Genomic DNA, 101,445 nt, shown 5'->3' on the forward strand with positions numbered 1-101,445 from the left:
GCATCTGACAAAGGCCCAACTTTCTTGCCTCCCACAGGCCCCACAACACCTGGGATGTGGAAGCTTTGGAGGAATCAGGGCCTGAGACTCTTTCTGAGCAGCAAGATGAAAACAACACTTTAGCTGGTTTCCAGTGCACTCATAATTTCCCTATAGAGCACTTTAGAGACAACTTTAAAGTGATTTAACTCACAAAATTAAGTCTATATAGTATTTTTAAGGTACACACCTTAAAACATGTCATTCACATTATAGAAAGTGTAAAATGAGAGAAATAGTTCCCATAATGTATGAACTTCCGGGCTAATAATTATTTAGATATAATCCAATATCCATTTTCTATCCATGTACCCCTATGTAAATACATACTTTACTGAGGAAAATTAGAAGGAAAGTGGGACGATGGTTCGTGTTCTTGAATAGGAAGAATTTTCTCAAGATGCGGTCTCTTTCTGTATTTATCAATTTTGCCTAAACTAAATAAAAATACCAAAGTTTTAACATTTAAAAATTACACATGCTGTCTTTTACTGTTATGACATTAAAATTTTTTTGTAATGCAATGAAAAATGACTTGCCCTCCTACATATCAAGATGTGCTATTAATTTCTATAAATCATTTACGAACAGCTGAAAGACGTAAATGAATGGAATGCAGTAGAAAATCCAGAAACACCCATATATACGAAAGAATTTAGAACTCGATAATGGCGACATTTCGTATTAGTAGAAAAAGATGGATTACTCGTAAGTGGAATGTCTGCTGTTTGGAGAAAACTAGCTGGATTTTTATGTCACAAAAATAGGCTCCTGGTGGAATACATATTAAAAATTTTAAACATACAAAATGAGAAAACTATCAGAAGAAAACACAAATGCCTATTTATACAGATACTTTTTTTTTTTTTTTTGAGACAGAGTCTCGCTCTGTCACCCAGGCTAGAGTGCAGTGGCACGATCTTGGCTCACTGTAATCTCCGCCTCCCGGGTTCAAACAATCCTCTTGCCTCAGCCTCCCAAGTAGCTGGGATTACAGGCATGCGTCACCATGCCCAGCTAATTTTTGTATTTTTAGTAGAAACGGGGTTTCACCATGTTGGTCAGGCTGATTTTGAACTCCTGACTTTAGGTCATGCACCCACCTCAGCCTCCCAAAGTGCTGGGATTACAGGCATGAGCCACTATGCCTGACATACAGATATATTTTCATGACAAAGACCTTCCTAAAGACCTCACAAGCAAACATTTTGAAGGTTGGTTTAGCAAAATAAAAATTAAAACACCCCGGCCGGGCGCGGTGGCTCAAGCCTGTAATCCCAGCACTTTGGGAGGCCGAGACGGGCAGATCACGAGGTCGGGAGATCGAGACCATCCTGGCTAACACGGTGAAACCCCGTCTCTACTAAAAAAAATACAAAAAACTAGCCGGGCGAGGTGGCGGGCGCCTGTAGTCCCAGCTACTCGGGAGGCTGAGGCAGGAGAATGGCGTGAACCCGGGAGGCGGAGCTTGCAGTGAGCTGAGATCCGGCCACTGCACTCCAGCCTGGGCGACAGAGCGAGACTCTGTCTCAAAAAAAAAAAAAAAAAAAAAAAAATTAAAACACCCCATATATAAGGAAAAAAATCGACAAAACATAACATACTTGCAAAGTATTTATAACATCCATGTATATACACATATCAGATAAGCAATGTACTTTCACGTTCAGCAATGAGGCTCTGTCTCAACAAAAAACAAAACAGAAAAAACAAAAATAAGCATAAACACCATGAAAACCAAAAAGACTGAAGAACTATCTCAGATTAAGAGACTAAAGAAACAGGACAACTGAACACAGAACATCATGGATTGTGAATCCCCATCTTTGATTTTTTTGCTACAAAGGATATTAGGGAGACAGCTGGCACAATCTGAATAAGGTCTGTAGATCAGATATTAGTATTAGACAGACTTGAACTTCCTGATTTGTGAATCATACCATAATAATGTAAGATAATTATTTTTAGGAAGCACACAGTGAAGTATTAAAAGTAAAGAGGCATCAGGTTCACAACTTACAAAATGTTCACAAAAAATCATTATATATATATATTTGTATTTATCTAGAAAGAGAAAAGGAGGAGAATGAATAAACCAAATGTGGTAAAGTGTTAACATCTGAGGAACTACATCCAATGATTCTTTGTACAATTCTTATGATTTTTCTCTGAATCTGAAATTCCTTTTAAACCACTGACACGCATGGGACCCTGGTCTCGCTGTACCTCACAGCCCAGGAAGCCACATATCATGTGCTTTGGCTCTCACGGGTCACTCAGAGGTAGGGCAAGAATGGAAAAAGCACTGATTTCAGGATAAAAGAAAACTCAGGTCCTATTCTCAGCACAGCCTCTAGATGTGTGAATTTCTGCATGACATTCGGTCTCCCTGGGTCTCTATTTCCATGTATTTCATAGAGTGGTTATGAGGATTCAGTGGAGTAATATACGCCAGGTGCTTAGGCAAGGGCCAAATGTAGCAATTAGTAGCTGATGCCAATTTGCTTCTTTCCTTTTCCTTTATCTTGGGGGATTTTAGTTTGGAAATTTTATAGCATCTTTGATGTTATAAAATGATGAATTTGAACCTCGGTGGATCTGTGAACACCTGGAAATTGCATGCAAAGTTGGGTATGTTTTCAAGAAATTTTATTTCTAGAGAAAATGTCTCTGTTCATTTCCTGGGGTTGCTTTAACGAACTACCACAAACTGAGTGGCTTAAACAACATAAATTTATTGCCACACAGTTCTCAAAGCTAGAAGTCTGAAATCATGGTGTGAACAGGACTGGTTTCTTCTGAGGGCTGTGAGGGAGAACCTGTTTGATGCTTCTCTCCTAGCTTCCAGTAGCTCCAAGCAACCTTTGCTTATAGATGGTGATCTCCTTGTGTCTTCTCCATACATACTCATCTCTGCGTCCAAATTTCCTCCGTATATAAGGGTATCAGTTATAGTGAATTAGGGCCCACTCAAATGACCTTATTTTAATGTAATCGTCTGCAAAGATTCTATTTCCAAGTAAGGTCACTTTCATAGGCACTGGGGTTAGAACTCCAACATCTGTTTTGGGGGGAGATAATTCAACCCGTAACAGAATCTAGCTTTCATTGGATTTGTAAAGGTGTCTGTGGCCCGTCCAAAGACTATGAACTATTGACTGTAAAATCTTCTTAATAGCTCATCCTATACCAACCTAACCCACAAGCTTGTAGACTTGAGATGGGCCATGGTATGTCTTGAGTGCCAAATCATGGAGAAACACCAAAGCAATTCTGATGGGGTTGTTTAGGCATGTACTAATGGGAAGCCAGTACAGGAAGTCTGTTTCTATGTCAAACTTTATTCCAGTGGGAAACTTTATTCCATTGCTGTTTAGTTAAAATCCTGCTGTGCTAAGAATGTCTCAAGTCTCACTCTAATAAAGTTTACAATCCAGTGGATGAGATATGCTCACCAAAAACACATATGTGCGCATAATTATAAATTGTGAAGAGTACTAGGAGAGAATGAAGCATGATTCTATAAAATTAAAGAATTTGGCTTGGCCAGACATGGTGGCTCATGCCTGTAATCCCAGCACTTTGGGAGGCCAAGGCGGGCGGGTCACCTGAGGTCAGGAGTTAGAAACCAGCCTGACCAACATGGTGAAACCCCCATCTGTACTAAAAATACAAAAATTAGCCAGTCATGGTGGTGGACCCCTGTAATCCCAGCTACTCAGGAGGCTGAGACAGGAGAATCGCTTGAACCCGGGGGGCGGAGGTTGCAGTGAGTTGAGATCATGTCACTGCACTCCAGCCTGGGCAACAAGAGCAAAACTCTTATCTTAGAGAAGAAAAAAAAAAAAAAACAGGAGCAGACAGAGAAAAATGAGATTGAAGAAAACAGAGCCAGAGTAATGGGAATACAGCCAGAATAAAGTAGTATCTCTAAAGAATCAAGTCTAAGAATGTCAAGATGTTGGAGGGTTAGCAAGCTAGGAGTGTAGATTGACACACAGGTTGAGGACGAGGGAGGTGCCTTTCAATGGTGTCCCATTTCTCCTAAGATAAGTTCCTCAATTTCTCACAATGTCCAAATTGCCCTTCAGCCTTATCTCACCTCATTCCCATCAGCCTCTGGAGTAGCTGGGATTATAGGCGCCCGCCACCACGCCCAGCTCATCTCTGCCTGCTCCTGGAACACTGCTTTCCACTGAGTGATCTCACCCTGATCCCTTTCTCTGAGTGATCTTACCTGTGGCACGGTTTCAGCTATCACCCTTTTCTCATCTGCTTACAAAATAAATAATGCACAATTTTGGTCACATGAATATTTATATGGTCTGCTTAAGCCCTGTTTCGTAATTCTATAGGTAACTGCTTTTTAGAGGATGTTTCCACACTGATACCATTTTAGCTATTAAGACAAATTTGCCACAGGGGAGAGGGGAATGAGTCACCTCTGAAGAGGCACGAACGGTGACTGGTGGGGTGCCGTCAGCAAGGCCTTCCCTATTCACCCCTGGAAACAGTTGACCAATAGTCTGCCCTTGTGTGCTCTCCTGATACATGAAGCACATGCTTTGAATTTGCTGAGGTTTCCACTCATCTTCCCTGAGGCACCCTGACCCAGGGCTCCAGTTGCCCTCTGCTTACATCCATGTGGGCATAGAGCATCACCCCAGCTGCGGCGGTGTGGAAGGAAACCAACAAATTAAGGCCCTTGAAGGTCACTGTGACAATGTCAGAAAATCAGACTGCAGTGAATGGCTTGGTGGGTCTGATTCTCAGCTAGGGATGCTTCTAAGGTGTCTACTGTGGAAGATAAAGAGGAGAACTAGAAAAAGAAAGGGAGAAAGGGAAGAAAAAGATGCCAGCAAGTATTTGCTAAACACTGCGTGATTTATTTTCACAGGTGTAGTTTATTTGATCCTCACAGACAGCCTGGCAAGGTAGATTTTTTTGTTTTGTTTTGTTTTGAGACAGTCTCGCTCTGTCATCCATGCTGGAGTGCAATGGCGCGATCTCGCTCACTGCAACCTCTGCCTCCCGGATTCAGCCATTCTCCTGTCTCAGCCTCCCGAGTAGCTGGGACTACAGGTGCCTGCCACTGCACCCAGCCAATTTTTGTATTTTGGTAGAGACAGGGTTTCACCCAGTTGCCCAGGCTGGTCTCGAACTCCTGAGCTCAGGCAGTCCACCCACCTCGGCCTCCCATAGTGCTAGGATTACAGGAGTGAGCCACCATGCCCGGCCCAAGGTAAGTATTTTTTACATTTTAATGTAAATGGGCTCAGAACCATGAAACAGGTCTCCTGAACTAAACAAATAAAAACTAGTCATTTGTTGGACAAGTTGGGCATCAGTCATTTTTAGTTTCTTTTGAATTTGATGTTCTTCCAACTGTACTGCAAAGCCTTGGTCATCGATTTGGTGAATTAGCCCGAACCTTTGAGTCATTCTGGGTTCTGTCACTCCCATGAGGACTCAGCTGCCATTGAGTCCTCTGTGCTTTTTCTTTGCACCAGCTTGTCCTGAACCTGCACGTTTAAATTGAACCAACACAGCCAGAAACCCAAACCAAGTGGCTGACAGCAAGTATGTATAAGCCTGGGACCCATCAGCTTAGCCAAGACAATCTCCTCTGTCCCAGCCTCTGAATTCCTCCCATTGTATTACAGTTCTTTTTTCTTTCTAGTCCAGGTTTCTCATCCTGATTTGGCTCCGCTCACACTCCTGGACATATGAACTGATTTTTTACTGGCTTTAACTCAACTAATGAAGGATTTGCCTCCTGGGCCACCCGTTGGTCTTCCTGAACTTACTTCAGGTCCTTGAATGCTTTATGACCCTACCTTAAAGCAAAATCCTCATACTTGTGTACCTGGCTGGCACTCAGATGCTCCAACGCTGAAGTCCTCTAGGGCAGGGGAGAGTTCAGAGAGGACATGGAGAGGAGAATCCAGTTACAGAACGGCCTTTGGGCACTTCCAGCAATGGATCTCCTAAGCAGGTTGTTCTTATCCTCTAGCAGGAGTGTTATATTGAGGAATTTGAAGGAAAGTTTGTCTAGCAAGAACTATCTGCTCTAGTCATCATTAATGGACTATATTGGGCAAGCGGTCATTTGACCAAATTCTGGTATGTAAGGTGAATTCCTTTCTATTCAACTCAATAAGTCATTCTATCCTAGGGGACTCCAAAAGGTTTTGTACAAACCTACATTATCATACACTAATCAGTCCCCAACAGTGAGTTTCTGTGTTGGGTAATTCCAATAAATGTATCTGTACTTCTGGATTTTTTTTTCCGTAGTTCCCAGAATTTTGTCTCCATTACCCATGCGTTGTGAATTCCTGGAGAGGTTAACGTTCTCGTCATCACCTCCAGCCGTGACTTCCAAACACTGCTGAATCATTCTCTGCTCCATGCTTGCTGTTACTCCTTATTATTCACACCTTGGCACTGAGTGAACATAGATCCAACCCCTTTCCATTATTTTTACAAAGAAACAAATTACTCAGGGTCTTTGCCGCAGTTTTAGGCAGGTAGAAGGAGTTACAGGCAGCACAGAATGCACCATAACATTGGACATATCCATTTCTTAAGGTTCTCATGGAAATTGTCTGCACGTGGCTTGGGTATCTCTTTCAAAAAGTCTCTTCTTTCTTTTATATTTTCTCTGGTTCCCATATTCCTGTGTTTTTCTAATTGAGAGCAGTTGAGCTCTTTCTTTTATGTCCTGTTCTTTTCTAACCAATGCTCTCAGTGACTCAGCTGCTATTCTCAAGTGGTTTGTTAACATATTTTGCTAATTAAGTCAGTTGTTTCCATGAGAGCTGACTTCTAGTATGATTTTTTAATAGAACATAAACATAAAAGTATTTATTGTTACTAGGGTAGTCATTCACCCAAACAGATGTAAACACAGATCTTTCTTTTACCTAACTCTGAAGGTATTTTGCTTTTTTTTTTTTTTTTTTTTGAGACAGAGTCTCGCTGTGTCACCCAGGCTGGAGTGCAGTGGCAAGATCTCGGCTCACTGCAACCTCTGCCTCCTGGGTTTGTGTGATTCTCCCGCCTTAGCCTCCTGAGTAGCTGGGATTACAGGTGCATGCCACTACGCCCAGCTAATTTTTGTATTTTTAGTAGAGATGGGGTTTCACCATGTTGGTCAGGCTGGTCTTGAACTCCTGATATTGTGATCTGCCCGCCTCGGCCTCCCAAAGTGCTGAGATTACAGGCGTGAGCCACTGTGCCCGGCCCTGCCATTTTTTTATTTTTTAGAAATATACTCCAGTCTGGGCATTCACTGTATCCTCGGCAGAAGTATATTTACAGGTCACCCCACACCTCCCTCCAGGGCCCTTGAGAAGGAGCACCTGGCAAACGGACTCTGAGCTGAGCATCTCATATCTGAAGCCTTAGTGATAAATAGGAAAATTCCCCATTTGTCATCAGTGTCATCCTGTACACTAAGAATTAGGCAGAGATGTATATAAATTCATTAGCCTAATAAGTGAAACCAAGTTAACCAGTGATTGAAATAGTCTTTTTTCTCACCCTCCACACCGATGTTCAGGCCACTCTGTGCCTCTGGAAGCTAGTGGGACACAGAGTTTAGTCAGAGGGCATCATGAACTTGGAGTTTGGAAATAGGAAAAGCAGTGGACATTTTATTTTGGTTATTGTAAGTAATAAAAATAGGCAGAGTTTAATAGGCCTGCCTGTTAGTTCAAAACACCCGTGTGATTTGTAGCTTTAAGCATTTAGATTTTTTCCCCTTGAGTGTTTTGAGAAATCTGACCTTTATGATTGATGAGGGGCTGCTGTGTCTTTCTGAATCATGATTCTTTCCAAGGCTTCCCTTCTCTGTTCTTGAAGCTTTTTATTATTGTTATTATTATTGTCATTATTATATATATTTTGAGACAGAGTTTCACGTTTGTTGCCCAGGCTGGAGTACAATGGCCCAATCTTGGCTCACTGCAACCTCCGCTTTCCGGGTCCAAAAGATTCTCCTGCTTCAGCCTCCCAAAGAGCCGGGATTACAGGCACCCACCACCAGGCCCAGCTAATTTTTGTGTTTTTAATAGAGACTGGGTTTCACTATGTTGGCCAGGCTGGCCTCGAACTCCTGACCTCAGGTGATCCACCTGCCTTGGCCTCCCAAAGTGCTGGGATTACAGGTGTGAGCCACCATGCCCAGCCTCGAAGCTTCTTTAAGTGCTAGTAAATATAGATTAAATGAATGAATGGTAGGCAAACAAAAAAATTTGAGAAAGAAGACAGAAGGAAAAAGGAAGAAGAGACAGAGAGAGGAAAATGGAGGAGACAGGCAGAGGAGAGAGAGAAAGAGAGAGAGTGAGAAAGAGAACTGATTGTTGTAATAATTTTATTAAGAAACATTATCTAGAATCATTAGCATCACCCAACAGAAATGTGTTATTTAAGGGGAACACTCAACCCACCAGCAATGAAGAGCAGCTGGGACACTCAGATTGACACTCCATATCATAAACTAGGTCAATATATTTTATTAAGATTATTTGATTAATAAGAGAAGTAGCTTTCCTGTTTAGATTTTGGGGAGATAGTGCAAAACAAATGCCAACGTTTACTGTCCATTCAAGCCCTGTGCTCCTATGTTTTAATTTTAGTGGGAAAAGGGAAAAATGATTCTTAGTGGTGACATTCCTCATTTCTATGATAACATTCTCTCAAAGTTCTCACAGTACGATCATATGGTTTTAAAGACCCATTGATTAAATACTTTCATCTGAAACTAGAACTAGAAAATATTTACGGAGAACTAAACCAACTGGTAATTTTATCCTCATCATTTTCATTTCCATCATCCTTTCCCTTCTTCAAAACCTTACCAAATGGCAAACGTACAAAAGAACCATGTCTAACCACAGGTTTTAATTCAAGGAAGATAGAAATTTCCTCTCCCAAATAAACCCCAAAATAATGAAGCCAGTAATTCAATAAAGGAAAGAAAAATAATGTGTTCTTGAAGGAAAGTTGCCTGCTAATGGGTCACCACGGTTTTCAGTCTAAGCTGCCCCCAAGCCTTGATAGTGGCCAAGAGGACTGATGTCCCAGAGAGCTTCCAGAAGAGGAGTCGCCGGGCACATTCGCTTTCTTCCCTGCTCCATGGTCGTATCTGGTATGGTCACCAGTGAAAATCAGGCCTTCAGCTGGCTTTGAACGGTGTGAGCTTAGCCCTGTTTCAGCTGAGACAGGCACTGAGAGGCGTAACTGTGGCTCTCCATCTAGTCCACATCAATCAGTGAATTGGCTTTGTCTTAGGCACCTTTCAGAACAGATAAGAAGCAGTCTTTAGAATGTCAGCACAACTAAGGGGTGCAGGTGGTCAGACCTCCGGGGGGGCATATGACTAAGCTTTCATTTCTGAACAATTGTGGTAACAACAATTTCAGAAAGTGCTATTTCTGGAGCTTTTACTTCTGACTCGAATATTTTGCCAAGAATTCACCTGCATCTTCATAGCCAATGGTCCTCGTTTACAAGAATGATGATCACTATTATCACCATTATTCAGAAGAGGCAACTGAGGCTCTGTCAGGCAGGTTAATCACTGTACCCAGGTTGAACAGGGCACATCCATGGCAGAGCTATAGTGTAGAATCGACCTGTATGCTGAAAGTGCCCGTGTTGTTAACTGCTATGCAAAATAATGTATTTATTAAAGCGAAGCCATTTTTAAATCAGGGAGGAATATATACATTTATGGTCCATAAAACTTAGAAGTGTTTACCTATTGTTTCTTGACTTTTGCTCTAGGGTAGAATCAAGGACACTGGCTCTGAGGACGGCCCTCCAGCTTGTTGTCAATCCTGTCTGTAGCCACTCCTCCACCCTCTGCCACAACCGCCCTCAGCTCTTTATATTCCAGCATACTTTGTGCCTTTGTTTAAACTGCACCATCAGGCTGGGCACGGTGGCTCATGCCTGTAATCCCAGCACTTTGGGAGGCCGAGATGGGTGGATCACGAGTTCAGGAGATCGAGACCATCCTGGCTAATCCGGTGAAACCCTGTCTCTACTAAAAATACAAAAAATTAGCTGGGCGAGGTGGTGGGCGCCTGTAGTCCCAGCTACACGGGAGGCTGAGGCAGGAGAATGGCGTGAACCCGGGAGGCAGAGCTTGCAGTGAGCTGAGATCGGGCCACTGCACTCCAGCCTGGGCGACAGAGCGAGACTCCGTCTCAAAAAAATAAAAAATAAAAAACTGCACCATCTGCCTTAAATATCCTCCTCCTGTTTCACCAGCCCAAATCCTGCTCATTCCTTACAGTCTGGCTCAGTTGTCACCTTCACTCAGAAACTGGGAACTAGAAGAAAGCTGAAGGATGGTTGTTTGAGTTGTGAACCTAGCATGTGTTTTGGTAAATTTGACACAGGTGTGAGTGAAGTTATACTGCATTAGAGAATCCTTTTGTTTGCTAAGTGAGGGCAGACAGTTCTGATTTGCCGTATCCACTGTGATTCTCCAAGAACAGAAGAGGATTTCTCTCTAGAATGGAGAAAGCGGGGCTGCAAAAGCTGCCATTCCAACTGCAAAATCTGTAATTTCATTATATGCTAGATGAAATGTAAGTGGGAGGGGAGCTGCCATGTTCCTACATATAAATGGGAAGAGTACTAAGAATGTTTAATAAATAAGTCTTTGATCCCTCTTGAAATTGTTGATATTCTGCTCCTCTTTTTGCAGTTTGGGTTTGTTAGAATTAATTGATCAATGGCATGTCAGGTTTCTATGCCTTCTATAAGGAAAAGGAATAAGCTGTACATGCATCTGTGGGTAATGTAGTGTTGGTTATCACATTAGGCAGCTTCAGTGCAGTCACAATCCCTCCAAATCCCAGTGACTTAACCAAAACCACATACTTGTGGCTTGGCTTTGCACATTACCAGTAGCTCCTCATCTAGGCAGCTCTGCCTGATCAGTCTCATTGAAAGTTGAGAGGTGCTCGTTCTGGGGACTAGGCTAAAGGAGCAGCCCTTATTTGAGATACATGGTCAAATGAAAACAGTCACGAAGGCAGGGTCCCTCCCCACCTCTCCACATCCCTGTCTTGTCTGGAACTGCTTTGGGTAATGCTTAGCCAGGACCAGCACATTATACAAGGCAATGTCCACGTGCTGGGATCAGCAAGGAGGAGCTTTCTGTCTCAGGGTTAAGAGTAAAGACTAACCCAGCACCACCTCGAGGGCTTCAGGCTCACTTTCTGTTTGCTCGAAGTCTGCGATGTGCTCATGAAGTCTGCAGTCCTCTCAGGCTTCAGGAACAGCGTCCTTGAGCTGAGCTTCCAGCTACAAAACGAAGATGCACTTGTCATTAACAGAAAGAAAGCACAGTGCAGGCCTCAGCCGAAGCAGTTGGTTAGTAATAAAACAAGTTTAAATTCTAATTTAAGAAAGAATACTGATTTGTGCAAACAAGTACTTCTGATTTCTGTAGAACACTGATTCATGTTTTAAATGGACAATTTCAAACGCACACAGAAGAAGAGAGAGTAATGAACCTCCTCCTGTGCCTGGCACCCAGCTTTGACAGTGAGGAGAAGACCTTTTTTTTTTCTTTTTTCAGACAAGAGTCTTCCTCTGTCACCCAGGCTGGAGTGCAGTGGTGTGATCTCAGCTCACTGCAACCTCCACCTCCTGGGTTCAAGCGATTCTCATGCCTCAACCTCCAGTTTAGCTGGGATTACAGGCACATACCACCTCACCCGGCTAGTTTTTGTATATTTTTTAGTAGAGATGGGGTTTCACCATGTTGGCCAGGCTGATCTCAAACTCCTCACCTCAGGTGATCCGCCCACCTCAGCCTCCCAAAGTGCTGGGATTACAGGCAAGCCACCGTATTTGGCTGACAGCGAGCAACTTGAGCTGAGCTTGCTTCATCTCTGCCTACACACAAACCATTTGAGAGCAAATCCCAGGCAACGTATCACCTTATCCGTATGTGGAATGGTAATCCTTAGTTAGGGGTTTCATTAATTTGAGTTGTAACTGGCTACAACTTCAAATATATTTGGGTTGCAAAATAAACTAAGAAGAAAACAAACAGATATCCTGTGGCTAAACAGCAAAGAGCCCTGAACTTCAGCATGTGCTTCCAGGCCTTCTCATTTGTGGGATTCATTAAGTAAATTTTAACAGAATTTTTTTGAGACAGATTCTCACTCTGTCGCCCAGGCTGGAGTATAGCAGCACAATCTCGGCTCACTGCAACCTCCACCTTCCAGGCTCAAGCGATCCTCCCACTCAGCCTCCCGAGTAGCTCATACTAGATGTGCACGCCACCACACTTGGCTACTTTTTTGTATTTCAGGTAGAGATGGGGTTTCACTACGTTGCCCAGACAGGTCTTGAACTCCTGAGCTCAAGTGATCTGCCCACCTTGGCCTCCCAAAGTGCTGGGATTAGAGATGTGAGCCACTGCCCCTGGCCTTTAATCAAATTTTAAAGTAAGCATTGCTTAAAACATGTCACTCACCAACAGCAGAACATTCAGAATACCCAGGGCAGCAGTTCTCGAAGTGTGGGCTGAGAACCCTGGGATCCTGAGACATTGTCAGAGAATGAATACCCTCTACTTACTGAAAAGGGAATTTTTAAAACTTAGCACCCAGGAACCTCTTTTAATAATTAATTAGTTATCTGTGGGAACCAGGAGTTCTTCATGTACTTCATCCAGAACAGTGTATCAAAACAGATGGAATGCAGAAACAGACATGAGAACCCAAGCGTGTTCTATTAAGCCAGATATTAAAGAAACACTAAAAAATGTAAAAATGTGGCTGGGTGCAGTGGCTCACGCCTGTAATCCCAGCACTTTGGGAGGCTGAGGAGGGCAGCTCACCTGAGGTCGGGAGTTTGAGACCAGCCTGGCCAACATGGTGAAACCCTGTCTCTACTAAAAATACAAAAATTAGCCGGGCATGGTAGTGCATGTCTGTATTCCCAGCTACTCAAGAGGCTGAGGCACAAGAATCGCTTGAACCTGGGAGGTAAAGGCTGCAGTGAGCCGAGATTGCACGACTGCACTCCAGCCTAAGTGACAGAGCGAGACTCCATCTTAAAATAAATAAATAAATAATGTAAAAATGCCATTCTTCTCACTAGATTTTTAAAGAAATAGTTACTTTTCTTTACAAATGTTATGTTAACACGTAATGGGTTTTTATTGTATTGAAAGAATTCTCAGTTTTGATTTCTGCCATGGTGCATATTGAGAGCTGTAATCTACATAAGTAGACGCTCTTTGGGATTGCCAGTGATTTGTAAGAGTGTAAAGGAGTGCTAAGACCAAGACGCTTCAGTAGCACTGGTCCAAAGCAAGTGCTTGAAGTGTCCTAGACTATGATTTGCCTTACTACTGCCATTGGCCCTTTATGGACTGCAGGTTCTCTTATTCAATTAAGCCGGGCCATATCACAGCTTAGCATAAATCCCCTCTACTTACTTAAAAAGGAATTTTTAAAACTTAGGAATAGGAACCTCTTTTAATAATTTCACAAATAGATATTGAGGGATGAGCACAAAATACATGCTTGGCAGATCAACTTACTTGGGTTCACATACAACTTAAGATCCATTTTAAAGTAATTTACATAATGCAGCCCAAGTTCTCAAAGATGTTTTATTAAGGTCATACAAAAGTCCAATTAGTACCATCGCTGAAATATCTAAACAGTTTCCTCCTTTTTTTTTTTTGAGACAGAGTTTTGCTCTTGTTGCCCAGGCTGGAGTGCAGTGGCGTAATCTTGGCTCATTGCAACATTGCAACCTCCGCCTCCCAGGTTCAAGCAATTCTCCTCCCTCAGCCTCCCAATAGCTAGGATTACAGGTGCCCACCACCATGCCTGGTTAATTTTTGCATTTTTAATAGAGACGGGGTTTCACCATATTGCCCAGGCTGGTCTGAAACTCCTGACCTCAGGCCATCCGCCGGCCTCGACCTCCCAAAGTGCTGGGACAGAAAGAGGAGCTTTCCAGCTTCTTGGATCTTCAGATCTCCTGCCACATCACGTCAACTTGCTGCGTGGCTACTTCCATCTCCTCCTCCTTTCCCACACCTTCTGTTTCTGGGAGCAGAGCTCTGCAATGAGCTCACTGAGCTCCCGGAAGTCCTGCGGGGCCAGCCTCTGCTGCTGATGGGCATCTTTCAGTTCTTGGGCCTAGGATTTCAATCTCTCTGAAGCTTCAACCAATTCCTGAAAAAAAAGTATAGATGTTTTATGTTTGCTTAACAAAGGCCTGGAAGGCTGGACGTTTAGTCTTACACTATATTGAAGAGTTACAAGTGACAGCCAATGCTGGTTACAGATGAAAGTCACAGACGGGAAAAATACCCTGCTTGGGAAAAGCCCTGTGCTCGCCTCACCCCAGCCAAGCAGGCAATGGGAAGACCACCTGGGCTCGGGTGCTGAGCACCAACCCCACACCAAGAAGGACCCTGCACTGCATGGAGTAGCTTCCAGCAGGACAGCTGGCTCTGTAACGTCAACCTCTGCCTGATGTCATCTACACAGCTGCAAAGGTGAATAAAACATCTGGGCATTCAATCTAGTTACTTAAACATTAGCAGAAGCAGAAGAAAACATGTAGGCAAAGTGCTGAAGATTTAAATCAGACCAGGCACTGTGGCTCATGCCGGTCATCCCACCACTTTGGGAAGCTGAGGTGGGAGGATCACGTGAGCCCAGGAGTTCAAGACCAGCGCCTGGGCAAAATAGTGAGGCCTCATCTCTTAAAAAACTAAAAAAGACAGAAAAGAAATTTAAGAAGAAAGACATTTAAATCAAAGTCTCCCTGGGTGGAGGGCCACAAGTAGGACTTACCATGAGTTCAGCTGCACTGACAACCCAACCTCACCACTTGCTGCCCTGATGACTCTGACCTCCCTGCAGCCGATTGGGCCAAGAATCTGGCTGTGTAGTCACTGTCACACCTGTCGGACTAAGACTGGAGGTGACAAGACCTGGAGCAAGCTGGCAGGGTGGCTCCCACTGTAGCAGGACGAGCCACAGACAAAACTCCTGAGACACCGGATTAAAGAAGGAAGAGGTTTTTTATTTGGCCGGGAGCGTCGGCAGACTTGCTTCTTAAGAGCCAAGCTCCCTGAGAAAGAAATACTTGGCCTCTTTAAAGGCTTACAACTCTAAGGGGTCCACGTGAAAGGGTCGTGATAAATCGAGCAAGCGTGGGAAACGTGAGTGGGGGCTACATACATCAGCTAACAGAACAGAAAGTTTTACAATGCTTTTCTCATACAGTGTCTGGAATTTACAGATAACACAAATAGTTTAGGCCAGGGGTTGATGTTATTATTATTACTTTGTTTAACTCCTAGGACTGGGTGGTGGTGCCAAGGTTGTCTGGCTATTTATCTTACTTTTGTTTCTTTCTCTTTACTCCTGTCTTGTGAACTAGGCAAGGTCGGGGGACGAGGGAAGCAGGAGTAGTAGTGGTCTCCTTCCTTACCATATGGGGAGGAAAGGGCTCCCCAGGCCTCTCTTGGTCCGGCTCAGAGTCACTGTGACTGTGTCAAGCAACGAGACGCCGCACAGCCCGCACTGCACTCCCAGACAAGTCATGCAGGGGGATGATACCACGGATGATCTTAAAAAGCAATTTGGGCTTAAAATCTGGCACATTTTAGAGGACAGATCACAAACTACATGTCCAAGGACTTCAGTGTATAAATGAATGTATTTTAGAAAACAGAGCCCATGCAGTGAGCTGAGATTGCAGGACTGCAGCCTGGTGACAGAGAGACACTCTGTCTCAAAAAAAAAAAAAAAAAAGAAAGAAAGAAAGAAAAAGAAAAGAAAAAAGAACCTAATTGTGTTATTATATACTTAATAGCATTTGAATATAAAGTTCACATATCTTACTAAAAACCAAATTTGTAAAGGAGTTATGGGGAAATCAGCCACATTTTAACAAATGTCCTCTTTTGCAGTTCCCTGTCGTTGCTAAGATGCCCCTTCTAAGAGCAGGGGGCATGGTGTAGAGAGAAGGGCGAGGTCACTGGCGTCAGGCGCAGCGTGTCACTGCAGATAACACAGTACCCTCTGGACATCGTTCCTCATTCAGAATGGGCGGGGTGGGGGAGCTGCTGCTTACTCTGCGGGGCTGAACTGGAGACGGCAGATGATGACTGTGAAGTGGGTGCCTGCTGCAGGCAGCACTCTGAAAGGCACCCAGGGCAGGGAGCCAAGCCCTGCCAGCTGACATGGGCTGTGTAGCAACTGGGCACAGCAGGGGCCCTAGAACCAGGCTTGGCCCTGGTGTCCTGCAGGCAGCAGGGACAGTCCATGAGCGGGGATCCCAAGGAGGTCTTCAAACATCTGTATGAACTCAACCTTACAAAACTCTGCAAAGCCTCTGAAGCCTTTCTCACCCAGAACCAAGCTGCCTACCTTGTGCTGGTCCTCCTCCTCCTGCTGCACCGTGCGGCGCTGCTTCTCTGGCCCCCGTAGCCGCTGTGTGAGATCTTGTTGAGGCGCCGCCTTGTGTGAGATCTTGTTGAGGCGCCGCCTTGTCCTTAAGTTGTCACTCAAGGCTGTTTGAATCTGAGCAAAAGAGGAAATAATTTGTGTTCCTTTCTGTGTAGCGACTGTCTGTAAACGTTGTTAGCTGACTTACTGAAATGATTTAATAATTCACAAAACTCTTTTTTTTAGTGCTGTATACTAAATAAAATACACAAGGCAGCAATACTTAGGGGCCAGAAACACTGTTTACTACAAGTAGTTATGGAATCATAACTTACAGTACAATGGGCATGTCCAAGGCTCAATTTTTCTTTCGTCATTTACAGTAAATAGTTTGTTGCTAATTTTCTACACCCTCTACTGGGAATTTGTGTTGCTTTTATAATCAGAAAAATAAATATTGCAGTCATGTAGCATATAGTGATATTTCGGTCAACAACAGAGAGTATATATATAACAGTGGTCCCATAAAATTATAATACCGTATTTTTCCCGTAGCTTTTCTGTGTTTAGATACACAAATCCTTGCTGCACAGATCTGTAGCCAACGGGCAAATGCTATACCATGTGGCCTAGGTGTGCAGTAGGCTGCACCCCCTTCGTTGGTCTAAGTATACTCTAAGATGTTCACATCAGTGAAATTACTTGATGATGCATTGTCGAGAACGTATCCCAGCTACTGAAGGACACATGGCTGGACTGAAGAGCACCTTGTGATGCGGGCTGCAGCTGAGTTCTGCGCATGATGTGGTTGGAGCCCTGAGGAAAGGGAGGGCTATGGACTGAATGGTGTCCCCCGCTGCCAATATTAGATGCTGAAGCGCTAATCCCCAATGTGACTGTATTTGGGGACAAGGCCTGTAAGGAGATGGTGAAGGTTAAGTGAGGTCATAAGGGCGGGTCCTGATCCAATAGGATTCGTGTCCTTACAAGAGACCAGAGAGCTTGGGCGCTACCATCCTACGGGAGGACGTGGTGAGAAGGTGGCTGTGTGCAAACCAGGAAGAGGCCTCTGGGGCTTTTAGCCTCCAGAACTGTGAGAAAATGAAACCCTGTTGTTTAAGCCACTCAGTCAATGGTATTTTTTTTAGGGTGCCTGGGGCTGACTAAGACAGAAGGATTCGCCCTCCCGGGGAGAAGAGGTGGGGGCCGGTGGACTCCTCTGACTTTCCTGGCTGTCCGCAGAATTCGGTCCCTGCCCCTCCGCCTTCTGCCAAAGCATCCTTCTAAGGGCAGACCTGATCGCACTGTCCGGAGGTCCCCAAGGCCACAGAAAAGTCTCAACTCCTGGACCTCACGAGTCCCATCCCACTGGTGGAGCTCCCTGTCTCTGCTCTGCTCTCGTCTCAGGAGGGAAAGTTAAGGGCCTGCTTGGCCACTCTCTAGGGAGGTGCCACGATGGGATGCGGCATCCTAGTGATGAGCTGGGGGTAAGCCAGCACGTCTCTACTGGTGCTTTTCCCAGAACTGAATGCACACTCTTAAATGATCTTTAGGAATGGAAGAATCAAACCGCGAAGAATCACACGCCTGTAGTCCCAGCCTACAAGGAAGGCTGAGGCTTGGGGATCACTTCAATCCAGGAATTTGAGTCCAGCCTGGTCAACATAGTGAGAACCAGTGTCAGAAAAACAAATAAATTAAAAGGAAGTATCAGGTGATTGTTCCAAACTCCTCCAAAATGGGTATTAGGTCCCCACTCTGCTCTTCCTGGAACAGGGGTGTGACTTCCCCTTTCCTGTTGGCCCACTCCTTCCCACTAAATTGATGAGAAAAGAAAAAGCATTCATAGCACTTTGAGTTATGTGAGGTGTGCAGAATTTATCAGGCCCAAAAAGACAGGATATGGACTTCAGTCACACCCCTCATACCCATGTCTCAGGTGACTGTTTAAAGGCATTTTGTTTCTGACTAGCTTAACCCATTATCTTCCTGTTCCTGGAATTTGTGACAATGTAGACAATATAGAGACAATAAACAGCTTTTTTTTTTTTTTTTTTTTTTTTTTGAGATGGAGTCTCACTCTGTTGCCCAGGCTGGACTGCAATGGTGTGATCTTGGCTCACTGCAAACTCCACCTCCTGGGTTCAAGTGATTATCCTACTTCAGCCTCTCAAGTAGCTGGGACTATAGGCGCTCACCACCATGACTGACTCATTTTTGTATTTTTGGTAGAGACAGGGTTTCATCATGTTGGCCAGGCTGGTCTTGAACTCCTGACTTCAAGTGATCCTCCTGCCTCGGCCTCCCAAAGTGCTGGGATTACAGGTGTGAGCCACCACGCCCGGCCCAATAAATAGCTTATGTTATTTTAATATAAATTCCTCAGGCCAGGCCAGCCAAGGTGGGAGGATCCCTTCAGGTCAGGAGTTCAAGACCAGCCTAGGCAACACAGCAAGACTTCCTCTCTAATTTCAAAATTCTTGGTAAGTTAGGAACTGTCTCTTCTTTTCCTTTAAAAACCCACTTGTAACTGCGGCTAATTAGAGGTGTATATTAAGACAACTTGCATCTCCAGGGTTGCACTTCTCAAACTTGGCACAAATAAACTCTCTTTTTCAAGATGGCGTTTTGCTCCGTCACCCAGGCTTGAGTGCAGTGGTGTGATCTTAGCTCACTGCAACCTCTGCCTCCCAGGTTCAAGGAATTCTCCTGCCTCAGCCTCCTGAGTAGCTGGGATTACAGGCGCGTGCCACCATGCCTTGCTAATTTTATTTTATTTTTTGTAGAAACGGACAAGGTGGGTCTCACCACGTTGCCCAGGCTGGTCTCGAACTCCTGACCTGAAGCAATCCTCCTGTCATGGCCTCCCAAAGCACTGGAATTACAGGCATGAGCCGCTGTGCCTGGCCCAACCTCTCCACTTAGGCTAATTTTGCCTCCTTTCTTCTTCTTTTTTTTTTTTTTTGACGGACTCTGGCTGTGTTGCCCGGGCTGGAGTGTGCAGTGGCCTAATCTCGGCTCACTGCAACATCTGCTTCCCAGGTTCAAGCAATTCTCCTACCTCAGCCTCCCATGTAGCTAGGATTACAGGTGCCGACCACCAGCCCGGGTAATTTTGGTATTTTTAGTAGAGACGGGTTTTCACCATGTTGGCCAGGCTGGTCTCGGGGAACTGCTGACCTCGGGTGCTCCACCTGCCTCGGCCTCCCGAAGTGCTGGGATTGCAGGGTTGAGCCATCGCGCCCAGCCCGTTTTCTCCTTTTGGGTCACAAAAGGGATTGAATCCTGCCACTTCCCGGGTGCTGGGTGGGAACGGGAAGAGCAGGGTGATTGCAGCGCTGCTGTGACTTGGGTAGATGGCGGGAAGGCCTCTCAGAAGCGGCCTTGTTTGCAAAGATCTGAAAAAGGCTTGGAGAGGAGCAGGCTCGGGGCATTCAGGGAGGGGGCGGCGGCACACTGGGAGCAAGGCAATGTTCCGTGACCCACAAAAGCCGTGCAGTAGCTGTTCCAATCCCGGTCAGAAGACACCCCGGAGATGCCTCAGCACCCGCCAAGCCTTTCATGACCCCGCTGCCTTCCCGCCAATCCTGCATCCAATCAGAGAGCGTCCCCACTTCACGTGTTGAGCCATGGCCAATCAGAACTGGGACCCGGCCTTCGGCCCGCCTCCCAGGAACTCCAGGCCAATGGCAGCCTGGCAGCGGCAGGCCAATCCCGTGCAGCGCGCGCGGGCAGACGGTTGCAGTTGGCCCTCAGCAGCTGCGGCAGCCGGTTGAGGTCTGGAAGCAGCGTCGGGCTGAAGCGGCGGAGTTCGCCATGGTAAGACCCGGGTCCTTCCCGCCCCGCAGACGCCCAGGCAGACGAAGCTGGCCTCGGGCGGACGGAGGGACCTTGTTGCGGGCCTGGGCGCTGAGCTGAGAGGAAGCCGGAGAAGGACGCGGGGTCTAGTGCGGGACGGGAGGACACGGAATCGTCTCCCGGATCTGCAGGTCCCAGGGCAGGGACGGCGGCTTTTGTTTTAAATGAAGCTGCCGGTCTTCAGTCGGTGGACGGGGACCATGGACGGTGTCCCGTCCCCAGAGAGCAAACAGTGGCGTCGCCTGCTGAAGACGGAGGGCGCTGCGCCCGCTTTCCAGTCTCCACGTGGGAGTGCACGAGTCTGTGCTGCCGGCAACGACCGAGGAGCCCCAGGCGTCTTCGCTGACGGGGCTGGGGCGTGGACGTGGGTCCGATTAGGAATTAAGGCTCAGACGCAGCTGAAACGTTGCCTCGTTCGCCCAGAGGCAACGCGTTAGGCCAGGCGCGGTGGCTCACGCCTGGAATCCCAGCCCTTGGGGAGGTGGAGGCGGGTGGATCACCTGACGTCTGGAGTTCGAGACCAGCCTGACCCAACATGGCGAAACCCGGGCTCTACAAAAAAATACAAACATTCCCCGGGCGTGGTGATGTGGGGCTGTGGTTCCAGCCACTCGGGAGGCTGAGGTGGGAGGATCAGCCGAGCCTGGAAGTTTGAGACTGCAGTGAGTCCTGCTGGTGCTATTGCACTCCAGCTTGGGCCACAGAGACCCTGCCTCAAAAAAACAAAAAAAGCAACCCATTAACATAATAGATTCCCAAGTCCCAAGTCTGAATACCTGTGGTTTGTCAGTTATCCTTTTTTTTCTTTTCTTTTCTTTTTTTTTTTTTTTGACAGCACTCAACAGATGCTCTGTTGCCCAGGCTGGAGCACAGTTGCGGGATCACGGCTCCCTGCAGCCTTGAACCCCTGGGTTCCAGCAGTTCTCCTGCCTCAGCCTCCCGAGTAACTGGTACTACAGGTGTGTGCCACCACACCTGGTTAATTTGTAAATTTTTCTTTTTTTTTTTTTTTTTTTGAGATGGAGTCTGGCTCTGTCGCCCAGGCTGGAGTGCAGTGGCGCGATCTCAGCTCACTGCAAGCTCCGCCTCCTGGGTTCACGCCATTCTCCTGCCTCAGCCTCCCGAGTAGCTGGGACTACAGGCGCCCGCCACCTCGCCCGGCTAGTTTTTTTGTATTTTTTAGTAGAGACGGGGTTTCACCGTGTTCGCCATGATGGTCTCGATCTCCAGACCTCGTGATCCGCCCGTCTTGGCCTCCCAAAGTGCTGGGATTACAGGCTTGAGCCACCGCGCCCGGCCAATTTGTAAATTTTTCACAGGGACAGGGTCTCACTGTGTTATCCAGGCTGGTCTCAAGCTGGTCCCAAGCGATCCTCTCGCCTCAGCCTTCTAAAGTGCTGGGATTACAGGAATGAGCCACCACATCCAGCTTGGCAGGGTTTAAAGAAACCACCAAAGGACAGTGCAGTGTCCCAGCACTGATGATGTCTGGGAGCCATTACACCTGTAGGCTTCAAGGGGTGGAGAGAGGGAGTGGTTACAAGAAATTGAGAGGGCAACCTGCCAAAAGTGTGGCCTTAAGAGGGATTCAGGTCACCCACAGCAGTTGAGCAGGAAGGGGCCAAGGAGGGAGTACCCTGGCGTTGCTCTCCTCCAGCCCCCGGTATCCCACTGCTGCCTGCCATTGACTAAACCAGGAAGAATCCAGAGAGCAAGGAAGGCCTCTGATGCTGTTCTCAAGGGTCAGCCTCCGAGAGCACAGAGCAGATGGTGAATGATGGAGGGTAGATCTGGGGGGCAGAGAGAGGACACACACTGAGCACCTGCGCTTGGACCATGGGGACCTGAGACCTACTCTGTATTTCCTTACCCAACCCAACTACCTTATCCTTTGATCAGGACATAATCAAAAACTGCTATATATTCTTCAGAGAATTACTGTGACTGGCTATAATGTGGGGTAATTATTGACATTACATGGCTTCCAAGTTTTAAAATAACCTAATTTTTGTGTAGTGGAAAACAGGTTCTAGGGCTACCTGTAGAACTTAGTAGCTGGTATGGTTTACAGCAAGTTAGTTTTCACAGGGCTGAAGGGATCAGTCCCCTAACCCTCCTAGGAAATACCAACTGTGAAAGCACCAGATACTGAAGCACTATATAAATATTAAATTAAAATATTTGTATGCCATATAGCTTCAAGTTGCCTTGAAATGAATGGGTTCACATTTATGTTCCGGTTCACAGCGCGAGTGTATCTCTATCCACGTGGGGCAGGCAGGTGTCCAGATCGGCAATGCCTGCTGGGAACTGTACTGCCTTGAACATGGAATTCAGCCCGATGGTCAGATGCCAAGTGATAAAACCATTGGTGGCGGGGATGACTCCTTCAACACGTTCTTCAGTGAGACTGGGGCTGGCAAGCATGTGCCCAGAGCAGTGTTTGTGGACCTGGAGCCCACTGTGGTCGGTAGGTGCCTGGGCACTGGATGGCAGCTTTCCTGAGAGGGTGGGAGAGCAGTGTTAAAGTCCCGCGTGGGTTCCTTTGAATCCTCCTGCCGAAAGGATGGGATGGACAGGCATATGCCCGTGGCGTTGTTAGGAGAGAAACTGAAAGGTTCGTGATGAAAGTGTCTGTGAGACTTGGCTCCTAATCTAGGAAAACCTGACCTACAGGGAAAAGCTGCTTTGCCAGCAGTAAGATGGGCTGTGAAGGGATTCCCTTGTGGCTGCCTCAGCCCTGCTCAGATGGCCCTGCCTGCAGGGTGCAGTAGCCTTGGTTCCCTCCTGAATGCTCTGCACTCTTTTATGCTGGTGCACGAGAGTCTTGACCTGCATCTTAGGCAAAGAAGGTAAGTACAGAACAGTCATTTGCTTCCTTCAGAATAGCAGCCTGAGGTAGTTTCCAAAGACAGCTGCCAAGAGGCAGCACCTTTCAGTGGCCCCCTAGGAAATGACAGCATCACCTGAAAGCCTGTGAGACCCAGGTCATCCAGGGTGCCCTGATGGGACTGCCCTGCATAAGTCACACTGATCTGGTGACTTCCCAGGTTGTACGAGTTTTTAACTTATAGCCTTTGATGTAGCTACACGTAGGAAGGAACTGTGTACCTGCGTAGGAGTGTAAGAGCTTATTTCCTCTCACTAGGAACTGGTCGTGCTGACATGTATACCACAAGCTGAGTGTCACTTCGTAAAGTCATAAATGGCATATGCAGTTTGGTTATCACACAGAGACACTGTCTACCAGATGCTGCCACTGTTGACCTATGACTTGTAGGTCATGTACTTTGACCAGCATGTACTCTGTAGAAGTGAACAGTCCTGGAATGTGTCCATCTTGGTGAGTACAGGCCTTAAAGATTCACGGCACACACTGTCTCTTTTGTAGATGAAGTGCGCACAGGGACCTACAGGCAGCTCTTCCACCCAGAGCAGCTGATTACTGGGAAAGAAGATGCAGCCAATAATTACGCTAGAGGCCATTACACCATCGGCAAGGAGATTGTTGACCTAGTCCTGGACCGGATCCGCAAACTGGTAAGAAGAGAACGTTTCATGTGGCCATTGGCTTGCATGGGAGGGTAGTTCTTGGAAGGTGAAAGGGAGGTCATTTTATCAAAATTTAGATCAGCATGTTGGCCGGGCACGGTGACTCACACGTGTAATCCCAGCACTTTGGGAGGCTGAAGTGGGTGTATCACCTGAGGTCGGGAGTTTGAGACCAGCCTGGCTTACATGGTGAAACTCTACGTCTACTAAAAATACAAAAATTAGCTGGGTGTGGTGGTGCACATCCGTACTCCCAGCTACTTGAGAGGCTGAGGCAGGAGAATTGCTTGAACCCGGGAGGCAGAGGTTGCAGTGAGCTGAGATTGCACCACTGCACTCCAGCCTGAGCAACAGAGCAAGATTCCATCACAAACAAGCAAACAAACAAAAACCTAGACCAGCATCTTGAGTCCTACTGAGTCTGCAATGGTGATTTGTCTGTAGATCTTTGTCTGCTTTTCTTTGCTTCAAAGTGTACTACGTGTTTATTATGGATGATTTGAATCCATATCAAGTCTTCAGAGGCAAAGAGAAGTGGCCTTGGCTTGTTGGAGGTTGGTGGTGTGGCTTCCACGGCCATTGACTCATGTTGTCTGGTTTCTCTCAGGCGGATCTGTGCACGGGACTGCAGGGCTTCCTCATCTTCCACAGCTTCGGGGGCGGCACTGGCTCTGGGTTTGCATCTCTGCTCATGGAGCGGCTCTCAGTGGATTACGGCAAGAAGTCCAAGCTAGAGTTTGCCATTTACCCAGCCCCCCAGGTCTCCACGGCCGTGGTGGAGCCCTACAACTCCATCCTGACCACCCACACGACCCTGGAACATTCTGACTGCGCCTTCATGGTTGACAATGAAGCCATCTATGACATATGTCGGCGCAACCTGGACATCGAGCGTCCCACGTACACCAACCTCAATCGCCTGATTGGGCAGATTGTGTCCTCCATCACGGCCTCCCTGCGATTCGATGGGGCCCTGAATGTGGACTTGACGGAATTCCAGACCAACCTAGTGCCGTACCCCCGCATCCACTTCCCCCTGGCCACCTACGCCCCGGTCATCTCAGCCGAGAAGGCCTACCACGAGCAGCTGTCCGTGGCCGAGATCACCAATGCCTGCTTCGAGCCAGCCAATCAGATGGTCAAGTGTGACCCTCGCCATGGCAAGTACATGGCCTGCTGCATGTTGTACAGGGGGGACGTGGTCCCCAAAGACGTCAACGCGGCCATCGCCACCATCAAGACCAAGCGCACTATCCAGTTTGTGGATTGGTGCCCGACTGGATTTAAGGTATGACTGGGTGATGTGTAGGCCTTTCAGCAAGCAGCAGACGCACAAAATAACACTGTCCCTGAAGGCCCGCATCCTTTGGGGAGACTCTCCCTGTTCCATGGGCTAGGCATGTGGGCATAAAGTAGTGAACCAGAGTTGATAATTGATCCACTGAATTTTTTTTTTTTTTTTTTTTTTTTGGAGACTGTCTTGCTCTGTTGACCAGGCTGGAGTGCAGTGGTATGATCTCAGCTCACTGCAACCTCTGCCTCCTGGTTTCAAGCAATTCTCCGGCCTCACCCTCCCAAGTAGCTGGGATTACAGGTACCCACCATCACACCCGGCTAATTTTTGTATTTTTAGTAGAGACGGGGTTTCACCATGTCGGCCAAGTTGGTCTTGAACTCCTGACCTCAGGCGATCTGCCCACCTCAGCCTCCCAAAGTGCTGGGATTAAAGTTGTGAGCCACTGCGCCCAGCCCAGTGATGTCTTTTGAACTCTCTTTCTGAGTCATCACACTATATATCTGTGGTGAGATTTATTTATTTATTTTTTGAGATAGGGTCTTGCTTTGTACCCCAGGCTGGAGTACAGTAGTGTGATCCTGGCTCACTACAACCTCTGCCCTCAGGCTCAAGTGATTCTCTCACCTCAGCCTCCTGAGTAGCTGGGACCACAGACATGCACCACCATGCCCGGGAAATTTTTTTTTTTTTTTTTGAGGCAGTCTTGCTTTGTCACCCAGGTTGGAATGCAGTGGCACGATCTTGGCTCACTGCATCCTCCACCTCCCAGGTTCAAGAACTTCTCTGCCTCCACCTCCCAAGTAGCTGGGATTACAGGCACCTGCTAATTTTTGTATTTTTGGTAGAGATGGGATTTTGCCATGTTGGCCAGGCTGGTTTCGAACTCCTGGCCTCAGGTGATCCACCTGCCTTAGCCTCCCAAGTGCTGGATTACAGGCATGAGCCACTGCACCCAGCTAATATTTGTATTTTTAGTAGAGATGGGGTTTCGCCATGTTGGCCAGGCTGGTCTCAAACCCCTGGCCTCACGTGATCTGCCCGCCTCAGTCTCCCAAAGTGCTGGGGTCACAGGCTTGAGCCACCACACCTGGCCTGATGTTGTCATTTATAGAACAAGTGTGCTGATCCCTGCTCTAGTTGACCCTGTGCACTGCTGCCAGGACCTCAGGTCATGTTAATCCTGAGTTCTGAAACTTGGAATGCTTCCCCTTTGGTTACCACCTTGGAATGCCACCCCCTACTTAGGCAGGCACATGGACCACTTCGACCACTTCCTGATGCTGCGGTAGCAGCATTCATATGACTCTTGACCCATGATCAGCTACCTTTGCATATCCACAGTGGCTTGTTTTGTGGGTCAGAAGTGGGTATGATGTTCCTTGTGATAGCATGGGGAAGAGTTGTGTACTCTGAATCTATCCGGGTGGAAGAAGTTTAGCTACAGAATTTAATTGTAATCTACAAAGAAGACAAGCAGCATACATTTTCAGAGGGAAGACTGTCTTCACCTGGGCACCTATCACATGTCACAGGTACTAGGACACAGCCCTTCAGGTAGCCTAGGATCCCACCAGGGTGGCTACCTCCAAGGTTCCTGTCTCTGTTCTCCATCTGGGACTATCACCCTGCCTGGCGCAGAGAAGGGCTTAGTGATGTTTGTGAGGTGAACTGAGTATCCTCCTTGTCACCCACAGGGTGTCTTCTGTTTGAGGAAAAGTAGCTACCATTTCTAGGTTTGATATAAGCTTCACAGACTGCTTTCTTTCCCTTCTCCGGCAGGTGGGCATTAACTACCAGCCCCCCACAGTGGTCCCCGGGGGAGACCTGGCCAAGGTGCAGCGGGCCGTGTGCATGCTGAGCAACACCACGGCCATCGCGGAGGCCTGGGCCCGCCTGGACCATAAGTTCGATCTCATGTATGCCAAGCGGGCCTTTGTGCACTGGTACGTGGGCGAAGGCATGGAAGAGGGAGAGTTCTCTGAGGCCCGAGAGGACCTAGCAGCTTTGGAGAAGGATTATGAAGAGGTGGGCGTGGATTCCGTGGAAGCTGAGGCTGAAGAAGGCGAAGAATACTGAGGGGAGGGTGTGGTGAGTTCTCCCCTGCCACCCCCAGGATGGCTGCTTTCAAGTTGTTTGCAATTAAAGGTTCTGTACAAAACCAAGACCTCTGTGTGTCATGCAGCTTAGTTCTGCCTTACAGGAGCTGGTGGGACCCCAGAGACTGCATGGACAGCAGAGGGGCGCCAGCCTGCCCTGCTGGCGTGGGGTTGGGTGCAGCAGGACTGTACATACTTAAGCAGCTGCCACAGAAGTAAACTGACCAGGGGAAAACAGTGTTTCTTCAAAGCCAAGCGTTCAAAGTATAGATTTCCTAAATTCTAGGAAAGCAGAGTCAGGGTTTTCAATTGAATTTGCGAGTTTTCGGGCTTCTTTATTGATGGGTCATGCTGGCTAAAAGGAAGACACTAGAAGTGAAGTGTTGGAGGTCTGTGGATGGGGCTTGTCCGTGAAGTCTCTAAAGCTGTGGGTCAAATGTGTAAGGTCAGGACATTTTAGAGGGGGAAAGGGTATTAACCAAGTTCTGCACAGCATTCATGACCCACAGAAGGTCACAACACATCCATGCTGACCCCGGTGCTCCTCCTTAACCTGGAGGGCAGCATTCGCCCTCTCTGCACACACACAACCACCCTGTCCCTCAGCACTGTCAGCTGTCTTGGTAGAAAACCTCCCATGAGGTGGGAGATCGAGACCATCCTGGCTAACACGGTGAAACCCCGTCTCTACTAAAAATACAACAAAATTAGCCGGGCGTGGTGGCGGGCACCTGTAGTCCCAGTTACTCAGGAGGCTGAGGCAGGAGAAAGGCGTGAACCCGGGAGGTGGAGCTTGCAGTGAGCTGAGATCACACCACTGCACTCCAGCCTGGGCAACAGAGACTCCGTCTCTTGAAAACAAACAAACAAACAAAAACCTCCCACATTTCACTTCAAGTGAAGCTTGTTGACATCTGTTTATAAAAGACCTGGCAGTCCAGATACCTTTTCTTAGAACTCAAATTAGGTTCAGGAAGTTGACCCATGGTGAAGGGATCCCGTTAGTTTGCTGTGGCACAATTAAGACTGGCACAGAAAACTCATTCTAAGTCTGTGCCTTAATATTAAAAAAAAAAAAAAAAAAAAAAAGGTAGAGAACGTCTGACCTGGACCCTCTGCATCTCAGAAAGGTTTATTATCAACTGAAGGAGATAACACGTAGCCTTTGCTGGGAACAAAGATGTGACAAGTCTCTGCCCCATCCTAGGTGCTGCCCCGCGTAGGGCTCTTCCCAGGCCCGCCTCCCTTGGGCAGTCTGGTAGCGCTGGGCTGGCGTGGCATCCTCTGGCTGGATCCTTCGCGGCTGCTGCGTTCCGCCAGGGCCAACGCTCCCCCGAGGGCAGTGCTGCCTTTGTTTCTCCCTGAGGAGACACAAAGCACAATGATTAGGAATGGGTGAGCCCCGTAACTGCAGCACCTGTGGTACTCGTGCTCCTTGGGCAACATTTGTGTCTACACATTTCCATCAAGGCTGCTTCAGCGAGAGGCTCTGCATCAGCCCCAGTCCTGAGACTCAGAACCACTAAAGACAGGTCATGCCCCAGAAGCCCTTGGCAGTGTGCAGGGGACCCTTTAGGATGTGTCCCAGGAGCAAAGCCATGCAAGGAGCACACTGCCAAGGGAACATTTTGAAAGGACACATGCCACGGGTCCATTTAGGGAAAAGTAGGTGCGGCTGGTGCACACCTGGCCTGGACAGCAAACCTAGTCTGCCCTGATGGTGCCATCAGCGGCAGCAGCAGCACGGATGCGCTGCCTTATCCTCAAGGTGCATTCATGCTGGACTGTACATCTGAGCTGCCCCAGATGGTGACGGGCAGGAAGTACTGCAGTCACCAGGTCCTGGAATTGGGTTTCTGATTTTGATTTTGGAAGCTCTTTCATTGTTTCCTACCTACCCGAGTGTTCCGCAAACAGTGGTCAACCCTCTTGCTTTCGGGTTTAGCTGCCAGATTCCATGACAGGGTTCCTGCCACAGTCTGAATGCTTGAGACTTTCTGACCACCAGTGTCTTTCTCGGATGAAGACCACTGGTTCAGAGATTCTTTGATTTGTAATTTGCTTACTTTACATTTTAAGATAGCCAAGAAAGATCTGCAACCACACTTGGGCCAGAGCTTTATTTTAATGGGATGGATTTCCCTGGGCTCAGGGTGTTGACAGCATCAGCAAGACTGACTGAGGACCCTGCAAGGTACAAATGTACCCGGGTGGCAGGCTCGCCGTGCAGAGTGCCTTGGCCAGGGCTTTCCCCTGCTCTGGCCTGGCAGGGTCTGCCCCATGGGCTCTAAACAGGGCATGTGTCCTCTGCCTCAGTGTTGGGTCCCCCATTTCGTCCCCCCAGCGTTTCCTTTGTCCTGACTGAGGGAGTGCCTTGACCACTCTGACCTAGTCAGCTACATGTTCCCCCTGCAGGCTGGAACCCTGGCTGGGGCTTGCATCTTCTCAGACACTGACACAGGTTTAGGTTGTTACCTGGAACACTGAAAGATCTGATATGTTGCTAAGCATGTGGAAACCGGTCCCACCCCAGCCAAATTCCTTGCACTGTCATAGAAACTCCACACCCCACCCCCTCAGTGCGGTGTACCCAGGCACAACCTCTTTCCTGGCTGCCCCTCATGAGGGCACACTGCAGCCCCCTCTCTATGTAAGTTCCCTAACAAATGCTTTGGACTGACCACTCTGGCATTGTTTCTTCCTTTGGAATCCCAACTGGCTCTTATCCTGGAAAGGTTTGGGGCAGTCCCTTGCAGGAACTGCCCTGCCACCACTTTAGGGTGACTCCAGACAAGGGTTCAGACAACAGAACGCCCAGCCTCAATCCTGGTCCTTCCCTGGCCTCTTAGCAAGTGTAGTTAAATAGCCTGCAATGGGAAACTGCATTCCTGGAGAAAAGATGTAACTGGGTGTTTAGGGATCCATTAGGTCATTTCTGTTTCACCATCTGTCACCTTGAACAAGCAGACTCCTGTGTCTGAGATGCCGAGGACCCTGGCTCTTCCAGAGGTACCTCTAGCTCCCTTCCGATGCTAATACCACAAAATTCTCCCCATGCCCTGCAGGGATAGGACAGCCCTCCTTATGAGTTTCTGGGCAGTTCTTCCTCAGAGAATGAGATCTTTGCTCATTCTTGCCTGGTGGTGGTGAGGGTTATAGCAGTGTCATGCTTGGAACAGCTTGGCACACTTGACTCAACAAAGATGGAGTCGGGGTTGCCCTGAGTCAAGGAGGAGCGCAGTCAAGAACACGTGGTGGGTGACGTTTGGCCACCTCAGCCCAGCAGTGACTCGTGAAAACGGCACAAAGCAGAGAACAGCCACCACACGTCTCTTGTGGTACAAACTGCCATTATTCTAGTCTCCACTGACTGGTCAAGGGGTGAGGATTCTGTCTTCCATGAGCAGACAGGACCCGCCACCCTGCAGCAGCTCCCACTGGGCCAGCATCCTCCTGAGGCCACAGTCCCTCCGCAGGCCAGGCCAGACAGAGGCAGATCTTCTGTAGCCGCGGCCTAACCTGGGTGCTTAGGCGCCCATGTGCTCTCGAGGTTACTAATGCCTAGCTCCCCACAGCCAGCGGCATAGCAGGCTGCAGACCTAGGCCTGACTCAGAGCCGCCTTCCCTTCAGTTTGCCGCCATCTGAGTTTCCTCTCCTCCCCTCAGTAATGACCCGGTCCGTTCTGGAAACAAGGATGAGGGGGAAGCAGAAAAGAGCAAATGATGTTTTTTTGTTTTTTTGTTTTTTTTTTAAGTGGTGGCGGAGAGGGTTTAGAGACTGAGTCTTGCTCTGTCACCCGGGCTAGAGTGCAGTGATGCAATCACAGTTCATTGCTGCCCCAAACTCATGCGAAGTAGCTGGGACGACAAGCATGGGGCCACACCTGGCTAATAATACTTATCTTTAAATCTGACAGGGTTGACAAACCCTGTAAGTATGAAACCAACATAACTTTAAGCCATAATTGATATTAAGAAAATCCTGGAAATCTTCAGGAATTGCGTGCTCTCGGGGTTAGTGGGGAGCCCTGTTCAGGCCTCCTCAGTTTATGAAGGATGAGAAGGCCCAGAATAGAGTGGCCTGCAGTGCCGTGCAGTGGGAAAACCAGCTTGGCTTAGCCCTGCTCCCTCGGGAGGCGCCGCTAAGTCACACGGGCTAGACAGTGGGATTGAACCAAGTGTGCCTGTGGTTGGGGTGTGAGGGCGGGGTGACTGATGCCCCTAGGCCTGGTCCCTGGAGGGCCCTCCTAAGCCCAAAGATAGTCAATGACCATTGAATGTTAAAACCAGCCTGGAGGCCGGGCGCGGTGGCTCAAGCCTGTAATCCCAGCACTTTGGGAGGCCGAGATGGGTGGATCACGAGGTCAGGAGATCGAGACCATCCTGGCGAACACAGTGAAACCCCGTCTCTACTAAAAAATACAAAAAACTAGCCGGGCGAGATGGTGGACGCCTGTAGTCCCAGCTACTCGGGAGGCTGAGGCAGGAGAATGGCGTAAACCCCGGAGGCGGAGCTTGCAGTGAGCTGAGATCCGGCCACTGCACTCCAGCCCGGGCGACAGAGCGAGACTCCGTCTCAAAAAAAAAAAAAAAAAAAAAAAAAAAAAAAAAAACCAGCCTGGCTCAGCAGGGGTCAGTGGCTCACGCCTGTAATTCCAGTACTTTGGGAGGCCAAGATGGGTACTTTGAGGCCAGGAGCTAGAGACCAGCTGGGCCAACACAGTGAGACCTCCATCTCTACAAAAAAATCAAAAAATTAGCCAGGTGTGGCAGTGTGCACCTGTAGTCCCAGCTACTCAAGAGGAGGTGGGATTGCCTGAACCCAGGAGGTTGAGGCTGCAGTGAGCTATGAGTATGCCACTGCACTCCAGCCTAGGTGACAGAGACTCTGTCTCAAAAATAAATAAGTAGTAAAGAAAATGCAGAATTAGCTCAAATACTGTAATCAATCTAAAATATCCAACGTATTATTTCAATATGTAATCAGTGCATAAGTTATTCATAAGATGTTGCATTCACCTTTGTTCTTTTTCTTGTTTGTAGAGATGGGTGGGGTCTTGCCGTTGCTCAGGCTGGTTTCAAACTCCGAGCTTCAAGTGATGCTCCTGCCTCAGCCTCCCAAAGTGTTGGGATTACAGGTGTGAACCAATGCCCAGCCTCATTCACCTGGGGTTTTTTGTTTATTTTTGAGACAGGGTCTCACTCTCTCACCCAGGCTGGAGTGCGGTGGTGCAGTCACAGCTCACTGCAACCTCAACCTCCCAGGCTCAAGCTATCCTCCAGCCTCAGCCTCCCAAGCAGCTGGAACTACAGATGTGTGCCACCATGCCCTGCTAATTTTTGTATTTTTTGTAGAGATTGGGTCTCCCCGTGTTGTCCTGGCTGGTCCTGAACTGCTGAGCTCAAGAGATCCAGCAGCCTCGGCCTCCCAAGGTGTGGTGGGCTTTTTGCATTCCCTTTTGCACCAGTCCTTTGGCATCTGCTGTGCATAACACACGCAGTGCAATGACCACACCAGCCATGTGTGGCTTGAGGTTCCTGTATCAGGCAGCACAGCTCAGGTGAGACTCACGGCTTCCACACTCCAAAGTGTCATCTTACGTGCATGCTCTGGACAACTTTTAAAATGTATAGTTTCCCTAAACTTCAATAGAATGCTTGACTGAATTTATTTTTCCCTCAGTGACTCCAGACTCTTACCAAGACAAGCATCACCCTTCCGTGCTTCTGGGGTTTTCTGTTTCCCCTGCCCTGTGGGTGTGAGTGAATCTGGTGGTGGTGGTTCCCCCAGGCGGTCTGGATGGCTAGGGAACAGGCATCCAGAGGACCCAAGGTGCCTGCTGCAGCTCAGAGGCAAGCTCGCGTGGGCCTGGCCCACAGCCTGCAGAACTCCACACCCGAGTCCTGTGGGAAATCCGTGGCCTCCATGCCCCCCAGCCGGATCACTCTGACAACCCTCTTATGTCCTCCACCTGATTCTGCCGTTACCAGGGCAGCCGGAGCTGGTCAGATGCTGTAACGTGGGCCTCAGAGAGCTTCAGCATTCCATCTGTGGCCTCTGCCTCTCACTCAGCACTCCTGGTGTGGCCCCATTCCCTTCCACCCCCTCCTCAGGCTCCACTCTATCCCCACAGGGGCCTCCGTGCCCTCATGTCCTGGCTTTCTGCCCCCAGCCTATAGGACCGGACCTCGGCTATGCTTCCAGGATAGAGCCCTCGAGGAACAAAAGACCCCGAGGGGCCCAGCACTCCAGGCCACTCCTGTCCTTGGGTAAATTTTCTCGGAGCCCCCACTCGCTCGCATGGCACCCCCAATCCTCCCGGCCCCTCTATGCCTGCATTTCCAGTGCCACAACCCCCACGTACATCTTGACTGTGCCCCCAACCTCCCTCCTCCCACCCTGGGCCTAGCAGCATCTGCACAGCACTCTGCCTCACCCACCCCCTCCCACTGCCACAGCTCACACCTGTGGAGCTCTGCTGACCCCCGCTTCCTCCTGCTCCGCCCCGTGTAACCCTTGCTGCTCTCTGGGCTCTGAAGCCTCCTCCCATCTCCATTGCTAGCGGTTTTTCTTTTCTTTTTTTGTTTTTTTTTTTTTTGAGACAGGGTCTTGCTCTGTTGCCCAGGCTGGAGTCCAGTTACAAGCTCTTAGCTCACTGCAACATCTCCCTCAGGCTCAGGCGATCCTCCCATGTCAGCCTCCCAAGTAGCTGGGACTATAGACGGGCACCACCACCATGCCTGCCTGGCTAGTTTTTTTTTTTTTTTTGAGGAGTCTTGCTCTGTCGCCCAGGCTGGAGTGCAGTGGTGTGATAATGGCTCACTGCAAGCTCTGCCTCTCGGGTTCACACCATTCTCCTGCCTCAGTCTCCTGAGTAGCTGGGACTACAGGCGCCCGCTACCATGCCCAGCTAATTTTTTTTTTTTTTTATTTTTAGTAGAGACGGGGTTTCACCGTGTTAGCCATGATGGTCTCAATCTCCTGACCTCATGATCCGCCCACCTCGGCCTCCCAAAGTGCTGGGATTACAAGTGTGAGCCACTGCGCCCGGCCCTGCCTGGCTAGTTTTTGTATTTTTTGTAGAGATGGGGTATTGTTATGTTGCCCAGGCTGGTCCTGAACTCCTGAGCTTAAGGGATCTACCTGCCTTGACTTCCCAAAGTGCTGGGATTACAGGTGTAAGCCACTACGCTGGTCTTGCTGGCAGTTTTCCTCACTGCCTCTCACTGAACTGAGCGTGACCATCTCACTTCCCCGCCACGCCCTCTGCCCTGAGAGCTGGGCCTAGCACCCAGGGCCCCTGAGTGAGCAGCAACATCCCCTGGAGTGACAAGGACTCTGTTCCCAGTTTCCCTTCTGCTGGAAACCTGCCCCTCAATTGCTCATCTCAGCCTGCAGTCCCTACACCCCTACTCCAGGCCTGTCCCTCAGCCCCCTCCACCCTCCCTTGGGCCTGAGCTCTGGGTGGCAGTGAGGTGGGCGCTGTCGGGAGGCACATGCAGGAGGTGTGACCAAAGACCCCTGGGCTCTCACAGGCCCCTGGCTCTGGGCCCCTGATCACACCTGGTGACACCTGGAAAGTGGCCCCAACTCAGGAGTGAGGCGGGCAAAGGGGCTGAGTGCTGGAGTGTGGCCATGGGACCAGCACATGGCATCCGTGTGAGATGGCATCCCAGGAGACTCGGGGAAGGTGGGACTCTCTGTTTCAGCCTCCAGACTTCCTGTCCGGGTAGGGGGCAACTTCTAAGAGGCCGAGGTGACAAGCACAGTAGTCGTGGCTGTGCTCTCCAGCACAGCACACCGCACCCTGGCCAGCTGTCCTCCCCTGGAGCAGGGCTCTTTACACTCACCACAGTTCGCCTCTGGAGTGTGGGGGTGTTGGTCCTGTCCCCGGATGCCAGCCCGACTGTAGGGTCTAGAGACTGTCATACCATGTCTCTAACAAACCGAATCAGAAATCCTGCCCTGTTGCTAAGTGGCAGGGCAGCGGTGGCCTGCATGGTCCTGCCCTTGCAGCTCAAAGCTGCTTGGGCCTCCTGGGGCCAGGCAGTTTAAATGGAAACAAGGGAGAGCACCAACCCCCAGAGATAAGCCAATAAACGCAACCTGCAAAAGGAGAGAACAGGCAGCAAGAGAAGCGGAGGGAACCCGGGGGGCCTGGAGAGAGAGGCGAGTGTGCAGCAGCCAGGCTGTGGAGCAGAACGGGAGAGGCCGAAGGCTGCGGGCTGGAGAAAAAGGAGGAACTTGCTGGGGGGCTACTGTTCCTGGCAGAGAGAAAGGAGGCCTCTGGAGGTCAGAGAGAGACACAAAGAGAGCAGACAGAGCGAGGGTCAGTGAAAAGGCCAGCACACAGGTGCCCGGGCCCTCTTGGGTCAGGGGGCGTGGGTGCCCAGGCCCTGGCGCTCCCCCCATGAAGGCAGCCTGCTCCCCACGCCTTCTCAGGATGCCTGCGCGGGTATCCTGGCGCTTCCAGGCAGGGAGCCAGCTCTGGGCCTTCTTCCATTGGCCTGGGACGCTGTGCTGCATTTCAGAGAGAGCCATCAGGAGCAGAAGCAACATGCGGGGAGGATGAGCAGGGACGGAGGCTCCACCATGACACTCTCAGCCCCAGCATCTGCTCAGCCCAGTCACCACACTGGAGAGGGAGGAGGCCCTTCAGACCCCGCAGGCCTCTGCATCCTGGGAGTTCTGCCTCTGACTCCCTTCCTGCAATCATCAGAGGGAAGCTGGCCAGGGCTGGCCAAGCCCCTGCGCAGGAACGGGGCCTAGGTGGGGTGCAGGCAGGAAGACCTCTGCCTGCCCCGCTCCCTGGGCACTTCCCCGGATGCTGTACACCACAGGACAGGGATCGACACTGTCTTTTGAAAAACATATTTAGAGACAGGATCTCACCCTGTCACCCAGACTGGTCTCAAACTCATGGCCTCAAACGATCCTCCCGCTGTGGCGTCCCAAAGTGCTGGGATTATGGGTGTGAGCCACGGCGCCCAGCCCCAAACCTTCTTGATTCTGGACTTTGTAAGATGAAGGCCTGAGTGAAGAGGTGGGGAGGAGCTAAGCAGAGGAGCCCTACCCAGCCTGGACCACCCTGGGGCACGCACTCTGCGTCCACCTGACCTGGACGTGCCTCCTAAGGCTGGTAACGAAGCCCGGGAGCAGAGCCCACGGATGGGCCCTGCAGGTGCTGGGCCGAGACCGACAGACAGGCCTGGCCACTCAGGGCCACGCCGCCGCTGTGCCGCGCCTGCCCCCTCCCCGCCCGCCACCCCCGCCACTGGGGCAGGGACAGCGGGCCCAGGTCTGACCTCGGGTCTCGGGCACTGTCGACGTGGGCAGAGACACGGCCGCAGGATCCTGGGGCTCGCTCGCTAGCCTCTGCCCGGCACACATGGACTTGAGCATCTGGAAGACGGCGAGGGGGGCCACGTTCAGCTTCAGCAGGTCCACCAGGATCCTGGCGGGGACAGACGCGGGGCCGGTGAGCCCTCTCCGCCTGGCGCGGCCACCTCCCTGAAGACCCGACAAGGACGGGGACAGGGGCGCGGGGGGCTCCTCCCGACCAGTGGGACCGGGGGACCCGGAGAGCAGAGGTCGGGGTGTCTGGCGAGGATGCGGCCCCCTCCCGCCCCGCTCACTTGAACACGTCGGGGTCAATGGCGCCGCCCGCCGCCTGCGCCAGCTCGTACAGCTCCATCTCCTCGGTGCTCAGCACCTTCTTCCGCCGCAGCACCAGCTTCTGCCGGGCCGCCTCCAACCCCGCGGGCGCCCCGGACCCCGGCCCAGGCCCTGCGCCCGGCGCCGCCATCCGCGCGGCCCGAGAAAAGGTGCGCCCCCGCCGCGCCCCCTAGCGGCTCCGCCCACCGCGCTCTCCCTGCAGCGCCAGCGTCCTGCCTCCCAGGCGACCCCGGCGGGAGCGGCGGGAGCGGCGGGAGCGGCGGGCCGGGGACGGGGCCGCCTCCGCGGCGTCATTGGAATCTAACAGTTACTGGGCGCTCCAAGTGTGCTGAGCGGCGCGCTAGGGGCCGGGGGTGGCATGGCGGACTGCAGGGGCCCGCTGCTTGGCGGTCAGGGCCTCCCTGATAGACTGCATTGATCGTGCTCGCTTAGGTGGCAGCACCGGCCCAGTGCTAGGCATATATTGGGCGCTCAGTAAATGCCTCTTACAAGAAAGTGTGCAATTTTCTGGTCCGCGCCGGTGCACCGCTAGGGGTCGCTCTTCGGGGGGGGGAGGCCACTAATCAACGACCTGTTTACGCGCACGCGCATTCCTTGCGGGGGAGAAATTGCGTGAGCCCTACCTCGAGGCGCCGGAGGCCACCACAACGCAGGCGCATTCAGCTGCGGACCACCCCCTCCCCCCGCACTCCTGCCTCGCCACTTCCCGTCCTCGCCCGGCAGGCCTTCGCTTTGCGCACGCGCCGTGTGAGGTAACGGCCCAGAGAGGTAGAGACACTTTTCCCGCCCGGCCGCGGGGCGTGGCTCTGCGCGCAGCTTGATGACGAAGTTTCGGCGCCGTGGCGGAATGGCGGCTTCTACCTCTGAGGCGGGCGACGCTATGGGTCCCACAGGTGAGTGGGGCGGGACGCGCGCGTGAGACAGTCCGGCGCCCTGGGGCCTTCCCCGAGCCGCTGCGGAGGCCATGTCCGTTCCTCCGCGAGCCCCAGGACTCTGGCCGGCCTGGCGGCTTTGCCCAGGCCGGGCAGGCTGGGGAGTGGAGAGCCCCGGCTGAGTCTTCCTGCCACCCCCCGGGCCATGCCTTTGTGTCACCTTCCCTCGCGGCTCCTGCACTCTGTCCTAGTCCGGTAGGTGTTCGTTGAACGTTAACTTTCCTTGAAGGAATTGAGGGAAGGAGAGCTTTGTGTTGAAGTTGAGCCTTGGGTTTAACAGGTGATGTGGGAGGAACAGCCAGGTGTGGGTCCCAGCTCGACCCTTCCCATGTGTGCTCGACTTCTCCCAGCCTTAGTTTCGGAGGGTCCCGAAGCCCAGTTGGCGGGAGAGTTGGGAACAGGTGGGCGCGTGCTGCTGAGGGAGATCTTGGCCTGACAGAATTTGCTTGGAATGATTGGCATTGCCCAAGGGTTGTCGTTCTCAGGAAAACAAAAAAAAGACGGGGTCCGAAGCAGCTCCTGGAGAAAATAGGTGTTGGAGAGGCGCGATGAAGCGGACGCTAGATGCATGGCAGGCAGAGACCTGTGACGGGGGAGGGTGGCTGTGGCAGGGTCAGAGAACAGGGGTGTGGGAGACACTTCTTGGGAATTCCCGAGTTGGAATATCCTCTCTTGGAAATTTCCTAGAAATTCTTCTGGGCCTCATTCTTTCAGTCGCTGCCCATGAAAGCTGCTTCTGAGGAGAGATGCTCTCCACTTCATCATCCGCTAGAGCTCCGCGCTTATCCAACAGTCCACAGCTGCTTTGATCATTTTGCAGTAGTGCAGTGTTTTCTTGATCAAGTGCCTTAGGGCCGAGGCGTTTTTCTTTAACACTGCAATTGATAGCTAGGTTAAGAATTGAGGCCGGGCTCGGTGGCTCACACCTGTAATCCCAGCACTTTGGGAGACCGACGCGGGTGGATCACGAGGTCAGAAGTTCAAGACCAGCCTGGCCAAGATGGTGAAACCTCGTCTCTAACTAAAAAATACAAAAATTAGCCGGGCGTGGTAGTGGGCCCCTGTAATCCCAGCTACTTGGGTGGCTGAGGCAGAGAACTGCTTGAACCTGAGAGGCGGAGGTTGCAGTGAGCTGAGATCGCGCCACTGCACTCCAGCCTGGGTGACAGAGCGCAGAGGGAGACTCCGTGTCAAAAAAACAAAAAAAAGAAAAGAATAAAAGCGGCGGGGCACGGTGGCTCACGTCTGTAATCCCAGCACTTTGGGAGGCCAAGGCGGGTGGATCACGAGGTCAGGAGTTCGAGACCAGTCTGGCCAACATAGTGAAACCCCGTCTTGACTAAAAATGCAAAAATTAACTGGGTGTGATGGCATGTGCCTGTAATCCCAACTACTCTCGAGGCTGAGACAGGAGAATTGCTTGAACCAGGGAGTTGGAGGTTGCAGTGAGCCGAGATCACGCCAGGGGACTCCAGCTTGGCCACGGAGCGAGACTTCATCTCAAAAAAGAATTGAAAAAGCCTGCACTTTGGGAGGCTGAGGCAGTGGATCACTTGAGGTCAGGAATTTGAGATCAACCTGGCCACCATTAGGGAAACCCGCCTCTACTAAAAATAGAAAAATTAGCCAACCTTGGTGGCAGGCTCCTGTAATCCCAGCTACTCGGGAGGCTGAAGCACTAGAACCTTTTGAACTTTGGAGGTGGAGGTTGCAGTGAGATGATGGAGTGAGACTGTCAAAAAAATAAAATAAAATAAAATAAAGGCTGGCGCAGTGGCTGACGCCTGTAATCCCACCACTTTGGGAGACCGAGGCGGGCAGGTCATGAGGTCAGGAGATTGAGACCATCCTGGCTAACACGGTGAAACCCAGTCTCTACTAAAAATACAAAAAAATTAGCTGGGCGTAGTGGCGGGGACCTGCAGTCCCAACTACTCAGGAGGCTGAAGCAGGAGAATGGGGAGAACCCGGGAGGCGGAGCTTGCAGTGAGCTGAGATCAGGCCACTGGACTACAGCCTGGGCGACAGAGTGAGACTCTGTCTCAAAAAAAAAAAAAAAAAATTGAAAAATCTTGGGAGATATTCCTATTGCCAAGTGGCACAAAGGCAGAGATTCCTGTCTCCTCTCACTCTGCAACTGCCTACATGGCCTCTTTACACCCAGCCTTTCTTCCTCCACAGACTGCCAGGTGCCACCCCAGTGCCTTTACTTGTGCAGTGGGCAGAGCTGGGCCAGGAAAACTGTAACTAGCCCACCAGTGGGACTTGGCAGACTTCCTGTCTGTGAAGTCTAGATCTGAGCATTTTTCATTTCTGACCTCAGTGGGCTGAGAGGTGGGAATTTGGAAAGCTGGTCTTAGTTTTCTTTCTTTTTTTTTTTCATTTTTTGAGACAGAGTTTCCCTCTGTCACCCCGGCTAGGGTGCAGTGATGCGATCTTGGCTCACTGCAACCTCCGCCTCCTGGTCTCAAGCATTTCTCATGCCTCAGCCTCCCGAGTTGCTGGGACTACAGGTGCCCACCACCACACCTGGCTAATTTTTGTATTTTTAGTAGAGATGGGGTTTTGCCATGTTGGCCAGACTTGTCTCGAGCTCCTGGCCTCAAGTAATGTGCCCACCGTGGCCTCCCAAAGTGCTGGGATTACAGGCATGAGCCACGGTGCCCAGCCTTTGATCCTAGTTTTCTGATGGTTTATTCAAAGGCTCCCTTGGCAGAGCTTGCTCTTAGCCTCCATTCATTGCATAGCGCACAGGTAATATGGAGGGGATTTGCCCCTGTCTCAGAGTTATGTGAGACGGTCTTTGTATTGGAATCTTGGTTCTGCCACTTAGTAGCTGGGTGGGGGTGAGTGAGTTATCCCATATCTGCCTCTCCTTCATCATCTGTACTGACCTGCAGTCATAGTACATCTGTACCCATAGGGTTGTTGTGAGGATGGTTTTTCTGTTCTTGTATGACGAACTTAGCAGCTTAAACCAGCACCCGTTATTATCTCACAGTTATGTATGCAGAAGTCCAGGCAGGCTCAGCTGTGCATTACAAGACTAAAATCAAGGTGTTGGCAGCTTTGCTCTTACCTGGAAACTCTAGGGAAGAAGCTGCTTCCAGGTTTATTTGGGTTGCTGGTAGAATCCAGTTCTTTGGAGTTGTAGAACTAGGGTCTTTGTTTCCTTGCTGGCTGTCAGCTGGGGACTACTCTGTAACTTCAGGTCCACTAACTTAAGACTCTAATTGTATGTGCAAAATGCCGTCACAGCAGCACCTAGATGAGTATTTGATTGAACAAACGGGTCAGGAATCTTGGGCTGCTATCTTTAGAATTTTGCTTACCACTGAGGATTAAATGAGGAGATATAGAGAGAGCACTTAGAGTGAGTCCTGGTATATGACAAATGCTGTACGAGCATTACCAAGAATTCAGCACCACAACTTGGCTCTGAAGCTGGCCACCGTGGGCTGCAGAACAGTGTTTCTTTTTTTTTTTTTTTTTGAGACGGAGTCTTGCTCAGCCTCCCAGGCTGGAGTGCAGTGGTGTGATCTCAGCTCACTGCAACCACCTTCTCTCGGGTTCAAGTGATTCTCTGGTCTCAGCCTCCTGAATAGCTGGGATTATAGGCACCTGCCATCATGCCTGGCTAATTTTTGTATTTTCGTAGAGACAGGGTTTCACCATGCTGGGCAGGCTGGTCTTGAACTCCTGACCTCAGGTGATCCTCCCGCCTCAGCCTCCCAAAGTACTAGGATTACAGGCAGGAGCCACTGCACCCAGCTGAGAACAGCGTTTCCATAAAAGATGGGAATTGCTGGCCGGGCGTGGTGGCTCACACCTGTAATCCCAGCGCTTTGGGAGGCTGAGGTGGATAGATCACTTGAGTCTGGGAGTTCAAGAGCAGTCTGAGCAACATGATGAAACCCCCATCTTTACAAAAAGTACAAAAATTAGCTGGGCTTGGTGATGTTTGCCTGCAGTCCCTGCTAGTTGGGAAGCTGACGCAGGAGGATTACTTGAGCTCAGGAATTTGAGGTTGCAATGAGCTATGATCACACCACTGTACTGCAGCCTGAGCGACCAAGCAAGACCCTGTCTCTAATCAGTAAATAAGACATGAGAATTGGTAATGTAACGTGTGTTGCGTTACACAGATATTCTCCTGGGCATTGTGAAACTATGTAATATTTTATTAGGGCCAGGTGCAGTGACTCACACCTGTAACCCCAACACTTAGGAGGCCAAAGCAGGAGGATCAGTGGAGGCCAGGATCCTGGGCATCATAGCCTGACAAACTAGCCTGGGCAACATAGTGAGACCCTGTCTCTAAAAAGAGAAAAGAAGAAAATTAGCCGGGCATAGTGGCATGTGCCTGTACTCAGAAGCCTGAGGTGGGAGGATTGCTTGAACCCGCGAGTTTGAGGTTGCAGTCAGCTATGATTGTACTGCCGCATTCTAGCCTGGGCAACAGAATGAGACCCTGTCTCTCAAAAACTAATATAAAAAGATTCTGCTGTGTTGCAGATGTTGAGATTTTTGTCCTTGTTTTTCCACAGTGGCTTGCTAAGAAGCCCATTTTCAACTCTCCACTGGAGGCTGCTATGGCGTTCCCTCACCTCCAGCAGCCCAGCTTTCTACTGGTAAGTATCAACTGCTTGCATGAGTGTCAGTGTGGCCATAGTTCTGTAGCTGTGGGACTTGAGTGTTCTTCCCACTGACTTGAAGAACTCTGTAGTGGTTGTTTTTTAGGGGCATGTGATGGAAACAATGCCAGACTCCTTAAGCTTGACTGTGCCTCCTTATTACTACAGGACCTTGGGGTTACACACCCTCTGTGCTCTGGGTTTTCTCATACAAGACAAGTTCATTCAAATTCTATTTTCTCTACTTCCCAAGGGTATGAGGAGGAGGAGGAGCAAGTGAGAAGGATGCATATCAGAATGTTCATGACCTGTAAATTCTTAAATAGATACGAAGCATTCTAATAATCAGTCATAACAGTCACCAGTGAAAAATGGAGACACTGTTGTGCTAGGGGCTGCTAGGTTGCACTTTAAGTATTAAACATGATGCTGAGAACTGGTTACAGTAGCTCATGCCTGGAGTTCCAGCTACTGAGGAGACTGATGCAGGAAGATTACTTGAGCCCAAGAGTTTGAGACCAGCGTGGGCAACATGGTAGACTGAAAAAGAACAGAAAAAAAAATGATACTGAGAAGTGAGAAGTTAGGTATGAGGCAAGTATTGGCGATGAAAGTTCCTAATTTTAGTTCTTCGGAGGTGTTTTTGTAAACATTTATGTGGAAGGACGTTCTTCCTCAGTGCACCCCACTAGAGTCAGCAGGTCTGGCCCATGGCTCAGGTCTCTCTCAAGTGCTGTGAAATCCACCCTCGTTTGGAGGTAGACAAGGCCTTAGATGTCCTTTGGCAGAGCTCTCTAGGTTGAAATTCTAGCCGTTTCTCCTGATCTTAATCTATTTGCACAGATGCCCTTTTTCTCCTTGTAGTCAGGGTGCTTTCCTCACATCCCATGACTAGGTAGATTTCATTAGTCCTTGTCCTGAGTCTTTTCTGGTCTCTCCATTGCCTTCATGATTAGTGTCTACTTGGCTGAAGCCATCTATAATTTTTGTCTGCCCTGTGTTTTAAGATAATTAGTTTAGTGGATTTACTGTCTACTGAATAAAGAACAGCTCATTTAAGAGAGCTTCTGCCATATCCCTAATGTTACTGGGCGTTCTTATTGGTGATCACAATGGTGTCGTCATGGTGGTCCATCAGGTTGGAAATTTCCAGTTGATGTGTACAAACTCAGTGGTACTCTGGTTTGTAAGGGGTGCCCTTACACAATCAAGATCCTCTTCTGGCTCTGGGGCTGGCTCTGGGGCCAGCCCTGCTTAAGGATTGGCAGAAGGCAGTCCTGTTCTGACCATGTGCAGCCCTCTGAGGGGCACTGGGAAACAAGCCCGACAGTTCCGGGTCCAGAGAGCGTCGAACTGTGGCCTCTCCTAGTAGGACTCTTTGGGCCACTGATGCACATGAGAGGCTGGGGAAGCAGGCCAGTGATTATGTGTCTGACTCAACCTATTGCTTGGATTTCTATTTGACTCAAGCTAGAGTATCACGAAAAGCTGCAGAGTGAATGTCCTCGTGATTTTTTTGCTTTGTTCTATCTCCTAGGCTAGCCTGAAAGCTGACTCTATAAATAAGCCCTTTGCACAGCAATGCCAAGACTTGGTTAAAGTCATTGAGGATTTTCCAGCAAAGGTACAGCTCTGCTAATGTCTCTCTTTGGAGCATGTCTTATACATTCCTTGAAGAACTTTATTATAATTCCTAATTTCCCTCCCTGCCCCAACCCCAAGCGCTGCCTGGCACAGAGTGCTGGCCCTTATCATGACCATTATGTTATAGACGCATTTAAACATGTGAACTTATAGATCAGGGGTTCTCAGCCACAGGTGCTCTGTCCCTCAGGGGACACTTGGCAATGTCAGAGACATTTTTGGTTGTCACATCTGGAGGTAGATGGGGAGTGTGTGCTACTGGCATCTAGGAGGTAGAGGCCAGGGTTGCTGGAAACATCCTGCAAAGCACAGGACAGCTCCCTGCGGCAAAGAAGTATCTAGCCCAAAATGTCAATAGCACCAAGGTTGAGAAACCCTGATGTAAATGCAAAAATATGTATTTAAATCACACCTGGAATTGTCAAGCCCAGGAAGCCGGCCTAGGCAAGGAGTTCGTACCAAATGGCAATAGGTGGTCAGTTTGGTTTTAGGGGCTTCACTCTGGGAAGGATGTTGCTTTCCTTTCTGATAGAGCGTCCTTCAAGTCAGAAGTTTCCAACACTTTCCAAAGAATCTTTTGGGGTGGTGACTCATGCCTGTAATCTCAACACTTTGGTAGGCCGAGGTGGGAGGATCACTTAAGCCCAGGAGCTCAAAACCAGTCTAGGAACATACTGAGAACCTATCTCTACAAGAAATTTTAAAATTAGCTGAGTGTGGTGGTGTGTGCCTACTCAGGACACTGAGGTGGGAGGATTGCTGGAGCCCAGGAAGTCAAGGCTGCAGTGAGCCATGATTGCATCACTGCACTCCAGCCAGAGCAACAGAGTGAGACCTTGTCTCAAAACATATGTATTTTATTTATTTATTTTATTTTATTTTTAATTTTCTTCATTGTTTCTGTTCATTTTTTGTTTTTTTCTTAATTTAGTCTTGTATCACACACACAAAATGTGTTTTGATGGGAGGCTGACTTACTTAACTGGCCCAAGTCTAAAGCGGCGCTGCTTGGTATGCCACGTACCCCACTGGAAGAACCCAAAGCTGCTCTTGTTGTTGGCACCAGGATTCCTTTGGGTGCAGGACTGATCCCATAGGTCTCAGCCAGGGAGTGGCCTCCTCAGGGGGAGCTAGGCAGCAGGTAGTGCAGGACTAGAGCTGTGGCAGGAGTGGGTGCTGGTCCTGCCCGCAGCCTCACCACACATTGTTTCAGGAGCTGCACACCATCTTCCCATGGCTGGTAGAGAGCATTTTTGGCAGCCTAGATGGTGTCCTCATTGGCTGGAACCTCCGCTGCTTACAAGGGCGTGTGAATCCTGTGGAGTACAGCATCGTGATGGAATTTCTTGACCCTGGGTAGGTAGATTCGTCACTGGAGAGAGGCTGGGTGATTCCTCATGGTGATGCCACCTTTAAACCACTCTCTGAATTTTTTACAATTGAGAAGCAATCAAAGCAGGATAATTTGCAGCTCATTTGCTTTTTTGTGTGTTTGTTCAATTTCATGTTCAGTGGCCCGATGATGAAGTTGGTTTATAAGCTTCAAGCTGAAGACTATAAGTTTGACTTTCCTGTCTCCTACCTGCCCGTAAGTAAACCACAGTGGCGAGAGCGGTGCTCGGGCAGTGGGCCTTGCACAGCCCTGTGGTGATGGGCAATCTCCTCCAGTCCTCTGAGGGCAAATTGGGGAGTGACTTGTTCCCGGGGTATGAGAGGCAAAGGAAATGGGTATTGCATGGCTGCTACCCTTGCTGTCTGTAGCTTTTTATGAGATGGTAGGAGAAGTTCTAAGCAAAGACTCTTGTTCAGGCACTGCTGAGAGGCAGGGCACTGTCCCCACAGATGGGTTCTGTGTGTGGGTCTCTTCCCCAGTGGCCTTCCCAAAGTGCTGCTGTGCATGTGGGGCACTGCGTATCGGGCACTGCGCACCAGCACCTGCCCACAAGCCTCACTGCCTCTCTCTGCAGGGTCCTGTGAAGGCGTCCATTCAGGAGTGCATCCTCCCTGACAGTCCCCTGTACCACAACAAGGTCCAGTTCACCCCTACTGGGGGCCTTGGCCTGAACCTGGCCCTGAGTATCCTTTGGTGGCCCTGAGGTAGGGAGGCTGTGGGTGGCCCAGCACTTGACACTGTGGGGGTTGCTCATCAACCCTGCTTGTTTGCCCCTGACGCTGCCCTCAGATCCGTTCGAGTATTACATATTCTTCTTTGCCCTGAGCCTCATCACTCAAAAGGTAGGGAAGGGATGCCTTTAGCTGGGAGAGGTGGGACCATGGCCCAGGGCTTCCCTGCACTTGTTGGCCAGGCAGCATCCGGAGCCCATGCTAACAACTAGCTTGGTTTTCCAGCCACTCCCTGTGTCCCTCCACGTCCGTACTTCAGACTGTGCCTATTTCATCCTGGTGGACAGGTACCTGTCGTGGTTCCTGCCCACTGAAGGCAGTGTGCCCCCGCCACTCTCCTCCAGCCCAGGCGGGACCAGCCCCTCACCACCTCCCAGGTAAGGCTGCCCTTTGTTAAGACCTGGCTCTTCCATAAGGGAGTGGCCTGGTCAGTTGCATCGCCCACGGGGACTATGTTGTCACCCTTTGTCCAGGGTTCCCCGATTTTTCTTATGCCTCATTCCCCACCCCTAGCTGTCTTAGCACAGATGGGGGGGTGTGTGGAGGGCAGTCTGTCCTTAGTTTTCAGTGTCTTTGGCCATCACTGAAGCTATCAGGTCCCTGGAGGCCTCCCTGGCCTTCATGGGAATGTGTTGTGTTGTGCGTGGAGCAGCCCTCCCCACAGGCAGTGTCTGAACCGGGGAGCAGGGTGGAAAGGTTGTCCTATGACCAAAAAACATGGAAATCTCTACGGGCAGGAGCAGGTCGAAGGGGAGGCCCTGGGCCAAAGAGCCTGTTGTGCCAGTCCAAACACGCTGAGCCTGGTGCCCGCCTGCACAGGTAGGGAGTGTAAACCAGGGGCTCTCATGCCTGGCTGTCTTGGGTCCTCAGTGGGCCCTAACGCAGGGCCTCTTGGCCGACTTCCCAGGAGACCCTCTTGCCCCTGAAGCAGCTGCCTATGCACCTCTGACCCTCCTTAATCTCACTGGCCTGTCGCCTTCCCTGGGAAGCTGCATGCAGGCCCCTTCCTGCAGATGCTGGCCCACCCCAGATCTGCTGGCATATGCAAGGCAGGCCAGGCCTTTACCTGCAATTCACACATGTGGACAGATTCCCCAGAGGGTAGAGGGGAGAAAGAGAGTGGCAGGGAGGAGACGCTGCCCGGTTGGCGGCAGTGATCAGTGACCCTGAAATGTTGCTGATCCTGTGGAGGACTTGGAGGCAAGGCAGATTCACACCCTCTCAGATGTACAGTCCAGCTGCCAAGCGGTTTTTCATGCCTTGTTTTAACTTTTTGGGTTTTTTAATTTAATTTTTTCTTTTAGAAATTATATATGTAGGCTGGGAGCGGTGGCTCACACCTGTAATCCCAGCACTTTGGGAGGCCGAGGCGGAGGGATCGCCTAAGATCAGGAATTCGAGACCTCCCTGGCCAATACGGTGTAACCTCGTCTCTACTAAAAGTACAAAAATTAGCTGGGCATGGTGGCAGGTGCCTGTAATCCCAGCTACTCGGGAGGCGGAGGCGGGAGAATCACTTGAACCCAGGAGACGGAGGTTATGGTGAGCTGAGGTCGCACCACTACACAAAAAAGAAAAAAAAAGTATATGTATGGTTTGAGTTTTTTTTCTTTGGAGACGGAGTCTCACTCTGTTGTCCATGTTGGAGTGGTGCAGTGGCACAATCTCGGCTCACTGCAACCTCCGCCTCCTGGGTTCAAGTGATTCTCCCGCCTCAGCCTCACGAGTAGCTGGGATTACAAGCACAGGTCAGCATGCCCTGTTATTTTTTGTATTTTTTTTGTAGAAACAGTTTCACCTGTTGGCCAGGCTGGCCTCAAACTCCTGACCTCAGGCAATCCGTCTGCCTCGGCGTCAGACAAAGTGCTGGGATTACAGGTGTGATCAGCCCAGCCTTTTTTAAAATTTAATTTAATTTAATTTAATTTTTTTTGAGACAGTGTCTGGCTTGGTTGTCCAAGCTGGAGTGCAGTGTTGTGATCACAGCTCACTGCAATGTTGACCTCCTGAGCTCAAGTGATCCTCCCACTTAAACCTGCCAAGTAGCTGGTACTGTAAGCATGCACCCCCACACCCAGCTTTTATTTTATATTTTTGTAAGATGGGTCTTGCTATGTTGCCCAGGCTGCTCTAGAACTCCTGGGCTCAAGCCATCTTCCTGCCTCAGCCTTCCAAAGTTCAGGGATTACAGGCATGAACCACCACACTGGTCCATTGTGGGGTTTTTTTTTTTTTTTTTTTTTTTTTTTGACAGGGTCTTGCTCTAGTTGCCCAGGCTGGAGTGCCGTGGCGCTGTCTCTGCTTCTAGTGATTCTCCTGGCTCAGCCTCCCGAGTAGCTGGGACTACAGGTGCCTGTCACCACGCCCAGCTAATTTTTATATCTTTAGTAGAGACAGGGTTTCACCATATTGACCAGGCTGGTCTTGAACTCCTGACCACAAGTGATCTGCCTGCTTTTACCCCCTAAAGTGCTGGGATTACAGGTGTGAGCCACCACTCCTGGCCTAGCCATTATGTATTTTTAAAGATGGTCTTACTCTGTCACACAGGCTGGAGTACAGTGTCACAGTCATCACTTGGTGGCGCAATCATCACTCAAGCCAGCCTGTCACCTCAGTGACTACAAGCACGCGTCACCACAGCCAGCTAATTAAAAAAAATTTTTTTTTTTCTTGCAGAGATATGAGGATGCCTCGCTGTGTTGCCCAGGCTGGTCTTGAACTCCTGGCTTCAGCAGTCTTCCTGCCTCAGCTTCCCAAGTAGCTGGAATTACAGGTGCAAGCCACCACACCTAAGTTTTTATTTTGGAATAACTTCAGACTTACAGAAAAGTTTCCATGCATGATAAAAATAACTTGCAGGCCGAGCACGGTGGCTCACGCCTGTAATCCCAACACTTTGGGAGGCCAACGTGGGAGGATCGCTTGGGACCAGGAATTCGAGACCAGCGTGGGCAACGTCGGGAGACCTCATTTCTACAAAAAATAAAATTAGCCAAGTGTGGTGATGTGCAGCTGTGGTCCTAGCTACTCAGGTGGCTACCTCAGGAGCCTGAGGTGGGAGGATCACTTGTGCCCAGGAGCAGTGAGCTGTGAGCTGTGAGTGTGCCACTGCACTCTAGCCTGGGGTAACAGAACAAGATCCTGTCTCGGAAAAAAAAAAAAGAAACTTTCATAGACCCTTCACCCAGATTTCCAAATTGTTAACACTGTGCTGCATCTGTTGTTTTCGACCTCTATTGTATGTGTTTTTCTCTCTAAGCCAATATGAGTAAGCTAAAGGATATGACACCGCTTGACCTCTTAATATTTCAGTGTATTTCCTAGAAGCGAATGCGTTATCCTATATAGTCACAGTGCCTATAACCACACCAGAAAGTTAGTATTGCCACCAGGCCACACATTGTGTGCAGTGATGCCTCACAGGCTCACCCACTGTATGCAGTGATATTTCTAGTCCCCTTCAGTCAGGAATGGTCCCTTGCCTTTCTGTCTTTCCTGACCTTGACCCCTCCAGAGCACGCAGCCACCCCTTATGCTGTCTGGTATTTGCTGGTGACTAGGCCTAGCACAGGCTTTGTTGGCAGGAGCACCGTAGTGGGACACCTGGTCCTTGCCAAGTGCCCTTTATCAGCGGGTGAAAAATGTGTCGGTCAGGTTTTTCCACTGTAAAATAATTACTTTGTGCCCAGATTAAAGAGGAATGAGGCTGAGCACCGTGGCTCATACCTGTAATCCCAGCACTTTGAGAGGCTGAGGTGGGCGGATCACTGGAGCTCAGGAGTGTGAAATCAGCCCAGGCAATGTAGCAAAATCCCATTTCTACCAAAAATTTAAAAATGAGCCAGGCACGGTGGCGTGCGCTTATAATCTCAGCTACTTGAGAGACTGGGGTGGGAGGATTGCTTGTACCCAGGAGGCGGAGGTGGCATTGAGCCAAGATCATGCCCGTATACTCCAGCTTGGGCTACAGAGTGAGATCATATCTCAAAAACAAACAAAAAAACATCAGTAGTGAGAGCCTGGGCAACATAGCACAAAACTGTTTTAGCCAGCCGGACACAGTGGCTCACGCCTGTAATCCGCAGCACTTTGGGAGGCCGAGGTGGGCAGATCACCTGAGGTCGGGAGTTTGAGACCAGGTTGGCCAATATGGTGAAACCACATCTCTACTAAAAATATAAAAATTGGCCAGCCATGGTGGCACATGCCTGCAGTCCCGGCTACTCGGGAGGCTGAAGCAGGAGAATCGCTTGAATCCAGGAGGTGGAGGCTGCAGTAAGCTGAGATCGTGCCATTGCACTCCAGCCAGGCATGGTGGTCTTGGTCCCAGCTACTTGGGAGGCCTAAGTCTAGGAGGTTGAGGTTGCAGTGAGCTGTGATTGCATCATTGCACTCCAGCCTGGGCAACAGGATAAGATCCTGTCTCAAAAAAAAAAAAAAATTTGATAACGAGGATTTACCAGAAAGATGTATGGAGACTATGTAATTATCACTAGTATTAACATCCACTTTTGATTCTCCCCTTTTTTCAAATTGATTTTATTTGCAAACAAGGTCTTATTCTCTTACCCCAGGCTGGAGGGCAGTGGTACGATCTCTGCTCACAGCAGCCTCAACCTCCTGGGCTCAAGTGATCCTCCCATCTCAACCCCCCAAGTGTCTGGGACTACAGGCAGGCATACCACTCCTGGCTAATTTTTGTGTTTTTTTGTGGAGACAGGGTTTTGCCATGTTGCCCAGGCTGGAAATTTCTTAATTTTTTAGAAACAGGGTCTTGCTCTGTCACCCCAGGCTGGCGTGAAGTTGGCATGATCATTTGTCACTATAGCCTCAACTTGTGGGCCCAGGCCATTCTTCCTCCTCAGCCTTCTAAGTAGCTAGGACTACCGGCACCTGCCACCAGGCCCTGCTGTTTTATGTTTCAATGTTTTTGTGGAGATGGATTCTCACTTTGTTACCCAGGCTGATCTCAAATGCCTGGCCTCAAGAAATCCTCCTGCCTTGGTCTCCCAAGGTGCTGGGATTACCGGTGTGAGCCCCCATGCCCAACCTCGCTGTTGAGGTTGACCAAATTAGCTATTAATAGGGCAGTTACCAAATGGTGGTTCTCTAATTTCATCCCTCCTTCATTGATTAGTGGGTCAGTGGTCACTGTGGTAAGGAGGACTTCTCTTTGTGCTATTGATTTATTCAGGTATATCAGTGTGATCGGGGCTGGGGGAGGGGCATTGTGCTATTGAGCAACTTGTAATCTGTCCCTGCTCTCCTTGATTTTGAGATCCAGATTGCCCCAGGCTAGGCCAGCAGGAGCCTGTAACTCGGGCCTATTTCTGTGTCTCCCTCAGGACACCAGCCATGCCCTTTGCTTCCTATGGCCTCCACCACACTAGCCTCCTGAAGCGACACATCTCTCATCAGACGTCTGTGAATGCAGACCCCGCCTCCCACGAGATCTGGAGGTCAGAAACTCTGCTCCAGGTGAGAGTCGAGCTGGTCAAAAGAAACTGTTCAGCCAGCCAGGCGCAGTGGCTCACGCCTATAATCCCCAGCACTTTGGGAGGCCGAGGTGGGCAGTTCACCTGAAGTCAGGAGTTTGAGACAACCTGGTCAACATGGTGAAACCACGTCTCTACTAAAAATACAAAAATTGGGCCGGGCGCGGTGGCTCACGCCTGTAATCCCAGCACTTTGGGAGGCCGAGGCGGGCGGATCACAAGGTCAGGAGATCGAGACCACGGTGAAACCCCGTCTCTACTAAAAATACAAAAAATTAGCCGGGTGCGGTGGCGGGCGCCTGTAGTCCCAGCTACTCAGGAGGCTGAGGCAGGAGAATGGCGTAAACCCAGGAGGCGGAGCTTGCAGTGAGCCGAGATCGCGCCACTGCACTCCAGCCTGGGCGACAGAGCGAGACTCCGTCTCAAAAAACAAAAAACAAAACAACAACAACAACAACAACAACAACAAAAATACAAAAATTGGCCAGCCATGGTGGCACATGCCTGCAGTCCCAGCTACTCGGGAGGCTGAGGCAGGAGAATGGCGTAAACCCAGGAGGCAGAGCTTGCAGTGAGCTGAGATCTGGCCACTGCACTCCACCCTGGGTGACCGAACTAGACTCCATCTCAAAAAAAAAAAAAAAAAAAGAAAAGAAACTGTTTAGCCACCTTCCACTATGTGGGACAGAGTCCCAGAGATGGCCCCTCAGCCTGGGGCTGATTTTAAATTGTTGGTATTTTGCTGCTATGACGATTTAGAAAACATGAAAATAGATCTACCCACCCTTGTAACTTACATGTCATTGATGGTGTTTTTCATCCCAGAACCCCCTGTTCATGGAAGTGTTTTGTTTTGCCTGCGGTGATATGATTGTCGCAGAGTCTTTTGGTTTCCGCCTCCCGTGTTGTTGGAGATGTTTCCTGTGATTACCATTATGTGGATATTAAGCCCTGCCCCAGTAGCATTTTTATGACACTGAATGGTGAGGGGTCTGTGCAGCCTTCACAGACCTTCCATTGATTCAGGGGATCCAAGTAGTAGGTGACAGATTTCCTTGTCTGCCCAGAGGGGCTCCAGCCTGTCAGGATGGTATGGGCTGGCTCGCTCACTGAGTGCTGGCCAGCTCCCAGGTCCTGGCTGTGTCTTCTAGGCACACATCAGAGAGCTTCAGCAGGTGCTGCTTGTGACGCTGGATCCCGGGGCTGACTTGGTAGCCACAGCCTTGCTGTTGACAGCCTGGCCTGTAGATAAGATAGGATTCCGTCTTCCACCTTCTATATAACTCCTAGTATTTGGAGTGCTGTGCTTTTTGAAGCCTCCACACCATTTCACAGCATCCTCGCAGGGTGGAATGGTAAGAGCCGTTGCCTCTGTTCACAGAGGGGACTGTGATGCCCAGCTGACTCTTGGCTGTGTGGACTGTGGGCTGTGCTGGCCATGAAGAGGGCAGGAGATGGTGACACAGGGCTTATAGGGCAGAACTGGAAGGTACTGCTGTTTCCTGGACCAAAGCTTTGTGGTTTTTTTTTGTTTTTTGTTTTTGTTTTTTTTTTTTTTTTGAGATGGAGTCTCCCTCTGTTGTCCAGGCTGGAGTGTGGTGGCACAATCTTGGCTCAGTGCAACCTCCACCTCTCAGGTTCAAGTGATTCTCCTGCCTCAGCCTCCCAAATAGCTAGGATTCCAGGTGCCCGCTGCCACGCTCAGCTAATTTTTGCATTTTTACTAGAGATGGGGTTTCACCATGTCTTGAACTCCTGACCACAAGTGATCCATTTACCTCAGCCTCCCAAAGTGTTGGGATTACAGGCGTGAGCCACCATGCCCAGCCCTTTTTGTTTTTTTAATTAAGAAAATAATTTTAATTATAAGATATACATAACATAAAATTTATTGTCTTAACCATTTTCAAGTGTACAGTCAGTAGTGTTAAATATATTCATGTTATTGTGCATCCGATCTCCAGAATGCTTTTCTTCTTGCAAAACTGAAACTGAACCAGCCCGGGCGCAGGGGCCTCACACCTCTAATCTTAGCACTTTGGGAGGCCAAGCAGGGAAGGATTGCTCAAGGCCAGGAGTTCAAGACCAGCCTGGCCAACATAGTGAGACCCTATGTCTTTTAGTGAAAAACAAATCAAACCATTAAACAATTCCCCACCCAGCACCTGGCAACCACTATTCTGCTTTCTGTTTCTGTGGATTTGACTCTTAGATCTCATACCCAGAGTATTTGTAGCATATAATACTTATTTGTGTGTGACTAGCATGCTTCACTTAGCATAATGGACTAAAGATTAATCCATGTTATAGCATATATCAGAATTTCCTTGCTTTTTAAGACTGAATAGTGTTCCATTGTGTGGATGTACCACATTGTGTTTATTTATTTATCTCTCAATGGATACTTGAGTTGCTTCTTTTTTTTTTTTAGAGACCAAGTTTTGCTCTTGTTGCCCAGGCTGGAGTGCAATGCCGCGATTTTGGCTTACCGCAACCTCTGCCTCCCAGGTTCAAGTGATTCTCCTGCCTCAGCCTCCCAAGGAGTTGAGCTAGAATTACAGGCATGCACCACCACACCCGGCTAGTTTTGTATTTTTAGTAGAGACGAGGTTTCTCCATGTTGGGTCAGGCTGGTCTCGAACTCCTGACCTCAGGTGATCCACCTGCCTTGGCCTCCCAAAGTGTTGGGATTACAGGCGTGAGCCACTGTGCCCAGCCCTTTTTGTTTTGTTTTTAACAGGTTCTAACTTTGTTGCCAGGCTAGAATGCAGTGGTGCAATCTTGGCTCACTGCAGCCTCAAACTCCTGGGCTCAAGCAATCCTCCCACCTCAGACTGGGCTCAAGCAGTCCTCCCACCTCAGACTCCCAAGTTGCTGGGACTATAGGTGTGATGCCCCAACACACCCAGCTGATTTTTGTATTTTTTGTAGAGACAGATTTTCACTATGTTGGCCAGGCTGGTCTTGAACTCCTGGCCTCAGGTAATCCACCCACCTCAGCCTCCCAAAGTGCTGGGATGACAGGGCTGAGTCACCGTGCCTGTTGATTGCCTTTTTACTCTATCAATAGTATCTTTTCATGCTCAAGAGTGCTGATTTTGATGAAGTCTGTCTATTTTTTTCCTTTTGTTGCCTGTGCTTTGGGCGTCATATCTAATTAACCATTGCCACATCTAGTGTTTTGAAGTTTTCTCCCATGTTTTCTTCTGAGAGTTTATGGTTTTAGTTCTTGTCCTCAGGTCGCTTACCCACTTTGAGTTATATTTTGGCGATGGTGTGAAGGAAGGGCCCAGCTTCACTGTTCTGCATGTGGATATTCTGTGTTCCCAGCTCTGCTTGTTGGAGGCACTGTCCTTTCCCCACTGAACAGTCTGGCACCATTGTTGAGAATGGTTGACTAGCTAATGCTTTTTTGCAGGTTTTTGTTGAAATGTGGCTTCATCACTATTCCTTGGAGATGTATCAAAAAATGCAGTCCCCTCACGCCAAGGTATGTTTCCACAGTTTTTCTTCCCGCCTCCTGCTTCTGACCCTGCTCAACCTGCTGCTTATCCTGCCTCTGAGTGAGTTTTCACAGACTGAACGGTGGGAAGCAGAAACCCACCACCCGCTTGTCACTCAGAAGCCGAATAAGAAGTGGGCGTCGTTCTCTAGTTCCTGGTGGCGGGCAGGGGGTGTCACACCCCGACGTGTAGACACTTGAGGACTGGAGGTCTGGCCTCTCCGGGGCCCACCCTGTGCAGCTTCCTGAGCCCCCTCCCTGGCAGCGGGAACAGATGAGGTTGTGGTGCTCTTGCTCTGAGGGCAGGGGAGCTTCGATGCTCTGGGAGCCACGTTCTCGTCTGTCTCCTCGACTATCAGCAGTGGCTTTGTGCTTTCCCATGAAGGGGTGGCTTGGAGCCTCCTTTGCCTGCTCCCTGTACTCCCCCACCTCCTCCAGAGCATGAGCAAGCAGCCCTTCTCGTGGTGGGTGGCACCTGGTGCCCCCGTGCATGCAGCCTGGCTTGCCTCCTCTCCCTCCCTTTCTCCTCTCCCCGCTCTCTCTCGGGGCAACACGCGGCTTGCAGATGCCTGGAGGTGGCGGAGGCCCTGGGTCACTCTTGCTGTTGCTGTTGCTGTTCCTGGAGCTAGCACCCCCCTCCCCCGCCGGACTGGTCAGAGTGAGAAAGCAGCTAGGTGAACCTTAGGTCTCCAGTCAGTCACCCCCATGGAGCCACTTGACTCATGCCTATCCGGGCCCTTGCCTGAGGTGGCATCAGCCACGTGGTCTGGTGCCCGTGGCGTCTGTGCATCAGTATGCTTGGGAAACTGGCTTTGTCGCTGACAGATTTAAACTGAGGGCTTCCTCCAGAATGTGGCTGGTGGAGTTAAACTTCAGAGGAGCATCCTGTCACTTTTCCTTGGGTTCTGGCAAAGAGCTGTGGGTCTGCTTCTGCCACAGTCTCTACAGCCAGTTCCAGGGCCCCATGCTTTGCCATGTGAAGGCTCTCGCAGAGCATAGGGTCCCCCAAATCCTCACCCTCAGAATCACATGGGTGGAGAATGGGGAAAAGCTGAGGACCCCATCTTGGGCCTCCTGAGTCACAAAGAGCCTGCAGTCCCCTTCCTGCTTCCAGAGCAGACTTGCTGCATGTCCCTGGCTGGTGCCTGGGGGCCTGGTTATTCCCCAGGCCTGCTCCTCCCGTGGGGCTCTGGGTCCCTCACTTAGCACTAGTGCATGTGGCATGGCGTGGCCTGGCAGGGGCAGGGGCCACCACACTGTATTGTGTTCCGGTTGCTCCTTCTGCCTTCTGAGGGAGTGGAAGCACACCTACTTTCAAGAGTCAGCCAGAAAGACTCTTCTGGGCTGTCACCTGTGAGGATTCTGTGTCCTCACGGGCCAGAGGAAGGGCAGGGGGCTGTCCGTGTGGAGGGCAGGAGGTGCAGTTCCCTTCTTCCCCACTTTCGCTTCCTCTGGGCCAGACCTTGGGGTGGGTGGGCCCTGCTCAGAATACCTTGCAGTGGCCGGACCAAGTCCCCAGGGATGCTCCACTCTTCCCCTCTTCCAGTTCAGACAAAACACAAAACGCAAGAAAACTTGGTGGGTGGGAGCCAGAGAAAGGCAGCTATGGAGGTCTGTGTCCCCCAAGGCTTCTTGCCGCTTGCGCAGGCCTGTGCTACACGTACTGCTGTGCAGAAATCCCTGCCTGTCCCCACTAGCCCTTATTTTCAGATGCAGGAAGTGAGGCTCCTGGGGTCATCCTCCTCACCCTGGTTGAGTCCAGGATGCGTGCTTGCTCCCCAGTGGCCCTGTGGGCAGTAAGGATGGCCATGGCGCTGCAGGCCACTGTGTTCCTGCAAGCAAGGGCAGAGCCACACTGGGGAACTGTGTGTCTGATTCCTCCCTGAGCCCCAGGTCTGGCACAGGGGAAGGCTGTGGAGGGCAACACCTCCCTGCCCTGCTCCTTCGCTCCCTGCTCTGCGTGTCATGGCGACTGGCGAGTGTTCTGATCTCTCCTTTGTGGGGCCCCGTGGGTGCGCTGCTTGGGCAGGAGGCATGCTGCTGGCGAGGCAGGATGTGCACCAGGCTGGCTCTGGCTGCACTGGGCTGAAGGGGTGCTTCGGCAGGCCGTGGTGCTGCGGCGCAGTAGGTTGGAGGGTCCTAGCTAGGAACCAGCTCAGCCTCAGGTTCCTGCTGCCTCTGGGTGTGTGTGGCTGTGGCCAGATCCTCGGGGGCTCCCACCCTTGGGAACCCACTGTGTCTGGAGGGTGGAAGTTTCTGGTGCGGTAGGAGAGGCTGCCTCCAGGAGTCAGAGCTGATGTGCACACCCCCTTAGCTGACCTCCGTACTGTGGGGGAGGAGGGCAGGGCCTGGTGGCCTGAGCCTGTGCTCCTCGTCTCTGTGCTACTCTTGGGGAACTGTCTTCGCCCTCAGTTCTCAGAGAGCCACATGGAGGGGACACTGATTGAGTTTTAGACACATAGGAATTGATCATGTCTTATACCAATTTGGTAAATTTCTTGAGACAACCCAGTCAATTCCACGTGTCTTTTCTGGGCAGAGTCCTCCTCCTGGAACATGCTCCGCTGGTTTTTCTGAGCCTCGGGATCTTGAGGTCTCAGTGATGGGCAGCATGTCCCAGCGAGGGCCCTGGGCTCTTGGAGGGCTCTGGTGTGCACGTGCCACACAGAGTGACCTCAGAGTCACTGGGGAGAATGGGTCCCATCCTGAAGGGATGAGTTGGGCCCTTCCGATGAGCTAGAGAGGCCTTTAGGCCCCAGCAGTATTGAGGGGCCACCAGGTGACCTGGAGGGTCCATCTGCCCGGGCCTCCAGAGCTGAGGAGAGTGTGGCCACAACCCTGGCCTGGCTTCGGAGGGGGGTGTTGCCCTGGCCCGCGGCTGCTGGGACTGCAATTGTTTGGATTGTCACTGACCGTGCTTTTGTTTTTGTTTTTTTCTCCTCACTCCTGGGCTTGTTCTCATTGCTTTCTTTCTCTCTCCGCTTCCCCCTCCCGTGTCTGGTCCTCTCTCTCCCCTTCCCCACCCCCTCCTCTTGTCCTCTGCTCTTCTGCCTCTTCCGGCATCTCTCTGTTCCTTGTCTCAGCTGGAGGTTCTGCACTACCGACTCAGTGTCTCCAGCGCCCTCTACAGCCCCGCCCAACCCAGCCTCCAGGCCCTCCACGCCTACCAAGTACTGGCTCATTCGTTCCCTTCCCCTGCCCAGAGTGCATGTCCATGCCTGGCAAAGCCAGGGGCCGCCGGGGCCGGCCGCTGGTGACTCAGAGGCTAGTTCCAAGCAGAGCGAAGCCCCTGTGTCTGGGGGAGGCAGGGGTCAGCCTCCAGTCTGGCCTGGCCCCTGGCTTTGTAGTCTAGCTTGGTTGGGGGTGGGGCTGGTGGCTGTGTGGCAGAACAAGGCGTGTGGCCCTGGCTGTCCAGGCTCCCAGCCAGTGGAGGTGTCACAAGCTCTCCGGTGTTGGAGGCCCCATGCTTGGCCCTGGTTTGAAACACTGGAGTCCTCAGGCCTCAGCAGTGGCCTGGTTCACTGCACTCTGTAGGGTCTGGTGCTCAGGAAGGAGCTGCAGACACAGAGGCCTGGGACTTACGGGTGGTGTGGGTTCTGCCTTGTTTAGAACTGTCACCCAGCCTGGAGGTGCTGCGACCCAGAGCCTGCATGTGAGGCGGGGGTGGGAAGGACCTAGGGCTTGACCCTATAGCCCACAGAAGCTGTCCGTCCTTGACAGTCCAGCCAGGACCCGGCCGTCACCTGGGGAGCCCTGGCCACTCATACACACCTCCAGAGGCGGATTAAAGTGGGTGGTGACCTCATAGAGGTTGTAGCTGCCTAGGCAGAAATGACAAGTGTGTGGATGGATTTGAGGTCAGTGAAGCAGAGTTCAGACTTGTAGGGGACTTCAGGGATGACAGAGGAATCAGTGAGAGCCAGAGGAGACAGGCTTTGCTCACAGCCAGTGATCTCTCCCGCTCACCTGGGAAGGAGCACGCATGACTGAACAGGAATTAGAGCACAAGATGAGAAAACGTGTTGGCCCCCGAGCACCGTTGGGCTGGGCTGGTGGCCACAGCACACGGGGGCACCTCATACCGCAGGAGCCACTCCAGAGGAGCGAAGGGACCTGAGAGGGCTTGGGCCAGGGAGGGAGGACAGTGTCCAGAAAGCATCTGGTAAACCCCATGGTGGGAGGGGTGACCAGCAAGACCTAGGTGGGGTGAGCTGAGGTGCTGTGAGTCTCAGCCCAGTGGGAAATGTGGGTCTTTGGGGAACACATCCCTAAGGAGCAAGCAGGTGTGACTGTGGCCAGGGACTCCATGTGGGAACATGGCCCAGGAGGGGTGCCGAGCTGCGGGAGGAGTTTGGCTCAGCACACCTGTGGGAAAATAGCCTGAGAGGGTTCCAGGTGACTGCCGGGGGTTAGGGGCGGACAGTGGGCCCTCCGACCCTTCGGAAGGACCGGGTGAGGTGGGGCAAGTGCACCAGCAGTGGAAGGCAGTTTTCCAGTTCTCATGTGGAGGTCGTCCCCTCCCCTGAGCCGCAGGGTGGATGTTAGGGCTCAGGATCCTAGGCCAGGGTTGGAGGGAGGCCCTGGGCTGAGATTGGAGGAGGAGAGAGACCCTGGTCTAACGTCCCACCCCACTGGTGCTCTTCTAGTTGTCAGTATAGGTACAGGTATCATGTCTCATACTTTTCTCCTTCCGTCTTGTCTTTTTTTTCTTTTTGAGATGGTGTCTCGCTCTGTTGCCCAGGCTGGAGTGCAGTGGCATGGTCTTGACTCACTGCAATCTCCACCTCCCAGATTCAAATAATTATCCTGTCTCAGCCTCTTGAGTAGCTGGGATTACAGGCACGTGCCACCCACCCGGCTAATTTTTGTATTTTTAGTAGAGACATAGTTCTACCATGTTGGCCAGGCTGGTCTCAAACTCCCGACCTCAAGTAATCTGCCTGCCTTGGCCTCCCAGAGTGTTGGGATTACAGGCGTGAGTCACTACACCTGGCCCTTTCTTCCAAAACAATGCAAATTCATTGCCCAAAGACTTAACGATACAGATAGTAGAGGAAAATCGCCAGCCGCGATGGCTCACACTTGTAATCCCAGCACTTTGGGAGGTTGAGGCAGGCTGATTGCTTGAACTCAGGAGTTTGAGACCAGCCTGGGCAACATGGTGAGACCCCTGTCTCTACAAAGAAACACAAAAATTAGCCTGGTGTGGTGGTGTGTGCCTGTGTTCCCAGCTACCCAGGAGGCTGAGGCGGGAGGATCCCTTGAGCCCTGGAGGCAGAGGCTGCAGTGAGCCGAGATCACAACACTCCACTCCAGCATGGGTGACACAGTGAGACCCTGTCTCAAAAAAAGCAGAAAATGCCTCCCACCCTGTAGCTCCATCTTCAGACTCAGCCACTGATCTCTGGGGCATGTCGCCTGGACCTGTGGGGACAGTTTTCTGACGGGGAGACTTGAGTGGGCAGCGATATGGGCAGTGGCCCGTGCAGGGTCTGCAGCATCCCAGGATATACCCGGAGGCTGGGCCCTGCACCAGCACAGATGTATGAAGGCCCAAAGGGCTGGGGGACAAGCGAGCATGTCCACTCGGACTCAGGGCCCTGCCCTCGGCACCCTAACTCCCTTGCCCTCGTCAACTCTTGATGCTCCCACCTGCCCTCCCAATGCTAAGCAACCAGAGGAAGCACATGGCCACCAAAAAGATTTCCTCTCCAGCTAGATCTCCAGGATCCTGCTTGTATGTTACAAATCAAAGTTTGGCCTAGGCTGGGCACAGTGGCTCATGCCTGTAATCCCAGCACTTTGGGAGACCTGAGGTCTGGCCAACATGGTGAAATCCCGTCTCTACTAAAAGTAAAAATTAGCTGGGCATGGTGGCACACACTTGTAGTCCCAGCTACTCGGGAGGCTGAGTCAGGAGAATCGCTTGAACCTGGATGCGGAGGTTTCAGTGAGCCGAGATAGTGCCGCTGTGCTCCAGCCTGGGCGACAGAGGGAGACCTTGTCTCAGGAAAAAAAAAGTCTGGCCTAATATCCCTGACTGTGCTTTTGTCTTAGGGTTTTCCTGACCACAGGTCCCTGGGCAACAGAGGAAGTGACGCCCGGGGCTTCTGCTGGGCCGAGTTCTCATCTGGCTGTGTCCAGGATGAGCAGGTGGAAGGATTTGGGGAGGAAAGCGAACCCATGGGGTTCTTATTTTTGAACAAGGTCTTACTCTGTCACCCAGGCTGGAGTGTAGTGGCACGATCCTAGCTCACTGCAGCCTCAAACCCCTGGGCTCAAGTGATCCTCCCACCCTAGCCTCCTGAGTCATTAGGACTATAGGTGTGCACCACCACACCCAGCTAACTTTTTAAAATTTTTCGTAGAGACCTGGTCTCCCTGTGTCGTCTAGGCTAATCTCTTAACTTCTTAGTGATCTTTCTGCCTCTGCCTCCTAAAGTGCTGGAATTACAGGTCTGAGGCACCACAGCTGGGTTCCACGTGCTTTCTGCACACACTTGGGAGGCTGGTGGGAGACCCTGGATCCAGAGCTTGGGGTGATGCTGGCTCTCTCCTGCCCTGAGGATCAAGACAGGCACCAGTGCCCAAGGGCACAGCCTGTGCCACCCACTGCGGGCTTGCAGCGGTGCAGAAGCAGGGCTGAGGGGCCCTCTGCAGATGTGTCTGTCTTAGTGAGGCCTCCCCAGGGTGGGCTTTGTGGGCGCTGGGCCAAGCACTTCCCTACCACAAGCTGGTCAGCGTTCAGACCAAGCAGTGTAAGGCACGTCTGCTGGGTGCCAGGCACGGTGGTGCCCCAGGGAGTGGCCCCACTCCCGGCCTGGCTCGTGCCTCCTGTGGGGAAGCAGAGCAGCCGGCTCAGGGCGGGATGTGGTCAGACCTGGAGGCCTAGTGCTGTGGGTTCCGCGCTCCTTCCCAGGCCCTCACCCTCGTTCTCCACCTAGGAGTCGTTCACGCCTACTGAGGAGCATGTGTTGGTGGTGCGCCTGCTGCTGAAGCACTTGCACGCTTTTGCCAACAGCCTGAAGCCAGAGCAGGCTTCGCCGTCCGCCCACTCCCACGCCACCAGTCCCCTGGAGGAGTTCAAACGGTAGATGTCCCTTGCGGCTTCCCACCACTGCTGTCTCCCCCGCTTTCCCCTCCTAAGGTGCCGCCCACAGCAGCCTGTCCCCAGGGCATGGAGGGCAGGGTGAGGGGAGTCCCTTTTCGCTCACAGAGCACGTGAGGTCTCTCCAGGCCTAGGCAGGTGCCCTTTCTCCCCACCTAGTTGGCTCCCAGAGCCTCTCTCTCCAGACTGGCCAGAGAGGCCCCATTGTGCTTCCATCTCTTACATCTAATCTTCTTCAACCCTGTCAGGAGAAGAGCTGGGGCAGCCCTGACTGCCAGGCCCATCAGGGCCAGCAGAGTGGGCTGTTTGTATGGGACTGAGGTGTGTGCAGGAGCGGCACTGACTTGGCCGCCTGTGTGCTGTGTGTCCTTGGGACGTTCCCTAAACTCTCTGAACCTTGGTTTCTTCCTCTGAAGAATGGGGCTGAACCTCCTGGAGGTACCCAGTGCTCTCCCCCGGCAGAGCCGACCCTCACTGATGGGAGCCGCGGGCTCACCTGTGAGCAGGGCCTCCTTACTGGGCAAGCAGCAGGTGACCCTCCCAATCCCCCGCAGGGCCGCTGTCCCGAGGTTCGTCCAGCAGAAACTCTACCTCTTCCTGCAGCATTGCTTTGGCCACTGGCCCCTGGACGCATCGTTCAGAGCTGTGAGTGTTGGCCCCGTCACACATGCGCCTGTGTCCTCTGTGTGCCCTGAGGTGGGAGGTCCTCTGGGGCAGCTGAAGGAGGAGAGCAAGTGTTTTCAGAGGCCTTGGCAAGGAGGGGTCTTGGAGGGCCGCATTGTTCTTTCTGTTTGTTTCCAAATCCAACCCTCAGGAAAGCCCTGCCCTGTCCCACCTGTCTGGTGCAGGGCAGGCTCCTACCCTTACCTGACCAGGGAGCACTGTGCCCCCTGTGCTGGGAAAAGCCCACCTACCACCCTGGCTTCCGGAGGGCCAGCAAGAGAGCCAAAGCCCACAGGGCTGTGTACGTCTCTCCTGCGCCCTCTGGGCGACGTGGGAAGAGCCAGTCCCACCCAGCTGCCGCCCGGGACCTGGGCTCCAGGCCACCAGAGGATTCGGCCCCCAGCTACTGAGCCCTCAGCACACACCTCCCCCACAGGTCCTAGAGATGTGGCTGAGCTACCTGCAGCCATGGCGGTATGCACCTGACAAGCAGGCTCCGGGCAGCGACTCCCAGCCCCGGTGTGTGTCGGAGAAATGGTGAGCCTCAGCCCCTCTCACAGACATGCACTGGCTCCCCCAGGTGGATATGGCTCCGGTGGGTGGAGGCCAGGCCAGAGGCCTGTGCTGGGGTCAGCCTGGGCCTGGCCCCCGTGGCCGCCTACGGTCCTCTCCCAGCCCCTGCCGACTGGAGCACAGACCAGCCCTTCCTAGACTCAACTTTGCCAGGCCCTAGAATTGGTTTCTCATGGAAGCGGTGGGTGACCCATCCTGCCCTGTCCCCTCTCCCTTCTGTTCCAGACGAGTGTTCAGCCATCCCCAAACTATCCCTTGACTCTCATCAGCACAGAGCAGAGCAGTGGTGATCAAGCAGGGAATGAGGGAGGCCGCCTTCCCCCATCCCCTGCTTGATTCTTACAGCAGACCCCCAGGCTTCTGTGGCACCTCGCATGGCCACTGACCCCTCCCCTCACCCAAGGCCTTCCCCTTTGGACCCTCTGGGGGATCCTCCCTCAGCCCCCTCAGGCTTTGGGCCGGCCTCTGCCATGGTGGCCTCCGTTCACTTGGAAAGGGGCCTCAGCCTTGCTAAGGATGTGGTGTCCTCAGACGGCCTGGGTCTTACCTGCCTCTGTCCTGCCCTCCCTGCCTGCCCATGCCCCCCGAGTTGTCATCTGTGACAGCTTGTCACCTTAGCCAGGGAGAGTCTGAAAGCCCAAGGGTGAGCAAGGGCATTAAGGACATAGATCAGCACAGCCCCCGCCTCCAGTTGGAAGACTGGCCCTGACCTGCCACCTCGGTCCCCAGGGCGCCCTTTGTCCAGGAGAACCTACTGATGTACACCAAGTTGTTTGTGGGCTTCCTGAACCGCGCACTCCGCACAGACCTGGTCAGCCCCAAGCACGCGCTCATGGTGTTCCGAGTGGCCAAAGTCTTTGCCCAGCCCAACCTGGCTGAGATGATTCAGAAAGGTAAGTCATCAGCCTGGGCCAGCCGGGTAAACGTCGACCAAGCCAGACCAGGGCCAGGCCCTTAGCTGGAGGCGACCGGTCTTTAAGAGGGACCCACATGCCCAGAGTGGGCCCTAGCAAAGGGTGCTGTGGAGACTCCTGGGACACATCTGTATGGTGAAGTCTGAAACCGGCTGGATCCTGCCTGCCCTGCAGCCACCAGGCACTCGCGGGGAGGATGGCAGGTGTGCCCACAGAGGGGGACTGCACGGTCCAAGCTGCAGCCCCGTGGCCCCGCCGTTTCTCCCCGGCGACTCGTGGTGGCCACTTGAGGAGGTGAGCCTGGACTCTGCCGTGCATTCATCCTGGCTGGGTTGGGCATTGGTTTCTGTTCCTCCTGCTGTTGTTTCCCTCCTGCAGACACTGCTGGGGGCTCTGTGAGCCACCAGCTTCCCCACCTGCCCTCCTCAGCCACCTACTGAGTGGGAGATGCTGCCAGGCAGGGCCTCAGAGGACACCCCTGGGTCACGGCTCCCCAGACACCTCGGAGGCACCCCAGAATTCTAAGTCAGGTACTCTGCCTCCGGGAAGTGGGTGCCAGGTTCGACCGTCTCCTGCCTTCTAGGTGAGCAGCTATTCCTGGAGCCAGAGCTGGTCATCTCCCACCGCCAGCACCGACTCTTCACGGCCCCCACATTCACTGGGAGCTTCCTGTCACCCTGGCCACCAGCAGTCACTGATGCCTCCTTCAAGGTGAAGAACCACGTCTACAGCCTGGAGGGCCAGGACTGCAAGTACACCCCGATGTTTGGGCCCGAAGCCCGCACCCTGGTGAGTGGGCCGGCGGTGCCTGTCCTCAGGGCCCCTGGAGCCATGGGGCTGAGCAGAGCCGGGGAAGGGCTGTGATCCGGCAGGAAGGAGGGAGGCTGGATGTAGATTTGTCGCCACATCTCCTTCCCCCGTTTTAGTAAAGTCTGTTTTTCCTGATAACGAAGGCAGTGTTTGTTGGGAAATTTCAAATTTAGATGATCATCCTTTAGTCTTTAAAAGTCCTCTGGCGGGAGCTGCTCCTCCCGACGCTCAGCAGTCTGGCTGTGCATTGCTCTTGGGGGTCCCGGCCAGCCTGTCTGGGTGGCAGCACAGGCCTGTCCTGCTGGTGACCTGGTGACCTGCCCGCACCTCCCTTGCAGGTCTTACGCCTTGCTCAGCTCATCACACAGGCCAAACACACAGCCAAGTCCATCTCAGACCAGTGTGCGGAGAGCCCGGCTGGCCACTCCTTCCTCTCATGGCTGGGCTTCAGCTCCATGGACACCAACGGCTCCTACCCAGCCAACGATCTAGACGAGATGGGGCAAGACAGCGTCCGGAAGACAGATGAATATCTGGAGAAGGCCCTGGAGTACCTGCGCCAGATATTCCGGGTACGACCTGTGGGACCTGCCCCACGGCCATCAGGGTCCCCTTCCCCGAAAGATCCACTTCACGTAGCCTGTGCTCAGCCACGTACCAGTCCCAGGCCCCACACATACGGACCCAGTGTTGTGGGAGGCAGGCCCACACCTCGAGCATCAGATCTGGGTCCCCTTGTTGGCACTGTTGTAGGCTGGTGGGGTGAAGACTGGTCCCCTCCCTTCATCTTGACGCTGAGGGCAGAGGCACTTCTCTCTGGCAGCTCAGCGAAGCACAGCTCAGGCAGTTCACGCTCGCCTTGGGCACCACCCAGGATGAGAATGGAAAAAAGCAGCTTCCCGACTGCATTGTGGGTGAGGACGGACTCATCCTCACGCCCCTGGGGCGGTACCAGGTGAGAGGCCCGTGTCTCAGAGGAGCATGGACTGGGCCCTGCCTCATCCCTAGCTCCCTCCTCCCTCGTGAGCAGAGGCCATCAGGCTCCTCTGAGTTGTATGTGGGGCTATGTTTTCTGACCCGTCGCTATGGCCTGGCTTTCTAGATCATCAATGGGCTGCGAAGGTTTGAAATTGAGTACCAGGGGGACCCAGAGCTGCAGCCCATCCGCAGCTATGAGATCGCCAGCTTGGTCCGCACGCTCTTCAGGCTGTCGTCTGCCATCAACCGCAGAGTGAGTGGGCAGGAGGACCGGCCTGGCCTCTTCAGAGAGGGTTCTGGATGCTCCTGCCCCGGGTGCAGTCCCGGGCTGGCTGGTGGGGGTGGGGCACTGCTGTCCTGAGGCCTGTGGTGCCACCACCCCACACCCCATGCCTCTGTCTGTGCTTCAGTTTGCAGGACAGATGGCGGCTCTGTGTTCCCGGGATGACTTCCTCGGCAGCTTCTGTCGCTACCACCTCACAGAACCTGGGCTGGCTAGCAGGCACCTGCTGAGCCCCGTGGTGCGGAGGCAGGTGGCTGGCTACACCCGTGGCCCCAGGCTCAGCCTGCGCTTCCTGGGCAGTTACCGGACGCTGGTCTCGCTGCTGCTGGCCTTCTTGGTGGCCTCTCTGTTCTGCGTCGGGCCCCTCCCATGCACGCTGCTGCTCACCCTGGGCTATGTCCTCTACGCCTCTGCCATGACCCTGCTGACCGAGCGGGGGAAGCTGCACCAGCCCTGAGGGTGTCAGCTGCCTTCAGAGCAGGCTGGGGGGATTTGCCACACAGCCCCACCTTGGGCCTGAGAGGACCTGGGAAGCCCCTCCAGGAGGGACCACGGTCATCCTCGGGCTTCTGGAGCAGGGTTCCTGCAGCCGCAGAGGCATCTGGAGGAAACGCAACCAAGAAGGGAAGGCAGGGGAGGCCGAGACGGGCGGATCACGAGGTCAGGAGATCAAGACCATCCTGGCTAACACGGTGAAACCCCGTCTCTACTAAAAAATACAAAAAACTAGCCACAAAAAACTAGCCGGGCGAGGTGGCGGGTGCCTGTAGTCCCAGCTACTCGGGAGGCTGAGGCAGGAGAATGGCGGGAACCCGGGAGGCGGAGCTTGCAGTGAGCTGAGATCGGGCCACAGCACTCCAGCCTGGGCCACAGAGCCAGACTCCGTCTCAAAAAAAAAAAAGAAGGGAAGGCAGGCGGGGCCCAGCAAAGGAGTGGCTACCAGGCCTCAACAACCACGTTCTGTGACAGCGCAGAGCTCGGCGCCGGCCCCTCCCTCCCTCCGCCAAGGACTCCGCCCAGCCAGCTCTTGGGGCCTTTTTTCCAGCGCCCATTTGGGTGCTCTGCCGCTAAGCTTGGGAGCCAGCCTGCCAACAGCCGCCTGGCCTGGCCTCCCGACTGGCTGGCCTTGAGGTGGGCAGAGCGGGTTGTGGCACCTCCTCTCCCTGTGTGGGACCAGGACGGTGGCTCAGCCTCCACTTCAGGGAAGAATCAAAGTTTCTAGAGTCGTGAGAAAACTATTGAGAGTGGCTCTCCTCTGATTCTTCACTGTGAGGGGCATTCTTCATGTTCTCCCAGCTGTTCCAAGACTGGGCCGTAGAATTCCATGTTTCAGGAGCCTAAGACCCTCCCAGAGCCCAGGTGCTTCACCACAGACCCCAAGCCGTCGAGCACATCGCCCAGAGCAGTGGCCAACATCATGGACCCCTGTGCCTTGTCACAGATGGGTGCTGGTCCTCAGGTGTTGCAGACACTGCTGGGTCCATGGGGTCGGATTCTGCCAGTTTCTGCACTGCAGCCAAAGATGGTCAGAAGCATTGTCACTTCACTAGCATCAAGTGCTCAAAGACATGGCAGCCGTTTGGTGGTACTTAAGTATTCAAAATGACGACAACTGCAGATTCTCTGACAGAAACCAGCACGGGGTCTTCACCTTCCTTCACCCCACAGATGACACGCCAGGGACAACAGCATCTCAGTGGCGATTTCCAAACCAAGCCTTTGTTTTTGGTGTGGCAGTTTGGGGGTTTGCTTTAATGTTTTTCAAATTGTAAATGTTGGGCTTTGTATTTTGATGTAAACTGAGAATAATGGCATTTTAGGGCCTGTGACCAAAAATCAAGCTTGTAACTCGACCATGGATCTGAATAAACCTGTCCTTGCTTCTGAGTCTTCTGGCACCTGGGCTCAGTCTCCAGGAGCTTCACCTGTGCAGAGTCCCTGAGCACACGGGGGCTGCAGACACAACTGCTGGGCACCCTGTCGGCCCCTCCCTGCAGTGTCCTCAGGCCTGGGCCTCTGGCTTCCTGTTCTTTCCTCTCTCAGAGGCACAGTGACTTTGCCCCGTCTTTACAAAAGATTCAAAAAGTTAGGCATGGTGGCTCATGTGTGGTCCCAGCTACTCGGGACACCGAGTTTGGAGGATCGTCAGGACCCAGGAGGTGAAGGCTGCAGTGAGCCTTCATCACGCCACTATCCTCCAGCCTGGGTGACGGAGTGAGACCCTGTTCTCAAAAGCTGACCTCCAGGAACGTGTGCTGCCATGTCTATGGCTTCCAGAAGCTCCGAGGATTGCGGGAGTTGCTGGGGGCTGAACTGTCTGGCCAGGAGTGGGGGTGCAGACAAAAACGTATTGAGAACCAAGAACAGCAAAGCTGAGAGGGGGCAGGGTCTTGGTGGCTGGGACCTGGACAGTGATGGCCACAAAGCCAGCTGGTGCTCAGTGGCTCCTGCCTGGAGAGCGAGGACGGCAGCAGGCAACTAGGTTCCAGCCACTTCCAGGTGGGGGGTAGGGACCTCGCCAATAAATTGGGATTTAAATTTTGCCGAGAGCTTTCACTCTAGAGAAAATGGGACTGCTGGGACGAGAGCAGAAGCAAAATGCAGTTGGGGGGGCCCGGCCAGGAGGCACTTGGGGACTTCCAGGGAAGGCCTGTAGTTGGAGCAACTTGGGAAGCAGTTCTGTCTGGGGCACAAGGAGGAGGGACGCCAGGCTGGAGGCAGGAGCGCCTGCACATTCTCGGCTCCACCCCTGGATGCCTCCAGAGTGGTCTGCCCTAACTGCCACTGCCGCCGCCGCCTCAGCTTCTAGGACTTTTTGCCATTGGGCCACACTCCTCTGCTAACAGGCCAAATCCAGATGCTTCTCTGACCAAGTGGCCTGGAGCCTCTGGCGGCACAGCTTCAGGCTGTCCTGACATCACCCCTGCCCCCTGCACATCCGAATTGTCCTCCTTGCCCCGAGGCAGTGCTGTTCCCTGGAGCCCATTCATGGCCCACTCCCTTGCACGACCAACACATTATACCTCTAGGATATGCCAGCGCCCCTGTGATCTGAGGTAAGTCAGATTCTGATTGTGCAAGCAACTCACACGCAGAGGCCCTGTGCAGTCAGGAGAAATCTATACCTTTCCCCTTGGACATCCAAGAGCAAGTTAGATCCCCTAAAGGCCAGCTCTCACCAATAACCCTGACATTTCCAATATAAATGAGGGAGAACTCTTCTTTTTTTTTTTTTTTTAACTGAGTATCTCACTCTGTCACCCAGGCTGGAGTGCAGTGGCCAGATCTCAGCTCACTGCAAGCTCCGCCTCCCGGGTTCACGCCATTCTCCTGCCTCAGCCTCCCAAGTAGCTGGGACTACAGGCGCCCGCCACCATGCCCGGCTAGTTTTTTGTATTTTTAGTAGAGACGGGGCTTCACTGTGTTAGCCAGGATGGTGTCAATCTCCTGACCTCGTGATCCACCCGCCTCGGCCTCCCAAAGTGCTGGGATTGCAGGCGTGAGCCACCGCGCCCGGCCGAGAACTCTTTTGGAGACAAAGTCTTGCTATATTGCCCAGGCTGGAGTGCACCGCACCGTCACGGCTCACTGCAGCCTGTAACTCCTGGGCTTACGCAGTCCTGCCTCAGCATCCTAAGTAGCCAGGACTACAGGCATGCGCCACCACACCCTGCTAATTTTTAAATTATTTTGTAGAGGCGGGGTCTCACTGTGTTGCCAGGCTGGTCTTGAACTCCTGGGCTCAAGTGATGGACCGCCTCTGCATCCTGAAGTGCTGGGGTTACAGGTGCGAGCCACCACTGGAGAGAGGACTCTCATGTAGCCTTCACTGTAAAAACTAAGCTAGCTTCCCTTGACTCCCCAAACCAGAATTCCTAACATAATTTTCTCAAGTCACAAGGTGCCAAAACATACCAAATTATTTCCCAGTCAAGAATTCCTACTTTTGGCCAGGTGCAGTGGCTCACACCTGTAATCCCAGCACTTTAGGAGGCTGAGGCAGGAGGATCACTTGACGTCAAGAGTTCGAGACCAGCCTGGCCAACATGGTGAAATCCCATCTCTACTAAAAATACAAAAATTAGCTAGTGTGGCGCATACCTCTAATCTCAGTTACTTGGGAGGCTGAGGCAGGAGAATCGCTTGAACCTGGGATGCAGAGGTTGCAGTGAGCCGAGATTACACCACTGTACTCCAGCCTGGGTGGCAGAGACTCCTTCTAAAAAATAAATAAAAAATAAAAGTGGGCCGGGCGCGGTGGCTCAAGCCTGTAATCCCAGCACTTTGGGAGGCCGAGACGGGCGGATCACGAGGTCAGGAGATCGAGACCATCCTGGCTAACACGGTGAAACCCCGTCTCTACTAAAAATACAAAAACTAGCCGGGCGAGGTGGCGGGCGCCTGTGGTCCCAGCTATTCGGGAGGCTGAGGCAGGAGAATGGCGGGAACCCGGAAGGCGGAGCTTGCAGTGAGCTGAGGTCTGGCCATAGCACTCCAGCCCGGCGACAGAGCAAGACTCCGTCTCAAAAAAAAATAAAAAATAAAAAAATAAATAAATAAATAAAAGTGATAATTGGCAGCTGGTGCCAGGGAGAGGCCACTTCCTGATGGGCCACACCTATTTCACTAAAGGGTTAATTGAATGCAGATTCGAGGGAGAAGCAACTTCCCAGGCATGTGCATTAGGAGACAAAGTGGTGGAGTATGACCTTCTGGGGGCACCCCACCCAAAACCCTCAGATGGCATGCATACAGTTTCCTAAACACACTGCGAGCACCCACCTCCCAGGGTTAAGGAGGGCACTATACATACGGACAGCCCACCCTAAGGGAAGGATCATGGGAAAGGGGCCAGTCTAGAAGGTCCTAGGATCAAGGTTAAACACTTGACCTTCATGTGCCCACTTAGGTCTCTTCCAAGCGTACTTTCCTTTCTTTGCTGTTTTAAAGACTTTTAAAATACACTTCCACTCCTGCTCTGAAACTTGCTTCGGTCTCTTTTTCTGCCTTATGCCCCTCAGTCGAATTCCTTCTTCTGAGGAGCCAAGAACTGTCGTTGCTGAAGACCCATCGGATTCACTGCCAGCAACTTGGACACCTTCCACTGCTAACACCATTAACTCGGACACCTTCCACTGCTAACACCATTAACTCGGACACCTTCCACTGCTAACACCATTAACTCGGACACCTTCCACTGCTAACACCATTAACTCGGACACCTTCCACTGCTAACACCATTAACTCGGACACCTTCCACTGCTAACACAATAACACTTGGTTACTGTGTTTATTTGGAGCATAAGTAGGGTTTAAGGAGATGTGTATGGGTGCCAGGTTGACAAGGGGTGGACTTGTGATGGTTAATTCTGTATGTCAACTTGTCTGGGCCACTGGATGCACACATATCTGGTTACACAGTATTTCCTGGCAGGTCTGGAAGGGTGTTTTCAGAAGAAATTAGCATTTAACTTGGTGGTGCAAGCAGCCATGCGTGCATTTCTGGAGCAGCTTCCCTGTAGCTTGCAGGAACCAGAGCGGGCAATAAGAGTCCCATCCTCCAAATCCTGGAGATCTGTGCTCTGATTGATGATGGTTGCTTTTGATTGTGAAAATGCAGACAAAGGCCGGGCGCGGTGGCTCAAGCCTGTAATCCCAGCACTTTGGGAGGCCGAGACGGGCGGATCACGAGGTCAGGAGATCGAGACCATCCTGGCTAACACGGTGAAACCCCGTCTCTACTAAAAATACAAAAAGTTAGCCAGGCGTTGTGGCAGGCGCCTGTAGTCCCAGCTACTCGGGAGGCTGAGGCAGGAGAATGGTGTGAACCCAGGAGGCGGAGCTTGCAGTGAGCTGAGATCTGGCCACTGCACTCCAGCTTGGGCGACAGAGCGAGACTCTGTCTCAAAAAAAAAAAAAAAAAAAAAGAAAAAAAAGAAAATGCAGACAAAGAGGCAGGCAGCCACTGCTGCAATCTCCACGGCTATCTTTGCAACCTCCCTCCTCAACCCTCACCCCCTTCCTGGGGACACACCTTCCAGGAGGTTTTTATGGATCAGCACCTCCTCCTGCCTTCATTTTTCTTTTCTCCTTGGGAACCAGATGTTTAGGACTAAGACATTCAAAAGCAACCATACACCAGGCACAGTGGCTCATACCTGTAATTTCAACACTTTGGGAGGCTGAGGCAGGAAGACTGCCTCAGCCCAGGAGTTCGAGACCAGTCTGGGCAACATAGCAAGACAAAAAAAAAATTAGCCAGGCATGGTGGTGTGTGCCTTTAATCCCAGTTACTAGGGAAGCTGAGGCAGGAGGATGGCTTGAGTCCAGGAGTTCCAGGCTGCAAGTGAGCTATAATTGTGCCACTGCACTCCTGCCTGGATGACTTTCTCTCCACTCAGGAGATCCTCACTCCCAGCAATAATACTGCTGCCATTCATTCCACTATCAATAAGCCATAATTACTGAATACATGTTGCTATAATTATTTTGAACACCCTGTCATCTGTTAAAAATAAGAACAAGATTATGTTTTATCTTCATTTATTTCTTCTCTAATGCATTTCCCTTTCTTTAGATCCAAATTTCCTATATCATTTTCCTTCTTTTTTTGAGACAGGGTCTCTCTGTTGCCCAAGCTGGAGTGCAGTGGTGCAATCATGGCTCACCGCAGTCTCAGCCTTCTGAGTAGGTGGGACTGCAGGCATGCACCACCATGCAGGCAAATTTTTTAGTTTTTTGTGGAGACAGGGTCTGGCTATATTGCCCAGGCTGGTCTCCAACTCTCAGGCTCAAGAGATCCTTCTGCTTTGGCCTCTCAAAGTGCTGGGATTACAGGCATGAGCCATGCACCTGACTTCATTTCTGTTGTGTTTTTGACTTCTTACATTTTCTTTTTGTTTATTGAGACAGAGTCTCACTCTGTTGCTTGGGATGGAGTGTAGTGGCAGGATCTCAGCTTGCTTCACCTCCTGGGTTCAAGTAATTATTTGGCTTCGGCCTCCTGAGTAGCTGGGATTACAGACATATACCACCATGCCTGGCTAATTTTTTTTTTTTTTTAAATGGGAGTCTCACTCTGTCGCCCAGGCTGGAGTGCAGTGGCATGATCTCGGCTCACTGCAAGCTCTGCCTCCCGGGTTCACGCCATTCTCCTGCCTCAGTTTCCCAACTGGGACTACAGGTGCTCACCACCACGCCCGGCTAATTTTTTGTATTTTTAGTAGAGAATGGGTTTCACCATGTTAGCCAGAATGATGTCGATCTCCTGACCTTGTGATGCGCCCGCCTCGGCCTCCCAGTAATTTTTGTATTTTTAGTAGAGATGGGTTTTCACCATGTTGCCCAGGCTGGTCTTGAACTCCTGACCTCAAGTGAGTTGCCCACCTTGGCCTCCCAAAGTGTTGGGATTAGAGGTGTGAGCCATTGTGCCCAGCCAACTTTATGCATTTTCTTTCTTTTATTTTCTTTTTTTGAGACGGAGTCTTACTCTGTTGCGCAAGCTTGAGGGCAGTGGCATGATCTTGGCTCACTGCAACCTCCACCTCCTGGGTTCAAGTGATCCTCCCGCCTCAGCCTCCCAAGTAGCTGGAATTACAGGTGCATGCCACTACACTAGCTAATTTTTGTATTTTTTAGTAGAGATGGGGTTTCACCATGTTGGCCAGGCTGGTCTTGACCTCCTGACCTCAAATGATCTGCCCAACTCGGCCTCCCAAAGTGCTGGGATACAGACATGAGCCACTATGCTTGGCCTTCACATTTTCTTTAGATTATTTCTTAGAGTGTCTACCTCTACTGTTCCCATTATCAGTATGTAATCTCATGTTGTCCACTTTTTTCCATTAGAGCCCTTAGCATATTAATAATAGTTGTATTCCATTTCTTGGTCTGATAATTCCAACATCTCTGCCATATTTAAGTCTGGCTCTGATGTTTGCTGTGTCTTCAAACTGTGTTTTTTGTTTTTTATTATGCCTTACAAGTTTTTGTTGACGGCTGGTGGTGCTGAACCAGGAAGAGGTAAATGGACTTTCTGTGTGATGTTTTATGTTGGTCTGGTTTAGGGGTTGTGCCATGTGTGTTGTTTGTTAACTGTAGGTGTCTGAGGCTTAAATCTCTGGTGTCTTAGTTTTTGTCTCCCTGTTGTCTTTAGGGTTTCCTAAAGATTTCTCAAATAAGCTCTGAGATGAGCAGTTCTTTCGCTTGTATCCTCTGTTATTATACAGGAGCCCTGTGGATGTGGCAGTAAGATGTGGGAAAGGGGAGCCAGAGCAGGCTGGGGTTAGGTTATGTTCTCTTCCTCCAGGTTTGTTGGTATCTGGTAAAATCACGATTGGCCTGGCTGTGTTTTTTTTTTTTTTTTTTTTGAGGGCAGGCCTTGTAAAAAAAAAAAAAAAAAGGCGTATTTCTTTTTATTTTTATTATTTTTTAATTAATTAATTTATTTTGAGACAGAGTCTCACCCTGCCGCCCAGGCCGGAGTGCAATGGAGCAATCTTGGCTCACTGCAACCTGCCCCTCCTGGGTTCAAGTGATTCTCCTGCCTCAGCCTCCCGAGTAGCGGGGATTACAGGCGTGAGCCACCGTGCCCGGCCTCTTATTTTTAGGCAGCATCTCACTCTGTCGCCTAGGCTGGAGTTCAGTGGTGCCATCATAGCTCACTGCAGCCTCCACCTCCGGGGTTCCAGCGATCCTCCCGCCTCAGCCTCCCGAGTAGTTGAGACTACAGGGGCCAGCCACCATGCCCGGTTTTTTTTTTCTTTTAATTTTTACAGAGACGGGGTCTCACTCTCCATCCAGGCTGGAAAGGATGCCTGGGTGCCTTTTATTATTATTATTTGCTTAATTATTTTTAGACAGAGTCTCGCTCTGCTTCCACGTTGGAGGGCTGCGCGCCGATCTCCGCTCACTGCAGCCTCTGCCTCCCGGTGCACGCGATTCTCCCGAGCAGCTGGGATTGCTGGCGCCGCCTCCACCCCGGCTAAATTTTGTATGTTTAGTAGAGTCGGGGTTTCGCCATGTTGGTCAGGCTGGTCACGAACTCCCGACCTCAAGTGATCCGTCCGCCTCGGCCTCCCCAAGGTCGGGGGTCACGGGCGCGCCCCCGCCGGGCCCCGGACGCCGCGGAAGTCGCTCCTCAGCCGGGAGGAGCAGCCAAGACCCCGCCCACGCCAACCGCCTCGCCTGCCGCCGCGCGGTTTCCACGGTGACGGGCGCCCAGCGGGGCTGCCTGGCCGAGCCGGGTGCAGCGGCCGCGGGAAGGTCCCGGCGATGGCGAGATGAGCGTTGCGGGGGTGGTGGCGGGGACGCGCCCCCCCAGCTCGCCCACCCCGGGCTCCCGGCGCCGGCGCCAGCGCCCCTCCGTGGGCGTCCAGCCCGGGGGGCCGCAGAGCCCGCAGCTCCGGCCCAGCGACCCGCAGAAACGGAACCTGGACCTGGAGAAGAGCCTGCAGTTCCTGCAGCAGCAGCACTCGGAGATGCTGGCCAAGCTCCACGAGGAGATCGAGCACCTGAAGCGGGAGAACAAGGGTGAGCCGGGAGGGACCCCAGGCCAGCGCTTCCTCCCCAGCACCCCTAACGCCGCCGCTTCCGCAGCGCAGAACAGCCATGAACTCCAGCACACGCCCGGGCTCAGGGGGACACAGGACAGACTCCTGCACAGGTCCGGGCTCAGGGACACAGCCATGAACTCCAGCACAGGTCCGGGCTCAGGGACACAGCCATGAACTCCAGCACAGGTCCGGGCTCAGGGACACAGGACAGACTCCAGCACAGGTCCGGGCTCAGGGACACAGCCATGAACTCCAGCACAGGTCCGGGCTCAGGGACACAGGACAGACTCCAGCACAGGTCTGGGCTCGGGGACACAGGACAGACTCCAGCACAGGTCTGGGCTCGGGGACACAGGACAGGCTCGGGGACACAGGACAGACTCTATCACAGGTCTGGGCTCAGGGACACAGGACAGACTCCTGCACAGGTCCGGGCTCAGGGACACAGCCATGAACTCCAGCACAGGTCCGGGCTCAGGGACACAGGACAGACTCCAGCACAGGTCCGGGCTCAGGGACACAGGACAGACTCCAGCACAGGCCCGGGCTCAGGGACACAGGACAGACTCCTGCACAGGTCCGGGCTCAGGGACACAGCCATGAACTCCAGCACAGGTCCGGGCTCAGGGACACAGCCATGAACTCCAGCACAGGTCCGGGCTCAGGGACACAGCCATGAACTCCAGCACGGGCCCGGGCTCAGGGACACAGGACAGACTCCAGCACAGGTCCGGGCTCAGGGACACAGGACAGACTCCAGCACAGGTCCGGGCTCAGGGACACAGCCATGAACTCCAGCACAGGTCCGGGCTCAGGGACACAGCCATGAACTCCAGCACAGGTCCGGGCTCAGGGACACAGGACAGACTCCAGCACAGGTCCGGGCTCAGGGACACAGGACAGACTCCAGCACAGGTCCGGGCTCAGGGACACAGCCATGAACTCCAGCACAGGTCCGGGCTCAGGGACACAGCCATGAACTCCAGCACAGGTCCGGGCTCAGGGACACAGGACAGACTCCAGCACAGGTCCGGGCTCGGGGACACAGGACAGACTCCAGCACATGCCCGGGCTCCGGGGGACACAGGACAGACTCCAGCACACGCCCAGGCTCAGGGGGAACACACGACAGACTCCAGCACATGCCCGGGCTCGGGGGGACACAGGACAGACCCCAGCACATGCCCGGGCTTGGGGGATCACAGGACAGCAAGTCCGCCCTGGGTCCTGCCATGCCGAGCTGTCCCCTTCTCCCAGAGGGAGACCCGCGTGGCCCTGGGCAATGCCGACCCTGTCCGCCTGTCTCCTAGGGCAGCATCATTTCAGCTGCTGACCCGGCCAGTCCTCTTCTCTCCAGGCAGGGTCAGACCCACCTGTTAAAAACTTTATAGAGGGGGCTGGGCGCGGTGGCTCAGGCTTGTAATCCCAGCACTTTGGGAGGCCGAGGCGGTTGGATCACGAGGTCAGGAGATCAAGACCATCCTGGCAAACACGGTGAAACCTTGTCTCTACTAAAAAAATACAAAAAATTAGCCGGGCGAGGTGGCGGCGCCTGTAGTCCCAGCTACTCGGGAGGCTGAGGCAGGAGAATGGCTGAACCCGGGAGGTGGAGCTTGCAGTGAGCTGAGATCACGCCACTGCACTCCAGCCTGGGCGACAGAGCGAGACTCTGTCTCAAAAAAACAAAACACAAAACAAAAACAAACAAAAACTTGGGAAACGTGCCCAAGTGTGAGTGCGCAGCTCAGTGAATTTCCTCCAGCTAAACACATCAGATCAGGAGCAGGCATGCCCCCCACCGCTTCACCTGTGCCCACACTGTCCGCTGCACCCTTAGCAGCTCCTCACCCCCACGGACCACCCCCCCGTCCACCCCCCCCACTCCCCCAGCAGAACGAGGGTCTGCCAGGATGTGGCTTCGATCCTCGCTTCTGCTTCAGGAGGGCTCCAGCAAGGGCAGTAGTGCCTGCAGCTGCCTCTCCCGCTCCACTCCCTAGTGCTGCCTCACCTGAGTGCCGAGTGTCCCATCACCAGCCGTCTGTTTTGTCAGGACCCTTCCCCATGTCTTCTTGAGCCTGAGGACCCCTCTTCCTCATGACTTCTTGAGCTTCCCCCCCAGTCCCTGATGCCCACAGGATCATGACCCCGCCAGGGCCAGGGGTTCTGGAATTCACTTCTGTACCCCTAAAGCCCAGGCCCTGCCTGCCATGTTGATGCCCTCCAGTCATCTCAGATGGATGAGGCGGGTATGCCGGGTGGACTCTGCCGGGAACAGGCAGGGGCATTCCTGGCCTGATGCCCACGGCAAAGGTGTGGTGGAGAGTGGGACCCAGGGGGCAGGGCCCAGCCAGCCAGTGTCTGCAGGCGCGGCAGCGGCGAGGCCAGGCTGTTCTCAGAACGGCTGTGGTTTCACAAGCGCTGAGCAGAGCCTGTGCTTGCTTCCAGATCTCCATTACAAGCTCATAATGAATCAGACATCACAGAAGAAAGGTGAGAACTGGGCCCTTCAGTGCCTGAGGGGATGCTCCTGCCACCCAGGGAAGCGCCTGCAGACTGTCCTTGCCCACCTGGCTGCACTTGCCCCTGTATGCCAACCCAGTGGGGACAGGTTTTGGGGCACCTGGACAGATGCCGCTACCTCTAGCCGTGGCTGGATGATGTTATGCAGCCAAGCACAGCTCGTGCTGCTCTCAGTAAGCCCAGGGCCTGAGATCATCGCAGTGGGGAGTGGGCACAGGGTGCACCCCAGACCCTCCCTCCCTCCAAGCAGAGCTGAAATGGGAGGGACCCCTGAGACAGCCCTTGCCCTGCTAGGTCTTTAGCTCAGATTGCTGCTGTGGCCAGGCCCAGGATTTCCAGCCCTGTGGCTCTGAGTCCTGACATCCTGTGGGAGGGGCTCTGGACACACTCCATCCAGGGATCCCTTCCTGCCGCCTGGGCAGCAACCATGGGGACAAAGGGAGGAAGCAGAGTCCTGTTTCCTTGCCACTTGTCCAAGGCACTTCCCATCCCGACAGTGGGCCCACCCAGCCCAGGATTCTGGGTTGTGGTCTCGAGCTCACTCCTGGTTATTTTTGGGACTGGGGATGACACCAGGACATCTGACTGGTGGATGGAACCAGCCTGGGAACATCACAGCTGGGGCAGTGCCTAGGGCTCCCCCTTCCCAGGCAGACACGGAGAATGGGGTCGAGGGAGGGCCTTTCCCTAGCCGCTGTAGCAACTCCAGTGAGCTGTTCTGGGCAAAGTGCGGCCCAGCCAGCAGCCCCAGCCCTGCGGTGCTGGGGGCCCTGACGGGACACAGGAAGGGGACACAGCAAGAGGCCATGCTCTCCCTCGGGACCTGCTGTTCCATGTGTCCCAAGCCCTCCTGCTTTCCAGACGGCCCCTCAGGAAACCACCTTTCCGGGGCCTCTGCTCCCTTGGGTGCGTGCTGGGTCTGCGTCCGCGGAGTGTGGGTAGAGCCGGGAGGACACAGCCCTGCCAGGCTGAAGGAGGGCCCCTCACGGACACACAGGCCAGGAGGCAAGCACGGGCGTCTTGCGGGCTGCAGCACCGACGCTGCGCTCTCCTGCAGACAGCCTCTCCACGTCCAGCTTCCCATCTGTCAAGTCCATCTCTAACTCAGGTGAGCAGGCTGGCGTCCACGTGCTCACAGGGCTGAGTGTCCCACAGGGACCCCAGCCTGGGTGGCCACTAGGGGTGCTGCCCAGGCCCCCTCTGCTGGGCCAAGCTCAAGGATTTGGGGGTGAAGGGGCAGCGGAAAAGAGCCCTGCAAGTTGAAGCCACCAGGAGGGGATTAAGGGGGGTTGGGCAGGACCGGGGCCAGACACAGGGCAGTAAGGCCTCACGGCAGGCGCCCCAGGCGAGGCAGCAGGCAGGCAGGAGGGGCTTCCCCGGGTGGCCTTCCAGGGAGGATGTACCCTGGCTGCCCAGCAGGAGCCCTGCTTGGCCGTATTCCTGCCACAAGAAGGCAGGACACAGGAAGGACGGCACTGCCCACAGAGCCCTGGGCTCATGGCACCTTCTGCAAAGTGAGCCGGGAGCAGAGAGCCTCTTTTCCCCACTGTGCCTCCGCTGGAGGCCAGACGTTTTCCTCAGCCCAGCCCTAAGCCGCGCCGTTCCTGGGATGGGCCCAGGCGCTAGATGGGCCTTGTCCTTGCCGAGGAAACCCACGCAGGCTGGGCCCAAGCCTCTCGTGCGGTTTCATTTTACCCAAAATGGGGCCAGCCTCCACTATCTTGGTTGTTCTAGTGTTCACAGGCACCACCCATGGGCTTCACCCTCAGAAGCTCATTGATTCCCCCCAGCACCGTCCAAGGCAGGCTCCCTTTACAGAGGAGGAAACTGAGGCAGGGGCAGGGGCTTCTTGGGTACACACAGCTGATCCTGGAAAACTTGGGCAGTGACTGTTGGTGCCTGCAGTGACCGGCCTTGTAGGGTCTGACTTGCAGCCAACTCTCAAGGCAAGGCCAGGCCCCAGCCCGGCTCCTTCAACAAGCAAGATTCGAAAGCTGACGCCCCCCAGAAGGCAGACCTGGAAGAGGAGCCCCTACTTCACAACAGCAAGCTAGACAAGGTTCCTGGGGTGCAAGGGCAGGCCAGGTAAGGCTTGCCTGCACCCGAAGGGCCCCATGACTATATTTACGAGGCTCACGCCCTGCAGTCAGCCAGCTGCTCTGCCCCTAGCTCCAGGGGCCTGTCCCCAGGACTCATGACAGCGGATGACGGCCACGCTCTACCCATCGGTGGGCGCTGTCTTCCTCCCTCCCCCGGCGGTTCTGTGCTGACCTGAGCCCCCAAGGGGGCCAGTAGCAGCCGCCAAACCACTTTCTCAGAGAAAAGTAATGTTCTCACCAAGAACAGTGAGTTGCGCTCCTGCTGCCCCTTGGCCACAGCCTGCCTTTGGAGGGCACTAGGCCAGCAGGACAGAGCAGGACCAGGTTCTGACGATCCCTGAGTTTCTGGGACCGCCCTGGGATGCTAGAGTGCACACTTGCAGCAGCGCAACCAGCAGGACAGGCTCCTGCATCTCTGCACATCCCGAGACCAGGCCTGGAGCAAGAGGCCCCACTGGGTGTGGGGTCACGACCAAGAGCAGCCTGGCAGCTAGCTGGTTACCCATTGAAGCCCATCTGACCCTTAGGGCACCTTCAGAGGGGAGAAAGGGACAGGCCGCAGTCCCAGAGACCCCCACCTGGTGCCCAGAGCACCCTGCCGAGTGGGAGAAGGGAACCAGGCCCTCCCCCACATGGGCCTGGACGCTGCCGGGGGAGGTATGCTGGGGGAGTGGTTAGACACACCTGGGCAGGTCACCTCTGGCTGCTGCAATGACTGTTTCAGAAAGGAGAAAGCAGAGGCCTCTAACGCAGGCGCGGCCTGTATGGGGAGCAGCCAGCACCAGGGCAGGCAGATGATGGGGGTGGGGGCACACCCCCCAATGAGCCTGCCCCTTCACCTGCGAAAACCCACCACGCTGAAGCAGTGCGAAGTGCTCATCCGCGAGCTGTGGAACACCAACCTCCTGCAGACCCAGGAGGTGAGGCTGGGTGGTAGGGTTGGCCCTGCGCAGTCTGGCGCCGCCACAGGCCCCACCACGCCCCTGCCCCTGCCTTTCAGCTGCAGCACCTCAGGTCCCTCCTGGAAAGGAGCCAGAGGCCCCAGGCAGCCCCAGAGGAGGCTGGGTCTAGCTCTCCCAGGTGAGTGCCTGGTGCACCCCTGCCCCATCCCTGGGCACCTGTCCACAGCTCACTGCTGACTCTTCCTTCACCCAGGGACCAGGAAGCCATGCATTTTCCTAAGGTCTCCACTAAGGGCCTCTCGAAGAAATGGTGAGTCCCATGGGCATGGGGACAGTGGGGCAGCCCTGCAGCCTGGGCCCCAGGGAGGGAGTGGGGAAGGGAGGAAGTGGGGAAGGGAGGGAGTGGGGAAGGGAGGAAGTGGGGAAGGGAGGGAGTGGGGAAGGGAGGGAGTGGGGAAGGGAGGAAGTGGGGAAGGGAGGGAGTGGGGAAGGGAGGGAGTGGGGAAGGGACGGTCGCGGTGCAGAAGCAGAGCACGCGGAGGCCTCTCTAGGTCCCGGTGAGGGCCACGCAGGCCCCACTCCAACACCACTCCACTCCCAGGGATGCCCACAGTGACAGTCCCTCTACCCGCCCCCAGCCTGCTTCTGAGCCCGCCTGTGGCGCAGCGTGCCGCCCTGCCTGCCCTGAAGCAGACCCCGAAGAACAACTTTGCCGAGAGGCAGAAGAGGCTGCAAGCAATGCAGAAACGGCGCCTGCACCGCTCAGTGCTTTGAGCCTCCCACATCTGGTCAGTGCCAGGCCCACCAACCTGCAGCTGGAGACTGGTTCTCTATAGCATTTCCTGACACTTTACTACCTTTAGGCCTGGCTGAATTCCAAGATAGATGACATTTGAAATAGATAAAGTACTTGATCTCTAAACTAACCATTTATTTTCTGTTATTTTGCTATTTAGCATTTACATAAAAAGCACATGATGAATGAAGTAGGTATCGCTTTACCTGTTGAAACTGAAAATAAAGCTTCTTTACTTCCAAGTTGTATGCCTGGTTCCTCACTGGCTATCAGGCGTCGTGTCCCTTCCCATTCCCCGCCCCTGGCTCCTAGCCCAGCCCCTGCTGTCTGCAGAGACCTGCCTGGGCAGCCCAGTCTTGCTCATCCAGGACCTGTCAGTGGCCCTGGGAGAGGCGCACTGGCAGAGCCGTGCACATCCTCCCTGGAGGCAGGAGGGCTTTTCTGGTCCCCTGGCTGGGCTGGAGCTGCGTTCCAAACACATGATCACTCTGGTCTCCTGCCCAGACTACATGCTCCTGGGGGCGAGAGGCTGTCCTCTCCTGCCCTGACAGCACCGCAAAGAGGTCCAGCCAGGCGGGCCTCCTCCTTGGAGGGCCATCTCCAGAACGGTGTGGACATGCCCGCACCACCCCTTCCACCACAGCACAGCACATGTCCAGTCGGGGGTGGGGTGGCCAGCTTAGCGCCCACCCTCACCCAGCCACAGTCTTCCCAAGCCCATGGCCCCACTTCCTTGGCATTAATCTCAACCTCTCCCTGCTTCAGGGAGCAGAAACTTTGCCAGGAAGCTGGGGGATGAACCAGGCCAAGGAATGGGATGGTGTGTTAGAAAAGGAGAGCTGAGGCCCGGGGCCAGAGTGGACAGTGCCGGCCCCAAGGCTGACAGCATCCTGACAGGACAGCAGGCCCAGGTTCACGGAGGGGGGACACAGTGACAACTCCTGACAAACACAGGAGTCACGAGATTATAACAATCACAGATGATGGGGTAGTTCGCATAAAAAGGGAGGACCTCATCACCAAAGGGCTGCTGGCCGGTGCCCAGGTGAGCGGGCAACACAGGGAGGCACTCACTGCATGGGGGCCCCGCCCACTGCCAGGCTCTCTCTGGGTGGTGCAGCACGTGGTGTTCTGAGGACGCGGGTCCTGAGGGCCTCGCTCTTCATCCATCACAATGGACACGGCCCTTACACAAGTGGCACAGGGGTGCTGGCAGCACGATCCCTGATGCCCCTGCTCCTTGGGGGCCCCACAGTGCTGAGCAGGAATGCCACAAGGGCCGAAGCCCAGGGGGTGGCAGGGAGCCGGCAGCAGCCATCGGCCAGCCCTCCCTCCGATAGGCAGCCTGTGCCCTGGACTCAGGGGCTTCTCCAGGGGGTGCCCCACTTGCCCAAAGCAGCGCAGCCTGAACTCCAAACTGTGAGCAGAGAATCCCATGTGCGTTTGAAGAGTTTCCTATGTCCTCTGTGTTCTCCTATAGAAAGGAGCAGAGGTGTGTCGAGCACACACAAGACGCTCTAACACCCTGAGCGCACCCTGATGCTGCTGAGACAGACCCGGACCCTGGACAGGCCGCGGTGAGAGCAGCCCGAGGACGGTGGCTGGGGACCGTGTCCGGCTTTGTGGAGGAAGTCACATGGAACACCTTCTCCAAGAAGACGGCCATTGCCCTGCAGGCAGCCTGCTCCACTGCGCCCGTCTCAGTCTGTGCAAGTGTGGGATTTCACTTGGCATATCCCCAAGGCAGAAGAGAAAAGGAGGAAAGTTAACCTAACTCCAGGCTCTCCATGGAAGCCAACACCTAGAAGTGTCTGACAGGAGGCGTGTGTCCTTGGCCCCGATGAGGCTGCGGGCCATCCCTGCAGTCCTGGCTAGGCAGCCGGGAGGCAGGCCTGGTGGATGCTCCGGGCACAGGTGTTGAGCAAGGTGGTAACCGAGTGCTTGTCCGGGAGCTGTGGCAGCCTGGAGGTCACGCAGTGGTGCACCGACCTGAGGAAGGGCTTGGTGCCTGCAACAGAACAGTGGGCGTGAGCCTGAGGCAGTCGGCACCACACCCAGGCCCTGCACACCCGCCCTGCACACCAGGATTGGCTGAAACACCAGGAGGAGCCCTGCACGCTGCCTGCCTGGCTGTAGGGCTCTCCTCCCAGAGCCTCATCATCAGTGAAGAACTGAATCTGAATGGAATTTGGAGCCCAGGGCTTTGCCTCTGACAATCTTGGGGACCTAGCCCTGGCTCTGCTGTGTGCCAGCTCTGGGCTCAGGGAGACTGATCCCTGTCAACGTGGCTCTCTGGTGCCATGTCACCTAGATGGGGCCCTGTGTGCCCAAGCTACTGGTAGGACACGTCAGCTGCGCTGAGCTCCCTAGTGGGCTCTGGAAGAGCAGGGTCTGTCCTTAAGCCGCAGCTTTCTCACCCCTCGGCCACTGAACACAGCCACCCTGGACAGCTGACCTGACACAAGATGAAGGGGCAAAAGGACACAGGGGAGAGCAGAGACCCTCTCTCACTGGTGGACAACCCGCTCCTGTCAGCACAGGGCGAGCCAGAAAGGGGATGGAAGGGCCTGAGCTGGGAGGGGCTGGAGTGCACAGAGGCTGTCCCTACTGCACTGGGAGCCTGGTTTTCCGCACGACCCCTGCCTGCCCTGAGCCCCCACACAGCTCCTCTGGGTCTGCCCACTGTACAGCCACTGTCGGTCCATCCATTGCGGACTCTGGGCACGGCAGTCGGTGGGCACGTGGTGGCACACTTGTCGTTTGCAACACACAAGGCTGTACCTGTGACTGGACAAGGCCCGGCCTGCCCTGCCTTACAACTCTGCTCCCGAACAGGACTCTTCACACCCGAGGAGGTTCTGGTGAGGCTTGTGGCAAAGCCTGGAGGTCTCTCTGACTCTCGGATTTCCAAACCTGAAGCCCGGAGTGCCCTGCATTGATGGGTACCCACAGGTCCTGCCCACCACCTCCCTAGGGCCACAGGCAAGCAGAGCCACATCTGTGTTGGGGAGATGAGGGTGCGTGGGCTCTGGCGGCGGGGGCAGAGACATGGCTAGTCTGTCCTGAGCTCGGTGTATGTGAAGACAGGGCGGACAGCCTGCAGAGCGTGAACACAGGGCGGGGTCCGGGCACTGTGCCCTCCGGCTCAAACGGCAGAGGCCTGCGGCTGCGGTCAAGGTTTGCTAACCAGCGCCAGCCTGACGCTCCTGGACACTCGCCCAACTTGCAGATCGAGTGGACGGTGCCATTGTAGCTGCAGTGAGAAGGGTCCAGGTTTATCATGCACTTGGGGTCCAGCCTGGCCACCTCGCCTTGCAGCACGCTGGGGGTGCTCTGCCGCTGGTCGTCCTCAAGCCTATGCTTCTGGGTGCATACCACCGGGGCCTTGAGAAGGCAGCATGGTGACCACACTGGGCACATATGGCCCAGGGCTGGCCAGCTGCCCTCCACAAAGCCCAGCCCAGCTGGATGTACGTGATGAGTGGGCCGTGGCTGACAGTCATGGCTGAAGCAAATGCGCAGGGAATGGCTGAAGACAGGTGAGCAGATGTTGGCCAGGATGGCATCCAGGAGCTGCTGGCACAGGTGCTGCTGTTTGGTCAGCGGCACCGGGGCAGTGGGTTGGAGGCAAGATGGGCACGGTCAGCAGCCCAGGACCCGAGGGTTCTTCATTTGGGGGGCCTTCCCACCCCGGGCCCGTCCTCACTCACAGCCTGATTCCCAAGGCCTCTCTCTCAGCCTCCACCCTTGTGCAGACAATGCTGGCCGATCCTGGGTGTAATCCCCACCCCCACAGCCCCTGACTCCTCTGGGCCGGGTGGCAGAGGCACCCATGGGGGCCGTAGACAGAGGGTGACCTCTCCCATGTGCCCACCCAGCACAGCAAACCTGGCCCGGAAGAGGCCTGGTGGGCAGGGTCTCAGGTCAGGCCCAGTCCCCACCCAGCCGCCCTGACCTGGAAGGACCCTGCTGTGGTGCTCCCAGGAGCTCTTGGGGGAGCCCCAGTTCCCCTAGGGGTCCCCAGCATCCCACTCACCACTGCCATGTCATTCTTGAGTTTCTCCAGGGTGATGTCACACTTTGGCAGGGTCTTCAGGGGACCTGCAGAGAGAGGGAACTCAGGCTGAGCTCCGTGCTGGAGGGCTGGGAGACATGGCTGGTCTCAGGCTCGGATCTGGGATCCCAACCACCGTCACTGGACCTCCGCCCTCAGAAACCTCTGCAGGAGCTCCCTTCAGCTGACCAGCTGTTCCCAGACCCAGAGTCTAGGCAGGCGGCCCTCACCCTCAGGAGCTGCCCATCCCTGTTGGCAGTGAGTCAAGAGAAGGGACAGTGGCCAGGCCCCTGACCAGGCTGGGAAGGCCTCAGTCGCATCTAGGCCAATCCGTGTCCCACCCAGTCCTATAACCCTAAGGATCAACTCAGGAAGGCCCGGAGGACTGCCCAATAAGGACTGGCACTCTATCCAGACAAGCAGAACAGAGAGATGCTTCTAGATGGGGGTGCGGGGACAGCCTGAGTTTAGATGAGAGGGAGGTACAGGCCAATGCCCATGCAGTTCTGAGGTGCTGCCTGAGCTCACAACAGCCTGTGGCCAGTGACCCTGCCTTCCACCTGCTTCTCACCAGCACCGTCTTGTTTCATTTTCATGACAGCACACATGGGCTGCAAATGGGGTAACTGAGATGCAGCTGCCTGCCCACAGTCACTGGGAAGTCAGGGGCAGAACTCCAGGTCAGGTTCAGGCCCATCACAGCCAGCTGATGGTCAGGCCACCGCAAGCTGGGCCCCCAGCTACTGGCTGGATGAGGCCTGGCTGTGATGGCCAGCGTGAGGGCCACAGCAGTGGTCAGGAGTAGGGCAAAGGCTGGGCACTGGCCAAGATGAAGCCTGGACTCAAAGGCCAGCACACGAGTGGAGCCTTGGAGGCCTCTGTCCAGGTCCCAAAGAGCTGCCTGGTGCCTTTGCTAAACCCACATCACTACCAAGTGCCCGTCCACAGCTGGGCCACCCCTGCCCTTGGGGACCGTCCGTGGGCTGTGGGCAAAGTTCACAGCTTGGAGAGGCCTGTCACAACGTCTAGATGGCTCTTCATCTTGCTCAGGTCCTTTTTTCTGTCTGGGACAGCAGAGGGGACACTCAGACACGAGCCCAGTGGCATCCCCAGGGCGCTGGCCCCCACCCCGGCCGCAGCCCACCTTCGTTCTTGTCGATCTTGTTGACCACGCGGTGCGGGGGACTGATGCGCTTGGACAGCTGCTTCAGCGTGTCCAGGTACTGCTGCTCCTCGCCCGGCTCGAGCCGGCTGGACTCATGACAGAGGTCACTGCAGGACTATGGGCAGGTGAGGCCACAGCCCTAGACCCTCAGGCGGGGAGCTTGGGCTCTGAGGGCCCCAGAGCTTGCACACCCGGTATAAGCTGAGGTCTCGTAAAGGTGAGGGGCGACCTTAGCACCTCGACCCGCCAGGCCGTGTACAGTTCACATTATGGAGCTGTGGGTCCCGGGTCCGACTTACCAGGTGTGTGTAAAAGTCTAGGGGAGGGGACACTGGAGTTCTGTGCGGTGTGGGACTGGGCAGGAAGCTACGGGGGACGGAGAAGGGCTGGAGCTGCAGCCAAGCGGGAGAAATATGGGTGCCGGGCCCAGGCAGGACAGCCACCGAACTCACTGTGCAACAAACCACAGTGGTGGCCACTCCCCATCCTCCTTCCCGTGCCAGCTGGGCGGGATCTCACCCAAAACAAGGGGTTGGGAAACAGGCAAGACGAGCACCCCGCGCACAGGCTCAGCAGGGGCCAAGAGCACACACAGCTGGCGGACGCCCTGCTTCTGGAAGGTGATGGGATGCCAGCGAGATTACAGTGGACACTTCCTTCAGCTAGAAGCCTAACGAGCATACCAGCTGGATCCGCACCAGCTGAAAACACCGGCTGCTGAGTCCAGGAGTTTGAGACCAGCCTGGGCCACCTAGGGAGACCTTGTCTCTACCAAAAAAAAAAAAAAATAAGAAAAAGAAAAAGCTGTTCCATGGCTGTTCACTTTCAAAATACCAAGAAAAGGAAAGAAAAGGGAAGTTCGGCCGGGCACATGGGCTCATTCTTGTAACCCCAGCACTTTGGGAGGCCAAGGCAGATGGATCAGTTGAGGTCAAGGGTTAAAGACTAGGCTGAGTGCGGTGGCTCACGCTTGAAATCTCAGCACTTTGGGAGGCCGAGGTGGGCAGATCACAAGGTCAGGAGATCAAGACCATCCTGGCTAACACGGTGAAACCCCATCTCTACTAAAAATACAAAAAATTAGCCGGGCGTGGTGGTGGGCGCCTGTAGTTCCAGCTACTCGGGAGGCTGACGCAGGAGAATGGTGTGAACCCGGGAGGCGGAGCTTGTAGTGAGCCGAGATTACGCCACTCACTGCACTCCAGCCTGGGAGACAGAGTGAGACTCCATCTCAGAAGAAAAAAAAAAAAAAAAAAAAAGAAGAGTTAAAGACTAGGTTGGCCTGTCTCTACTAAAAATACAAAAAAAAAATTAGCTGGGCATAGTGGCACGTGCCTGTAGTCCCAGCTACTTGGGAGGCTATGGCAGGAGAATCTCTTGAGCCCTGGAGGTGGAGATTGCAGTGAGCCGAGATCATACCACTGTACTCCAGCCTAGGCAACAGAGTGAGACTCTGTATTAAAAAAAAAAAAAAAAAAAAAAAGAAAAAGAAAGAAAGAAAAAGAGCAGTTCTCATTTTCCTACTGGGCTCAACCTGCAGTGTTTCGATGAAGTGACGTCCTAGACAGGGGAGGGACAGTCCGAAGAGGCAAGAGCAGCAGCTTCCACTGGCTGGGCAGTCACTACGCACCACCGCCAGGCTGGCTGTCCACACACGCCACGTCCTTCCTCTGCATGAGACACCAGGGCAAGGGAGCCCCCCAGCAGGCCTGAGGACACGTGGAGACACACAGGGAGGTGTGGCAGACAGGCTCCAACCTTATCACACAAGGTGGGCAGCTTCCCCCAGCTGTAAGTAAATGTGAATTCCGTGGTGTGTTTCACACAAGACTCCAAGTAAGAAGGTGATGGGCAGGCGCGGTGGCTCATGCCTGTAATCCCAGCACTTTGGGAAGCCGAGGAGGGCAGATCACCTGAGGTCAGGAGTTTGAGACCAGCCTGGCAAACATGGTGAAACCCCATCTCCACTAAAAATACAATAATCAGCTGGGTGTGGTGGCAGGCACCTGTAATCCCAGCTACTCAGGAGGCTGAGGCAGGAGAATCACTTGAAACTGGGAGGCAGAGGTTGCAGTTAGCAGAGATGTTGCCACTGCACTCCAGCCTGGGCAGCAGAGTAATATTCTGTCTCAAAAAGAAAATTTTTAAAAAATCTAGCCTATTTGTTTAAAGGAGATGTTAATAATTCATGCTCCCTTGAACCTCTTCAGTTTTTTGCTTTTGACAGGAAGGTTCATTAACACACACAATCAATTACTAAAAGAAATATTATCAAGCAGTAAAACCTCACATTCTATTAGCAGCCAAAAAAAATTCAACTTAACACTATCATTCTCAAACTCAAATATCCAGAAGTCAATTTAAGTAATTCATGTCTCCTTGGCAAGAGTGTATGGATGATACCTTTTTCCGGGTGATAGTAAAACCTATTCATTTTCTTACCTCACCCAGTATCAGCTTTTATATTTTTACTGATAAAGCCCACAATACACATACTGTATAGAAATCTTGAGCTCTTAATTAAAAGGAACACACAGAGTTATATCTAAATCATTTGCTACAATGATCTAAACCCACTTTATTTACATCTTAGTATTAATCAGAGGGCAAAAACTCTTACATTACCTTTATTTTCAAGACTGGAGGCAGTGTTGCTATCTGGCACAGGCAACATGTGTTCATAACCCCATGATACCATGTGTTTACCCCCAAGCAAACAGAAGGGAGATCCAGGCCCTACTTCTAAAAGCAATAGCCTAAGGGACAGAAGGAAAATCAAAGACACCGAGATGATTTGTTTTAGCAAGAAGTGTACCTGCCACCCCAAAGAGCAGGAACCACAATCTTAAAACTAAGATGTATAATATTTTATATGAGTATTATTCACAAAAGATATTCACCATATTTTTAAACAAAAAATTACAAAGCCATTTTTCTTAAAATGTTACAATAAAATTGTATCTGTGTGTAAAATGTATCTATTTTGTGTGTATGTGTGTGTGTGAGAGAGAGAGAGAGAGAGAGGGAGAGAGAGAGGGAGGGAGGGTTATGAATTAGGAAGCATATGTACCAAAACATTAGGAGTAGTTATATTTGGGTAATGAGATTATGAATGATTTTCACTGTCTTCTTTATACCTTATCAATCATCCGCTCAAAATTTACAATCAGAATTCATTATAAGCTATTGTTTGTTTATTTATTTATCTGTTTTGTGAGACAAGGTCTCACTCTGTCACCCAGGCTGGAGAGTGCAGTTGCGCGAGCTCAACCCACTGTAACCTCGGCCTCCAAGGGTCAAGCAATCCTCCCGCCTGAGCCTCCTGGGTAGCTGGGACAAATCAAAGCTAAGTTTTCTTCAGTTTAAAGCAACTTGTTATAATCACGTTGTTTAGCCTCATGGTAATCAGAAAACAAAAATCAATAACAGACACCCTAAAATTTAAAGTAAGGAATTAAAACACACTACCAGAAAAAATTACCTCACTACAAACAAAGACAGGAAGGAAGGGAAGGAGGAAAGAAAAGAAAGAAAGAGAGCGAGAGAGATCTGAGAGAAAAGAGGAAGGGAGAAAGAACAAAAGAAAAAAGAGAGAGCAGCAAAACAACCAGAAAACCAGTAAAAAATGGCAGTAGTATGTTTTTACCTGTTAGTAATAACTTTGAATATAAATGAATTAAATTCTCCAATTAAGACAGAGTGGCTGAATGGATTAAAAGACAAGACCCAATTACATACTGCCTACAGGACACTCAGTTCACCTACAGGCATACACAGACTGAAAGTGAAGAGATGATAAGATATCCCATACCAGTGGAAACCAAAAAAGCAGAAGTAGCTGTACTTAGATTATATATACTTGCGTCAAAAAAAGAAAAAAATGAGATAATTATAAAATGAAAAAGAAGTAAACAGCAGCCTAACAATTGTAAGTGCATATGCAACCCACACTCAAGCAACTAAATACAGAAGCAAATATTAACAGACCTTAAAGGACAGATGGATGGCAATACAGTAATAGAATACCTCAGCACTCCACTATAATCAACACCCCACTATCCTCAATGGACAGATCATCTAGACAACAAAACGTCATCAGTTAAACTGTACTCTATACCAAATGGACCTAACATTTACACAGCTTTCCACTCCGCAACTGCACAATGCACATTCCACTGAATAGTATATGGATTATTCTCCAGGATAGACTATGCGTTAGGCCAAAAAACAAGTCACAACACATTTTTAAAAACTGAAATCATATCAAGTATCTTTCCTGACCACAGTGGAATAGTACTAGAAATCAGTAGCAGGAGGAAAAACTCTACAAATATATGGAAATTAAAACACATGCTCATGAACAACCAATAAATAAAAAATGTATTGAAAAAAGAATAGAAACACAACATAACAAATCCTGTGGGATGCAGCAAAAGCAGTTGTAAGAGGAAAAGGGCATAGCTATAAACGCCTACATCAGAAAAGTAGAAAGATCTCAAATAGCCAACCTGACAGTACACCTCAAGTAATGAGAAAAACGAGAAAAATAAAATGCTAAAATTAGTAGAAAGAATATCATAAAGATTAGAGAAGAAATTTTAAAAATAGAAACAAAAAATACAAAAAGTCAATGGAACAAAGAGCTGGATCTTTCAGAAAAAAATCAAAATTGACAAGCTTTAACTAGTCTAAGGAAAAGAAAAACAAAACAAAATCATAGATGAAAAAGGAGACATTACAATTGATAACACAGAAACATGAAGGATTCTAAGAGATGACTAAAAACACCTATGTAAAAACAAGTTGAAAAATCTAGGAGAAGTGAATAAATTTCTGGACACATAACAAATTCCCAAGATAGAATGATAAATAAAAAACCTGAGGCTGGGCACGGTGGCTCATGCCTGTAATCCCAGCACTTTGGGAGGCTGAGGCGGGTGAATCACAAGGTCAGGAGATTGAGACCATCCTGGCTAACACGGTGAAACCCCGTCTCTACTAAAAATACAAAAAATTAGCCGGGCGTGGTGGCGGGCACCTGTAGTCGCAGCTAATTGGGAGACTGAGGCAGGAGAATGGTGTGAACCCAGGAGGCGGAGCTTGCAGTGAGCTGAGACCATGCCACTGCCCTCCAGCCTGGGCGACAGAGCAAGACTCCATATCAAACAAACAAACAAACAAAAAACAACCTGAACAGACCAATAATGAGTAATGTAATTAAAGCAGCAATAAAAAGTTTTCCGTCAAACAAAACACAATCATGGTTTTTACTGCTGAATTTTACCAAACATTTTTAAAAGAGAGCTAATACCAATTTTACTCAAAATATTCCCCAAAAAATTGAAGAGAAAGGAAGTCTTCAAAACTTGTTCTATGAGGACAGCATGACCCTGGTACAAAAACCGGACCAGGAAATAACACAAAAAGAAAACCACAGGCATTTTAAATATCCCTGATGAACACAGATGCAAAAAAATCCTCAGCAAAATACTTGAAAATTGCATTTGACAACACAATAAAAAGATGATCTGCCCTGATCAAGTGGGATTCATCCCAGGAATATGAGGATGATTCAATAAAACACATATAATTAAATGTGCGACATCACATTCAGCGAATCAAGAGCTAAAACCATACAATCATTTCAGCAGATGCTGAAAAAAATAAAAATCAACATTCCTTCATGACAAAACCCGAACAACGTAAGTACAGAAGGAACATATCTCGGTGCAATAAAGGCCATATATGACAAACCCACGGCTAACATCGTAATCCATGGGGAAAGGTTAAAAGCTCTTCCTCTAACGCCTGGAACAAGTGTGGCTACTTTTACACCACTTTTATTCATCACAGTACCGGAAGTCCTAGGTAGGGCAATTAGACAGGAGAATGCAGTGAAAGGCATCCAAATTGGAAAAAAGGAAGTCAAACCGTCTCTGTTTGCAGGTGACATGATCATGTGCACATATATATACACACACATATATATAATCGTAAAGATTCCACAAAATCACCTACTAGAAATAATTTAGTCAAGTTGCAAGATACAATATCAACATATAAAAATGAGTAGCACACCCATGTACCAATAGTGAAATACCTAAGAAAGAAATCAAGAAAGCTATTTCATTACCAAAAAAATTATATTTAGGGATAAACTTAACCAACGACAAAAGATCCCACAATGAAAACTATAAAACATAGATGAAAGCTATTAAAGCAGACACAAGTAAATGGAAAGATATCCCGTGCCCATGCACTAGAAGAATATTCATAAAATATCTATATCACCTAATGTGATCTACAGAATCAATGCAATGCGTGTTAAATTACAAAACACATTCTTCATAGAAATAGAAAAAAAAAATCCTAAAATTCACATGGAAATGCAAAATACCTCAGATAGACAAAAGAATCTGGAATAAAAAGAAAACCTGGAGGCATCACACCTAACTTCAAAACATACTACAAATCTATAGTAAGCATGGTACTATCAAAACAGCATGGTACTATCAAAACAAACAGCATGGTACTATCAAAACAGCATGGTACTATCATCAAAACAGCATGGTACTATCATCAAAACAGCATGGTACTATCATCAAAACAGCATGGTACTATCAAAACAGCATGGTACTATCATCAAAACAGCATGGTACTATCAAAACAGCATGGTACTATCATCAAAACAGCATGGTACTATCAAAACAGCATGGTACTATCATCAAAACAGCATGGTACTATCAAAACAGCATGGTACTATCATCAAAACAGCATGGTACTATCAAAACAGCATGGTACTATCAAAACAGCATGGTACTATCATCAAAACAGCATGGTACTATCAAAACAGCATGGTACTATCATCAAAACAGCATGGTACTATCAAAACAGCATGGTACTATCAAAACAGCATGGTACTATCAAAAAAAGGGGTGGGGGAGAAACAGGGAAACGAAGGAATGACAGACAGACATAGACAAGTGAAACAGAATAGAGAAATCAGAAATAAATTCACGCATTTATGGTCAACTCATTTTTAACAAAGGCATCAAGAGCACACATTTGTTCAATAAACTGTGCTAGGATAACCCAACGCCCACATATACAAGAATACATCTAGGCCGTTATCTTACCATACACAAAAATCTACTCAAAATAAAGATTTAAATGTAGGACCTCAAACTATGAAACTACTAGAGAAGAAAACATAGAATAAATGCTTCATGAAATTGATGAGGACAAGGAATTTTCAAACAGACATCAAAAGCACAAGCAACAAAAGCAAAGATGTCATTATATTAAACTTCTCAAAAGCACAAGCAACAAAAGCAAAGACGTAATTATGTAAAACTTAAAAGCTTCTGCAAAGCAGAGGAAGCAATCAGTAGAATGAAGAAACACCTCAGAGAACGGAAAAAGTATTTGCAAACTGTGCATCAGCCAAGGGGTTAATACACAAAATACATAACTAACTGAAACTACTCAAAAGCAAAAATACAAATAATCTGATTTAAAAAATCTACCCCAAACCTTTGTCCCCCACCACTATTTTCCCACCTTCTTTTCTCGACCGTCTTTGCCCCCTCCCCCTCACCACCCTTTTTCTTCCTCCATCTACCCCAAAACATTTTCCCCACCATTTTTTCCCCATTTTGTAAAGCCTTCTCTACTCTCCCGCTCACCACCCTTTTCCCCATCCATCTTCCCAAACACTTTCCCCAGTTTTTTCCCACCGTCTTTTCCCCTTCTCCCTGGCCACCTTCTTTTTCCCCGTCCCACTGTCATCACCCTCTTTTGCTCCTTCATCTAAGCAAAAACATTTTCCCCCAACTTTTCCCAAAGCATTCTCCCCAATCCTGCTGCTCACCATTGTCTTTTCCCCCCTTCATCTACCCAAAACTTCTCCTCGTCGTCTTTTCCTCCGCTCCTCCTTGCCACCCTCCTTCCCTTCCCCATTTACCCGAACACATTTCCCCATAGTCTTTTCGCAAAGCCGTCTCCCCACTTCCGCTCACCTCCCTCTTTCCCCCCTCCATCTACCCCCCAGAATTTTCCCCACCGTCTTTCACAGTCTTCCGCCCTTTCCCACTCGTCGTCTTCTCTGCCCTAGCCTGCCTGCCACTCTCTTTTCTGCCCTCCATCTACCCCAAATTATTTTCCCATTTTTTTCCCAACCCTCTTTCCCTGCTCCCTCTCGCCACCCTCTTTCCTCCTCCTCGTCACCCTCTTTCCCCCCGCATCTACCCAAACACTTTTTACCCACCGTCTTTTCTTTCTCCACCGTCTTTCTTTGCTGCCCACTATCATTTTGCGAAACCTTGTCTTCCTCCCGCTGGCTACCCTCTTTTTCCTTCCCCCGCTTGTTACCCTCTTTCCCTCCCTCTATCTATCCAAAAACTTTTCTCCCCACTGTCTTTTCACAAAACCTTCTCTCCCTACCGCTCGCCCCCATTTCCCCCTCTAACACCCTCTTTCCTCCTCCCACTTGCCACCCTCTTTTCCAACTCCGACTACCTATAAACTTTTTCCCCACCGTCTTTCTGCAAAACCTTCCCTCCCTCTGCTCCCCACCCTGTTTTCCCCTCCATCTACCCAAAAACTTTTTTTCCCACCACCTTTTCCCCACTGTCTTTTTGCAACGCGTTCTCCTGCTCGCTATCCTCTTTTCCCTTCAGCACTAATCACCCTCTTTACCTCCCTCCATCTATCCCAAAACTATTTCCTGGTCTTACCGCTCCAGCCGCGCTGCCGTCTCCCGTCGCCACCGCCGCCACCAACCTCAGCGAGGCGAGCCGCGCAGCAGCGGGTCCAGCCTCCAGCATAGGCCTGTAATTACCCATTCCGGGTCCTCTAAGCATGCACCGAGCAGCTCTACGGGAAAATACGGGAACCTGGAAGGCGCTGACTTCCCTTCAGCAGCGTTCATGCACCGAGCTTATATACAGGAGGATTCCTGAACTGCGTGTTCTGATTGGATGAGAGAAAACCTCCAGGCCTACTCGGATTGCACTTTATTATCATGCTCCGATTGGATGAGAGCAAGCCTTAAGACAACCAATCACAGCATGAAGATAAAGTCCAATCAGCGTAGGCCTAGAGGTTTCCCTCTCATCCAATCAGAACATGTAGTCCAGGCACTGCATGTATATAAAGCACGCTGAGTCCGGCATCGGTTCAGTTCAGGCTCTTCGGTGTCGGCGATCAGTATCCGGTTTGGGGAACTAGGGAAAGCGGCTGCGAGCTGTTTCCGCCTGGAGCGCCAGGCGCTGGTCCGTTGCGGTTGCTGAGGGCGACCCACCGGTAGGAGGGCGACTGGCAGCGGGAGCCTGTCCTGCCCAGCAGGAAGACGAGTAGACGGGAGAGGCATCGACACATGCTGGAGGCTGGAGCCTGCGCCCCCGCGGCTCGCCTGGTTGTGATTGGTGGTGACATCAGACACTGCAGCTCGGTCAGAGTGGTAGAAATGTCCTGGGGTAGGTGAGTTTTCCGGGGCTGCCCTGGCCGCCTCTGGGGGCAGGGGTTGGGTGTCCTATTGGGGCTCACTGCCCAAGGCTGCACTGCTTGTGGCTGGGGACCGGATGGGGGGCACTCTCCGGGGTTGCATTGCTGGCAGAGGGGGGATTGGCTGGCTCTCGGGGCTACACTGCCTGCAATCGTGGGGGTGGTGGGGGGAGGCAGGTTGTGTGCGCTAACGTGTACTGCTGGTGGTGGGGGATGGGTTAAGGGCGCTATTTTTTGCCGCACTGCACGGAGCAGTGGGTGGGTTGGGTGGTTATCTGGAGGTAAAATGCTGGTAGTGGGGGGTGGTTTAGGGGTGTTGTCGGGTGCTGCACTGTCCTTACGGTGCACTATCAGGAGCATCACTGCCCATGGCGGGGTGTGGGGGAGTGATTTTGGGGCACTATCTTGTGCAGCAATACCTGTCGTTGGGTCAGGTTGTGGGCACTATTGAGTGCTACACTGTCTGTGGAGGGGGTGGTTTGGGGGGATATTGGGATTACACTGCCTGCAATTGGTACGGGGTGTGTTGGGTGTGCTATCCGGGGGCTACACTGCAGGCGGCAGGGGTCAGGTTAGGGGTGCTCTCGGAGGCTATTGGCATTGGTGGGATGCGGAGGTGGTAGCCACAGCAACAGCTGTGGTCTTTCCTTCCATTCTGGTGATTTTCTTCATTCTCAGACTCCAGACTCTAGAGCGTAATCTCCTGCTTGTGCAATCTTTCAGCATGGCAGGGCCCCCACACCCACCATGGTTCTCCGGCCGGCACCCCCATGTTATGTGGGACCCGTAGACCGCCTGGGACTACGGGTAGGGATTAGTGGGCATCACAGGGGATTGTGGGTGGAGGCGTCAGGAACGGGAACCAGCACTTGGGTGGGGAGGGCTGGCTGGGTCTGAGTTTCTCCTACTCCTGCTGCCCTAGGAGTGCAGCCCTGGCGGGCCCAGCAGTGTCTGGCCGGCTGCACCTGGCCGGCGGTGGTTTCAGCGAAGGCACTCACACCCATTCTAGGCCCCAGTTCCTGGTCAGCTTTTGCCAGAAACAGAGGCTGGGCTTTGGAGGGTCGGTGTGAGTGCCTTAGCTGAAACTGGTCCCTGCCACTCTGGCCAGCGTGACAAGGTGAGGCTCTAACGCTACCACTCTCTGCGTCCTTTTCTAGGCTTTTCTGGTTTTGCCTGCCCAGCTGCTTCAAGCCAGACTGGAGGAGGAGGAGGAGGAATCATGTGTGGTACACCTAGAGCCTGCGTATGGCGTGACTCTGCAGCTCGTTTCATGCAGTTGGTGCTCGTCTCATGCAGTTGGTGGTGACTGGAGACTGCAGCTCGACTGGAGTGGTAGGAAGGTGCCTGCGGGGGCAAGGTGGTAGGAACTTTGTAGGGTGGGCTGCTGCATTGAGGGCGGGGTGCTGCATTGAGGGCAACAGCAGTTGTGTTGGCATCAGTGCTAGTGATGGTGGTGGCAGCACGTCTGGGGGCTGGGAAGGGGGAGTAGGAGCGCTACGGGGCCCAGCCCAACCTCAGGTGAGGAGGAATCTGCATGTGCTGTACTGTGGGCCTCAGTGGCAGTGGTGGAGGCACATCTAGGGAAAGGAGTTCTCTCTGCCCCTTCTCTTGTAATCTCTGGAAGGTGCCCTCCTCCTGCTGGTGAGTGAGCCAGACGTGAGTGGCAGCATTGTCTCATTCTTAACAAAATTTAGGGGAGTGACTGTGTGTGTGTGTGTGTGTGTTTAGAGACGGAGTCTTGCTCTGTTGCTCAGGCTGGAGTGCAGTGGCAGACCTTGGCTCACCACAAGCTCTGCCTCCTGGGTTCATGCCATCCTCCTGCCTAAGCCTCCCGAGTAGTTGGGACTACAGGCGTCCACCACCATGCCCGGCTAATTTTGTTTTTGTATTTTTAGTGGGGACCGGGTTTCACAGTGTTAGCCAGGGTGGTCTTGATCTCCTAATCTCGTGATCTGTCCACTGTGGTCTCCCAAAGTGCTAGGATTACAGGCGTGAGCCACCGCACCCGGCCCTTTTTTCCTTGTTTTTTGTTGTGAGAGCCTTGAACTTTTTGAAATTTCCTGAATTGGGGAGGAGATAAAAGGTATCATAGGTCTTCTAATTGCTGCACCTGTTCTTTTTTCTTTTTTTTAGTCTGTATTTTTTTCTTTTCATCTTGTTCCTCTTCATTTTCTCTTGCTGCTGTTTCTATTTCATGTTAGTATTGTTTCTCTTTTTGTTTTCTTTATGCCAACCCAATGGCCTTAACAAACAAGCCAAAATTGTCACTGTGTTGTATTTTAAAGTAACTGGTCCCTTACTGTGTTTTAGGGATGAGGAAAAAAATCAGTTGTACAATTAGTTACTTGAATAGCTATGCTTTCATGATCGTGTTAAACCCCTTATGCCTAGTGTTCCATTATTGGAATGCTAAGTATGAGGGAGTTACATCCTACTGGTGAAAGTCGTTGACAAGGTCTGATTTTTCACTCTTGCAAAAATTCAACTGTATACACTGTGTACAGTTTGTAGTCTTTTATTCCTCCCCTCCTCCCAGTTTTTCTCCTAAGTCCCCAAAGTCCGTTGTAGTATTCTAATGCCTTTGCATCCTCATAGCTTAGCTTCCATTTACCAGCGAGAGCATACGATGTTTGCTTTTCCATTTTTAACGTTACTTCACTTAGAATGGTAGTCTCTGATCCCATCCAGGTTGCCGTGAATGCCATTATATTTTCCCTTTCTATGGCTGAATAGTATTCCGTAAGATACATATGTATGTATGTGTATATGTATGTATATCACAATTTCTTAATCTACTCCCTGATGGGCATTTGGGCTGGTTACATACTTTTGCTATTGTGAATTGTGCTGTTACGAACATGCGAGTGCAAGCATCTTTTCTCCTTTGGGTAGATACCCAGTAATGGAATTGCTGAATTAAATGATAGTTCTACTTTTAGTTCTTTAAGAAATCTCCACACTGTTTACCATGGTGATTGTACTAGTTTACATTCCAACTAGCAATATAAAAGTGTTCCCTTTTCACCAAATGCCCATCAATATTTTTTATTTTTTGATGTTTTGATTATGGCCATTCTCGTAGGAGTAAGGTGGCATGGCATGGTGGGTTTCCTTTTTTTTTTTTTTTTTTTTGAGACGGAGTCCGCTGTGTCGCCAGGCTGGAATGCAGTGGTGCAACCTCGGCTTACTGCAGCTTCCGCCTCCCAGGTTCAAGTGATTCTCCTGCCTCAGCCTCCCAAGTAGCTGGGACTAAGGTGCCTGCCACCATGCCCGGCTAATTTTTGTATTTTTAGTACAGATGGGGTTTCACCATGTTGGCCAGCGTGGTCTCGATCTCTTGACCTCGTGATCCACCTGTCTCAGTGTCCCAAAGTGCTGGGATTTCAGGCGTGAGCCACCACTCACGGCCTGACATTGTGGTTTTGATTTACATTTCCCTGATCATTAGTGATGATGACCACTTTTCCATGTTGGTTGGACATTTTTTGTATCTCCTTTTCAGAATTTCTATTCAAGTCCTTAGTTCCTTACTTGAAGGGATTGGTTTTTTTCCTGCTAATTTGAGTACCTTGTAGATTCTGGATATTAGTCCTTTCTCAGATGTATAGATTGTGAACATTTTCTCCCTTTCTGTGGGTTGTCTATATACTCTGCTAATTGTTTCTTTTGCTGTGCCGAAACTTGTTGGTTTCTTACCTATTTATCTTCATTTTGTTGTTGTTGCGCTTGCTTTTGGGTTCTTGGTCATGAAGTCTCTGCCTAAGCCAATGTGTAGAAGGGTTTTCCAATGTTATCTTCTAGAATTTTTATGGTTTCAGGTCTCAGATTTAAGTTGACTTTCGTATAACGTTCGAGATGGGGACCCAGTTTCATTTCTTGGCATGTGGCTTGCCAATTATCCAAGCACCATATGTTGAATAGGGTGTCCTTTCCCCACTTTTGTTTTTGTTTGCTTTGTTAAAGACCAGTTGGCTGTAAGTATTTGGATTTCTGAGTTCTCTATTCTGTTCAATTGGTCTATGTGCTTATTTTTAGACCAGTACCATGCTGTTTTGCTGACTATGGCCTTGTAGTAGATTGAAGCCAGGTAATGCAATGCCTCCAGATTTGTTCTTTCTGCTTAGTCTTGCTTTGGCTATGTGGTCTCTTTTTTGATTCCATATGAATTTTGTAATTATCAGGAGCCACTGGGTGCTGCGGCAGCTTCAGG

General features: G+C 51.8%; 5 protein-coding genes and 1 long non-coding RNA gene across 59 annotated transcripts; 3 read left to right on the forward strand and 3 right to left on the reverse strand.

Moving 5' to 3' along the window:
* Positions 1-13,540: 13,540 nt before the first annotated feature.
* Positions 13,541-20,098, reverse strand: LOC135966490 (uncharacterized). Its single transcript, XR_010579803.2, has 2 exons — positions 16,482-20,098; positions 13,541-14,270 (listed from the first exon to the last, which is right to left on the reverse strand). It is a non-coding gene; the product is annotated as an uncharacterized lncRNA (long non-coding RNA).
* A 138-nt stretch (positions 20,099-20,236) lies between these two features.
* Positions 20,237-27,368, forward strand: TUBA3E (tubulin alpha 3e). Its single transcript, XM_045397776.2, has 5 exons — positions 20,237-20,318; positions 22,605-22,827; positions 23,749-23,897; positions 24,517-25,197; positions 26,986-27,368. Exons 1-5 carry the CDS (start codon positions 20,316-20,318, stop codon positions 27,280-27,282), a joined length of 1,353 nt encoding a protein of 450 aa, XP_045253711.1. The 5' UTR covers positions 20,237-20,315; the 3' UTR covers positions 27,283-27,368.
* A 1,050-nt stretch (positions 27,369-28,418) lies between these two features.
* Positions 28,419-37,137, reverse strand: MZT2B (mitotic spindle organizing protein 2B). 3 transcript variants are annotated; one of them, XM_045397777.2, is made up of 4 exons: positions 36,939-37,137; positions 36,609-36,757; positions 35,410-35,589; positions 28,419-28,663 (listed from the first exon to the last, which is right to left on the reverse strand). In XM_045397777.2, exons 1-4 carry the CDS (start codon positions 37,106-37,108, stop codon positions 28,506-28,508), a joined length of 657 nt encoding a protein of 218 aa, XP_045253712.1. In that variant the 5' UTR covers positions 37,109-37,137; the 3' UTR covers positions 28,419-28,505. The 3 variants fall into 3 exon arrangements, with proteins under 3 accessions (XP_045253712.1, XP_005572886.1, XP_015287411.1); XM_005572829.4 differs by lacking the exon at positions 35,410-35,589; XM_015431925.2 differs by lacking the exons at positions 35,410-35,589; positions 36,609-36,757.
* Positions 37,138-37,800: 663 nt separating this feature from the next.
* Positions 37,801-68,528, forward strand: SMPD4 (sphingomyelin phosphodiesterase 4). Of its 44 annotated transcripts, none has more exons than XR_012420992.1 (20): positions 37,801-38,105; positions 42,458-42,541; positions 44,082-44,168; positions 45,402-45,544; positions 45,701-45,776; positions 46,156-46,264; positions 46,371-46,423; positions 46,538-46,689; positions 51,661-51,793; positions 55,229-55,300; positions 58,396-58,482; positions 62,257-62,402; positions 62,975-63,065; positions 63,520-63,620; positions 64,386-64,549; positions 65,154-65,359; positions 65,719-65,952; positions 66,134-66,335; positions 66,483-66,611; positions 66,769-68,528. XR_012420992.1 is itself a non-coding variant. In XM_045397769.3 (20 exons), exons 2-20 carry the CDS (start codon positions 42,503-42,505, stop codon positions 67,096-67,098), a joined length of 2,484 nt encoding a protein of 827 aa, XP_045253704.2. In that variant the 5' UTR covers positions 37,801-38,105; positions 42,458-42,502; the 3' UTR covers positions 67,099-68,528. The 44 variants fall into 44 exon arrangements, 41 of the variants coding, with proteins under 41 accessions (XP_045253704.2, XP_045253703.2, XP_073864773.1 ...); XM_045397769.3 differs by having other exon boundaries at positions 66,204-66,335; XM_045397768.3 differs by having other exon boundaries at positions 37,801-37,871; positions 66,204-66,335.
* A 7,320-nt stretch (positions 68,529-75,848) lies between these two features.
* On the forward strand, positions 75,849-82,754 carry CCDC74B (coiled-coil domain containing 74B). Its single transcript, XM_005572831.4, is given in 9 exon segments — positions 75,849-76,172; positions 78,641-78,685; positions 79,577-79,742; positions 79,744-79,823; positions 80,662-80,800; positions 81,539-81,734; positions 81,815-81,894; positions 81,970-82,026; positions 82,355-82,754. Coding segments are annotated over 9 exon segments (1,149 nt in total). The 5' UTR covers positions 75,849-75,922; the 3' UTR covers positions 82,491-82,754.
* LOC102116245 (mediator of RNA polymerase II transcription subunit 15-like) lies at positions 82,627-96,645 on the reverse strand. 9 transcript variants are annotated; one of them, XM_065525312.2, is made up of 5 exons: positions 96,467-96,645; positions 90,357-90,487; positions 86,549-86,613; positions 85,700-86,103; positions 82,627-84,520 (listed from the first exon to the last, which is right to left on the reverse strand). In XM_065525312.2, exons 2-5 carry the CDS (start codon positions 90,427-90,429, stop codon positions 84,283-84,285), a joined length of 780 nt encoding a protein of 259 aa, XP_065381384.1. In that variant the 5' UTR covers positions 90,430-90,487; positions 96,467-96,645; the 3' UTR covers positions 82,627-84,282. The 9 variants fall into 9 exon arrangements, 8 of the variants coding, with proteins under 8 accessions (XP_065381384.1, XP_065381385.1, XP_065381388.1 ...); XM_065525313.2 differs by having other exon boundaries at positions 85,294-86,103; XM_065525316.2 differs by lacking the exon at positions 90,357-90,487.
* Positions 96,646-101,445: the final 4,800 nt, after the last annotated feature.

The sequence above is a fragment of the Macaca fascicularis genome, chromosome 12 (genome assembly GCF_037993035.2).
Source record: "Macaca fascicularis isolate 582-1 chromosome 12, T2T-MFA8v1.1".
Classification (NCBI taxonomy): Eukaryota; Metazoa; Chordata; class Mammalia; order Primates; family Cercopithecidae; genus Macaca; species Macaca fascicularis.

Excerpts from the sequence above, each read along its gene's own strand:
- TUBA3E (XM_045397776.2), top strand. Across the intron at positions 22,828-23,748 it reads CCTGGAGCCCACTGTGGTCG|ATGAAGTGCGCACAGGGACC; the intron begins GTAGGTGCCTGG and ends TCTCTTTTGTAG. Across the intron at positions 23,898-24,516 it reads TGGACCGGATCCGCAAACTG|GCGGATCTGTGCACGGGACT; the intron begins GTAAGAAGAGAA and ends GGTTTCTCTCAG.
- MZT2B (XM_045397777.2), bottom strand. The coding sequence starts at position 37,108 with ATGGCGGCGCCGGGCGCAGGGCCTGGGCCGGGGTCCGGGGCGCCCGCG. Across the intron at positions 36,758-36,938 it reads ATTGACCCCGACGTGTTCAA|GATCCTGGTGGACCTGCTGA; the intron begins GTGAGCGGGGCG and ends TGTCCCCGCCAG. Across the intron at positions 35,590-36,608 it reads GACAGTGCCCGAGACCCGAG|AGGCCTCCTTTCTCTCTGCC; the intron begins GTCAGACCTGGG and ends TCTGACCTCCAG.
- SMPD4 (XM_045397769.3), top strand. The coding sequence starts at position 42,503 with ATGGCGTTCCCTCACCTCCAGCAGCCCAGCTTTCTACTG. Across the intron at positions 64,550-65,153 it reads GGCTGAGATGATTCAGAAAG|GTGAGCAGCTATTCCTGGAG; the intron begins GTAAGTCATCAG and ends CCTGCCTTCTAG. Across the intron at positions 66,336-66,482 it reads CGCCCCTGGGGCGGTACCAG|ATCATCAATGGGCTGCGAAG; the intron begins GTGAGAGGCCCG and ends CTGGCTTTCTAG.
- LOC102116245 (XM_065525312.2), bottom strand. The coding sequence starts at position 90,429 with ATGGTATCATGGGGTTATGAACACATGTTGCCTGTGCCAGATAGCAAC. Across the intron at positions 86,614-90,356 it reads CTCCAGTCTTGAAAATAAAG|GTCCCCTGAAGACCCTGCCA; the intron begins GTAATGTAAGAG and ends CTCTCTCTGCAG. Across the intron at positions 86,104-86,548 it reads TCAAGAATGACATGGCAGTG|CAGCACCTGTGCCAGCAGCT; the intron begins GTGAGTGGGATG and ends CTGACCAAACAG.